The 144,179-nt window shown below is 41.5% G+C and overlaps 4 protein-coding genes across 10 annotated transcripts; 3 read left to right on the top strand and 1 right to left on the bottom strand.

Annotated features, from left to right (window-relative positions):
• Positions 1-30,243: 30,243 nt before the first annotated feature.
• Positions 30,244-51,833, bottom strand: URB2 (URB2 ribosome biogenesis homolog). 4 transcript variants are annotated; one of them, XM_044420563.1, is made up of 10 exons: positions 51,394-51,831; positions 49,981-50,117; positions 48,176-48,352; positions 42,707-46,109; positions 41,396-41,556; positions 39,860-39,970; positions 38,095-38,328; positions 36,219-36,309; positions 34,818-34,957; positions 30,244-31,771 (listed from the first exon to the last, which is right to left on the bottom strand). In XM_044420563.1, exons 2-10 carry the CDS (start codon positions 50,104-50,106, stop codon positions 31,574-31,576), a joined length of 4,641 nt encoding a protein of 1,546 aa, XP_044276498.1. In that variant the 5' UTR covers positions 50,107-50,117; positions 51,394-51,831; the 3' UTR covers positions 30,244-31,573. The 4 variants fall into 4 exon arrangements, with proteins under 4 accessions (XP_044276498.1, XP_044276508.1, XP_044276517.1 ...); XM_044420573.1 differs by lacking the exon at positions 51,394-51,831 and adding an exon at positions 50,542-51,250; XM_044420582.1 differs by lacking the exons at positions 30,244-31,771; positions 34,818-34,957; positions 36,219-36,309; positions 38,095-38,328 and having other exon boundaries at positions 39,872-40,870; positions 51,394-51,833.
• On the top strand, positions 51,683-71,473 carry TAF5L (TATA-box binding protein associated factor 5 like). Of its 3 annotated transcripts, none has more exons than XM_044420655.1 (5): positions 51,683-52,050; positions 55,109-55,279; positions 59,580-59,684; positions 62,630-63,354; positions 65,901-71,473. In XM_044420655.1, exons 2-5 carry the CDS (start codon positions 55,138-55,140, stop codon positions 66,696-66,698), a joined length of 1,770 nt encoding a protein of 589 aa, XP_044276590.1. In that variant the 5' UTR covers positions 51,683-52,050; positions 55,109-55,137; the 3' UTR covers positions 66,699-71,473. The 3 variants fall into 3 exon arrangements, with proteins under 3 accessions (XP_044276590.1, XP_044276573.1, XP_044276582.1); XM_044420638.1 differs by having other exon boundaries at positions 51,684-52,050; positions 55,135-55,279; XM_044420647.1 differs by lacking the exon at positions 51,683-52,050 and adding an exon at positions 52,264-52,388 and having other exon boundaries at positions 55,135-55,279.
• Positions 71,474-78,849: 7,376 nt separating this feature from the next.
• ABCB10 (ATP binding cassette subfamily B member 10) lies at positions 78,850-103,985 on the top strand. Of its 2 annotated transcripts, XM_044420617.1 has the most exons (13): positions 78,853-79,292; positions 81,696-81,896; positions 83,666-83,868; positions 85,006-85,140; positions 87,021-87,167; positions 88,321-88,456; positions 90,802-90,897; positions 93,068-93,277; positions 95,230-95,309; positions 96,077-96,257; positions 97,276-97,319; positions 98,016-98,050; positions 100,140-103,985. In XM_044420617.1, the coding sequence occupies exons 1-13, from the start codon at positions 78,923-78,925 to the stop codon at positions 100,399-100,401; spliced, it is 2,100 nt and encodes a 699-aa protein (XP_044276552.1). In that variant the 5' UTR covers positions 78,853-78,922; the 3' UTR covers positions 100,402-103,985. The 2 variants fall into 2 exon arrangements, with proteins under 2 accessions (XP_044276561.1, XP_044276552.1); XM_044420626.1 differs by lacking the exon at positions 85,006-85,140 and having other exon boundaries at positions 78,850-79,292.
• Positions 103,986-111,294: 7,309 nt separating this feature from the next.
• Positions 111,295-141,737, top strand: NUP133 (nucleoporin 133). Its single transcript, XM_044420603.1, has 26 exons — positions 111,295-111,511; positions 113,170-113,288; positions 114,750-114,853; positions 115,893-116,000; positions 117,594-117,725; positions 118,090-118,260; positions 119,220-119,375; positions 119,455-119,525; positions 120,674-120,821; positions 121,949-122,093; positions 122,450-122,607; positions 122,814-122,905; positions 123,795-123,958; positions 124,397-124,491; positions 124,574-124,798; positions 125,399-125,521; positions 126,692-126,791; positions 127,658-127,900; positions 129,581-129,714; positions 131,961-132,119; positions 133,179-133,314; positions 133,804-133,922; positions 136,480-136,560; positions 138,702-138,766; positions 141,037-141,125; positions 141,426-141,737. The coding sequence occupies exons 1-26, from the start codon at positions 111,345-111,347 to the stop codon at positions 141,560-141,562; spliced, it is 3,441 nt and encodes a 1,146-aa protein (XP_044276538.1). The 5' UTR covers positions 111,295-111,344; the 3' UTR covers positions 141,563-141,737.
• The last annotated feature ends 2,442 nt before the right edge of the window (positions 141,738-144,179 follow it).

The following is a 144,179-nucleotide window of genomic DNA, read 5'->3' as shown; positions in this document are numbered from 1 at the left end:
ATGTACAGATAAACACTGGAAAGGGTGCTGTATGCCAATCTGGATGTCTTTAAAAAGGAACTGAGCAGATTCAGTTCTATGTTTTATGTTGTGAGCCGCCCCGAGGCTTCGGCGAATGGGGCGGCATAGAAATGTTTTAATAAATAAATAAATAAATAGAAATTCGTGAGGGAGGAGACTATCAGTGGCTACTAGCTTTGCTTTGTGTGTGACCTCCTTCACAGAGGTGGTGTGCCTGCCTACACCAGCTGCTGAGGAGCTGGGCAGGAGAAAATCTTCCCCCCATCCTGCTTGAGGGATCCTGTGGGCAGCTCATTTGCCACCCTGTGTATGAAGTGCTGGACTAGATGGACATTTGGTCTGACCCAGCATGGCTTTTCTTATGTTTTTAATATGAGAGGGGGTTTGTTGCACTAGCGTTGTTGCTTTTCTTGGGCAGGCCGTGCTGCTCATTCACAGTTTGCCACAGCTGCTTTGTAGTCAGTCTTGAGAACCTAGACGAGCAACATTGTGGTACTCTCTGGCGAGGGATGCTGCAAGGATCAGGCTCATGCAGGAGGTCTGGTTCCTGCACTTCCTCTTTAAAAAGGTCAGGTAGCAGTGATGCAAAAGACTCTCAGTCTGAGACTCTGGCAATCAACTGGCAGTTAGAGTTGGATGAATCTGTCAATTTGGGTTTCTCATTTTTTGAGCATTAAGTTTAGTTCATCTTGGACTTTGAACATTCTCTTTTTATAATTTTACATGAAAATTCATCATGTTTGTGTACATTTCTCTGACTACATACAATTTTCTGTATAAAACAGGTGTTTTTCACAAGCTGTTGACCTGATAAGTGGATGTACATTCCCCTGACCTGTGCATGCAAAATCTAGAGAAGTGCAAATTTCAAAGGATATCTGAGATTTGATTCACCTAATGGCTCTTAATTGCCACTCTAGTTAGAATGGACAATATTGGAGTCAATGGCAAAGAGCCTAGCCTGGTACATAGCAGCTTCCTAACTGCCCTGCTTGAGACTCTGCACTAATAGAGGGCATCCATCAGTGGAGAATTCTCTCTGTTGCAACCCTTCCCCAAAATCTGCTCCAAAGGATTTTCTAGAAAATGTTGGAGGGCACAGGGATCTGGAAGAAGGAGACATCACTGAAAAACACCTTCACAGTTCTACTGATGGATGCCTTCTGTAGGTGGAGGGACACTACTTGGATAGTAGCCTAGGTATTACTCAGGGAGGTATGTGGCATATATACTCACTAAGTAAAAACTCTGCATTCACTGTAGTGGATGACTGACTGAAACAGGCAACAGGATGTAGTTATGCTTATTAGATTTACACACCAACGCATACATACACGATGTGGCAGATCCCCTGCGCAAAATCTTGTGCAATAATGCCAGTTCTCTGTGCAAGATGCAACACCAATTCACATTTGTAGTCATTTATAATGCTCACACTGGAGAATAAAGAACAAGATGCAAAGTCAAACCAGTTGCACTTACCATGTGAAATGATGATTCAGATATGCCTGTCACTCTATTCCTTTGAATGTTGAACAGGAAGCAGAATGAACTGGATCCACTTCTAAAAAAAAAATCACATACCATTTTTGCTAATCAAAAGCATCTCCCCCAAAAATGAAATAACAGGAAGATGAAATTAGACAATCCATGAGAGACAAGTCTCACATTCACATTGTTTGTGAATTCCCACACCCTGCCCCCAGTCCCCTAAGCTTACAAAAGCTTCACAAATAAAGTTTGCATCTCCTCTCTGCCTTTTTCTAAGCTTTCTTGGCACCTACAGGGTAGATGGATAGACCTTGTCATCGTTTACTAAATCAGACACGGCTTGCATTCAAACATGGTCGAAATTGGCTCAGAAAAGATAGAACTGTCATGTGGGGTTAGTGTTCCAGTTGATCTTAATAGCTGTATACTCTAAACAGATTATGGTGCCTGGATGCTCCTCTGAGGGCAAAAGCAAAGAAAACCCCGCTGAACTGTGCACACAGCAAAAAGCCTGAAAGGACCCTAAATGCATTTCTAACAATGGACAGGTTTTTAACACAGAAGAGCCAAGATAAGACCTGCATGCCCTATTACAGGGCTTTCAGGTCCAATGAAAGGGGAAAAATTGGATTTGTGGTCTTTATTGTTTCTCCCTGGCCTGACAAGCTTTTTGTCTCTGATTTTGTCTGTTTATATTGCCAGCACTAGCAATGAAGCAGCTTCTTTTCCGATTTAAGTTCAAGGCCTCTCACACAATGTTCAAGATCACTTTTTCCATGTATTCAGGTTATTATACCATATTTCTTCAATTTATATGACTGCCTATCAACAGATACACTCCGGACATTTTACAAAGCAAAACATAAATGAAATACAATGATACAATACAATAAACAAAAATTCAAAACATGAACCAGAGTTAGCTAGGAATAATTAGAAATCTCCTCTTCATATTTAACACACAATGAAAATCAAGCCCTTGACCACACTGAACTGCAGATTCGGAAGGGATCTCCACCATCATTAGTCCAACCCCTGCCAAAGCAGAATATCCACATGGGTATGACTTTTGGGGGCATCAGTTTAGCAATCTATTCTGCAGTGTAAAATATATGAAACAGAGCAATTTATTAATAGCATGCATTGTATCAATGGCTGCTTGTTTTTAAGTAGAATACACTGGAATGGGACACCTCCCACTTAAGTACGTTTTGCTTACAAAAGCCCAATTCATGCCCAGGAACCACTAATAAATGGTGCTGCTTATGTATATTTTGCTGCAAAATGCTAAAACAAAGCATAATGTTGTTGTTGTTTACATCTGGATGTAATGCACACAACACACAAGCACTGAGTTGGAGAGTTCCTCCTGAAAAAAATGTGCTAATTTTCAGTAACTTCAGTTCAGTGAGTTCACTGTTGCGCTCAACTGCTTCTACAGCATTTCTATTACTTGAAAAGTTGGCCTTGCTATGTGATTCCAACCAGTCAGGGATGATACATTGCATACCGTTTAATCACTGTGCCATGTAACCAATTAGATGAGAATATGTGATGGCATCACTCAAAGCAAATGATGTCACAAAGAGGAAGGTCAAGCTCTCTTCTGGCTGATAGTAAAGTGTAGGACACAGAATAAGCAATTCAAGCTGCGACAACCAGATTCAGGCTGGACATCAGGAAAAGCTTCCTCACTTTCAGAGCAATATGACAATGGAACCGGCTGCCTAGAGAGGTGGTGGCCTCTCCCACACTAGAGGCACTCAAAAAGAAACTGGACAGTCACCTGAGTGTGATGTGCAGCTTGGTGTCCTGCAACAGCAGGGGGTTGAACCTGATGGCCTTCATGGTCCCGTCCAACACTACTATTCTATGTCAGCTGCCCAGCTGTCCTTGTCCTGAATAGATGGAGGTGGAAGTAAGGAGAAACACATGCCCAGTGCCCAGTTCGCTGGCAGTGCCCCATGTCCCACCACACCTTGTGCAGGCAACATCCCTTCTGGCCAGCCATATCTGGCAAGTCTTTCTTGCTCTGTGCATTAACTGCTGGGTAAAAATGTGGACCAGGATGAGGAAACACACCCAAATACGCATCCTGCTGAAAGCCACACACTGCAGACATACAATGGACATTCAGGTGAGCATCCCATTGTGGCCCCAGCTATTTGGGGTGAGACAGGCATTTTTCTTTTTCCTGGGGCACCCAGTCCCTTTCGCAAAGGCATGCAAATTCTGCACCACCACCAGCCCTCGCTGTTTCCTGGTGCCTCCCCCTCCCTGTCTCAGCACAGCATTAGAAGAACCATCACCAAGGGGATTCTGACAGTTACAAAGATAAAGGCCATTAGTGGAATAGGATTATGGAAGAAATGTTTTGCTGCTGTGGTGGCATAAGAAAAGGGCTGGGGAATTGGAACGCATAATGAGGCGTGAGGTAGGTAGTAAATGAAGAGATGAAGCAGATAAGCAAAACAGAAGGACTTGCTAGGGAGGGGAGAGCAAGGGGGAGGGAGATTGTTTCTATGGCAATGCAAATCTGAGGCAAAGGTTAGTACAGAAGAACCAGCTGCAAGCAAACATATTTGAAATGGATAATGAGGTAACTGAGGTAACGGGAAAGGACTGCACCATTCATGCAAAAGGCATAGTGTACGCTTACATCTGGTATGTATCACCACCCACCTGCAATATTCATCCACAACAACTTCATGAATAAGCATCGCCTCTTAACAGCGTGGTCAACACAGGCCAAGGAAACTTGGAGACAAAACCCTCCCCAGTTATGAACTTTCTCGCATAGGCTTAGGCAAGCAGTATTCCCACAACCTCACTTTCCTTTTGACAAAATGGCAGCAGTTGTGACCTACCTCACAGGTTTACAGAGGCAGTGCAAGAGGTAACTACAGTCAGAGATATATTTACACAAACACACACACACAGGCTGTGAGTGGAGTGCTACAAATGCATAATCTAAACTTAGAGCCAAAGTAGGCTATATTCAAAACATAGTCTGCCATTATTTGGTTATGTTTGTTTTTCTCTTTAAATAGTACCTATAGGAGCCTAATAATATGATCAGAATTAGGACCATGATATGTAGTCAGGTGGGGGGGGGGGCAATTAACCCCTTTCTTGCATATTGTGACCCCATTTCTGGTAAACTCCACCCAAAATCACTACTGTGAGTAGTATCTTGTTGCATAGTGACAATAATAAAATGAGGGGAGGGAGAAGACCATGGAACAATGTCCACTGAATGCATGCCATCCACATTTTCTGGAATTCTGCTGATGCCCTTGAGTTCTCATGTTGGGTTTTTCTGGAAGCCATTGTGTTGACATACATACCTAAGTACCCCTCATGGTTTAAATGGTGACTGGTTTAAATTTTACCCACTGAAAGGCAGATCTTCAACAGCCTTTGGTCTATCAGTTACAGTGCTGAACTACGGCTTATGAGATCTAGGTTCTAGTCCAGCTCATCCATGAAGCTCGCTGGGTGACTTTGTACAAGTCGTGGGCTCTCACCAACCTCACAGAGATCTTGTGAAGATAAAATAAGTGCTTTGTAAGCTGCCTTGGGTCTCTTACAAAATAAAGAAAAGCACAATATAAATATAATGTAAATAATAATAGTGCCTATTCCAAATGTCAGCAGCTCTCCAATATTTCAGGCCATTCTTTCCCTAGCTCTGCGACCTGAAATCCTTTAGCTTCAGGTTGCAAGGATTTGGGAGGGACCTCATGCGTGCAAGGCAGGGGGCTCCGACCCTGAGCTACAGCCCCTCAGCAGAAGGGGGACAGAGGACCCTGCCCTTATTGTCAGCGATCTGAAGCAAGAGACCTGAATCTTCAACTCTGCAGACCTATTGCTACTAGAAGCAGTGTGAGTGGCCCGCTGAGCCAAACTTCCCTGTGCATGGATGCCCGAAAGAAGGTTGGCATTTTATAGACTTTTACCAATTTAATGGCAACTAGGATATCTTTTCGGAATACTTTGACTAAAACAACTTTGCCCAAAGCAATAATTTCTATGTTCTGATCATCTGACCCTTACCCACCTGCCACACAAAAATCTACTCCCATATTATTCTTCCCATCTCCAGTTTCCTTTTTCACTCCTTCTACTTCCCTCCTCCTGCAGCTGAAAACAGAAGTGTTCAGTGATTTCTCAGAAGCTTAAGCCTGTGAGTTTTTCTGCATAGCATTTATTGTGCACTCACAATTCATTACTTACCATTGTTAATGGGTTCTTTAGAAGACACCCTGATTTTCCAATTTCAGTTCTGCTTTTAAGGGTATTTCCAAGTTGTTGTTTGAGAGAGAAACATGTGGTATTATTTGTGAAAGTAGATTCCTGCTAGTATATTTGAGCTATTTCACTATAGCACATTGCCACCTAGATTTTATATAGTGGTAAACCGGGAAAGGAAAAGCTCGTCTCAGTTCCACAACAACACTGAAAGTATGTGCAGCTGCTAACAGCCTCATGTAGAAATGCTCAGCAGCAACATGGATATAATTTGATTAAATGTAGTCTGCAGTCCTATACAAACTGGTTGGGACATGTATAAGATTGCACATTAAATTCAGTAGCACTTACTTTTAAGTAGACATGAATAGGATTACAGTGCTAATTATTGGAAACGTCCTCTCTTTCTAATACTTCTGTCCCTCTGACCATAGATAATATATATGTTTCTAAATTTTGCATATTTGTTCTCACTCTGCTCCTTAATTTTTGTTATTGTTTATTGTTACAGATTATTAAAAACCCTTCATAAATTACTGATATTTCCTGATGTTTCCTAGATAAAAGAATACTCAGCTTTCAAAGCCAATTGCAGTCTTCTGCCAGCCTTCCAGTTATCTGAGTCTTCCTCTCATTTCACCCACCCTTCATAACAATGCTTAAACTTCGCCTGGCGTACTTCCTTCTGGAAGTCAAGCCTTAAATATGGACTCCGATCAAAATGCTCACATGCTGATCAATTTGTACATGTGCATATTTTTGAGAGGCAATCTGAGATGTCAAGTTGGCAAAAGTTTTGTGGCAGTCCAATCCTGCCTCTCTTCTCCCAACATTTAATAAAACTGTTTAGCAGACGCTTAGAAATGAGGCGAGAACGCCATGCTATACCTAATAGGAAATTAAAGTGAACAATCATGGAATTGCCATCATAAATGTCTGTTGGGGTATAATACAAAGGAATTATGGGCAACGGAAATTCCTATTTTTACTGCATGTATCTTCATCTGTTTTATTATTTAGCACATTTCGATGCAGAGGCAACACACCTCAATATTTCATTGGTGAGTGGTTGTTCCTTTGGACAAAGTAGTGAGAGAGAAAATTTCAGATTCTCAGCCCATATTCTTTCTCGCCATAAAAAATAATAGGAATCACTTGGAAGGGGATTAAAATATATTGCTTATCTTTTCAACATGCCCCTAAATATTTTGTTAGCTATGCCTTGTAGGGATTTTCTTTTATTAGACCTTCATGACCAGGATGGATTTTACCAAACAACAAAGCACAAAGCCAATTTCATCCAATCTGCAACAAAATGCAGCATTTATGTAGTGCATGCTAGCTACTCAAAGCCCTCGCTAAATATATCGAAAGGCAAGCTAGTGTTATGATCACTATATTACATTTATACCCTGCCTTTCTTCCTCTTGCAAACAAGTCAAGGGGGCCTACAAGTTTCTCTTTCTCTCCATTTTATCCTCACAATAACAACCCTGTGGATAACTTAGGCTGAGAGTCCATGGCTGGCTGAAAGTCCCCCAGTAAGGTCCATGGCTGAATGAGGACTAGAACCCAGATCTCCTGAGACCAAGTTCAGTACTCTAACCACTACACAACACTGCCTCTCAATGTGCTAAAGCCAAACGGGACATTACATTGAGGGCTTCTCTAACTGAGGTTTATAGCTTGGCAGTTTGCCATAACATCTAGGAAAATTTGCCTGGTTTACTAACACTGCAATATTCTGCATTTCTCTGCTCGCTCTCTACATCACTGGCTGCTTGTTGAGAGCAGGGAAATTGGGATCATCATTAGCACCAGAACACGCACAAGTTAAATCAAGCACTACAGAGAAACACATGGCTGCTACTTTTGGTGGCAGCTGCATGTTTCTTGGCTAATCTGGCCTGCAGTTTTCTCCATTTTATCTGGGGAAAACTGAGATGAAGAAACAAAGAAGCAAAAACGCAGTCTGTGTATGGCTATTGAAGTCGATCTTCCCCAACCTGGACTACAGCTCCCAGGATTGCTAACTATTGGCTGGGGCAGATGGGAGCTGAAGTACAAAACTCTGGAGGGCACCCAGTTAGGGGACTGCGTTCCAGTGAGTTTGTGGTTGGCGTAAGATTTGAATCCGACAGCAAAGATCAGAAGACCAAGTACATCAGGCTGGAGGATGGAAAAATATCACTGAATTTGGACCTATTCAGGAGTGGGCTTACTGCCCACTGTTGACTTCATGGGTCAGTGGCCCTGCTGTTCTTGAAGGACTCGCCGTGCGTGGGCTCTGAGGGCCATCCTTGCTGGTAGGGTGCCTACCATTTGTTTTTGAGAAAGCCCTGCCAGCGGGACTGACCTCTGATCTCAGGGTGCTCCTCTTTCCCACGATGTGGTTGAAACCTTTACTATCCGCTTGATGATTTTTGGAGCAGGCGGTCTTGACTGGCTGCCAGGGCTTTCACTGCTCGTTCATTCCACAGCTGGTTTTCTCTCTCAAGCAAAGGGAAAAGGGGGGCAGAGAGACCTTCATCTCTGCAATGAGCCTGCCGAGCCGCCTTAGACCGAACCGGCATAAGCCTATCTGCAGGACACAGCCGCTTGCTCCTCAGACGTGTCTTCCGTTCTGCCTTGTTTCTGGTCCTGCTCGCACAAGATCCTTGTCATCCTCAACACATTTCCCTTGAGATAAGAAACCAAGTTAAGAAACCAAGAATGAAGCACTCAATGCTATCTCCATGTCTACGTTCAGAAGCCTCTGAAGGGTGAGAACACATGGCCACTTTTTTCCTTTTAATTTTCCTTTCTTTTTCCTGTTCCAGGGACTGAGGACAGATTATGCTACAGTAGCTAATAAGAAAGGTGGTGACAGAAAAATACAACAATCTAGTCAAACATTTTAAAGGACTTTAACTCCCGCAAAATGCACAGGACCAATCATGTGTGTGTGAATCTACAAAAAAGAAGACAAAACACAATCTCTGTTTCTATAAATACGCCCACCCTAACTAATAAGTATATATGCAAATCTAGAAACCATTGTTACAACTTAAATAGAAATGCAGTCTATTTCACCATGGCATGAGAGAGCACGTGGCTTGCTCAATCTCCTGCCCAGGGTTAATTGCTGACGGGCAACTTCAGTGCCCTGCACTCCTTTTTTAGGGGCTGATATCTTTAAACAAACACCAGGACACTCCTTCAAGCAGAGAAAGCTTTCAAAGTAGAGAACAGTCCTCCAGCAACTCTTCAAATATAGAACTGTCCTCTGTAAAGAATCCGCAGCTGGCTATCTTATATCGTCTTTGAAAATGTCCCCACATTCAAATCCCTAAGCAAATGCAAAGTTTGCACAGTGTAGCCTCCTCCTTAATTTGCAAAACTTACACCTGCAAAAGGACTTGAAGCTTGTATTCAAATTCCATATGGAACTCTGTATACCTTTTTTGTTACAGTCATATAATTTGGCTTCTAAACTGTCTTTCCATGCTTTAGTATTTGTTCTGTCTGCTTATCTGTGCAGTTGTATCCCTTGTCTCATTTCTACAGTAAATTTCTAGAAATTTCTACAATTCTCTTTCTCTAGTAAAATACATTAGAGGAAGAGAATGAATCACTCTTCTGATTATGAGAGGCAGAAGCAAGTTCCTGGCAGGAAGCATAGACACTTTTAGGAGTTCTGGGAGACTGACCAGACAGTCATGTCATCCACCCATTCATAGTTCCTGGAGCCAGGGGTGCAGTAACATCTGTCTGAGACAGATGTGTTTTTCCTTGCCTTCTTACTTTGTCTGCACTGACATACAAGCCCAGCCATCACCCGTCATCCCCTAGAGACCCGACACAGGCCATACAGAAAAGCAGCATTCTCTGACTGCCATGCCACTGCAGAAACGTCAGATTGAAAAAGAGAGGAGAAAACGTTCTGCACAGACACAGGCAGGCAGTGTGTGAAAGGAGAAGTGAATTCTGACAGGTTGCCAGACTCCTGGTTCTCATGTTGTCACTGCCTGTGAGAAACAGACAGTGAAATGTATCAACGGAGACGCTGAAGGAGAAGGTGTCCTACTGAAAGTATAGAGCAGGCTAACCAGTTTCCCACCTAGGGCATTACATCAGTCTGTCCAGTGGTGAGAACTCCAGATGGTGTAGGACTAGAGCTCCCACCAGCCTTGACCACCGACTACACTAGCAGGTCAGAGGCACAACTGGCTTGCACTTTTAACTAACTGCACAACAAAGTTTTGAAAAGGAGGTGGGGAGGGGGGAGAATTACATAACTCATCTGAGACCAAACCATATAAGATTGAGTATCTTTAGCATTTGATTCTCAGTAAGCAGAGGAGTTGGATTGTTATTTTTAAGAAGGATAGCACTGCTGCAAAGAAACCAAAACTAAAAAGCCCTGGACCAACTAAACCTCTGATCTTCCAGGACAAAAAGGTATAGCAGCCTAGCAGTAACTAACAGTGGGGGAGTAATGGACCTCATGTGCCATTTTTGGACTAACATGCAGACAGGAACATAGAATTGTGCACTTTTCCGAATTTTTCAGGGCAGTTAAAATGTGTATCTTAGGGGAAATTGTGTACAAAAATTGTCTATACAAAAAGCATTTGTTGGGGAAAACATGTATATTAAAGGAAACTTAATATGAAAATAATTGTGAATTTGCATGTATTTTGTTAGTTGCAAAGCAGATGAAGAAATTGCTAACTCTTTTAGCCAATGCAGTATAATTCCCATGCAGGGCTGGTGCAAAGGTTAAGCATGGTTGGGCACTTGCAACAGGTCCAATTTCTAGTAGGGGCCCACTGATAAGAGCTCCCCACCAGATTTCTTCCTCTTTGTGATTGCAACTGGGTTGTTCACCCTCCTCTTCCTCTGGCGAGAAAGGAGCAGGCGATGCCTCTGCTTCTTTGCTTATTGGCACCTTGTCTGCCCAGCAAGCGTGCAGTAGCAATAAAGAGGAGCCGAAGCGAACGCAGCCATGGCAAGGGTGGTGAGGAAGCAGACACAGGAAGGGAGGGGCCCACTGAGATGGACTGTCCAACAGAACTCAAAATGCTCTAGCCAGCGCTGTCACTGTGCCAAATGCCTTCTTCTGCATGTCCAGCAATTCCATACTTTTTGCAGCTCAGTGGCAGCCCTCTGAGCTTCCTGGGTGGTGATGGTTAATCGTTCTTCCCAGGGATTAGCAGAAGACTGTTGTCAAGTTTCTGGCAAACCACAACACATTAGCAATACTTTCATTCATTTATTTGCACCATAAAAAGTGGCACACAAAGCAGCTTACAATCATAAATACACTTGATTAAGACAATAATAAAAGTACAAATGATGCATTAAAGCACAGCAATAGCAGGCCATAACCAGGGTCAAACCCGGCAGACCTGCTTCCACTCCACAGGTCTTCTTGAATAAGGAGGCCCCTGCCTGCTGGGGGAAGGACAGCAGAGAGCAAGTGAGCCCAGCCCCTCTCAGCAGGGTGTTCCATGCCTGGAAGCAGCCCCCAAGAAGGTCTTCTGTCACTACCGAATGTCCCTCTGACGGTAGCAATGCCAAAAGAAGTCTTCTCCTAAAGGTCTTAAGGCCTGGCCAGGCAGGTAACAGGTAGCCTAGGTTCAAGCCATATGGGGCTTTCTAAGTCACAGCCAGCACGTTAATTTGTGCCTGGAAAGCAGCTGCCTGCTTTTTGAACAAGTGAACCACATGCTTCCTCAACCAGGGCTGGTCAACAGTCTGGTTGCAGCATGCTGAACCAGCTCAAATTTCAGCAAACAGGATCGAACCATGTCACAAATTCTGCAGGCCAATTTTATAGAAGGCAACAGGCTGGAATGGTTCTCCCTATATTAGGTCCTGGAAGATTTTGGACTTTGGTGTCCATACTCTAACTTTAATTATCTGCTTTTCCCTCCAGTGGCACAGGTAGTGGGAATCCCATACCTGACTTCCACAGTATCCAGCTCAGCCCTTGAGGATGTCTGGCAGTAGCTGAAACAAGCTGCAAGAGTACAATGGCAGGTTATTATCAACTGAAAAGCTGAGCTGTAAATATTGATTTTTCCAGATTTGGTTTGTAATTAAGAAGCTTGATAATAAAACCTTGCATTTAATAACATCTTCCAACCCACAAGTGCCTGAACAGTGGGTTGGAACAGTGGGTTATACAGTGTAAACAGCAATCACTTCAACCTTATTAAATAAACAAATGCATTTACTGTTGTCATCACAGGCGTCTGACTAACCATGTTCAAAGCGAGGAACAGATACTTCATCAGGGTCTCCTTTCAATCTGCACCAACAACTCTAATTCTGCAGGCATAAACATTCTACAAATCATAGATGAACTGGTTTAATTTGCATGTGGAATTCATTTAACTGGTAGTTAAAATAGTAAAGACAGGGAGAAGAGAGAAAAGCCAATTGGAAAATACAGAAAACTGGTGTTGAGAGCTAAGGTATCCCTCCTTCTTTCTTTCAAAACAACAGACTGTTCTTTGGGAAAAGCTCTATATTTACAATGTACATACAACAAACTATAGCCAGCAAAGAAAGTCTCTGAGCATGAACAGAGTGGTTTGTTGAACTCAAAGTGGAAACTATTTCGGAGAATCCTCCTTTTGAGTAATCCTGGACTCCACCCCTCTTGGAGTGCCCTTCTAGAACAGGGCAAGCCTCCAAGCTATACACTGCCCTCTACTTGACTAGCCCTTCTCTCCCAGTGTTGGGCCATGGAGTCAAGGTCATCTGGCTCCTGTCCCACACGCACTCCCAGCATGAGCAGACTCTGACAATTCTCATAGTCTGCCTGAAAAGCTGAGACAGAGGCCTTGAGATAAGCTGTCCCTCCACGACCATCTCTATATCTGCAGGCCCCATTCCCATGGCTCATCCTCCCCATCCAAAGAGTCTGTGTCATCCTGGCCCTGAAAGGTGTGCCAAGAACAACTGCCTCTTTCATTCCCAAAAACTGGTTTGATGAAAAGAAAACATAAAAGGTGAGTTGGGGGGGAAAAAATTAAAAGTCACACCTTAAATTTAAACATGAAACCAGCATAATTGTGCGATGGTCTGGCTGCACTCAGCAGCTTCCACCTCTGCTGCTTGTACATTTTTGTTGAGAAACTGAAATTGGGAAAAACCGTCCAACATAAAAATAAGTAAGTCAAGGTTGAATATGGTTTTGCTTCACTGTCCTTCCAAAGCTGTGCCTGCTATGGTAACCACATGAAAAGCAGGGCGGGCATGTTTGAAGGACAAGTTATCACTGTCAGTTGGTGGGAAGAAGAGACAGCATCCTGGTCCTTGAGATCTTGGAAGCACAGAAGCCGCAATGTTGCCAGATCCTGATACAGTCGAGACAACTGGTTCCTGCCTTACTGCGTTCTGCTTTGCTGTCTCACCTCAGCAGTGCAGGTCTTCCTGCCAGCTGAGGCTCAGTTCCTGAATCTTGTCCAACCCTTGTTGCCTCCTGTTCCTGCCCTGGCTTGCCATAATCTGCCCTGCTGTATCATGCCTTGTTGCCTTTCCTTGCCTTACTTTCCTTGCCTTACTATGTAGCCTTGCTTACCAGACCTGCTGCTGCTCATGAATTTGGCCAGGTAATCTTGCCTCAGGTGCCTGTTCCCTGCTCTTGTTGTCTTCTTGCTTCTTGGCCTTTGGCTTGCAACTTCGTCCTTGCCTTGTCCTGATAGATACTCCTGGTTCCCAACCTTGGCCTGTACTATGACTGTGACTCTACCTCTGGGTTCACTCCTGGACATTGGACTATGTTTGAACTCTGTCTAGCTTGCATTGCCTCCGTCTTGGTTCCTGCTATGCATGCCCTGGACCCTGACAGGGCAAACAAGAGGTAAAGATCCTCGGTCATTCCTCCTCCTTTCCCAGCTTTTTCAAACATCTCTTCCCCGTGTTACTTCTTCACTTAAATCATCCCTTCTTAAAGTTGCTTTAATATAAAAGGGGAAAGTACATTGGACTTCACTGTGTGCATTCACATCTAGCATACAGTTAACTCCTGGAGGAGCATAATAATGAATGTGGCTTGCTAAGTGGATGGAGTCTACGGAAGACTGTCTCTCTGGGCAGTTACAGCTGCTGTGAAATAAGCTACAAGAGGGTCATCAGCTCTTGATACTTTAGCATTCTCTAGCATACATTCCTAGAACACTGCCAGAAGGTGGGCTGGGTTGAATGAACCTGAGAACAAAAGTATTACTACTCCATTGTTCGCATCAGGCTTAGCATCACTGATCTTTATTTTGCAAGGTAATGGTCATAGCAAAACGTGTACATAAACGTCAAAGTCTCTATAAAGTAATTTTTAAAGAAATCAATAAAAACTCTATCTACAAAAAAGACAAAGAGACAGTAAATGAATGCACAGAATATTAATTTCCAATATTGCCACTCTACTTTTCACTATTACCGCCTGCATTATTCCATTTCTCTCTGACTGTGCTGGCTGTCATTGAAAAAGCAGTGGTTTGGTTTGGTTTTGTTTTGACTGTAGCTGTAGCAACCTGCATTTGCATTTCCACTCTTCTTAAGACCACAGGAAGGGTCATTTTGCACATTACTCAGAGGCATATATTGGCTTGCAATGAATTTTACACTTAGTAAGGAACAGCAGTCACTCATATAGGTTCATAGAAGCATAAAACAGTAGACTAGGAAGGCCACTGGATCCAACCCCCTGGTTAATACAGGACTCCCTTAACAGTTAAAGCATCCATAACAGAGGACCACCCAGCTGCATCCTGAATGTCTCCAAGGTGGAGGAGCCCACAAGCTGCCTAAGTAATTGGCTCCATTGTTGTATTGCTCTACAAATCAGGGCGTTTTTTCCTGGTGTTCAGCCAGATCCTTCCTTCCTGTAACTTTATCCCATTATTTTATGTTGCTCAAGATGAGATCCTGGTCCTCCTCTGTTTTCAAGTACATGAAGAGTATGATCCTATCTCCCTTCAGTCTACACTAAATATGACTAATTTTAGTCTTTCTGTCTCTCCACATAGGACTTTGTTTCCAAGTCCCCAGATCATTCTTGTTGCCCTACTCTGAACCCTTTCAACTTTGTACCTTTCCTAAATCATGATGCCCAGAAACAGTGCTAAGTAGAGTAGATTGGACATTATACTTCTATTAATGCAGCCCAAAATAGCATTTTCCTTTTTTTTTTTATAGCCACATCACATTCTTGATTCATATTCATCTTGTGATCTGGAACAATTCTAAGATCCTTCTCAGTGGTAGCTTTCTTGAGCCAAGTATTCATCATCTTCTAAAGAAGCATTTAGGTTTTTTCCCTATACACAGGACTTAGAATTTGTCCCTCTTGAATACTGTCCTTTTGTTTTCAGTCCAGCACTTCAACCTATCAAGATCACCTTCAATCTTATTTCTATCATCCAAGGTATTAGCTATCCTACCCAGTTCTGTGTCACCTGCAAATTTGATGATAGTTCCCCGTACTTCCTCATCTAAATCATTAAGAAAAATGTTGAATGGCATTGGGCCCAGGACTGAATCCTGTGGTACTTCATTTGTTACCTTCCCTCAGTCTGAGAAGGTGCCATTGATGAGGACTCTCTGAGTCTGATTCTGTAGCCAACTGTGGATCTACCCGATAGTTGTTCCATCTAGCCCATTTTAGCTAGTTTTCTGATCAGGATATCATGGGATGCTTTGATGAAGTTGAGACATACAGAGGGACTCCCATATCTGCTGACTCAGATACCACAGCTTCACTTAACTGAGGTTGACCATTGGCCCTCCACATTCACAGGGGTTAGGGGCACAGTCCTTCTGATAAACCTCTTCATGCTGTGGCAAAACACATTCTTTCTAGTCCTTGTAAGGTGCAACCCATCCCTTACCAGAGTTCATCTTCCAGGAACTGTAGCCTATGGTCCTAGAATCCAAATCCTTCACATCAGCACCACTTTTATACCCAGGCATTCACTTGGAGTATTTTTCTTTCCTTGTCTGTTCCTCTTCCAAGACCTGGAAGTATTGAAGAGAAAACTATCTGGGCCCCAAAGTTCATGGCTTTGCTTCCTTAAGTTTCAAAGTCTGATATGAATTCTTGAAAGCTCTGCTTGGTAGTGTCATTTGTTCTCACATGTATAAGAAGGAAGGGAGATGTGTCGGTAGGCTGCATGAGCCTTGGCAATCGTTCAGTTATATCTCTAATCTGTGCTCCAGGGAGACAGCATAACCGATGAGTCCACAGGTCTTCCTAACATATATGTGTTTCCATCCCATACAGCGAGGAGTCTCCCACAACTAACACTCTCCTTGGTCTTGCAAGCCTTCTTGTATCATTGCCACTACCTGGTTGACCTTCAGCCTCTTGCTCAGTGTTGCACAGATGGCTTGTAGTTCTTCCACTGCAGGCTGTCCTCCAGTCTCATTCTTGAGTAATTGAAAGTGGTCCCATAGTTCCACTGTTTCCACTAGTGCGGCGGGTCTTCTAGTTCTGCACCTGTCACCCTTTTCTAGGGAGTTTGCTCCTCATTTTCCCTTACCTCCCTTCAGGACTGGCTTTGCAAGCTGTGATGCTGAGCATTCAAAATTCACCACTAGACAGCTGGTCCCTTCCTCCATCTCTAAGCATAACAATAATAAATTTTATAATGAGAAGTCCATATTGGAGAGACGCCTTCATAAGGCCTACTCACGCTTTAAAGATCTCCACATGTCTTAATCAGCCAAGATAGTACAAAAACATCTTACAGAAAAAGGCTTACTTGATGTTGAAGCTGGCACGGTCTTAAGATCAAATACAGGAAGATTTGGAAACCTTCAAATTAGGCCCTACAGGTGAGGTAACAGTTTCTCAGTCCACTTGGGATTCCCTCAGACTACCAGGCTGAAGAATTGATGATTGAGCCCTTTGTTTATACAGACAAAATCCAGCTGTAACTTGAACTAGCTTAGAAGGAAATACAATTTTGCTGCCTCTTCATGCTATCCAAACCTGCTGTCGGCGCTGACCACCTCCTAATGGTAAGGCCAGCTTTACCTAGAATACGCTAGATATTTACATCTAATCCTGTGCTTGCTTACTCAGCAGCAAGTCCCTGTGTCCAGGAGGGCTGCAGCCTTAATGCACACTTACGTGGCAGTAAGCTCCACGGAGCACAGCTGGACTCGCTGCTGTTTGTGCTTGTGCCCAGCGCTGCATGCGAAGTGCTCCAACAGAATGAGATGATGGTAGGGCAAAGGGGCAGCCCCACTGGCCTCTCTGTCAGCCGCTGAACAACATTTACATTCCTTTCTTCCTGTCAGTTCCTGCTCTACTCCACATCTCACCTATTAAATTTAGCAAGAAATGTATTCATTTGATTGCTAATCAGTGATGCCCACAGGGAAAAAAATGCATTTGGCTTAATAAACCTTGTTAGCAGGAAGGAAGGAAGGAAGGAAGGAAGGAAGGAAGGAAGGAGAGAGTATTTAATTAATGTCATTAATGTTTGTAAGCACTTTGAAGATTAAAAGGGCCAAGGGTGAAATTCTGGCCTTAGAAGTGGATGGGAGCTAGTGGAAGGATTTGCTTTTAATGATGGTCCTTAAGACTCACTCCAGGCCACAGTGAAAACTATCTGTGCTGATTTCATCTCCTGTGCAAATTTAGGGATAGTCCATAGGGCTTTAACCTTTTTTTCAGAAGTGCTCATAAACAATCAGCATGCTCTGATGCTGGTGTTCAGATGATCGGATGACACCCTAATGGGTAGACCAGAAAAGTTGAGAAGAGCCAATAAAACTAAACCAGAAAGTGCTGGACCCCAGAAGGCCTCAGAGGGCAGTCTCTCTCCACCCCACCCCACAAATTGGTGCTCCACTTAGTCTTCTGCCTCTCAGTAGCTCCCCCCCCCCCCCAGCTCAATTTTGCATGCTCAGCCTTTCTTCTTCAAAAACCCAGGTGCCAGGTGTGACTGCAACTTACTCTGCAACTTGTTCTAAAGGTCGGCGAGAGAGAGAAGATGCAAGCAGAAGGGGTTGCCTGGACTGGCAGTGAGACGCAGGAAGGAAACAATGCGGGGTTATCCTATAAGGAAGGGGAGAGCAAGCACTGGGGAGGTAGAAAAAAGCAGCAGAAATTGAGAGAGGAAGATAATGCTCGTGGTGAAGGGCGATGTGGTGCAGAGGTTCAAATACTGGCCTGGGAAATGTCCCATCCTCTCCTTGACCAAGGAGCTCACTGGGTGACTTTGGGCCACTCACCATCTCTCAGCTTCACTGACCTCACAGGGCTGTTGTGATGATAAAACAGGAAGAGAACCATGAAAGCTTCCTTGGATTTCTTGGCAAGAGTGGGAAAGTTGGGATATAAGTGTAATGATAAATAAAATGGGGTTGGGGTAAGGAAAAAAGCATGGAGGAAATGAAACTACAGGGAGCACCCAGGAGTGGATGAGGACCTGCCCAGGCAGTGCTGTGCCCAGGGCCACGACAGCACCATAAGCAGCGGTGTGTGATTTTCCATATCGCTGAATCTGAACTTACCCAACTGGCAAACTAACTTGCTCGGCGCTTCTGTATCATCAACGAAGCACCATTTCCAAAATATTCTTCTGTTGATCAGAATGTTAAGTGGAATTCTACAAAACCATTCTCCGCCTTCAGCAGGCCAATCATCGCAGGCCAGTTTTCTCTCAATGAAATTCCAGTTGATTGCTGCAAAACTATGTCAGTGACCAAGACAGCTGCCTTTTAAGCACATGTGCAGAAGTGTTCTGGTGTTAACCCCTTCCTCTCAATGAAACCATTGCTGATTGCTGTGAATTATGTGGCACACCACCCAATCAAGCAGCTTTTCGTTCCATGCCTATCTCCTTTATTTGGGTAAATACTCTTCAGACGGTTTCCTGCAAATGTTTCATGCAGCAGTTATTCCGTGATCAGATTTAAAACCCTCTCTCATCGTGTGCGTGCTTGCTTGGGAGGCTGAATTTTTCTGCTGTGGCCAAAAGTAGAGTTAGGGGCAGTCCACTAAGGCTGGTGCCCCGAATCCCTGGGAGGCCTCCTGCCCTGGCCTGCTGTCTGTGGGCACTTGCTGAAATAAAGGTCCAGGGACCCTGGTGATCCCTGTTGCATTTGAGCCTGCTGGAGGAGCTGGCTTTCTGTCCATAAGGGCTTCACTTTCTGCACCCTCCCTGAATCTTTCTGCCTGATGTTTTCTTCTGAAATCAAATGCCCTCCTCTTCCTTGTCCAGGCCTCACATTATACAAATAGGGGTGCCCTGAAGAGGCAGAGTCCTTTAAAGGCATCCCCCATATACACGGGGAGGGGCTTGAGCATGTGTGTAAATTAGCATATGCAAATTTGTACTTTTTTTGTCCTCTGGGCCTCACCTTAGATGTTTTTAGTACCTGGCCATGGCTAGTGACCGGGTTGGGTGCAGGGCAGACGGAACCAAATTATACTTCCCAAATGAATAATGTTTATGCTCCATCATCATGTTGATACCCTGTTCCCTTCCTCTTGCCCTCCTCCAGTGCTCAAGTAGCTGGGAGCTCATCCACCGAGCCCTTTTATCTTGCAGTGCTGCTATCCAATGCCAGAAGACCAAACTCATTCATGATTTCAGCATGGATGAGTAGGCAGATCTGGTATGTATTGCTGAGACCTGGGTGAGTGAACTGGGTGGGGCTGACCTGACCCAGCTTTGCCCACCTAGGTACATTAGCTGACAGCAACATAAGCTGGAGAGCGGCAGAAGGGGTGGAGTTGCCCTGTTTCACCGAGCTTCCACTGTCATCCCCAGGAAACCACTCTGCCTTGGAGAAGGCATTGAGGGGTTGCACATGATGTTGGGCCATACAGAAAGCTTGGGGATGCTGGTGGTGTACCACCCATTCTGTTGCCCAACATCCTTCCTGACCAAGCTGGCAGGGGTGGTCTCAGAGGTGGTGTTGGAGAAGATCAGGACGGGTGGCTTCAGAATCCTTGTTGCAGCTGCCTCTGGAGCCTTGGCTTGGAACTTCATGGCCTCCGTGACATCCAGGGGGCTGTCATGGTAGACCATTTCCTGGTGAGGGTTGAACTCACATTACTTCTCTTCTGCAGGGATGGGTGTTGGCATTCAGCTAGTCCACCCCAGGAAACTGTTGGAATTGAGTGGATTTCTGAATGCTCTTGGGGATTTCACAGCAGATAGCGCCGGTGATCCAGCCAGAGCCCTAACCTCACTGTAGAAAGGTAAGATATGGGGGCTATAGATCTGATCGCATCGGAGTGCCCTCTCCAGCATGGCAGAGGCCACTCTGCTCCTTGGTATTCTGGAGAGGTGTGGTCAATTAAACAGGCTGGATATCAGCTAGATTGCACTTGGAGTATGCCTTGAAGCAAATATAACTGAAGGCATTCTAGAGTGCATAGTCATTTTGCTATGATGGCACAGATGGCAAAGAAGCGTTATTTTTCTACCTCCATTGTGTCCTTGAGTAGTTGTCTGATGAAGCTCTGCCAGTTGCTGCAGGGACTGACGCTCTCCTCGGCAAATGGGGCCCTGCCCCCTCAAGGATCTGCTGCCACCTTTTTGCATCACATTTGAAGGACGACACTGCAGGTTCCTAGAGTGAACCTGACATTGTCAGAGGAGAGCAGTCCCCTTATCATGATCTGTCCAACCTCGTGGGATCAGTTTTGGGTATTATAGCCTAATGAGGTGGACGAGGTGCTTGCGCTCCCTCTGCCCCTCTCCGGATAACCAATGCTGGAACTTTTCATCTCCAGCAGGAACAGGTCTTTCATAAAGGGAATAGGTCTTAATTGCCCATTCAAGACCAGGCCACCCCAAGATACTTTACAATATTGCAATGCATTGCTAGGAAAATCGATTCCTTGCCATCTCTTTGGAAAGAGTGCTGTTAAACCTAGAAGGAACAGAAACTCTGAATGGGTGGCAGATGGCTTCAGAATCGCTGGTAACAACAAAGTGCTGGTGTTGCCTCCCTGTAAGTCTTGGCTCCACTGCACCACTGCTGGGGCCTCAGATATAACAGCCCGAGTATGTGATTGCCACATATCTTGATCGACACATTGACTGTGTGCTGATTTATTATCCACAAGGAAAGATTTTCTCTGAAGAAATGTAATATATATAAAACAGCGATAGCTGTTTGATCTAAGAAGGGGAGACTTCAGGAAATGGAAGAGATACTTCATGAGAAGCTGGAATGCCATCTGACAAGGATGTTGTACTGTGTACTTCTGATTCTGCATTGACCAGGGGGTGAAGCTAGGTGACCTCTAAGGTCCCTTCCAGTTCTATAATGCTAAGCAACCTTCCTTTCTACGATTCTAAGGGCACATCCAAATAAGAGCTTTCATGCAATGAGAAGAGTGTAAAATAGCAAGTCTTCACTTGCTCGGGACTAAGCACAGTTTTCACTTCTCCAGGCTGAAAGAGCCAAGCTAGGTATAGTATTGCACACAAGGATCTGTAAGAATACAAAGAACATCACGCTTGAGGGACCATGTCGTTGTTGGGTCAAAGCAAGTGCAGAGAGGGAGTTTAGCCTTTTATCCCTTGCTACAGTTCCAAGAAAAAATCCCAGTGTGAATCTTTGGGCATGTGGGTGGTGGGAACATGCTCCCCTGGAAGCAGTGGTGGTCCTCCCAGTGCAAATGCTACTTCAGCTCCATCTCTGCACACCCTGATACTGCTCAGCCCATCACCATTGCCGATACTACTTATAGTTTGAAAACCCTGCTCATTAAATGTAATGATATCTCTAATATCATGTCTTGCCTGGCCTGGAAAAGTCCAGGGCCACTAATGAAGAATGTAGATTTCCTGTCTGTCTTAAAGCTCCCTGCTCAAAGCAAACAGTGTCTATGGGAGGTCCCAAGGCCCCTTTTTATAATCAGCTGCAAAACCTCAGACACGTGTTTCCCTTCTGCCTGGTAGAAATCTTTATGGGATAAGCACCCTGTTGTGGGCTACCAGGTAGCAAAGGACTGTAGGCCACTGGAATAAAAACTCTCCAGACAATAGCGCCTACTGAGGAAACATCACCTGATCATTAAGGAGCATGAACAACCAAAAGATGGTCATGACTCATGTTAGTAAAAAGTGATACGGAGCTTTGTGGAAGATGAAAAGGTTGACCCAGTGTGTGGCTGCTTTGAAAAAGGCAAACTCCATTTAGGTGTAATTTGGAAAGGAGTTGAAAATAAAACTGCCAATATAAAACTGTCATTTGGCATATCTATGGCCTGACAGCACTTAAAATACTGGACTATAAACTACAGACTTCCACAAGATGCTGTGCGGGCCATCAGTTTGGATGGGGATTGGACAAATTCCTGGATGATAAGACGGTCGATGTCTATCAGTCCTGATGGGTATATGCCGCCTTCAATATCAGAGTCAGTATGTCTATGTACACCAATCGACAGGGAACATGGGCACTCATGTCCTGCTGCTTGGGCACTGGGTGACTAGATGGACTCCTGGTCTGACCCAGCAGGGCTGTTGTGTTCTTTTCCATACTCTTTCCCCCATCAATAGCCTCTAATCTAGAGATGCTGAGCCTCTTTCAGCCCAAGCACCAGCATTCTTGCAAAAACCTGAAGGGACCTGATTTTAGTGGTAGGAAGAGCTGAAAGTAAAGCTAGATACCCATTAAATTTTAGCTTAAAGCCCTTACAGCTCATAACTAAGCCTGTGTGTGTGTGTGTGTGTGTGTGTGTGTGTACACAAAAGCTGGAAAAGCTACCAAGCAGTCAATGCCCAGGGCAAGGGGAATTGGCCCAGGTGAGTCTCACCTGCTGGTAAACACGAGATTCAGCATATCTTCTGCAGACGTTCTTTCAGGTAAACAGACAGAGGTATAATGAACTGATTTGCTCCGGACATCCAGAAAAGAACTTTAAAAGAGAAGCACTGAATTAGAACATAAACAGGATTTTAATGTCGCTTATATGTCACCACACAGCTCACCAGAAGGAAACAAGCAGTGCGGGTGAGTGTATGTTCGCTTGGAGGTGTTCTCATGAGGCATGCACTACATCCCATCGTCATTGTGTTGGACTATTAAATAATTAGTTACCTATGTTGAAAATGTCAGAATATGGAAATTAGTGAATAACTGTCCTCATCTGCATACCTGTCTTCCCTTGGAAACGCTGCCACATTCTTAAGCAGCTTCAGCTCAGAGGCTCAGGTCGCTGCAGTAAGTGGGAAGATTAATGTACGCACGAAAGAGGGCACGGAATCCCTGAATGCATATTAATGAGAGAAACCTTGCAGGGTAGGGAGCGCCGTCGTGTGCATGTGTGTGTGTGTGTGTGTGGGGGGGGTGCTGCCGGCTGGTGTAACACTCAGCCAGGTTGGCCCACTTCATTTTGCTACCTGCGGCAGAACAGCAAATGGCACCAAATGGCACACATTCCAAAGTCAAGGAGCATGTTATCCAAAGCTGGCCAAGTTATTTTAGCACCTGGGGCAAAACATCCCAGGAGCACCTCTCTGTGGGACGACAAGTTCCACAAACACAAATAACAACATGCTGCCTTTCAAGACAGCCACAATCAGCTGCCTTATGTTGTCCAGAGGTTTGGGCCTACAACCCCAATAAGAGTTGTATTGCCAATAGGAGTTGTAGGCCAGAACATCCAGAGGGCAACAAATAGTTTACCTTGTTTACCTTGGCCAAATAGAAAAGTCAAGCCTAAACATCAGTATAAGCATGGTATGAAAGTGATATTGAAAGAGGCTTAAGAAGCTGTTGAACAAACATACATCCCGACAGCATGGAAATTTCCACTCACATTTCACAAAGTAGCATTTCTGGTGGTATAAATGCCCCCCTGTGGTTGAGAAGCTCTAGTATGTTTGCCTTCTATTAATCAGCATTAGACTGATTTTTACGGTGCTTTCCATTGCAGACTGTAGGCCTTCTCCTTGTGAAGAATGGTTTTGCCAAAGACATGGTTTGCCAGACAAGACCACTGCCCACAACCCTTCACAGACACATATGAAATGAGTTGAGTGAGCAAACAGGTTGTTTGTGGGCAAACACATAATTTTACATGCACTCTTATGAAATACAGGGGGTGGTGTTACCCTACCTGGCCATTGACTATGCCACCTGAAGATTATGGGAACTGTAGGTCCAACATACCTGGAGGGCATCAGGGTTGGGAAAGCCAGCCTACATCAAGGACTGGCCACTCTCTATGCATGACGTTTGCACACCTATGACACAACTTTGACTGCTTCAATCACATGAGCCCGTTCACTGGCATCTCTGTATTTTTCCACCGAGCTGTCTTGCCGTAGATGTTTCACTCTCTCAGAAAAAACATGGTGTGAACGTAGAATTGAAAGAGGCTTAAGAAACTCTTGGCCATTTCCACTTCCAAAGCGCTTTCCAGTTCAAGAGCTTTGCTCTTCTCTGCTTGCATGCCCACAGGACAGACACTATTGATCGGGATATATTGAGAGTCCAGGGAGAGAAGCTGATCACAAAACACCCTCACCAAACTCTCGTGCAGGTAGAAGCTGTGCTGTTCTTCCTCCATCTCTAGCTGTGCAAAGGTCAACACACATGAAAAGCATTTTAGAAGTGCAAAGTGTCCACCTACTCATGGATTCCTCTCTTGGTCTAGAAGAGGAATGAAGACTGTCACTCTCCAGATGTTGAACTGCAACTTCAATCATTCCTCATCACTGCTGAGAAGGCTTGATGGGAGCTGCAGTCACTCCAGCAATATCTAGAGGGCAACATATTCCTTACCCCCAGACTAGATTAGGGATGTACAACATTTTAAGCCTAGAGGGCTGTGGCTGATGCTGGCTCAGTACTCAGAGGTCACATGCCTATGTTCACTAAGATACACATGCAAATGCATGCACATCCCAGGGATTCCACATGAGCATCTTTGGAGAAGGGGATGCAAAGTGCAAAGGCAATGAGGAAATTGGCAAGGACTCAGGGTTCCTTTGGGGAAGTATTTATTTATTTTATTTATTTGGGATATTTCTAACACGTCCAATCATTATGTGTCTCTGGATGGCTTACAAACAAAATTCAATAAATACAACAGTATAGAATATCATATAATACCCCAAAAAGTAATAATAATAAAACTAATAACCCACTGAAGTAAAACATAATTAAAATCTTTTAAACATTAAAATACTGGGTGAATAGAAAGGCCTTGACCTGGCACCAGAAAGCATATAATGACGGTGCCAAGCAAACCTCTCTAGGGAGTGCATTCCATAGCTGGGGCGCCACCACAGAGAAAACCATCCTCTGCGTATTCTGCCTCCTAATCTCCTTCAAGGAGGGTTCCCGGGGCAGGGCCTCTGCTGCAGATCTTAAGGGGCAGGAGGACATGTGGGGAAAAAGATGTTCCTTTAGGTATTCTGGTCCCAAGCCATTTAGGACATTATAGGTCAATACAAGCACCTTAAATTGGGCCAGCCCCTGGCAGCAAGTTGGCAGCTCTATTTTGCACTAATGGAAGTATCTAGACTGCCTTCGAGGGCAACCCCACATCGAGCACGTTACGATAGTCCAACGGGGCAGTTGCCAGAGCGTGTGTCACTGTTGCCAGGCAGTGCTCGTCCAGGTAAGGACGCAGCTGATGGAGCAGCTGTAGCTGAAGGAAGGTGCTCCTCACCACCGCCGTCACCTGGGCTTCCAGGGACAGTTCTGGGTCGAGAAGCACTCCTAAGCTGCAGACCCTGTCCTTTAGAGGGAATGCAACCCCGAAGTATAATAAAAGTCATGGTAGGCCCCAGGTCAGGGGTCCTCAAACTTTTTCAATTGGGGGCCAGTAGAAAGGTGGTGGCTACACATGTGGGCCAGTGAGGGGGGGGGAGCGGGGTGTGCAGGCCAGTGAGGCGTCGTCGGGTGCGCGCGAGGTGGCATTGGGCGTGCGCCACGGCAACTCACTCACTCGGAGATCTCCCAACGAGTCCAAAACCATCTCCGAGCGAGCAAGACACTACCTCCCTGCCCGCGCGGGTGGCGAATGGCGGCGTGGGCCCGATGGATGGCCATGGCGGCCGGATCCGTCATGTAGGCTGCAGTGTGAGGACCCAGGCCCCAGGTCATGTATCCCTGGCCTAAATGATCTCCTTCCAATTCTATTATTGTTTTCATTTGCTTTCTTGCAGCAGCAGCAGCGCATTTCCTAGTCTATTCAATTCACTGTCAGCACTTTAGGAAGAGAAGGTTACCATCTCCCTCAGAAGAGAGAAGAAAAGAACAAGTCCTCTTCTCCTTAAGTCTAGCTGAACGCAAGAGGCAGGACTGGAACAGAGGTGGTGCACCAACTCCCTGGGTGTCTCCTTCCTTAGAGAGGCCCAGATGGTCCATCCATGTAGGACATGTCTTCCACGGTCAGGTGAGGGCCCAGCTCTGCAAAGAGGCCTCTGGAGGCAAAAAGGACCAACAGTCTGTTCTAACCTTTTTAGGGCTCTGTTGTGTACTTACCTATCTATTGTGTACCTACTCTTTTTTTCTCTCCTTCATGGATTTTCTGCAGTCAGGAGAAAGAGAAGAGAAGCAGTGGGGAAACACAGAAGAGCTGCAAAAGGAAGAAAAGACTGTCTGGATCCCCTGTAAAGTTCTGTGAACTGGGCAATGGCATGAAAAAGCTTCATTTGGAAAACAAGATCCATACTCTGCTTGTCTAATCCTTCCTTGTTAGGCACTTTGGGTGCCTGTGGAGGAAGTAAAGCAGAGTAGGGATTTTTTAAAAAATATATTTTGAAAAATATTACCCCTTGTTACTGACATGGAACTGAGAGGACGGTGGCGAGCCTAAAAGTGCCTGTGAGCCTCATAGCAGGGTGCACATGGCAGCCATGAATCGGCTGGCTCACAACTCAGGTTCTCCGCCCCTTGTTTTAAAAAAGACATTAGGGTGAATCTGTGTCTACAGCTATGTCTGTTTTCTCCCATCCACTATTACTGCAGAGTATGTGCAGAGCCCCTGATCAGGATTGGGTCCCTGATGTGCAAGGGAGAAAGTCTTTTATTATCTAAATAGGAGGCCTGCAGCTAATCTAGATTAAAACACTCAGTGGGGAGGGTGAGATTGAGCTGCTAGCCACAGATTTAAAGACATGTCTGCTTTGACTCTGAGTTATATTTGTTTCTCCATGGAGAACCAATGACATCCCTCCACAGAATAACTTAAACCACAGCCACAAACAAGGGCAAACATCCTTGAACATTTAGTCACATCATGCCTCGCATGACCTGAGAGCAGGGAAAAAACTGGACTAAAAACTAATTTGCGTCATGGTTTCCCAGTATGTACAACAGACCCCTTTCAAGGTCTGTCCACCTCCCTGCCTCCTGGAGATCCCCAAGCACCACTTGCTGAAATGCCAGTAGACACAAAGGCTTCTTACAAAATCAAGTTATCTGCATCTGCCCCTTGCTATTTCAGGAGCTTGTGTTCTTTAAGGAATGTCATTTTGCATTGTGACCACCCTGGCTGCCAGGCAGACTCTTGACAATGGCTCCCTCTCGCGAGAAAAGGGTTATATTGCAATGGCCTCCAGAGGATGGTAAATACGAGAAGGCAGAGATTCAGTGGCTCTTCTGTTTGTTTCTCCCCTGTTGCTTTGACACAGTCCCTCTTTTATCCTGCGTCACTCTCTGGCTTTTCTTTGAAGTACTCCTACAAAGACAGAAACTGACATAATTATTTTTCCTGCAGGTTGATGGTGACGAGAATCAAGAACTTCAGCCTAGACTATCTAATGGCACTTTACATTCGTTTCCAAACAAGCAATATTGGCTACCCCATATTGTGAGGGATACACATATGATTTAAGGACAAAGGAAGTGGATTTATACCAAACCAGGTCCCTACACAAGATGGGGGGGCAGTACCTCAAGCTTGGGGGGCAAAGGGGTGCTGTTGCACTCATGTCCTGGTTTTGGGTTCCCCAAGGCAGTTGGTTGGCCACTGTGTGAACAGAATGCTGGACTAGATGGACACTCATCCTGATTCCACATGGTTCTTATGTTCCTAAATCCAGGCTACATGGGTTTTCTCAAAGGGCTGAGTCCCTTCCTTTCACTGCACCCACCAATCATTTGGTGATTACCCAGCTTTTGGGGAATTTCCTCCCTCCCACCTCCATTCTAGAACGTTGAAGTCCCCCTCCTAAGGCTCAGTTACTAACAAGAGCTTTAGGCTAAAATAGGCCGGCATCTTTGGTCCCACCCTTTTGCATCTGGCCCTGCCCCTTTCCCCTATTGCCACCCTTCACTGGAGCACAGCCCCAGGAGAGTCTTTAAAATGGAAATCGTCCCTTGGACTGAAAGCAGTTCAACACCCTGGTCTACTGTGGGTGGAAATGGGTCAGGCTTCAGGGTCTCGGAGACCACTCTTTCCCCGCCCACCTGAAGATGCTAGGAAGTGGAACTGGAGCCTTCTTCATGCAAAGCAGATGTTTGCACTGAGCCGTGCCTGTTCCCCATCTTGCGGTAACTGTAGCATACATACCAGATTTAAGTGGGCTGGAACTAAATGAGGTGCAAAAATGACACACTGCAAGCAGGAGTCCTCATTTTAAATGCTACCCTACAGTTTTTAAAAAAATGCCTCTCACTAAAAATTTTTAAAAGTACAGCAAAGAGCTGGCTGAGCTGCTGCCACTCACTCTTGAACGTGCCAGTCTTGCTTTTGTTCTATTAGCAGGGATGTTTTTATTTGGCATGTAAGCGGAGTCATGCTGAATGAGAACAAGATCCATCTAGTCCAGTATTCTGTTTACACAGTGGCCAGGCATTGTCCACAGGAATCCTAGAAGCAGGACATGAATGCAACAACATCCTGTTGCCCATGTTCCCCAGCAACTGCTGCACATAGGCATACTGCCTCTGATATTGGAGGTCGCATACAGCCATCAGGACTAGTAACCATTGAAAGGTTTATCATCTACGAGTTTGGGGCCATCACAACAACCTTGTACAAGTGAATTCCACAGTTTGGTGGCAGAGTTTAACACAACAACTTAACATGGATGACTGGTAAACTCTGGATTGTTTACCTCCTAAACACTCCAGAATTCCACGTTCAGATACCACAATGTCCAGATTTAATTGAGCACGCAACCTTGAAAATTCCTGGGTTGTCATGGAAACGTGGGTTAATACAATAAAAAGCACCATCTTATGCAAGTTTAAGCAGAAAAAGGGTCAACAGCTCAGAGGACGCATGAGTTGTTGCAGGCCCTTTTTCTGTCTAAATTGGTGTCGCAATGTGCATTTGGTATTGCTTCACTGCTTTGGGGGTTTGATTAGTCATTTACATTCAACCTTCCCTTGTCCATTTCCTCCCCACGCGCCTTCTCCATCATTGCCACTGACATTACCCTTTGGCCAGTGCTTCCAAACATGGGTGCAGAGGAAAGAAGGTTGTGAGAGAGGTCATACAATCACAGGATCAAATGATTGTGGTCGCTTGAGATAGTTGCAAGAGTGCAGAACAAGTTAAGGAAAAGGCAGTATTTGGCAAAGAATTCTTAGAGCTTATTTACAGAATACCCTTGAAAGCCAGGGATAAAGTGTTAGACTGGAATGCAGGAAACTTGGGTTCAAGATCTCCATTTGCATATAAAGCCTGTGGGGTGTTCCTGGACCATTCACCCATCCCTCCGTTCAACTTTGTTGTGATTTATGTATTGTTGTAAGCCGTCCTGGGATGTCTCATAAAGGACAGGGTACAAATATTGTCAATAAATAAAGTAAAATAATAAAACTTCCCTCACAAAGAATGGGAAACAGGTACATCTCAGTAGAACAGGACAGATACAATGTGAGAAAGGCTCATGCATGCAGTGGTTACTCTCCCAGGTTCACTTTTATCTTCCCAGCTGTGCTTTAAGGCAGGGATAAGGAAACTGGTTCCCTATATGTTATTGCACTATAGCTCCTATCAGCCTCAGTTAGTTAGCCAACAAGCAGTGATAATGGGAGTTGCAGATCCCCAAAATCACACTAGGAGGGCCATTTTCCCAGCACAGCCCTTGCCTGAAGCATGGCCGGGGGTGGTAGAAGACAAGTGGAGCAGACGAGTAGCCACCACCTTAACCTTTCTTCGTCACCTGTACCTGGGAGATACTGAAGTCACAACAGACCTAGAGCTGTGCTCTCTGAACAGTCTGGCACTGAGAGCAGCCACCTGCTCATCAGAGGAAAACCGCTCCTTGCCACAGTTCGGGGCATTTGCTGTAAAGTGCCAGATGTTCTGCAACTATTCATTTCAGTCCTGGATGTATTTAATACAGTGGAGGGGAACCTCTGGCATGAGGTTCTCATCTGGCCCTGTGGGGTTCCGCAAAGCTAAAATCTCCTTTAAGTTCCATTTCATTTATTACATTTCTATACTGCTCAGTAACTGAATCTTTCTAAGTTGTTTACAAGGATTAAGCCATAGACATACATTTTTAAAATCCATAGAAGCATACAACACACGGGCACACACATCTAAAAACAAGTTTAATCAACAAGAACAAATTTAAGACCTGATTAAAAACATCATATACTGTCAAATGCCTGAGAGGAGGAGGTCTGAACCTGGCACCAAAGAGATAACAGTGTTGGTGCAGGTGGGTCATGCTGGAGAGATAATTTCAGAATTGGGGGGCTACCACCAATAAAGCCCCTCTTCCTTGTGGTCACCATCCAAGCCTCCCTCAGAGGAGGTACCTTGGAAGAGCCACCCTCTGCTCACACAGCAAAGTTTCCTGGCTTGTTGCGGGGGTAGCTTTTCCCCATCTAAAAAGTGGAATGCATTTCCTAAGGCTGAGGTATTGCAGTAAGATGGGAGAAAGACTGTTAAGCTAAAATATACTTATATATTTGGCCACACCACCTGGCCAAACTGAATTAGACCCTTGAAATAGGTTCCCCATTCTGGGTTTAATGCATAGAAGCAACAACTCCATTTTCAATAAAAAATTCTTTGGTTTAATAATTAACAGTATCTTACAGTTACAGTACAAAACTTGTGGAAAGAGTATATATCATAATTTTATATCTTTTTAATATTCTTTGACAGGAAGGATTCCCATATGCAGCAAAACAAAAGCTCCCTCCTTTCTTGAGTTTTCTGACTCAATAACTCTTCTTGTACAGGCAAAAAGGAAAATCCTCAGCAATGTATGAAGGGAGATCCAAATATGGACCAGGTATATTGACTAGGTTTCATGAAACTAGTCTCTACCTGTGTGCACTGGTAAATTTTGAATGGTAGGCACTCATCCCAAGTCCCTCTATAACCACACCCCCAAGGAGAATTCAAAATTGTGGGCAGCAATTTTCGATACCTATCAACAAACAAACCAATTCTAGTGCTTTGCATCTCCACCAGAAACGGTGGTTTGTAAATCTAATGGGTCTTAATTGCCCATTAAAGAGCAAGCCATCCCCAAATACTTTACAAACACGGAACAATACATAGTTCCTGGGAATATTCATTTCCCCCCAGCTCCTTTTATGACCACAGCTAAACTCAGATGGAACAGGGAAGTCTGAGATGGATCACAGGTGATGTCAGCACTCTGGCTAGTAAGAAAGTGCTAATGCTATAACCCTTGTTAACGCTGGTTCCTCTACACCACCGGTTGGTGAACACAAACATATTCCAGAAAGGGGAAGCGGGAGGAGATCTTGTCTGCAGTCCTGAGGAAAGCATAGGTCTTCAAGCTCAATTCCCAAACCCACCACAGAAACCCTTATGAACTTGGGAGCTTGTCATATGGAAAGGCCCTACTCCTCCACAAGTTCCTAAAACCATAGGAAATGCTATTCATGCAGTGTATTTTTCATCCCCCTGCTTCAGTTCTTTGTGATAATGTGTATAATCACGATACAGCTCCTTCAAGACTTCTCTCACCCCCACTGGGAGAGAGGCATTTAAGAATTTGATATCACGTTCAATGCAAAGATCTAGGATGTGATAAATTCCTTCTGTTAGATGTTTTTTCACAGCTGGGTGCAAAGTCACCTAGGGGGAAAACATGGTTTATTAGAATTTGTTGTCAATTACTAAAGCACACACAGACTTATACACACACTCATTAGGAAAATGCTGAAAAGGAACATTGGCTTATTAATTCAGCTGCAATAGGATGTAAAGCAGGTATAGGATAACGCTTTCTCCCTAGTTTTTTATGTGGATTGAAAAAAAATCAAATAAAATGTAGTGCACTTTTATTGTCAGGCACATTATGTCAGTGATTTTTAATTTGATTTTATCCCTCCATGCAAACCACCCTTTGTTATAAGATGGCTTAGACATACAGGAAATCAATAAATACCACTACATTAAGTTTGGAATACAGAATAACTACCTTTACTGTAATGCTGATGGTCTATTTAACATGTATGATTCTCATGAATGGGCAAAACCTAAGAGATAACAAAATTCTTAAGAGTTCAGCAGTTTGCAACTCCACTTGTAACAAAAAGAAAAAGCCACCTTGAGCTGTGATGTTACCAGTTCAAACCTTATTATCCGTGATGGATTTATTAGACTGCCTCTGGCAAGTCACTGTATCTCAACATCTCCCTCCACTGCCATCACCGATATATGGATAAATAAAACTGACCTGCCTTAAAGCACTGTTGTAAGGTTTACTGTGATAATGAAAACATTGATATTGAAACATTGTAAAAAGACCTTTATGAATGCCTCAGTATTATTAATACCATTACATTAAGGGTAAGAAATGTCAGTCTGTAGCAGAGGGGGTCTAGGGACCATTTTCCCCCCTGCTGGACCCTCTACCAAGCTGCACTCCTGCAGAATCCTGACAAACACTCGTGGTGGGAAAAAAAACCTCACCCTTTTACTATTGTAAGCCAACCCAAGACATTCTGTAGGGGACGGGATAGAAAAGTTTTTAATAAATAAATAAATAATGCTACAGTATAGTGGACAGGTCCAATTTAGCTTGTTCATTTAACTTGTACCCATATGCCATTCTGTAGAGGAGGCATCAGAAGGGGCGGAGGCATGAATTGCTTGTGAGGCATGAATTGCCCATGCTGACCCACAGTCTTCCTATAGCCCTCCCCCTTGAATGATAATTCTGTGGTGCATCAATTCAGGTCTGTACAGGCCCAAGGAAAAGGTGTGGCCAATCAAACATGGTCTCCTTTCTTAGAAGGAGAACAGGAAACAAATGATAATACGTAAAGCTGTAAGTCCATTGATTGTTGGTTGTACTTTAATTTAGCTGGGGGGGGATTCACCTAGGTAAAAAGATTTTAATAAAAACCTAGTTCAACATGAACAAGTTGAACTAGAATGACATGTATTCATAAAGCCAAATAATCACATCCCAAATAAACCATGGCAGAAGTTTTCCAAACAGTGCATTCTGAAAACAGTCCATGTTAATTGGTCATTCTTCAAATTGCAGTGACTATATACTAACCAAGTATTTCACCCTTTTATACTGCAATGGAATCAACATTAAGAAATTGTTCCTCTTTGATAAGGCAAACCAGAAGATACAGATGAGACAATGGCCAGAATGCTAGCTTTAAGTCAATAATTCTGGCATCCACTTACCTGGAAGTAAGCCCCACTGAACTCAATGGGACTTATGTCTGAGAGAGTATGTATTCTACAACACCCCTGTCTCCTCAAGCTAATTATAGGCATTCTTTATAACATGACTTCTTAAACCAGAAAGTCTAGGTCTGCCAATCATCAAAGCTGAAGGCTGAGCAGTAAAGAAACCCTTCTCTGCCTGAGCACTGGCTGTTTCTTCCTACCTTTTCCAGACCTGGCATAAAGGGTACAGCTGAATGTCAGCACTGGCAGCAGCATCTAACACCACCTTCTAAAGGTGATCATGTTCTGTCCTCTCCCTCCCTCCTGCTCCCTGTGCGCTGAAAGTCCAAATTGGCCTTCCGCTGTTGGGTAGCATTCCTCAAGAAACAGACATTAAACTGGAGGCCATCATTACAATGCAGGCTTTCCTCTCACTTCCTCAGGCAAGTAATAAACTTCCTTCTAATGAAGTGAACTTCTAATCACAGTGACAGTAGCAGGGGAGAAGAGCGAAAGAACTGTCCTCAAAGGATAAACGATCAATGTATACCCTTCCAGGGTAGCCATGAAAATGTTATTATGGAGAAAATAAGGCACTCAATTAATGGGGTTCAAGCATCTCACCACCAGCCTTAGTTCTGTAACTTATCAACTCTCCTTCTGAATGTGCTAAACAGAGCCCACAAGTACCACTGCCAAATCATAAAATCTGTCATTTCTATACTAAATATTTGCAGACCAAGATCACAAATAATTATTTGGACACCAACAATTTCACCAACAGCAACAAAGTAACACGAAAATATGCTTTAAAAAGAGCAAAGCATATGATTCTGCTCTTAAGAGTCTTCAAATCTAAATCAATTGCGGGACAATTCAAATGGATGATCATGGTCTTCCCACCCACCATTAGAAAAAGTTCTTCAAAACAATAACTGGAATTCTGTACGGAATACAAGTTCTGTGAAGCAGAAAAGCGCTACTTCACAATTGCAGTTTTAAGAAATCCAATAGATGGTAACTTTTACACAGCAAAAAGAGTACAACCATTTATAAGATATGACTCACTTATAACTGGATGCACTGTTTCCACAACACTGCATTGTTTTAATAATGATAGCAAATGGGAAGGAGGAAAGGTACGGAAGCATGGGTGTTGCTTCTGTACGGAAGCAACAGAAGAACAGATAACCCTACAGGACTGGTGTTGATGGCCAGAGACAGATGCATATGCAGCGTAGAGGGGCTGCTTCCTTGATCCCTTGGTCAACATTTGTGCAGTCACTTTATGTTAGAGGTGGGCCACTTCCCATAAGGTTTGGCCTACAATTCTCATCAGTTCTAATCAGCATAATGATAAGGCATGATGGGATTTGTAGGCCGAAACTCTGAAGAGTCACAAGTTGCCCACCATGCTTAATGCAATTTAATGCAAAAAATATATTATTGTTCTTTTCCACAAATAATAGATCCTTCAGATAATCATTACCTTTTGCAGTTCTATCACATACTGGGCCACAATGAAGGAGGATAATACAGTGAATTCTTCTGTTTTTGCAGCAATGTAACTGTACATCCGTTCCACCAGTTGGGCACACTTCAGTATAACTTCAAAATCATCTGTGATGCCTTTGAAAACAAAGTATAAAATCTGAGATTTAAAAAGACATTTATCTTGAGAAGTTTTTGCCTTGCAAAACATAGGAACAAACTAACACTCATATTTTCCAAATATGATTAACTATGTGTGAATGAACAAAGTCAGTAAACAAAAATTACATTATGAGAAAAAATTCAAAAATGAAAAATATGTTCTATATTTGCTCCCTCCTGACCTATACTAAACAAACTTTAGCTCCATTAATGTAAAAAGAAAAGCAACCAAACATGACTTTGTACATTCACTAATGGACTTTGGCTACTGGAAGCAAGTTCCATTGAACTCAGCTTTTGAGTAGACATTTATAGAATTGTACTGAAAATAAAATTGCGAAGAAACACAAAATGGCACAGTGAATGTTTCCTGATTAGTGAACTAGTTTAAAAAACCCATATAAACAAATAACTGTGCTTGAAATGCAAATATGGGATGTTATTGTATGGGTGCTTTAATAAAGCCACACTATCCTAAATGTGCCAGTCAGACAATTGGGTGCATTGTGGTTAGGATATCCCTTTACTTCCCTCCTTTCCCCTTGGTCCTCCTATGGATATCCTAGGAATGAGATGCTCCCCCAAGTTGATTCAGGCCCACTATGGTTTGACTTGACCTTCTAAAACCCTTTTTGAGGGGAGAATGCAAAAGTACAGATCGAACAGGGCAGAGCAGTACAAGGGGGTCTTGGGGTGGGTACAGGCGGGGTGGGGTCCTGCCAAGCCCAACCCAGCAAGTACCCACCCCTATAAACAACATGGGAAGTAAAGTCGCAGGTTTCTAGCCAAATATACAGAGGAGCTCCAATATAGTCAAGGAATTCTGGCAATAGGTGGTCAGATACACGATTGGTTGGGGCTCCAACCTTTGCTGTACAGAACAGGGAATTTCAACATATGTATACCTTGCATGACAAGCTTCACCTGTGGAAACACTCTCTTCTACTCAACTAGTAAAGGAGTCTGGATACCTTCTGCATCTGGCCACCCTATCCTGTGTGCATGAACACAAGGGTGCTCCAAGACTAGACACAGATTAATGCAAACACTAGGATTCAAGTGCAGGACTGCTCCAGCCACTGACATGTGTAATGAGTAAGTGCCATTCAGTTCAGTTCTTATCTCTCAATAAAAATTAATAGGATTATGCTGTTAACCTTCAGAGAAGGGGGGTTTTATACAGAGCTTCCCCATTATACAGAAGTGTTTTATGCAACAGAAAAAGAAAATCTCTAACCCCTGTCTCCTTTCTGTCTGCCTTCATGCATAACTGAAATAACCAGTCTATGGAAACTGTTCAGGAAGGATGGAGCTGCTTTTAGCATCACCTGAAAAAAGTAATAAAAGAGGTCACTACAGCCACTGGACAAATCACTATTCGTATATTAACATTAAAATAATTGGTTATTATAATACAAAATAACAAAGCAAAACAGAGAGGTGCAGAAATCCTTCTGAATATCCAGATCAGAAGTAGCAGAGGTGACAGTCAAAGTTACAGTATTCTGAAGTGTTACATTTTGAGAAGCCCACAATAAAATACAAGTTTTGCACACAGGCAGAAATTATCTACCAATGCAATTCCCTCATATTCCATTTTTGAACATGAAAGGAAAGCACTCAGTGTTATGCAGCCAAACCAGCAGTGCTCACATGGTGGGGTATCTATAAATGTCCAGACGCACAGGACTACAGACATCCTACATAAAGCATGAGAAGCATAGAGACCATCTTTGTCTCTACACTCCTCCTTTCTGAAAATCAGGTAGATGACCAGTTTCGGCCATCTACTTGCGGCACTTCTAATGGGGAAGGTTTTCTCTACTCTTCCCATCCTTTTCATCCCTTCTCTAAGAGGCAACTGATGTGGTTCTTGCAGTGGGTGTGGAAGGGGATCTGCATATATATCCCCAGCTCTGATATCAGAGCCTTTTTCCAATCCAAGGTGGGAATCCAAATGATCTTATGTTCTCTTAGCTGCTGCCTAGGGACCACCAGAGAGTGCTCTGCCCCAGACATAACAACTATCAGGGCGGCTAAGTTAGGGCGAGAACCCCAAAAGAGCTCAACAGCATGGACTGTTGAGACACAGGAAAGGGGAAAACTGACACTTGGGTGGGAGGGAATGCAATGGAGAGGCTAAAAATGGAGGGAGAAACATGGGCAGAAAGAGGACACTTTCATTGTTTGGATACATCATTTCCTGGTTCACACTGAGACGCAATGGCAAAATGTCCCCAAGGATGTTAGCGAGAGCTGCTTATAGAAAACACTGGATAAATTTAAATATTTTAATTTACCTCATCTCCCCAACCCTCAAATGTGACAGTGAAGGGAAGAGTTTCCACTCTTTCCAACTCAAGTGCTTGTTCAGAGTGATTTTTTGGGGTGGGTGGGGGAACTCTGCTAAGTGCCAAATCAAATGCAGTTAATTTGCCATTGTGCAAAGAAGAAGAGCTCATAGCTAGGAGGGAACAGCATATAACAGCCCTGCAGTGTTGTTCACATTGAATCTTACAAGTCAGGCTCTGAGTGACTGAGAACAAGTCTGCAGCGCTATCTAGTGGTTCCACCTTCTCATTGCAGTTTGGGAGTGGGCTGAATGCAACAAGAAGGGTGCAACAACATTGCCATTGCATTTTATCTCCACGTTGCAACTTGAGCTGAGGGTGTGATATACAACAGCCCTGCAGTGTAGTTCAGTGTTAATCGTGAAGGTCAAAGGTGTAGCTGAGGCTCACATGAGGCTGACACGGATTCCTAGTCCAAAATTCCCCATCTTCTCAGGTTGCAGCAAAGGTCAATCTGCTTACATTGCCCCCTTGGTCTTCTCATAGGCCAAACTGTGTGTTCCATTAACTTGTATGCAAACTAGTTGCACTGGATACAGAAGTTTCTTCACTAGTAATCAAATCAGGAAATGGGAGCAGGGGATGTAATCCATGCAAACATGTACTTGAAACAGTGAATTATGGCTCCTCCAGACAGGGGTTCAATATTCTGCTACGCATTAGGGTTAAAACAGCTTATCTGGGACCAACAGTGCAGATGGAACCACGTCATCCTTTTAAAAAACAAAACCAACCCCGCCAAAAGTCCCATCCGTTCATTACCTTAGGGTGACACTGCAGAATGGAAAAGAGAACTTCATGAATGCCCAGGAAGATGTGCCCGTAGTCCCTCTGGTCAAGGGGGGCAGTCAGGAGAATGTTGAAAACAAGGGCAACGTGATGAGGATTAGAGAGAGCCCCTTCTCCTCGCCGTATGAGGATTGCCACTGCCTCCAATATAGGCACAGTGAGGATGGAAAGCCGCGCCGGATCTTGAGAAGCCTCTCTGGTTTGCATCTATGGCAGAAGCAATGAAGAAAGCTGTAGAAGAGGAATGTGTGCACAAGATTCGCCACCATGCTCCTGAGCTCCTGAAACAGGGCCTCCCGGGGCAGATGGGATCTCCCAAAACTGCAGCAATGCCAGAAAATACCTGGATATCCACCACCTATTTTTGACACCTATACACTTCCTCTGGAAAGCCTCATGCTTGCTTTAACTTCCTGAATGTGCTCTTCTGCTATTCTTTGTAGCCAAACTTTCTTTAAAGGCACAGTGCATATTGGCTGCCAAGATCAGGGCTGCTGCAGGGCCTGCTCTATGACCAAGCTGCTTGCTAAGAAAGCCTAGAACCCTTCTGGTTTATCAGCTGAACATAAGTCCGCTGTTTGATTTGCACCCTACAGGCACCCCAAGGTTGCATTTCTGCAGTAGAAACACTAGATGAGTTTTAGTTTGCACCTGGAAAAACACCATGTTTCCCCAAAAGCACACTGCAATTAACACTTGCACAAGTGTCGCAACTTACAGAACACTGTGATGTGGCAAGCGATTTACTCACTCACTCTGTTAGGAGATGTTAAGAGGAGAAAAGCAAGGCTTCTGCCTAGAACTTCGTATCTGACCTGTGAGCTCCCTCTCTGTAAGGCAGATGTGCAGAGCCTCTTTCAGCCCCTGGGCTGAATTCCATTTTGGAGAAGCTCCAACAGCTCAATTTCTCACGGTGGGCAGTGCCGAACGCAAGGAGGGTGGGACCAATAATACCAACATTAAACCTGTTGCTACCAGAGACGAAGCTCTGGGGGAGGCATTCAAAAGTTCTTAATGAGGAAAATTGGCACAAACCCTGGAAAACTACCAAATGATTAGCAACTGGGGGAAAGGAGTCACCAGGGAGATTCCAGAGTCAGATTCCAGGCAGGCTGGATATGTCCCAGTGCTTGAGGTTCAGCACTTGTGGTGGAAGCCCCAGTGATGGGATGCATACCCAGCCCCATTTAAAAACAGGACATGTACAAGTTGTAGACTATTTTTTCTCTTACTTCTATATCCTGCCTTTGTTCCTCCTGCGAAGAAGCAAAGGAAGTTTATACCATCCTCCTCCCTTCCATTTCATCCCCACAAGAACCCTGTGCTGTAAGTTAGGCTGAGGTGGGGTGACTGGCCCAAAGACACGCAGGAAGCTTGATGGCCAAGCGAGGACTGGAACCCAGATCTCACAGGTTCTCACTCCAACACTAGACTACACTGGCTTTCAAGACAGCTCCCCGTCCAGGTAGCAACAGCTTGTCACCTTTTGATTTTTGGGAATGGAGTGCCCTGCAGTGGGGCACCAGTCTCTCTACATTACGACAAAACAAACAAGAGGGGAAAAAGAACCAGTGCAACTTCTTACTGTCCACCTGCTACGTATCATAGTCACTCAATGCCACCAGCACTAAACTGGGACTTGTGGCAGAAAGACCTACGTTATGACAGCAGCACATCTTTTGCTCAGCAGTGTGGGAAGGCCCAAGATCACCTCAGTTCAGACTGCAGAGATACTTACAATGAAAGCCATGATTATTCGGGGACTGGAAAACCAGAATGCTTTCCCTTTCTCCCCATTTAATGGGCAGCCAAGCAGCACTTTGACCAAAGTAACAGCCGACAGTGCTTCCTTCACAAAAGAGAAACAAAAACAAGAAAGTGATACCAACGCTCAACAAATAGAAGTGAAACCAAGTAAAAGACATTAAGACTGTTAGGCACATCAAGATTTTGTGAAAAATCACTTTTTTCTCTTCTATGACTAAGTTACAGTCTTTCTAGTTGACAAACTGTGTACATCATCACTTCTGAAGCAAGTTGTAAATATTTATTTTTGCTGCAAGTACACAAAAAAGGATAAATTTGGGGGGCTTTAGGATAAAAGCCAGGGGCTTATAAAACCTTTGAGTGTCATACGGTGTCATTACAAAGAAGAGCAAGCCATCTGGTAGCTTTAATCAATACTGGAAGAACAAAGAGAAAGTTTTATGTTTGTCACACAGACAGCAAGCTGCACTATTTGGCAATATAGTGGTTTATTTATTTATTTAATATTTTTTATCCCACCCATAAGGCTCTCTTACGTTTTGATCGATTGAGACGTAAAATGATGGGTTGTCCTAAGAATTAATGAACCTCTAGAAATCTCAACACTGCACATCTGTCTCTTAATCATAGGGTAATAAGTTTCAATGGCATATATCCCTGTTTTTCTCCCACCTACCTGCTGCTCCCAGATGGCAGCACCAGCAGACTGGGTTCTCATGGCACAACAACCCATTGTGGGTGACAAGCCATGACGTTATGTTCCTGCATGCAGTCCTGGACTGATTCCCGCCGGGTGGCTTCTTAGAGGACAAGTCGCCCAAGCATCTTCTGCTTGTATCCACAATGAGTTGTTGCGCCATCCAAACCTGGTGACTGACCCTTTTATGGTATCAGGAATCAGCTTGCAAGCCACTTGGCGAGAGCTGCAAAAACAGTTTGCCCAGGTATGTCAGTCCGCACTGCTCCACAGCTGCCCAAATAGCTGTGGATGACAGAAATGGTAAATGAACACCTCAGGAGTGTGTCTAGCTAGGGAAAGTGGACCAGACAGAACCAGTTAGGACCTAAGCACTTTTGGGATGTGGCCATAGCACAAGTCAAAGAATATATTCTTTGTGCTCAGAATCTCTCTGTTTCAATTCCCAGCATCAGTATGTGAAAACAACCTTGAGCAACAGGGCCAGGAAAGATCTCAGAGAGCAACCAGTGCCAAAGACAGCAACAGAGGTCCGTCTATTGGTTTGCAACCAACAACAGCCTAACTGAGACCCCATGCATTTCACTGTCTACTCTGTGTAAGTAGGACTAACACTGAATGCAGCTCAGTATGTTCATAAGGTAAATTTCAAGGCTACATATTGTGATGTCTCCTCTTTGTGTATGGTAGCATGACAGAGTTTACGAAAATATGGAAGCAGTGTAAGGTTGGATGGGAATGAGGACTCAGCAGAGCCTATCCATATGAGAATGTTAAAAGAGAAGTAAACAAGCTTAAATTTCCCCCTACTTCCAGTTTGTGTTTCCAGAGGTTGCCAATATCTAGTCCCTCCAGCACCAGTTTCAACATGGCACAGAAATCATCAGTGGTACAGTGCTCCACCAAGTGTGTAGCCAATTCTGTCAGCTGCACCTCCAGCTCTTGGATCAATTGGACTGTGACTCCTGGAGCTGCAATAGTTCAAGAGAAGTGATCATCCAAACTCTTCCAGCCTATGGAACTGCGCTAGATGCTGAATAATTTCAAGAACAGATTACAACAACACAATTGTATATCTATCCTAATTCATCTTGGCACAGAACATCTTTCTTCACACTAACCACAGATAAGTATATTGAGATAGAAACCAAATTACATCTGTCTTTTATCTCACACATGCACAAGCTTCTTTAGAACACCCTAAGTCCTCCGTTTCTGAATAGGAAACCTTTTTCTTTCAGATGCCCAATATTCAGGGAAAGAATACAAAGTCCAAATTCCCCTGCTGCATAAAATTCAGGTTTAAATTTCCAACAGTTCCTGTTAATATATGTTTTGTTAACCACTACAGTACAGAGGCAGAACTTTGCACAGTGAAGCCAGTATGTGCCAAGGCAGGCAACGCAATGCAAGTTGGCCTTTCCTTCCTCATGCAGACGGCTGCCATTGCCTCACAGCCATCCTGTGCTCCTCTCCAGTCCCCCCTCAGCCAATATGAAGCTTGTTCTGGGAAAGAGGAAGAAATATGCTATTGGAAAAGTACAGAGATCCCACCACAATACACAGTCAGCTGTGAGACAGTTTGGAGGGCCCAGTGTTAACCAGATTGCCTTCATCCAAAGGCTGGTTTTAGAGCATAAGTTACAAGCCTCTAGCTATCTTTTAAAGCAAGCCCACCAGATTTTGGGCCTATCCAATGATATTCCATAGCCTCACTGTTGGCTATGCTGACTGGAACAGATGGGAGTTGTAGGCGAAAACATCTCCTTTTATTCTATTTATATCCTGCTTTTTTTCCTTTCAAGGAACTCAAGGCAGCTTATAGAGTTCTCCTCCTCCTCTCAATCTTATTCGCACAACAACCCTGTGAGGTAGGTTAGGTTGGGAGTCAGTGATTGCCCAAAGTCACCCAGTAAGCTTCATGGCTGAGTGGGGACTAGCACCCAATAGAACACTCTAACCATCATGCCACACTGTCTCATTTTAAAAGAAATGAGAACCCCATCTCACTCTTGTCTCATTTCTTTTAAAAGAAGCAAGAATCCCTAGCAGTCCTACTAAAATATTCTCGATTCTGTGCAGAAAGCTTACTTTGCTAGACAGTCTCAGCTAAATCCTTACCTGCAAGAAGTTTTTTGATAGTGCAAAATACAGCAACTGAATTGGCCTGTGCAGGATATAACTCTGGCATGGAACAGAAGACAGTTAAGAACTGCAGTGCAGAATGAAGGAACTGGATGTTGCCCTTGGCCAGATCAAGTTCTCTCAATATCTGAATGAAAAACCTTTGGTACAACTGAGCATGAGAAATGTGATGGCATGTGCTGGGATCCATTGGTCTTCTGGGTTCATGCTCCGAAGTCCCAAGGCCAGCTGAATGTGCACAAGAAGAATCTGCTTTCAAGAGGGTGCTTATGCATGGAATAAATGCCAGAGGCAACGGTCGGCCTTTCATGCTGTTTCTAAGGCAGAACTGGACAGTTGCTCCTGCCTGGGTCACTGCCTGTTCAAGCAAAGCAAGCAACGTTTCAGTAACGTGCTGTTTTCCCTGCTGCTGCTGGAGGTGTAAGGTCAGAGCATGACACTGTGCAGTTAGCGCCACTAAAAGAACCTGGTCGGCTGCTGGGCTCCAACTGACTGCCTGCGGCTGGCACATTGCTAGGAAAGACATGAACTTTTCCAGGTTGCGTTTTGTACTCTGCCTCCTCTCAAGAATGATCTGAAGGTAGTGTTCCAAAAAGATCTGGATCCCATTAACCAATTCATCCCAGGAAGCAGCCATTGCATCACTGGCCAAAGTCTTGCAGACTGTGAACATGGAGGTGAGAACAGCTTCAAGGACATCGCTGGCATGCAAGACCTTGAAGGATGCGTTTGCATTTCGGCCTGTCTGAAGGCAAGCAAGGAGGTGGAAGCATTTCGCCAGAAATTTTGAAGACAAGACCACACTGCAAGCGACACTTGCTCTGGTATTGACAGCCAAAGACAAGAGCAAAAGGAAGCACCGAGTGTGATCCAAAGGAAAGAGGCTGTCCAGCCTCAATGCTGAAATTACCTCTAGCAAATCCAAAAGCCTTTTGATATGTTCTTCTTCCAAGCTAACATACTCTCTCTCTCTCACTAATGATAGGATACTCTGAGCAACATTCTCCAGCACTGTCCAGCACATCAAAGATTCATCACTGGGCCCTATGTTGGCAGAGTGGCCAGCAGCCACAGCCTCACACCATGGCGTATCTTCCGCTGACAGCTGCTGGAGAGGCTGATCAGCAGCATCCTGAACTACAGCGAAGAGCTCATCAGCACACTGCTGAATTATACGGCTTAGGAAAGAGGAGTGCAGCACTCGCATTTCTGGGAAGTGAGAACTGTGCAGCAAGTCTTTAGACACTCTTCCAATTGTGATTAAGGAAGTGTTGCTATCATTGTCGTTGTTGTCGTCGTCATCTTCATCATCCCCAGAAGTTTCCTGCGTCTGTTTTGCCAACAAGGCCTTCAGGAATACATCTGCAACATACAGGGCATCCCCAAGAGAAAGGTAGGGGAAAAGGACTGGAAGGTTGGTGACTATTAGGTGCCAATGCGCAGTTGGGTAAGCCAGACTAGTTACGGTACTTGCACTTCCATCCCAGGGTTCAGGCTCCTCTCCATTCTTGCGGGACTGCCCAGACTGAAGGATGAAAGCTACAGCCTGCTGCAAAACCTGATGGAACAGCTCGGCCTGAGAGCTGGTGTGCATCAACATCTTCTTCATTTTCTGGAGCACCAGCCATTCTGTGCAGTATCTACTTGCTGACCAAGAGCAGCGCAGGAGATTTGTTATCTGCTCCCAGCACTGTGCATCCAAACCAGGGAGAATGGCTGAGAAGTCCCACTGGTTGATGGGGGAATCAGCAAGAGCAAAGGCAGTTTTGGCTAGTGGGGAGACATACTGCTTGCAATTTAAACCAAACAGAGTATCGGTTGCTACCCAAGTACAAGCAAGGAGAAGGGCTGAGTCCCCAACTTTCTCAGTCCAAAGTTCCAGTTTGGCTTCTCCTGGATGGCAGTCCTTCAGCAGGTTGAACAACACTTGGATAACCTCTCTCTGCATTGTTTCCAGCAGCCTCTGAGTCCGATGGACAACAGGCAGTGGGCTGGAATCATCCAAGGTCCTCATGTGGAACAGAACAGAATGCAACAATGTGCTCATGGAGTGAAGTTTCAATGCCATCTCAGAATCTCCTTTGACATCCGGAATAATGAAAGTCTGACATTTCTCCAAGATGACAGAGACAATGTCCAGGATCTGATTGGGTGGCAGCTCTAGAAGGCACTCACAAAGCTTGGCCCTGATACTGACTGGCAGAACTGGCAGTCTTAGTTCTTCCACAGCAGGACGACAGATGACAGACAGGACCTCTTCAAAGAGCCTTTGGAACTGCCGCAGCTTGGCGTAAGTGTGGAAGACAGTGCCAACAAGAGCCTCCTGGGCCTTTTTTGTGCGTGGCTCGGAGACCGCTGCATCAATCCAAACAGAGGCCACTAAATCATCCAAATCAGGCTCCACAATGAGGTGGTTCAATGAGATCAAGGACTTCAGACACCGAAACCAAGCAGGGATGGCCACCTGAGACTGATTCAGCAGCACTTGGGCCAACTGGCGGTAAAAGCGAAACTGGATCTCCTTGTGCCGAATCTTATCAGCTGCAACATTATAGATGCCAGTACTCAGCACTGAGTTCAGCAGTTGCTCCACTGCTAGGAGCTCGGAGCTCCACTGTGATGGAGAAAGGTGGCTGTTCCAGAGATCCTCTTGCAGGTGAGAAATCCCAAGGCACCCAAAGAGCCTGGTGAGCATGTGAAAACACAGCAGGTGATTTTCAGCCTTACTGTAAGATTCTAAAAAAAGCTTAAAGAGCAGAGGCACTGAACTGGCTACTGCTTTCTCATGAAGCGCTGGCTGACGAAAACTCATATCCCCTAACGCAGCCTGGATTGTGCTGGCTGGCAGCAGAGTATTTTTCAAGGCCCCCTTCTTGATGTTGGCGGGCTCCTTTTCTGGTAGCAGCTCCTCTCTGTATGATGACAAGAGCTCTGGCTGGAAAACAGCAGCCCTCAACAATGCCTCGATGTGGTTGCGAATCTCCCTGCTTTGATGTTGGTGTTGGCTGCCACCTTCTGCTGGCACCCTCATCCCAGTGGCGAGCAAATGTCTCAGGAGCAGGCATGGCTGGAGCAGGTGTTTGGTCACTTGTCCAAATACACGATTGGCATTGGCTTGCTGCCTCTGAATCCGAAGGTACTGGCCAAGAGTTAACTGGAGGATGTCAAGCAACTGGGAAGACACTGCATCTTCGGATGACAACTGCCAACATGCTAGCCAGGACAACTTACTTAGAAGATCCACCAACAGCTCAAATTTTGCAGTATAAACGAGGGAGAGGGGAGGAAGGGAAAGGATACCACCACAGCAGCTTAGCACTGAGCTCACATTCTTCAATGTTCTTTGAGTATAAGAAATGGAAAGCTGTTCATTGATGACCTAAAGATTAAACAAGAAACAAAGCAAAATTAATGGTCTGCTTCTATGCAGAAATTATATTCTAGCAGGTTGTCACAAACTTAATTATTCAAGGAGTACAGGTAGTTCCCGAGCTAAGAATGGGTTCCATTTCTGAGATCATCCTGAAGTCGAATTTGTATGTAAGTCAAATCACATGAGTAAGCCAAATGGTTCTGTTGCTATATTACCTTTTTATGCATATAAATCACTGAAGAAACACTTCCATATTCATGAAAACATCTTAAGCACAATACAGCAATGTAATAATGGTAATAATACAGTTATAATAAAGTACTACAGGTACTGGAGTCTCTCTCTCTCTCTCTCTCTCTCTCTCTGTACAGTATTGTAAAAAAAAACCAAACCAAACAGTTCTTTAACAGTTTAGAATATTCTTGAATTAACATTAAGCCAAACATTAACTGATGATGGAGATGGACCTTATGCTGGATAATTCAGATTTGATTGTGCTGCTGGAGGGGTGGCGGTGCGGGGGGCGGGATAGCGGTTACTACTGGAGTCTCTTTCTTAAAGTAGGCCTCAAGGTTGTTTGTGCAGCCATTTCCTTTTTCTCATCATAAATGTTCTTGTAGCAGCTGAGGGCCAGGTTACAAGGGTAAATGCTAAAGAAAAACCAAAAGGAAACTACATGCCGTACACGTGCCCCAAAACTCACTGGCCTGGGTACGTTTGAGCTAGCACTGCGGAACAAAAAGCCATCAATACTGTTTCTCTAGGAAACTAGGCTGTCACTGATGATGCATTGCCTCGTATAGTTCCCTCGAGATATTCACGGCTTTTCTCCAGAGAAAATCATATATAGGGTTTATGGCAATCTGCAAGTTTGTAAGTATGGGTTGTTAATAACCTGGATGTTCACAGCCCAGGGACTATCTGTAGACCTACTGGAATCAATAGGACAAGTTACTCTGAACAAAGAATTCGAGAAAATCATTGCCATTTTTATGTGAATATAGCAAATTTGTGCTTCTGAGCAAGTAAGTGAGCCAAAGCAGACATCAACCACTGCGTGGGGAAGTGGCAAGAGTAGGCAAACAGCATATCACAGCTTGATCCGGCCAGGCGGCCACCTGTCCCACAGGGATAACTGACCGACATCAACTTCCCCATTGGAAAAAACCTCAGATCCCGGCTTCTGATCAAGTGGAGCTGGTTATGTGGTTCAGTTGCATTTTGGGGGCATGTGGGTCATCAGAAGCAACTTTGCTGGAAAAGTAGGATACATATCTACTAAGTAAATAACTAGCATTGAATTGCCAACTGAAATCCACACTTTTCCAAGCTTGGCCCTGCATTTTGTCAGGAAAAATTTGCGTACAAAATTGTGTGTATGAGTGGTAAGCATGCACAGAAATGCATTATGTTAGTAGAAAGTACTTTGCAAAATCGCACAGAAATGCTTATATCAGGGGTAAGTAGAAGTGCACACACAGGTACAAACTTCCATATAGGCTTTAGAAAAACACATCATGCAACTTATGATGAATAGAGTCAGGCAGAAGTACAAGCATGAAAATCAGAAAATCTCAGAAAGAACTGACAGATCTGTCCAGAGGACCATATACAGCTACCTGATACTGATTCAGGCCATTGGTCCATATATTTATTAGATTTATATTTTATTTTTAAAAAGAGAAATGAATAAATACATTAAAAGAACACAAAGTGGCTTACATAATTCTCCTTCTCCTGCTCTCAATCTTATCCCCATAACAACACACCTGTGACGTAGGTTGGACTGAGAATCTGTGACTGTTCCAAAGTCACCCAGTTGGCTCCAGGGCTGACTGGGGACTAGAACCCATGTCTCCTGAGTCCCAGTCCTGCATTCTTAACTACTACAACACATAGTAGTTAACACAATATTGTCAACACTGACTGGCAGCAACTGTCTATGCAGGACCTGGGATCTTCTGCATGCAATCTGAGTGTTCTACAACTGAGCTCAGAATGCTGAACTTGATATTCCTTTGGTCTGGTCCATCATGGACCTTCTTATATCTTATATCTAGACCTTGAATTACCTGTGCAATTGAAAAACGTAGAGTAACTGTTTTTCCGTCCTTGAACAAACTCTGTAGTTTTTTGCTATGAACGATGTTGTCCAGGTATATCCAAAGTTTTTCAATTATTTCATCTGGCAATTCAAGCTTCTTGTTGTAACAGGAAACCAGACTATGACTCACCCAATCCAGTAAGACCTGTTTTTCCAATATACATATACAAATTAATTATTTGCATCCTCTAAAGATAGCTGTGGGGGAAGAAGGGAAGAAAAAAAATATTTGGGGGCACATTAAACAGTTCTATTGCTAAAATCAAGCTACCTCCCAATATGCTACCTAGATAGAGGACTGCTTAGAAACTATAGGGAAGCTGCTCTACATGTTAGGAAAAGCCATGGAGACTACAAGTTTAATAACAAATAAATGCAATTCCAGTACTGAAATAAAACAGAATCCCTGGTCAAATAGGACAAGTCTGAAGTGACTACCTCAACTACTTGTTCCTGCTTACTTGCTTAAGAACATATAAACTGCCTTTATCTGGAAAATACTATCCTGTTTGCCTTCACAAACTGTGGTGGCTACTAAGTCCATGGTTTGGGTAACATGAGCACCCTACAATTGAAGCAGCACTGCCAAAAAGGTGCTCTTTAGACACTGAGGGTATCCCTAGAACAACCTCCAGGTAAGAACCTTAATGGATGGGCAGTTAAATGAAGGGAACAGGGTACACATTGAGTCTAAATGTGTTGGGGTGTAAATGCCCTGCCCTCTGTGCAGAAAGGAGCACAGTTCTGCCCCGCTCTCACCAGACATATGTACAGGATAGACTCTTTAAGCATCTGCAGAGACCTCTTGAGTACATCAACATAAAAGAGGAATATATATCTAACTAAGAACACAAACATGTTATTTTATAAACAGCAGGCTTACATTAGGTATACACTGCAAGGGATACAGTGGTATGATCCAGCCTTGCAAATACAGCTACTAAATCTGCTGGATCACAAAAAAATGTAGCTAGGCCACCAGCCCACACATTATTTGTTTCTAACACAGTGGCAGCCTGAGGGAAGAAAATATCAGTTTTCCTCCAAATTGCAACTGTTTATCTGCTTGTTGACTCAAAGGTGCATCTTAGTCATCACTGGTGGACAGATAAGAGGCTATTCTCAAGCCTGGTATAAATCCTACCTGAGGGTTGATGGATCCTGAGATGTTAGGAGTGACTCAGTTCCTATAAAGCATATTAAAATCCCACTGATTCAAAAAGGGTGCTAGCTTAACTCATCCACTGGTATCAATGCATGCTGTTCAAAATTCATTTGCACACTACTCTGGAAATCCAAATATACACTGTAGAGAAATATTCTTTATGCATTGCTTTTCTCCCAAATGTACTTTATTATGACATATCAGAGATACTTTTAGGAAAGATGATAGCAGACGTCCTATAATAATGGTGAAAAAATGGCACTGGGTATTTATGGAAACTCAAGTTTTTTTAAAAAAACAAATACTAGTATTTACAGGAATTTTTCAAGAATGCCTTTCTTGATATAATTTGCAATAAAAACAGCCTCACAAAAAACTGAACAAAATCAGTTTTAGTCAAGTATTATATTCAAATCCCCAAGTAGTTCTCAGCCTCTTCCATTTGGAGACAGAGATTAACAAGTTGAGATAACATGACTATATTATAGCTATTAACTCACTGATTAATAGTTATTAATCTTATAGTTAATAATGTTATAGCTATTAACTCCTATACCAAAATTCAATCTAGAGTATAATTTAAGAAAAACATGTAGAAAAATACATACTTGTTCTTTGTTTGGAAGAAAACACTGATGAGAAACCCATGCAAACTGAGCTAACTTGAGTTTGTCCTCCCAAGATGTCTTCACACTTTTCAGCTTCAAATGAATACCTGAGTAAATTGCAGCCATGGGAGCAGTACCTAAAATGAAACAAAATATGCTTTACATTATATGCTTTTACTATGCTTTATTATTTTTATATGCTTTTTGGTGCCAGGTCAAGACATTTTTATTTACCCGATATTTTAAAGTTTAAATATTTAAATTATGTTTTTTATCCTCAGTCATGTGCTATTATGATATATTTATTAGGTGTTTCATATTGTAAGCCATCAAGAGATGAACCATAATGGACGGGATAGAAATATCCTAATAAACAAGTTAAAAGTTTCATTTGAAATAATGTGCTGCTGCTGTTGCAGTGTAAGCTGGGGATGACTTGACAGCACATCTTACAACAGAAGTCCTTAAAGTAGTTGCAGAGATACAAGATAGGAGAATGTACATGCATTTTCAGCAAAATGAATTGACTCACACTTCTGACCCCAGCAACCCACAACTCACCTGGCACCCAATTTCAGTCTGTGCCAATGCTGCCTACCCACTTCTCTGCAGCTGACATAAATGATAGAACCAATGGTGTCACAGCATACACTACAATTGTAAGAGAACTGCACCATGCTCTCTTTTCTAATCCACTTCTTTCCATCTCCCTCCTTAATTTCTGTATTCTTGTGAAGATACTTCCCAAGCCTTTGTCCAAAATCAAAACAACACACACGCACGCTTGGAAAAGGTTGCCCTAAAGTACTCTAGTCAATAGCACACATCATTTTACATTCAGTAGCACACAGTTATTTGCATGTAGCCTTCTTATCACCCTATTGACAGGAAATCAGCTTTCATATGCAGAATAATTACAAAACCAGCTCAGGTGAACAGATTTAAATCTTATTTGTTGTGCACTAGATAGAATACTTTGGCCCAGCAAGAAACACCCTGGATCAAAGAGGGTAATACTCTATGGTGTAAGTGTTGCCTGACAGTTCTCACGGGGGCTCACCAAGCAAGTTACCAAATACAGGGATCGCCCCAACGCGCCATTCTTAAACATCAGAACTCTAACGCAGATCTGGCCTTGAGCAGCTACGCCATGCCTTCGCCTCACCACACCACATCCGTACCACACTGAAAACGAAAAGGCCCTAATTTCAGAACAGCGGGCGGGTCTTCCAGGGAAGTTGAACTCTGGCAGTGCTCTGCACAGAATTTGGCTCCACCATCCCTTCCCCACCAGATGCCTTCCAGGTGTGTTGGACTACAACCCACGTCATGCCACACTGGCACTCGCTGCACTGGCTGCGCGGGAAGGGCAGCGATGCAAGTTCCTCTGGTAGTTCTCTCACGCACACACACCTGCCCAAGAGTCGAACACGCCTATAGCCTGCCCCGTCCAGCGACCCGCGCTGCAAAGGCATCAGCCGCTCCACCACTCCACGCGCACCGGTGGTCCTAGCACCGCCCCTTCGCGCACGTGCTTCTTCTTCCGGCACATCCTCCTCCTCCTCCTTCTCCGCTTAACCTTTACCCGAATCAGCGAGTTGAAGGAGTCGGGAGAGATGAGCAGGCATTCCTAGCTGAGCGCCGAGAAAAGGAGATCCTTGCCCATTGGTCGGAAGACCACGCCTGCGCGTTCGGCTTCCTCCCCGGCCCCGCTCTCCTTCTCTGTGTCAGTCCCGTCAGTCATGGAGCGGCTGCTCCGAGCAGCGGCGGTCACAGGAAAAGGAGCAACGCCGCCGCCGCCAGCAGCAGCAGCACCATTACCAGCACACCGGGACGCCCTAGCCAGCCACGTTAGCAGACGAGCCACCGGCAAGGAGGAAGGGTTGCACGCCCGCGCGCCGGGGTCCGCACGAGCGGCGGCGGCGGCGTCTCGCGCCACTGGGCGCCGTGCCTGACGGCGCGGCGCGAGCCCAGGAATTCCGTTTCGTGCCTGCACTGGGAGCCGCGCACATACGCGGCGGCAGCGCCTCTCGCGCTCTCTCTCGCTCTCCTCCTGCCTGCGATGCTCCAGTGAGTGCTCTTCCTTCTTCCCCCCTCCGCGCTTCCCTTGGGCATGTAGGAGCTCCTTTTCCCTGGCGGGTGGAGCGGCGGGACGAGCCAAGTGTGGCGCGCGGAAGGGCCCTCCCTGGGTGGAGGCGGGCAGTCGCCCTCCTCTCGCTCCATCTCCACCGCCTCCCTCGCCGCCGTCGCAGCAGCAACAGCTGCTGCCACCGCTTCTGTCCTCCTTCCATAAAGAGCTGCTGGGCAACTAGCGTGAGGCTTCAGCCTCGGTGCATCTTCCCTCCGGGCGTTCCGTTCGCTGCCTTCTCCTGCCCTGTCGAGTTTCTCTTTTGCAAACGCTTCGAAGGGTGAGGGAGAGCGGGTGGGGAGAAGGCAAGGCGTAAACACGGGAGCGACACTTTCTGTGTAGCTTGGCGCGTATATGCGAAGTTTGGAGCAAGAAGGGGCTTTGCATTTTTCAAACCTGCGGATCAGTTCTTGCTTGCTTCAGTTATTTTTGAAATTCAGACTACTTAATTTGGCTACGGTCGGTTGGATTTGTTTGTGTTACTGCCGTGCTATCGATGAAAAGTGATACTTTGCAGCTTTTCTGAACAGTGCCATCAAGATATGTGGGACAGTAATTCCCAGCATCTTCCAGCATGGCTGGTTGGAGGATACTGGGAGTTCTAGTGGAAAATCTGGAAGGCACCAGGTTGGAGAAGGCTGCATTACAGCAACATATGCTAAGCATGATGTGTGTCTGCTAGGGAGAAGCGTGCGTGTAACAAGAAGCACATAGTAGCATATATCTACTGTATGCTGCAATAGTTAGCAGCGGTTATAACTGCCGTAGTGTATAAGCACGCTGTACCATTTATGGTGTGGGCATATTGCACAACCAGTGTACAGTGTATTAAACAGCCAAATGCTTTAGCCTGTCTCTCTGGGAAGGTCAGGTCCTGATTTATTGTTGGCTTGTAACTGAGGAAAGATATACCTTCTCATGGAGCAGAGAAAATCTTTACCATTCAAAACAATAACCACACTACTGGGTGTCAGTTTGTTACATTGTTTCCAAATTACATGTAGATTTTCATATTATACATTCACTTTGTAAGTAGCAGATTTCCCTAGCCTGATGCACTCCAGGTGTGTTAGACTTTATCTCTTATCAACCATAGCAGCATGGTTAATGGTTAGGAATTCTGGAAGTTGTAGCCCAAACACTTCTAGAAGATAGCAAGTTGGGGAATATAAATTTATTTTCATAATTTTTGTGAATACACTCTAAACTATGGAGAGGGACCAGCCATTTCTTATGTCTTTTACTGCCACATAGAGTTGACTATTCTGAGTAGATAGAATGTTGAACTTCCAGTTCTCATCAGTATTAGTCAGTCCCAAAATCTGGGATTCTCTGGTTTAGATAAAAGACTCTCCCACCAATAAGGTGAGATAGAATAGATTAATGTTCACATTTAATGAATGGTTAAAAAGTGGGTAACAAGGTATTTTTCTCCTTGTCATAATATCAGAACAAAGGGAGATCCCATGAGTCTAATTGGTGGGAGAGTCAGGACAAATGCCTTCACACAGTGCATAGTTAAACTATGGGTTTCACTTTACCTCCACTGATTTGGAGGGCACTGAAAGAGGATTGGACATATTCGTGGAAGGTAAAACTGTCAGCTGCTAGCAGTCCTCATGGTTATATGCTGCCTCTGCTAGAGGAAGTAAGCCTATGTACAACAGCAGTTGGGGAACACAAACAGGAAAACACTACTGCACTCATGTTCTGCTTATTGCTTTCCTTTTGTTGTGAGCCGTCCAGAGATTCAGAGTGATTGGACGGCCTAGAAATATCCCAATAATAAATAAGCAGCTGGTTGGCTGCTGCATGAACAAAGTGCTGGACTAACTGGACCCTTGAGCTGATCTAGGATGGCTCTGCTTATGCTTCTATCATTCCTGAGCCATTGGCTAGGCTGGCTGGGGCTATAGTCATGATGACTATATGTTCATAGCTCAGGATTCAGAGGCTGCTATCATTGGTTGGCCTCCTTGTGAACAGAATTCTGGACTAGATGGTTGTGCTCTAGTGATGGTGGAACATGAACTCCAGCATCTCAAAGGCTGCATCCCTGGTTAAGAATGCTGTTGAAAATATAATTTCATCTGTAGTGGCTCCTCTTCTACCTTACCTCATCTTTTAGGTGATAAGTAATAGAGTAGTGAATTATATGTGGGACTGCATCACGTGTTTACATTTGACACCGAAAACCTTTTTCTCTCTCACCCATCTTTTGCAATCCATATCACTTTCTTTGCTGTCTAGTTTCATGTGGTATCTTTTCAGTGAATTAGTGTTTCACCTGAAATGGAACCTATTATGTACTAATAATAGGAGTGCATTGTGGGGTATGGTGAATTTTTTAAAACATCATCTGGAAATAAAAACCTTTAAGCAAGTTGACGTTTAGCAGCTAACTATGAAACTTAAAAAGTGCACTGTAGTAAAAGAGAAACATAACTGAAATTAACTTTTGATGTTTCACAACCTGAGAAAATGGTACAAGGCAGAGTTACTATTTATATAATAGCAACTTTTTAGCATCCAGAATACAGTAAACACCAATGCACCGAACACAGAGATGACATTGTTCCTTATGTTCCACATAAGACATGTGGTCTTATGGCCAAAGTAACACATTTAATATATTTCTTTTGTGGCATGTCACTAAAGTAGAAGAGGTGAAGGAAAATACTGAGAGCCAGAATTTTTCTTTTGAGGTTGTCATCAATGAAACCTGCACCAATTTCAGGTCAAGGTTTCACTCAAACACCCACAATCCTCAAAGTGCTTCATTACTGTAATTTCATCTTTCTCAATCTACTGTTTAATGCTTTGGAGGTCTAAGGTATCAACCTTCAGTGATACGTCAAGATTTCAGCAAGAAGGTGAAGAGTTCATTTCTGGATGCTTTCTGGAGTAAATAATGGGAATGTCAGTTTTCCAGGGGTATCTAACATGTTTATTAAAAATCCTATATGATTGCTGCATGATTTCATCATCTTTTTTTGACAGGAAACCTATTTCTTTTTCTTTTGGAGGTCATGAAACGCGTACGCACAGAACAGATTCAGATGGCAGTTTCCTGCTACCTCAAACGCAGGCAGTATGTAGATTCAGAAGGTCCTCTGAAACAAGGGCTCCGCTTATGCCAGACTGCAGAAGAAATGGCAGCTAATCTAACAGGTACTTATTAGGATTTTCTTACGGGTTTATAGAAATAGTGCAGCTCTTTCTTGAGTAGAAAGTTCCAATGTAGTCTTCCCTGCTGCCCTCCAGATGTTTGGACTATACTTTCCATCCTCTCAAGATACTGGACTTTCTGACTGGGATGATGGAATATTAAGCCAAGCATAAATGGAGGGCACCAGGTGGGAAAGACTTTTCTAAACAATTGAGAAGTGGACAATGGTGAATTGTTTTAATTAACTAAAGTTTGTTGATGCATGGGTTATCACTATATATGAACTAACTTTGAACTATAGCTTAACTAGGGGTTTTCAACCATGAACAACCCTAGAAGTGTATTCAGCATTTGTGGGTTGTGAGCCAAATGTTAATTAAACCATGGGCTATTGTTACCTGTGAAGTCAGAACTGTAGGTTGCACATGGGTTGTTTCACTAGGCTATTGAGCCAGCAGGCAAGAATGTTAAATACAAACCAGAGCCAATCACTCTGCATGCCAAAACAGCAGTGCTACAAAGGCATCTCATCTGGGATTGAGGAAATGAGTGAAAGTGCAGAAACAGAGTAACCTAGGAGATGAACAAACAATCCATGGTTTGCTTGATCACATGGCAGTGAAATCATGCGTTAACTCTCAATAAGGTAACATCCCATGGGTTAAGTAAACTTTGGGTTGTCGTGTGTGAACAAGATCAGTGAATACAAATGAACATATGATTCTTTGCTATCCATCTGGGACACGTAAGTGATATGACCAAATTAGGAGCTGTACATATTTGGGAGGGGCAAACTTCCAATGTGTGGTAGTTTCTTAAACTAGACAATAAAAATGAAATGCACAGAGAGCATGTGTCATTCTTAAATGTTCTGAAATTGCATAGGTTAGAATGATGTGATTAAACAAATCTGATAATTTTACTGAGATAGAATTAAATGAATTAGACTTTTTCTAGGCCAAATAAGCCATAAAATCAATATAACATACTACTGTTTAAGCCCAGATTCAACTTACATAGAACTTAGGATAAATACAGTTTAGTTCCCTAATACTTTTTATTGTAAGAATTTTGCACTAAACATTAGCACAATATGTTCATTTTATCACTTGATATTTTTCACACCACCTATTTGAAAACTGAAGTCAATTTAGTCAAAAGACACATGTGTGCACGCGCACACACGCACGAACACACACACATTCACACTCATTCCACTGTGTTATTTAAAAGTTGTTTGAAATGAAATTATAAGCAGTGATGTTCTCATGCAGCAGTAACTTTTAAAGGTAACAGCTAACACAGACTTTAATATTTAAAAGCTCAGTTGGGTAACTCTAGATCCTGAGAATCTGAACGTTTCTTAACTTTGGTAATATGAAAAGCTTAGAAATTAAAAATGATAGCATTGGATAGCTTTCATGGAGCAATCAAAACTTTAGAAGTACAGCAATCATAGTGTTTTAAGGGTGTGTTTAAGGTAAGACTTCTAGATATTGGTAGGGGGTGATGATATTGGGTACCAAGCCTGCAGAAGCATCCTCTCAAACTGTTTTGTTCTTTGGGGATTGCGCTGAACTATATTTGCTGTTTTCATAAGAGGAATCCTGGAGCATCTAACTGTATCATTCATGTGGTTCTGGCTAAGTATGTTCATTTGGATTCACTGTTACCATACATACGTATTTGTGCAGTACAATCCAGTGTTGCTGCCCATGACCCTCTGACTTTGAAAACTAGGTATCTTATTAAAGCTGGGAGGAGTGAAGAGGTAACCTTTGCTTCCATGCTCCTTCTGTCCTGCAAAAGATTGGCTATCTAGCTCTTCTGTTCCAGAGTGTGATGAGAATAGGCTGAGGTGTCACCAGAATACTATCTGTCATGGCAGATCCTTTCTCCACTCCTTATTATTCACAAACTGTGCCTGCAGGGTTGCTTTTGTGACATTGGAGCTGCAGCTGGCACAGGTTTTTTATGTTTGATCCAAGAGTGGAAGGAGGGCAAGGGTGCTGCAAGATTGAAGTCTCAGCTATGACCTCAGAGTATGTTTCCAAGACGGCAGCTAGGACTCCAACCTCTCTTGTAGCTGACTAGATGACCATAGGATTGTGGTCTTACTTACTTGATTTCAATCAATGCTTAATTATAAACATGCTTGAATGTGGTTGCCATTTTTCTTCCATAAGGGGTACAGTCATTTCTTGCTCAATGGCTCTGCTTATAGACCCATAAAAAGCTAAATCTTATAGAACTCTTGCTTAAGAGGTCTAGTAGAATAATGATTTTTAAAATATAGACTAGACCCTTAATGTTGAATGCTTTTGATCTTATTCTGGCTTGCTTATACTTCCAAGCATATCTATACTGATTATATGGAACCAGCAAATGGTACTTCTAATCCAAATTTTGCAAGTCTTAGGATCAGACATTATATACAGAGAAGGGTTAGTGAAAATCTGAAACAATGAGAAATTAACAGCAGCAGTGGAATTTAGTTGAGGCCAAAGCTTATACTGTGTACACAGTTGTTCAGAAAAAGATAAGATTGTCAGGGAAATAGTTACAATGGCTTGGATCCAAATAAACATACTGGGAAGTAGTCTGGTAGAAGGTGATTTCCCCATACCTCTGTTCTCTGGCAGTCCACTGAGCCCCCTCAAATACCTCTTGAGTGTTTGGAGACCCTGCTGAATTGGGTAGGTGTGGTGCAAAAAGGAATCCTGAGAACCTGGCAGAGATACTGAACACAAAGAGGAATGAAAGATGGGTACACCTGCTCCACAAAGAAGAGTAGAACTGTCAGAAGATCCCACCACCTGATTTTTGAAGCACTCCCCACTGCTTTCACTTCTGTCCTGTGACCCACAGACCATCTAATACAGCAGGGCCCTCTGGCACTCAGGGGAAGCATACTGTGGGTCAGAGATGGAAACATGAAAATATCCTTCTGCCAGACCACTGCCCTACCTGTTTCTGCTAATCCAGTCCAATCTGTGGCTCTTGGTTGATTATTCTGTAAACAGTAGCTGTCTTCACTGAAATTTAAATAGCCTGAGTTGGAAAAGTATTCTGAAATGATGTCAGATGACAAGGTCTTGAGATGGCAGTTTATCATGACTTAACTATTTCAGGAATGGAATTATTTATTTATTTAAAACTTTTATATGCCGTCCTATATGTGAGACATCTCAGGATGGCTTACAATATTAAAATCAGAATACACTAAAACAATCAATTACAATAAAATAAAACAATAAATAACCAGTAAAAATAAAAAATCAGATCAAAAGCAACTGTTAAAACCATTAAAATGTTAATTTTTAAAGTAATGATTGAATAAAAAGGTTTTGACCTGGTGCCGAAAAGAATATAGGCTCGGCTCCAGGCGAACCTCTCTGGGGAGCACATTCCACAAGTATTCATTTTGTGTTGTAAATTTAATCTCTTCACATGTGAATTCACTCTGTATCACACGATAAATTTCACACAGAAGGGCAACATATTTTTTAGTCATGTCCCATTTTCCAGAATTCAATTAAAATGCCATTTGTGTTCATGATGGATGCTAAATACATGAATCGGTCTAGTCTATTGCTAGTGTCACTGAGGCATTAAGTGATTCTACATTAAATGAGAGCCAGTGCAGTATAGTGGTTAAGAGTGTGGAACTGGGACTCAGGCAATTTGGGTTCAAGTTCCCTGTTGGCTGACTTTGGGGCACGGACTCTCAACCCAGCCTATTTCACAGGGATGCTATTGTGAGGATAAGATTTAGAGCAGGAGGAGGAGAATGATTTAAGCCACTTTGTCTGTTATGAGGGGGAAAGTGGGATATACATAAATAATATATTCAGTAAAGCAGCAGCAATTTATTACCATCAGTGACCAACTTGTCCTTAATAAACAATTTACAAACAGAACCATAGGTTAAAATATTCCACCTATTAAAAGGTGAAATAATGATAAATGATATCAAATTGATTAAAACTACCTGTTACAATTTCAAATTAAAATTTAAAAACATTACATGCAATATCTTTGTGGATATTGTGCAGGCATATTTAGTAAAGAAAGAATAATACTGTTAATTGAGCATAAAAATCTTGAATATAAAAGTTCATACAAGGGCATCAAATGTACCCTGTTATTTTTATCCAGATTTTAGAGTACCTTTCTGTTAACTCCATGACAAGATCCTTGTGCCGCTACTTTTCTAAGTATTTGCATGTGTGAATGAGTATGGAACAGTATTGTATTATACTACAGCTTTCAGTGGTTTCTAACCTTTGTTTCATCCCTTAGTTCAATCTGAATCGGGTTGTGCAAACATTGTCTCTGCTGCACCCTGCCTAGCAGATCCGCAACAATATGAAGTACAGTTTGGGCGACTGCGTAATTTTCTTACAGGTGGGTAGCGAGTTGAAAAGAAGTATATGCTTGCCAAGGAGGAACATACTGAACTTAGATTCAGTTTGAGCTACTTGGAACAGAAAGTGGGTTCCCCCTTCTGGCCTCCTGTCCTATGCCCAGTCTTTTCTGTCCCTTGTCCTGCTTCTTCTTGAATGGCTTAGGTGGCATTAATTCTGTCTTCTCTCACAACTTTATTCTCCCCCACAAGGCAGTAGATGGAGTAATGAAGCAATACCCTACATCTGAACATCAGGTTCTCAGTGTTTCATAAGCACAGATTAGCATCCTATCACTGATAGTAAGACAGGAAGATAAATTTAGGGAAAGCCAGGCAAGTAACTGGCTACTTGCTTTCTTGCCCTCCCACTTCCCGACCAATGGCCTTGCAATATGTTTTTAGTCCTACAAAACGCACCACACTTTCTGCATGCTTTCCACTTCCTAGCATTTAGAACTTTCGGAGACACTGTAGGGTGTAAAGAGCACTGCTAAGTTATCCTGACTGCTTCTTTGAACTTTAAACAGCAAGGAGTGCACTTTGACTGTCTGGTCAGTCCTTCAAATCGGAACCTAGCACCACAACAAGATAGAAGAATGAATGAGGGGCTGGGATAAGGAACTGGAGAAAAATGTGCAAAACAATTAGCTACCTGAAGGAAGAATATATATATCTGATTGTTTCATTTGTTGCGGATATTATGCTAAAGCTTTCCCACGCTTCCCCAGGATGAGCCTTGCCAACCTGGTGCCAACCAGGTGTGTTCGATGGCAGCTTATCCCCCAGCCAGAGGCCATGCTGGCTGGGGATGGTTTGAGAAGACTGACTTCAGTGGACAACCTGTAGAAAGACAGGTGTTAAAACGAGAAGAGAATAGGAGAAAAATAAAGTCCCCTTTTTACAGCTAGCTGGGGGGTGCTGGGAGTTGTAGGGCTTTTTAATGTCTTAGGAAAGCTTGCACCCTTAATCTTCTGTAGAATGTCATCTCTCTTAGAGAATGGGTGGTGATGGCCCTGCTTGTTGCAGCAGATAGCAAACAGTAAATTATGCTGTGGGATTTACTTCTGAGAGATACAGAGAACAAGCAACCCAAGACAGAAATGAAACTGTGAAGCATAACATTTTGAGAGATGTTTTGGAACATTTGTGTTTCACTCCAAGGTTGATGCCATGCCCCTAAACGTACGTGGTTGAAACCAGGTTCTTCACCTCCAAACTGGGTCAAATATATTCTAACCTTATCTTCAGTAGCACCCATCCACCCCCACCCCAAAAGTGTGGCTGGCAACATAAATGAGGGCTCTCATATGCATCTTGGAGATCCTGTCAGTCTCCTCATTATGAACGCCACATTGGCGGTCATGTTGTGCCATTCCGAAACAGAAAAAGCTATTTGCAGATGCTCTGGAACAGGGTTGGGGAACCTGTGATGCCTCAAACTTGGTTGGACATCAGCCCCACCCAACACAGTCACTTGTCAGTGATGATGAGAGTTCCAGTCCAGCAGCAGCTAGAGGTCCACATGCCCCCCTTTCCTGCCCTAGAAAAACGGCTTATCTTATTTATTTACAGCTTTTATATACCATCCTTCACTAACAATCCAAGAACAGTAATGCCATGAAGTAAAAGTAAAGCATCAGGCAACAAATTCAAATAAAACCCCATCTTAAAACACTTAAAACATCAGTAATATAAAAAGGTTTTGGCCTGGTACTCAAAGGAAAAAAATGTTGGCGCTAGGTACAGCTTTTTAGGGAATGCATTATATAACCTTGGCGCCACCACAGAAAAGGCCCTTCTCTGGGTAGCCACTCTTCTGAACTCCTTCAAAGAGGGTTCCCAAAGAAGGACCTCCAACCCAGATCTTAGGAGGCGGGCAGGTATATATGGAAGGAGGCACTCCTTCAGATATGCAGGTCCTAGGCTGTTTATGGTTTTATAAGTTATCACCTGCACCTTAAATTGGGCCTGGACTTCAATTGGAACCCAGTGCAGATGGTAAAGGACCGGTGTTGTATGTGTGTATCTACCGGTCCCTTTTAACACCCTGGCAGCTCTATTCTGAACCAATTGAAGTATTTGGACCATCTTCAAGGGTAGGCTCATATACAGCATGTCACTGTAGTCCAATCGTGAGGGGGAGGGTCACTGTTGCTAGGCTCTGCTCATCCAAGTAAGAGTGGATCAGCTGAAGCTGAAGGAAAGCGCTCCTCACAACAGCAGTCATCTGGGACTCCAAGGACAACTCTGGGTTGAGGAACACTCCCAAACCGCTCTCCCCACCCTTTAGGGGGAGTTAAAGCCCATCTAGAACAGGGCAAAGATCACTTATCCGGGAAGTTGAACCACCTACCAACAGGACCTCCAGCTGCCTGGATTAAGTTTCAGTTTATTGGCCCTCATCCAGCCCATCACTCCAGCCAGCTACTGGTTAAGGACAGCCGCCGCCTCACCTGGATTAGATGTAAAAGAGAGGTAGAGCTGGGAGTCATCCCAAACACCCAGATGACCTCTCCCAGGGATATCATGTAGATGTTGAATAGCATGGGGGATAAAATAGAGCCCTGCTGAACTCCATGGCATAACTGCCATGGTGCAGAGCCATAATCTCCTAGCATCACCTTCTGGGATCAGCCAGCCAAACAGAAGCAGAACCACCGCAAAGCAGTGCCTACAATCCCCAATTCAGCCAGCCTATCCAGAAAGATACCATGGTCGATGGTATTGAAAGCTGCTGAGAGGTCCAGGAGAACCAACAGGGATGTACTTCCCCATCCCTCTCCCTGCACAGGTCATCATACAGGGCGACCAAGGCAGATTCAGTCCATAACCAGGCCTGAAGCCAGACTGAAATGCTTTCATTGTACTTCCACCTTGCTTTCATTGTAATTCCAGTTAAGAGCCATGAAGGATAAAATGATGCTTTTTTGTCTTTGATGTTTAGATTCAGATTCCCAGCACAGCCATGAAGTGATGCCTCTTCTGTACCCCCTTTTTGTCTACCTCCATCTTCACATGGTTCAGAATGGCCTAAAGAGCACAGTGGACAGTTTCTATAGTCGCTTCCATGGGATGTTCTTGCAGAACGTCAGCCAGAAGGATATAATTGAGCAGTTACAGACCACACTCACAATTCAAGACATCTTGTCCAACTTCAAGCTCCGGGCATTTCTGGACAACAAGTATGTCGTCCGTCTTCAAGAAGACAGCTACAACTTTCTCCTTCGCTACCTCCAAAGTGACAACAACAATGCTCTTTGCAAAGTCCTCTCCTTGCATATTCACTTAGATGTGCAGCCAGCCAAGAGGATGGACTACCAGCTTTATGCTAGTGGTGGCTCTTCACGCAGTGAGAGCAATGGTCTGGAACCCACTGACATGCCTGCTTCCATCCTGCAGAACGAGGCAGCCTTGGACATTCTGCAGGATAGCATTAAAAGAGTCAAAGATGGACCACCTTCTCTCACCACAATATGTTTCTATGCGTTCTATAACACGGAGCAGTTGTTAAACACAGCTGAGATCTCACCAGATAGCAAGCTGCTTGCTGCTGGCTTTGACAATTCCTGTGTGAAGCTGTGGAGCTTGCGGGCCAAGAAACTGAAATCTGAGCCGCATCTGGTAGATGTATCCCGAATCCGCCTGGCTTGTGATATCTTGGATGAGGAGGTCAGAGAATTTTGCTACTCTTATACATTTGGGTGTGTTGAATGGGTGTTCTGGGAGGAAGTATCGAAGTTGTTAAAGGCAAGCAAAAGGAAAGTGCCTCAGTGGTACTTTCCTTCTGCCTGTCAGTCTTAACAAAAGTGACAAATGGCAACAGCTTTAGCTAGGGTCAGTTCCCCATACACCCATTTTGGTTGCAATATGGCAGGTCAGCTCTCTGCTGCTTGTCTCCATTAACAATGCACACACATTTATGTCTTTGCAAACCTTTGCAAGGCCTCGCTATGGACAGCAGTGTCAACCTTCACATGTGTTTATATCAATGCAACCATCTTCTCAAAGTCAGAAATGTGTTGTTACATGAGTCAAAGGAAGGGAAAAACAGACATATAAGTTATATTGACTATTAATCTTTCAAACTTCACTCCTGTTATAAAAACAACTCCCATTACATTACTTTTTCCTTCTGTCTATGAGGGTGGCCTTGGAGAAGATGTCTGACTAAACCAGCTACTCTTATCCCTACTATATTTTCTTTACATGCCCATGCAAAGGTAAAGTTGCCACTGGAGGCCTCAGTCCAAGGGCCCTTTTGTGAGAATAATGCTGGAGGCATGCCAGAGAAATAAGGGGCAAGGGAAAAGCTATAAAGTTGGAAGAAAACAAAAAGCAGAGTGGAGAAATAGTCTGGGAAAGTAGATTGTGGGAAGCATAAATATTTTAATGTAATGATGCTAGAGGTTATAGAAAGAAGCAGTTGAAGACAACACTCAGTTGAAGACAGTATCAAAAAATGATGTGTGAGCAGACTTCTGCTTGCACAATAGGCCTTTCCCTTACTCTGTCTTCATCTCATGATGCTCCCAGTTCTCCCAACTGTCTGTATCAGGTTTGGAGCAGGGGGGGCGGGGACGCTCAGGGAACAGACTACAGTATTTGTTCCACTGACAGACAAGCACCATGGGAATACAACCCAATATTCTCTTTATGTAAGCCATGCTGCTCATTTTGATCATATGAACCACATAAGTGTATTAATATTCTGTATTACTTGACAGCTGCCAGTTTAGCTTATCCTCTTAAAGATTTTTTTTAAATTAAAACTAGAGTATAAATATGTGGAAATGTCTCTTCTGTCAGTATACAGTATATTTCCAAAATTCCAAATGTCCTCCTTGTTGCCAGCTAAGAATGAATAGATAGGAAGATTTATCATCTTACACCTTTATGTAACAGAATTTTTCAAGTTAATGTGGCACTTAAAAGTATTAATATTATAAGTGTAATATAAATATTTAAAATGTATTTATATTGTATGCAGTTTGACCCCAGAGGTTCTGAAGTTAAAAAGAAGAAAAGACTAAGCCACAGTAGCTATGGTAGGCTGGTTCTTATAATAGATATACACATGGACACATCGATATCCCATCTTTTTTCTTGCAAAGAACCCAAAATGGCTTATGTTATCTTTCTCCCCTCTGTTTTATCCTCACAAAAAACCTCTGAGGTCGATTAGGCTAAGAGTCAGTGACTGGTCCAAAGTCATCCAGTGACCTTCATGGCTGAGTGGGAACTAGAACCTGAATCTTTCAAGTCCCAGTCCAGTACTCTAACCTCTATGCCATAATGGCTCATTGATATGAAATAGTGAGATGCCATATTTTCATGGCCAAGTGGGAACTAGAACTCAGATCTTCCAAGTTCCCAGTTCAACTCTCTAATGGCTGTGCCATTCTGGCTCTCAAATACACAGTATAAAAGATTGGGTGCAAATGACTAAAACTCTGATTTCAGGAGTACTATTTTATTATAATCCTGAGAGCTAGGTAGCTCCTTATTTTTCTTGCATTTCAAGTGATTTGGCATTCATTAAAAAGTGCTGCTTTCCCCAACATCCATTGAATGACCATCAGTTTCTGCTGTTGTATTTTTTGTGTCTGAGTTAGAATTCAGGATGTTGGTGCAGCTAAACCCTTTTGTTCAGCGGACTAAAGTACATTGAACAAACGGCTTTCAAAAAAATACTCAACCCTTTCTTGTAGACATGAGAATAATGTGGAGATTATGATGCCATTGCAAATAAACTTTGTATGTGCATATTAATCTGTATTATTTAAACTATTTGAGGCCTGCTTTTCCAAAACATTCTAGGTAGCTAACCAATTTAAAATATATATGTATTATTAATACAAATACAAGAAAAGACTAAATTATCAGTACTTCAAGAAACAGAGCAGCAAAAGCCAGAAGTATTAAATTATAAGAAGAGTGTTTTTATCAACATTCACTAAAATCACCAACAACTAAAGGTCTTCCTGAAAAAAATCCATCTAAATATTTGGTTCTAGCTTATAAAAATGAGTGGAACTTCTGGGATTTGAAATATTTAGGTAGCTACAAGATATGCTACAGACAAGCACTGCAGAGATAGTCCTGTCATGCACGTTATGCTACACATGTTGGATGATGAAGTCATTCTTGGTAGTAGACAAATTTTCTTAAGTATGTTTGCTGAGCAAAGTGACAACTTTGTCTATTCCTGCATGTAGGATGAAGAAGATGATAATGTGGGTACAGAAATGAAGATGCTAAGAGGACACTGCGGACCAGTGTACAGCACAAAGTTTCTGTCAGACAGCTCAGGACTGTTGTCATGTTCTGAAGACACTTCTATCAGATACTGGGACCTTGGATGTTTTACAAACACTGTGTTGTACCAAGGACATGCCTACCCTGTGTGGGACCTGGACATCAGCCCTTGCAGCTTGTACTTTGCGAGCGGGTCACATGACCGCACAGCAAGACTCTGGTCATTTGATCGGACGTATCCACTGCGGATATATGCAGGCCATTTGGCGGATGTGGACTGCATTAAATTTCACCCCAACTCTAACTATTTAGCAACAGGATCCACAGACAAAACAGTGCGGCTCTGGAGTACCCAGCAAGGAAACACAGTACGCCTGTTTACAGGTCATCGGGGCCCTGTACTGTCTCTCGCATTTTCTCCAAATGGTAAGTATTTGGCTTCAGCAGGCGAAGACCAGCGGTTAAAGCTATGGGACTTGGCATCTGGCACGCTTTATAAAGAATTGAGAGGGCACACGGATAATATCACCAGCCTTACATTTAGTCCGGACAGTAGCTTGATTGCTTCTGCATCAATGGACAACTCTGTTCGGGTTTGGGACATTCGAAACACTTACTGCAACGCTCCTGTAGATGGCTCTTCCAGTGAACTAGTTGGTGTATATACTGGACAGATAAATAATGTACTGAGTGTACAGTTCATGGCTTGTAACCTTCTTTTAGTGACTGGAATTGCACAAGAGAATCAGGAACATTAATATTTTTTTTAATTGGGGTGGGGGTGTTATTGAAAGCAAGAGTCTATTATAAACTGAGATTATATATAATTGACTGTGAATTTTTTCTCTTTCTCCCATTGGTGGGCATGTCCAGAATGATGGAAATATTGTATTTGAACATGACTAATGTTATTGCAGAAAGATGGGGCAGGGAGAGCAACAGAGAACATTATTATACTTGTGTGTGTTAATGGTGCAAGGACAAGACAAGAATGGGGGAAAGGCAGCAACTCAGAAAATTTTGCTACAAGAATAGCCAAAAGCCAGTTGAAGCAATTAAAACCATCAACTGGGCATTTGCACTTAAATATTTTTGCATTAATGGGCGCATCCTAATTACCTTTACCAAAGGTTTATGAGGGTGTCTGTATCAACTATTGTGCTCAATTGATGGCTTTCCCACTGACGTTTCCGTGGGACCAGAACCCTTGCTTCTTGGAAAGAAAAATAGATTTTGTTTTAAGAATACTCTTAAGCATAAGGAAGATTATAATTATGTTTAAAATGACATTGGAGGTGACTTCCAGCTTGCTAGATTAAGAGCCATGGGATTGGATCAGTTCTTACCTTCTGTGAATAGTAGGGCTCCTTCCATCTACAGAAGGCTTTAATCCAGCATAATCAAAAGCCTGGTGGAAGCAGGAAGACCACCTTTGGCAGTGCCCACGCCTTCCTGTAGTTGCAGGTACCATCTGTTATACTATTCCAGAGGGCAGTTTTTCGGAAGGTACAAGGAGCTGCTGTGGAAAATAGCACCTGTCCCTCTCCATTGGCAGGAGCAAAGTCTGGATCCAAGCCATGGTATTTTTATTTTTGAATGTATGTGACAAATGCTGTCTCTACAAAAAGATACAATTTGGATTTGATTCCTAATGTTGACTATAATATTTGTATCTGTTCCTAGTTCAGAGATCTGGGATTATTCCAAATCTGGTTGCACTGTGATGGTGATACAAAATGCTAGATATTTGACTGATGAGGTAATAGTAGCTTTCCTGCTGAAAAAATGTGCAAAACATGGTTAAATTTGTAGCAGCATGTTTCAACTCCTAATAGAAAGGGACACATTTCACCTCACCAAAAATATTTTCTGCAGCTAAATATTGGACAAAGGTGTCCAGAGGGTTGGAAAATAGTATTACTAAATTATTACTGGTGAAAACATGGAGCTTTGCCAATTTCTGATGTTTTCCACTAAATATCGAAATAAGTTGTTTCATGAAGTTTTCATACAAGCGTGTGAGCATGCAAAATGTGTGGGGTGGGGTGGGGAAAACAACTTTTATGTCTTCATTCTAAGAGAAGATTGAATATTTCTGCTTTCAGGAAAGAGATTTTGTATTTTTGTTTTTTCTATTAAAGCATTTAGTTTAAAGAGATGCTTGGTATTTCTGTGTGGAAATTGAGATGGTTTTAGATGTTGTTAAGCAGATAAAAGTAATTTTGCCTTGTGGTTCCCATCTGTATACTTTTTAAAACAGGAAGATAGGCTGTTTTGCAGGCTGTTACTGTTTAAAGATGCTGACCTTTTCAGGTACCTGACTTTGAAAAAGAAGTGTGTCCTCTGCCCTTCTAGATATTTTTGGACTAGAGTTTCCATGATTTCTGATCATTGCCCATGCTGGCTACCACTAATGGGAGTTGCAAGGTGGCAGGGAAACTGATTTATAGTTCTTCATCAGAAAAAAAAGTGGTACCCTGGATGGTGTAAAAAACTATTCATTTCGGTTCATTTTCATTTTTCCCTTCAATACACAGACTTCCATTACCAAAAAGCCAGGCTAAGGATTTGAGCCTAGATGTGTCGGTTTTAAATCAAACACTGCCAAGTGATCTGCATGAAATTTAGAGATCACAACAGAGCTCGCCAAAGCATCAATGAAGAGTTAAGGTTTGCAAGAAACACAGTTGATCTCGCTTGCTTGGACTGACAACTGAATGTTCTACTTTGCCCTTCCAGTCTTGTGAGCTTGTGTGTAAGGAATAGGAGGTGATACAGGAAGCTTGGCCAGCAACAGGAAGCTTGACTCATAGGGATGGTGTCCATTTTCTTACCCTGTGATCCTAGTGCATTTGCTTGGTAGTGTTTATTAACACTTAACTTCCAGGGAAGTGTGTTAAGCTCTAGATCTAATAATCTACTGTACAATCATGCACAAACTTTGTAAACTTCCATATGCATGTAATTGCAAGAGTCTTGAATACTTTCCATTGGGGTTCACATTCCAGTGTTTATCATGACAACTGTAAGGCTAAAAACAGATAATGTGAGCTCTCCTTTGTATCAGCAGTGCATTAACTGAGTGCTCCCATTGAATTATTTGTATTATAGCGTTTCATATATCAGCAGTGCATTAATGAGCACTCCCATTGAACTATATTTATTATAGCATTTCATTCATTCTTCACCATTATTTCTTCTTCCAAGATACCCAAGGTGGCTTACAAACTTCAATTGTCAACTAATGTGCTGATTGGGCATTCCCACTGAAACAACACACTCATTATTAATGACCATAATTTCATGGAAGGATATAGAATGTGGTTCCAAACTTAACAGTAATTCCTAAAATGTGGAGTTTGTACATTCAAATTGTGAGCATTTTGGAAGGATGGGGAGATCACCTAGCAGCTAACATTAGAAGCTGAGAACAGCACTAATACCTGTGTTACTTTAATGGCAACAGTTTACCTAAGCAGAAAGCACATAGGTTTAACAAAATCATATATAAACTCTGTGTGAGAACTTACCCATTCTGTGTTCAGTTTTTGTCTATACACTGATCAGGGAGATTTCACATGCTTTTTACTCAAATACTTTTTACATGGCTATTTTAAAGGGGCTAGGGGGTTGAAGTTGCAATCCCAAAGAGTTAGGGATCATTGGGGGGGGAAATTGTATCAAAACAAAGAGTGCCTACCTATGAATTAGCATTTTCCACTTCCACACTAAGAAAAAGAACAAGCTGGTTCTTTATTGAATAATTCCTTGATTGCTATCTTTAAAAAACATCACAACAAGATGAAACTCTCTCAGAGTTATTCCTTACTAACTTAAATAAAAGTTAGTACAGAATAACTTCACTTACCAGGAACAAAAGTGTTGCTGTTGTCTTTTTAAATTTCAAAAGCATTTTTTCTTTAAAGGGTTAAAATAATACTTGGCATTTATATGGCATCTTTCAAAGAACTGCATGTATTGTAATCAATATTCAACATGCTGCAACAAAAATTAGACCACCATTTATGACATTTCTAAATTACTCAGTGTCATCCATTAAATGTTTTTGTACTCTCTCTCTCTTCCACTTTTATCTGCTGTCTTGGTTCTTACAGCAAATGAGTTCAAATGTTTAGGGCATAATTGTACCCCATTACAGCTGTATTACTAATTTGAGGGGGGTTTTGAGCCATGTGAAATGCCTGCTTTTGTCTTGGGTGTCACATTGCTTGTGATGAGCCAGATTCTAAAACTGGACTATTACAGGACTGCTGTGCTACAGCATCATTAAATGCACAGATAAGCCCTGCCAGCGTCTGTCCCAGTAGGCCAGTCCTCAGCTGTAATTATATATAGGATGGAAGCCCTGCATGGTGGAAGTAGATGTCAACCTCCCAATTAATAGTCTTACAGGTGCAGACCTCCCCTTAATCATTCAGGTTAACCATATACTGCCAAAGAATTTTAAAAGAGGCACAAATCCAGTCTTTGTAAAATGATGATGATTGTTCACCATGCTGACCACCTGTTACAGCTTGTTACATGGGAAGATTTGTAGATCAAAGTGAGTATTTTGCAATGTGCCTTATAGCTAAAACTTGGATTTCCTTTCCCTGTTCAATATTGAATTTACAAAATAATTGCTGTACAATGGTTAATCCGTTAGAGAAAATCATACTCAAGAGCCCAGTATTTTCACACTGGGCTGCAGCTGCTGAACACTTTTGCTTCATATGTAAAGTAGCTGTCAAACATAGAGCAATTTAAAGCTAGGGGTCCTCATAACTGTTCTAGCTGTTGTACAAAATCACAATTATTTTGGCTTTAGAAACTTCCTCTATCTTAATCACTAGGTGCAGTGTTTAATAGTATGCAGTTTGTCTTGGGAGTAAATTCTACTGAACTTAATGGGACTAATTTTGGAGTAAACATGCAGAGTATTATAAAGGCACTGAATTCACAATGGAAATTTACATTGATGAGCTCTTGTATACCAAGCAGTAATTTTGCATTATATTTCTAAGTTTGTTGATAGTATTTTATATCATATCGCACATGAGAAATACAGTTAGATTGTTTTGCCTTCCTAAGGTACAGAATCTGTGGTTTGCAGGTAGTTGGCACTGATATCTTGAATTATTTTCATCACCTTCTGACCATTCCAGCTATCAGGCCCAAACTGGTATTTAATATTATGTAGGTCATCTTTGCATAATCTGTTTTAACTTAAATACTGTATGCTAGTGCCAGAAATGTGTTCATTGTTGCAAACGTAAGAATTTTGAATTTGCAATATTGGTTTGAGGCCAAATTGGAATCTTTTTGTCAGCTTGATATATACTAACGGGCCAGAATTTTACAAGGACTGCCAAAACTGCATCCTCTTCACTGCTTTTCAGAATTAGAAGATACAACAGCAACAATACCACAAACTGAAGCTGTATATATCAAATGGTAAAGGCTACATTTTTTATGCATTTCTAGCTCATGATCCACTTATTAATAAAAGTATGTAGTGATGTTTTCAGAATAATTGAGTGTATGCTGCTGTTTCTGCCACCATGTAGGAAAACTTTGCCAGAATGTAGCCCCACGTTCAAGAAGCTATCCTCTGAGTTCTGTTATGGTAACTCACAGCTATCCAAAACTCTGTTTATGTGGCACAAAACTGCTGTTTCTGCATGTGCTTCCTCACAAGTCTTCAAAAAATCATGCATAGATGATTATAGCCATAGGTAAAGCACTAAAGATACAAAGGAAATGATCAGTGGCATGAGAAGCCCTGAGAGGCCTCCATAAAACAGCCAGGCACATTGATAGCAGGCTGCATGATTCTCGACACAAAAGGACCTCTGTAGAACCCTCTGATCGGGTTTTGAAAAGGCATTTTCCCATTGAAATGGCACTCTGTACTTGTTCAGAGGTTTAAAGCCAAATGAGTCTAGAATTTTTGTAAACAAAAATGGGCAGCATCTTAATGTGCACGTTCTTCAGAAATTAGTTCTGGATCAATAGCTGAATGTGCAAACAGCACACTGAAATCAGTACCCCTTTGCTTACAAGGATGCACAATATCCTTTCCGAGAACTCTGGCTCCTCACCAGCATTGCCATTGCATCACTTACACCACTGCGACATAATTTATATTAGCAGCAGTGTCAAATAGGATACTGCCCTGTAAGAGAGAGAGAAAAAGCCAGTCAACATTGTCTCCAGTGTAATCTTCCTAGTGAGAAAAGACTTGCTTTCAGAGGAATCTTTAGTTCACCATATATTATGACAGTATAACAATGTAACAATACAACTATTTTAAGCTGGGGGAGTTGCCATATTTTGACTTCGTTCTTTTCCACATGCTTGGAGCTACCAATATCAAGCTTCAGCATCAATTCTCATTTGAATTTAAAAGTCTATTATCTCAAGGGAAGCATAAAAATACTACTGTAGCAAGACCAATGGGCATTTGCTCTCAAATAGGACTTCCGATTCCTGTTTACACAGAGAGGAATATAAAGTCCAAATTATGTAGGTAGCATTCTGTGCTCTTTCATTGTACAGGAAGATACATTGGGCAATTGTACCTGTTGAATGTTTGCCTATTTGGTTTTAAATGTTGAAAGCATTTCTGGTACAGTGTATTGTTACTTATATCTGCTACACCAATAAGTAGAAAACAAGCAACATGTGGTGCAAAATATTACAGAAGGAAAGACTTCTGTGCCCTATAAAGAAAAACTGGCAATCATATTTGGAAATTAAGTACTTTTTGCACTGGCACAGTGTTTTAAAAAGACTTAGTACATTTTTAATTTTGTATTCAACAGGTAAGTCTTCCCCACCATAAAGTCAGAGCTGAGAATGATATCCCTATTGGATTTCTAGTTATGAAGCATAACCTCAGTTGAAATTCAACACCATATTTGTAATATCAGTGCATATGCCAAGAGACTGGGGGTTGGGGGAGAGAAGTCTGGGCTTTGTTTGAAATAAAATATTAACATCAACCTGGACAGGATCCAAGTATCAAATTGCAAATTGTTCCTGAAAAGCAGAGATCGGCTTGTCCTGGCCTACCAAAAAGCCAAGTTCCTTGAGCCTGGGTGTGCCTGCTCTAAATCAAACACTGCCAAATGGGCTACATGAAATTTAGAGATTGCAACAGAGCTCTCCAAAGCATAGGGATGGTTTCCACATTTTTCCCATCCAGTGATCCTAGTGCATTTGCTTGGTAATGTTTATTAACACTTCCAGGGAAGTGTGTTACGCTCTAGATCTAATCGTCTACTGTACAATCACACACACATTTTGTAAACTCCCATATGCATGTAATTGCAGGAGTCTTGAATACTTTCCATTGGGGTTCACATTCCAGTGTTTATCATGACAACTGTAAGGCTAAAAACAGATAATGTCAGTTCTCCTGTGTCTATATATCAGCAGTGCATTCACTGAGCACTCCCACTGAATTATTATTTATTGTGGCATTACATTCATGCCCTGCCATTTTTCCTCTTCCAAGGTGGCTTACAAGGTTCTATTGCCAATTGCCAACTAATGTGCTGATGGGGCATTCCCACTGAAACAACACACTCATTATCAAAAATGAACCACACAGTCTGAACCTGTCCATGTTCTAAGTAAGTCGGAATTTTGTTCCAAAGGATTCCTTCCAAGTAAATGTGTCAGTTGGGCTGGAATCCTACCCACTAATGTAGAATTAAGCCCCACTGAATTTGAGATTCATTTAATCTTGCATAAGACTGGGCAAGATTTATTTCAAATTTTGTCCAAGTGCTGGCTTCTCTCTGTAGTTCTAATACCCCAATTATAACCCTTCTTTCCAGTCTGTCCTTACAGTGAACCATGTAACTGAATGGATAGCTTAAATGTTGCTTTCCATTTTGCATACTATTGTCAGGATTGAGAAAAGGGAGAAGTATGATGATGATGATGATGATGATGATGATTATAACATTTCTATGCCGCCCCTTGCCGAAGCCTCGGGGCGGCTTACAACACAATAAAATACATTGAAATACAATAGCACATAATAAATTACCATTAAATACAAAAATACAAAAAATACATTGAGTTAGAAACATAATAATATAAAATTAAAATTATCAGTATAAAATAAGTAAATAAATAATATAGGAGGAGAAAAGAGAAGGAAGAAGAAGTTGCCCTGGCCAGATCATATTTTTTAACAATTAAAATGATGTTTAAATAAAAAGGTCTTTACCTGGCGCCGAAAAACCAGTAACGACGGTGCCAGGCGGACCTCTTTGGGGAGTGAATTCCATAGGCTGGGCGACACCGCAGAGAAAGCCCTCCTCCGAGTATTTACTCTCCTAATTTCTTTCATGGAGGGTTCCCGGGGAAGGGACTCTCCCGCAGATCTCAAAGGGTGGTCGGGCATATACGGACGTAAGCGCTCGTTCAGATAGCCCGGACCCAAGCCGTTTAGGGCTTTATAGGTCATAATCAACACCTTGAATTGGGCCCGGACTTCAATGGGCAGCCAGTGAAGCTGACGGAGGACTGGAGTCATGTGAGCATAACGCCCCGTCCCCGTCAGCAACCTGGCAGCTCTATTTTGCACCAATTGAAGTGTTCGGACCGTCTTCAGGGGAAGCCCCACGTAAAGCGCATTACAGAAGTCTAGGCGGGAAGTCACCAGCGCGTGTGTCACTGTCGCCAGGCAGTCGAACTCCAGGTAGGGACGCAGCTGATTAATCAGCCGAAGCTGAAGGAAGGCGCTCTTCACCACCGCTGTCACCTGAGCTTCCAAAGAAAGCTCCGGGTCGAGGAGTACTCCTAAGCTGCGGACCTTATCCCTAAGAGGGAGTGTTGTACCATTCAGGACCAGGTCAACTCCACCCTCTCCGAAGCCCGATCCGCCCACCAACAGGACCTCCGTCTTGTCTGGGTTGAGTTTCAGTTTATTGGCCCTCATCCATTCCATTACCTCGGCCAAGCACCGGTTCAGCACAGCCGCTGCCTCACCTGGATTAGTGGAGAACGAGAGGTAAAGCTGGGTATCATCAGCGTATTGATGATTCCGCAGCCCACACCTCCTGATGACCTCTCCCAGCGGTTTCATATAGATGTTAAATAGCAGAGGGGATAGAATGGAGCCCTGTGGTACTCCATGGCATAGCTGCCATGACGCAGAGACATGGTCCCCCAGCACTACCTTCTGGAATCGACCGTTGAGATAGGAGCGGAACCATTGCAAAGCAGTGCCTCCAACCCCCAATCCCGCTAGCCTATCCAGAAGGATACCATGGTCGATGGTATCGAAAGCTGCCAAGAGGTCCAGAAGAACCAACAGGGATGCACTCCCCCTGTCCTTCTCCCTGCACAGGTCATCGTACAGGGCGACCAAGGCAGATTCAGTACTGTACCCGGGTCTGAAGACAGACTGAAAAGGATCCAGATAATCAGTTTCATCCAAGAGTGCTTGGAGTTGTCCCGCCACCACTTGCTCCAACACCTTGCCCAGAAACGGGATGTTGGCCACAGGTCTATAGTTAGTGGCCATCTCTGGATCCAGTGATGCTTTCTTCAGGACCGGTCGTATTACCGCCTCCTTTAAAGGGGCAGGCACTCGACCTTCCCTCAGAGAAGCGTTAACCACTTCCAAGATCCAGGTCCCAATCCCGTGCTTGGAGTTATTTATTAACCAAGACGGGCAAGGATCCAATAGGCAAGTGGTGGACGTACTCGTCCAAGTACCTTGTCCACATCATCGGGCCGCAATAATTGAAATTCCTCCAACAATTTTGGACCAGACGGTAGCATTGGCGTCTCCCCAGAGACCTCTGATTCATTAGTGGAGTCCAGCTCACATGAGCAAAGTAAGTCAAAACCTCTTACCCATATACTGCAAAAACAATTGTTGGTTTATTTTTCCTCCTCAACAACACCCTAACTTTATTTTTATTTTTCTATGGGACCCTGCCCGTCCTGTTCTGAGGGCCAGTGGGGGAAACTGGCTCATTTACTCCTCAAGGGCACTTTTGCGGGATATGATTATTTGAAAGAGTTGTAGCATAAGAGAGCCTCCAGCCCATATCTCCTTCACTGAAGTTTTTACATTGCATTAATATAAAATTGTCATTTTTTTCTCTGATGATGAACCCTTTTACCTTCAAAACCTATTCTGATAACACAGCAAAACCATCAAAAAATTAGGATTCTGATTTCAGGAAAAGTATGCTAGCTTATATGTGGGTAGCTGGTGCTGATGGTGTTTTTAAAAAATACACACAAAACAGTATTTCTTTACACCTATTGCCATCCCCACCACTGGCCAGTCCATATTGCCTAGAAGTGCCCTGTGTTCACCAGTATTATGAATTAAAATGAATCTTAAGTTCACAGCGAAGAAGCTTCCCCCACCCCAGGAGATACTTTATTTCTAATTTTGCATTTCTGGGAAAGCAACTTTAAAAATGAATAAATCTCAAAACGCCAGTTTTATCAATTCTGAGCTTTATGAGAAATAAAAATGATGAATGCAAACATTTTAAGTCAGCACCTGTCTTTAGAAAGGAGACACTGTGATTTCTTACACTGATACAGTGAACCAGGGCACACTTAAAAGGCACATGTTGCACTACTACTTTTATTTTGAAGGAAAAGCAGATGTTGATCTAATTAAACTGTAAGTAGCATTTGATTTTTATTTAATTTATGTATTATGTTTATATCCTGCCTTTTTTCCTTTCAAGGAACTCAAGGCAGCTTACATAATTCTCCTCTCAATCTCATCCTCACAACCACCCCGTGAAGCAGTCTGTGACAGGACCAAAGTCACCCAGCTGGCTCCATGGCTGAGTGAGGACTAGAACCCAGACCTCCTGAGTCCCAGACCCACACTCTTAACCACTACACCACACTGGCTCTCATGTCAGTCTTTCCACTCATCTCCTGTCCTGGGGCAAGGAATAATAAAACAACCCAGGCTGACAACCTCTCCAGAGCTCTAGCCATGAGAAGAGGACCTGGAAGCAAAGAAGCAAGAAAATCTTTTGCATTGCTCAGCTTCCTCTGTCCAGGTCTACACTAGAAAAGGTAGTGGTTGGCTTTGTCATGCTGTGGTTACCCTGAAATTGACCCTTAGTTTTGCTCATCCCTGGTTGGGTACTGTTGCAGGAAAAACGGGGGTCCATAGGGAGAGTTAGAGAGAAAATGTGAACAGCCAACTCAGTTCCATTTGGTGCATCCTGACACTTTGGCAATAGTGGTCACTCAGTTGCTTTTCCTTCAAGATAAAAAGCATTAAGCACATTTTTTAAAAAGCAGTTTACCTAGCACATCCTTCCCCAACCTTGAATTTCAGTACACTTGCACAGCACCACCTTCACAAGCTGGAATTAAGATTGCCGGGAGAAATATCAACAACCTCAGATATGCAGAGAATACCACTCTAATGGCAGAAAGTGAAGAGGAATTAAAGAGCCTCTTGATGAGGGAGAAAGAGAAGAGTGCAAAAGTTGGCTTGAAACTCAGCATTAAGAAAACTAAGAGCATGGCATCTGATCCTATCACTTCCCGGAAAATAGACGGGGAAGAAATGGGGGTAGTGACAGATTTTATTTTCTTGGGCTCCAACATCACCACAGTGACTGCAGCCAAAAAATTAAAAGACGCTTGCTCCTCAGGAGGAAAGCAATGGCAAATCTAGACAGCATACTAAAAAGCAGAACATCACCTGCCAGCAAAAGTTCGTATGGTTTTCCCTATTGTAATGTATGGCTGTAAGAGTTGGACTATAAGGAAAGCTGAGCACTGAAGAATTGATGCTTTTAAATTACAGTGTTGGAGAAGACTCTCGAGAGTCCCTTGGACTGCAAAGGGGTCAAATCAGTCAACCCTAAAGGAAATCAACCCTGACTACTCTTTAGGAGGTCAGGTAGTAAAGCTGAAGCTCAAATACTTTGGCCACCTAATGAGAAGGAAGGACTCATTGGAAAAGACTCTGATGCTGGGAAGGATTGAAGGAGAAGAGGATGGCAAAAGTTGAGGTGGCTGGATGGGGTCACTGGAGAGGTGGGTGTGGGCTTGGGTGTACTCATTTTATTTATTTATTTTTCGATTTATATCCTGCCTTTTTCCTACAAAGGGCTCAAGGCAGCTTACATCATTCTCCTCCTCCATCTTATCCCCACAACAACAACCCTGTGAAGCAGGTTGGGCTGAGCGTCTGTGACTGGCCCAAAGTCACCCAGTTGGCTCCATGGCTGAGTGGGGACTAGAACCCAGATCGCCCGAGTCCCAGTCCCATGCTCTTAGCCACTACACCACACTACACCTTCACTCATGGGGAAGGTGGAGGAGAACCTGGAGGATTGTCCATGGGATCTCGAGGAATCCGGCAGGACTTTGTGACTGAACAACCTTCAGCACCCCCGATCCAGCACTGCCAGCTGGCTGACGCCAGGCTGGCGAAGATAGACCTAACATAAAGGCAAGACTGAGGGCCAGATGTTCGGAGGTTGGTGGTGGTTTGGCACTTGAAGCAAGTTCCACAAAATATTTCTTCTGTCAATTCCCACGTTTCAGGAATAATTGTAAACTCTCCTGGCAAGAGGACATTTTACCAATTAGCGCGCTGAGTTCTTTATGCGGAAGGAATATAAATTATTATGATAAACAGCAACAATGGCTTAACTTCGCAGGCAGGGTCCTTGTCCCTCGTCTTCTAGCGCTGCAGCCGCACTTGGCCAAGCAGCGAGGAGGAGCAACAGAGGGCGCTGCCGGCTCCCGATCGCTGCCTGGGGACGCTGGAAGGAAGCCTGGCCGAGAGGCTTATCAGCGGGCACCAGGAGGGGCTTGGTCGGGCCCCGTTTAGGCGGGCCGCGTCTCATGGGGCAGCGCCCCCAAAGCTCTGCTGCCCTCTTCTGCTCGGCGCGACAACGAAACCGCAACTGCAGCAGCAGCAGCTCTCTCTGGCGTCGGCCCCGCTGCTCGCTCTATGGCGGGCTTGATTCCGCGCCTGCCCTGGCTGCTGCTGCTGCGGCGGCGGCGGAGCCTGCAGTGCGCCGCCTGGGCTCGATCTCCCTTCGGCGCAGCCGCCTCCGCCTCCGCCGCCGCAGGATGGGCCTCCGCCTCGCCGCACGCCGCAGGCAGGTGCAGAGAAGCGGCGATAGCCACCTCGCTTGGCTCCCTCCGCCTTGCGCCCCGCGCCGCCGAATCCTCCTGGGCAGCCGCGGCTGGGAGCCCGCAGAAGAAGCAGGGCGACGCCCCGGGAGCCGCGTTGGCCCCGACTGCCGGGCCCGGCAACGAAGTATCGGACGCCAAGCGGCTCATGGCCCTGGCGTACCCGGAGCGCTGGAGATTGACAGGTACCCCCTTGCAATAATACTAATACGAGCCCCCTCCTTCCTCGCTGCCAGAGGGCGTCCTATAGAGACGTCCAGTGAGCGCCGCCCGCTCCGGGACTACTTCCTACTCTCTTCCCTTTCTCTCTCCTTCCTCCGCAATTTCTTCCGTTCCCTCGCCCCCACATGTGGACGACTCGCAGACAGCTCGGAGTTGAGAAATAGTGTCTATGGCTGGTCCTTCCCTCCTTCTTCTTTCTGCCGGCCGGCCGCTCGCTCCACCCAGTGTTTCTCTGCGCAAATACCCGCGGAAGCGAGGTCCTGCCGCTCTTGAAGCCTGTTGCTCTTCAGTCATTCCTGTCGCGTCGCTTCACCTTTTCCTCTCACGTTACCTCTACAGAGACTTACTCATACTTTCATTCACTGCACCAGCCACGGTGTTTTGTTTTGGTGTGTGTGTGTTTTGCTCTGTGCCAGTCCTTAAATTAAGAACATCAGAGCCCTGCTGGTTCAGACCCAAAGCCTGTCTAGTCCACACAGTGGTCAAGCCAGATGCCCATGGGAAAATCAGAAACAGGATACAAGGGCGATACTCACCCTTCTCATCTTCCTCAATTCTGTGGGCAAAAACAGACATACTGTGAATGTGAGGCCAGCAACTGTGTCTTTTTGTCACGTTTAATTGAGAGCAGGGGGTGCAGCTTGGATCATAAAAGGCCTCCTTCCTCCAGTGCAAGGGTCTCAGTCAGGATCTAGGGAAACACAACAAAACAGATACACTGTAATTGCTTGATGCTGCACAAGGGATGTCTGTTTTGGACCTGGTATGCACAGGCATACTACCTCCAGTACTGGAGATAGAATTTCACTTCTACAGTCACAGTGCAGGTTGTTGCCACCTGCACCATCTATAAGGGGCGCATTCACAGTTCAACTCTTTATACACCATTGCCATCAAAGCATTAATTTCCAATCCCTCACATTACCTGTAACTCATAAGCTTTGATCCTTTCTCCTATGCTCTTCTCACTCAGGCTTTCTTCTGAAGTTCACAGATCTCTGTGTGTTCAGTAAATATATAAAGTGAAGGCACCACAGTAGCAGGCTTTGTCCTATAACATATACATGTTTGCTGGCAGATTTGCAAGACGTAGTTTGTTTTGTGCAATCAAGCAAAGGTGCCTGTGTGTGCACACGCAGGTATACGCAATGTGTCAAGGACTACATGGCTGGGGCGCACCTTATGTACTTACTAGAAGAGCTGCTTGCATGGCTTCATTCTGGGTTGGGACAGAACCATTTCTGTACTTATGAAACACAGGCTTATGGTTTGGCATAGTATCTTCCTGGAAGTATATGTCTCTTGTTGGTGATATGAGTAGCAGCCTGGCTTATGTTTCCATTAGAAGATTGGAACTTCCTGAGCATATATTCTCAAAAGTAACAAGGTGTTGATCTCAGGATCTGTGCACAGTTCTTGAAAGAAGGCAAGCATCTATACAGAAAACAAAGAAAATGTAGAAATAATCTTCTACTAAATGGTTGTTTTTTTTTTTTGTTTTGGTTTGACTGATTGGATACCTGGGAAAAGCTCATGCAGTCTAATCTTACTCTTGTGCCACCGTGTCCAGTGGAACTTACTCTTAGTATTTTGTTGAGATGCAACATTGAAATGGTTGCAACTTGAGGGATCGGGCTCTTGGAACATTTGCAGCACTCCGACCAATTTCCCATCTCTAATTTATTTCACACGCATGATTTTATGCATTCCTTTAGCCCTCATTCATAACATGCTATTGCCTGTGTCACTGGCATCCTCATTGTGCCAGCTGCAACCATTTCAACCATTTGGGCCATGATGTTTGATCAGCTGGGGCAGAGGGCATCCCTGCAAAACTGTTCTGTATTGCAATAAACACTGCATTAAGCCTCTTCATGAACACAACCATTTCATTTTCATTCATCTTTGCTTGATGAACCCATTTTGAATGTGCTGTTATGCCATAGCTTCCAAATGCATGTGATGTTAGTCTTGTCTCCTGTAAATAATTGCAAAATGATCTCTCTCAGTCTTGCCAACTGAGGATGACATTTTATGTATCAAATGACATGGATTCTGGTGCACACTATGATAAATATGGCAGTCTCTAAGACTGCAGTTCTGCACCCATTTATCTGAGTGTAAATCCCATTGAACCTGGTGGGACTTACTTCTGCAGAGATTATGTTTAGGATTGTGTTGTAAGGCCCTGTTTTGGCTACAGCAAATTAAGAAAGCCACCTCTCCAGAAAACATGATCCATCTTAATCTTCTGTGCTGAAACCAGGCTGCCGTAATTACAAGAAACAGCGTAAGTACTTAAACATACTGATGCAAAACTTACATCAGTTTTTCACTTATTAAAAAGGAGTGTTCTTTTTTCCTAGCTGCTGTGGGCTTTCTGACAATTTCCAGTGTCATCACTATGTCTGCCCCTTTTTTCCTGGGGAAGGTGATTGATGTCATTTACACAAATTCCACTGGTGACTTTGCTGACAACCTAACCAACCTCTGTGCCTTGCTAACTGGAATATTTCTGTGTGGTGCTGTTGCCAATGCAATCCGTGTCTACCTCATGCAGACTGCAGGTAACTGAGATGAAAATCTAAAATTGCTTGTCAATGCGGGGTAAACAGAAAGACTGGCAGAAAGAAGTGCCAAGCTAATAGTTGCATGTTTGAGATAATGGGTGGAATTCAAATTTTTTTATTCTTCGTCAGGAGCATCCCTAAATAGAATTCCTCTTCAAATACTTCTATTGATAGAAAGGGAGAGGGAAAGATTTTTTTGTTATTGCAGAAATAATTTGAAAAAATCCACCGTTGGGGCACGAAATAATTTTAAAAAGAGGTGACCAACTTGCGACGGCACCCCCGTGTGCCAGTTGTGTACTTTGGAGGAGCCGTCACTCATGGCGGCATAGGTAAGATTGCCAAGAGTGGTATGAGGTTTTTTGCCATTCTTGCCATTCACCTTGCATCCACAATGAAGTCAGTTCCCTGGGTTCAGATGATATGACAATCCAGGCATAGGCAAACCAACCCCTAGAATGTTCCATGGGTTCTTGGGGTGGCTTGCTAGAAAAAAGCCACTCTGCAGAAAGCAGTGTGAGCTCAGACAACTCAACAACCTGCTGTGGGTCTTTACCCAGGATGGATTGCTGTGTCATGTGAACTAGGTCTATTATGTGTCTTTAGTCACAAAGGGGAATTCTAAAAAGGAGTTAGTTCTTTGCACATTATATGCATTTCATTAACTTTGAGAGGTTACACAATTTTTCCATTAGTAATTTTCATAATAAAGGCCATTACTTTATCCAGCTTTATGAAGAAGTTTGTCATTTTAACTATTCATTATGAAGCAACCACTTAATTCAGCAATTCCAAAATCCATGTAAGTGTACTATCTTTATTAGGCCTACAAAAGAGTACAAAAAGTACAAGTTTTTTTGATCTCCAATCTCTGAGTCAGGGAAATAGGAGAGGAAAAGGAATTTAATTTAATGGTGAAGTGATGGTTAAGAATCCCAAGATGAAGTGGGCCAAGAAGGATCTGTAGACATTCAAATTAGTTCATGTAAGTCATGTGGATTGAGGCCTTTGAACTGTGGTGCTGGAGGAGACTCCTGCAAGTCCCTTGGACCGCAAGGCGATCAAACCGGTCAGTCCTAGAGGAGATCAACCCTGACTGCTCTTTAGAAGGCCAGATGCTGAAGATGAAACTCAAATACTTTGGCCACCTAATGAGAAGGAAGGACTCCCTGGAGAAGAGCCTAATGCTGGGAACAATAGATGGCAAAAGAAGAAGGGGATGGCAGAGAATGAGGTGGCTGGATGGAGTCACTGAAGCAGTTGGTGTGAGCTTGAGTGGACTTGGGGATGGTGGAGGACAGGAAGGCCTGGAGGAATGTTGTCCATGGGGTCGCGATGGGTCGGACACGACTTCGCAGCTAACAACAACAACAACAAGTCATGTGGTAGCTACAGAATGCATGTGTGACTGCTCCTAGAATTGCGGGAACCAGAAAGGGAAGAACATTGGGTTGCCTGTTTTGGAAATATAAAATTCTACTGTTACTCGAATGTGTTTGCATGTTGAGTGAAGCACACTAGCCATTCTTAACAATGAATTGCAGGGAAAAACTAGGCAGTCTTTCTATATATCAAGATAGAGATAATTTTAAGTTCACACAAGAATCAGGATCCAAGGGACACTGTGCATGAACAGAAAGCATATCTACCTCTGTAAACATTTTCCCTTGATTTATGTAGATAGTATCTATTGAAAAATAACTTTTGGAAATGTTAATGTTTCTAACTTATATTTTAAATGTAAAATAATTTCTTTACTTTTCTAGGACAAAGAATTGTAAAACGGCTGAGAGCCACGATGTTTTCTTCTCTCATGAAACAAGAAATAGCCTTTTTTGACAAAACCAGCACTGGAGAGCTGATTAATCGCTTATCTTCAGACACAGTTCTCTTGGGCCGTTCAGTCACTGAAAATCTTTCTGATGGACTAAGAGCAGGGGCTCAGGCCTCAGTGGCAGTTGGAATGATGGTATGTGCCTCCTTTTTTCTGTGTGTCTGCCTATCTGTCTTTCCCTGCCTTCTGCAAATTCAGAGTGTGTAAGATGAGATTGCAAGTGTCCAGTTGTGAGACTGTTTGTGAGGACACAGGTACGAAAAATGTCTTGAGTTATACAGAGGCTGAGTGTGGGTGGTGGCCAATGTCATTGTTCCTGCTAATCAAAAATTCCTGGTGCTTCAATGCTGCAAGCCCTCCATTACAAAACTGCATACCCATTTGGAGATTTTAAACAGTGGGGTGTAGAGCAAAGTCTGCAAATATCCGTATGTAGTATAATTTTAGTCTGTTTTTAAATATTAGAAAGACTACTGTAATACATACTGACATTAGCAGCCCATGACTAGAAGCACATCTCAGTGCAGGCATCTGAAGCATGTTTTCCCTTATGATGAGAAGTGGGTAGATCATGTTTGTTTATTTATTACATTTTTATATCTAAAATGCCCACCAAAAGCTCTCTGGGAGGTTTAAAATAATTTAAAACATAGAATACAGTATATACTACAACATAAAATTTAAATACTTAAAACAACCATACAAGATAAAAGTAAGAACTAGAGTAACACATAACAGCAGTACAAACATTTAAGATGCAATGCAAAATTTAAAGCAGACTAAAATTTAATTTTAGCTAAGCTGTGTGGGAGAGAATCCATCAAACCTGTAGGCAAGATTGCATCATTTGGACATGCTTCTCTCTATTGTGACTCATATACAGCTGTATAACGCAACTTGGGTGGGGTTTGATTGTGAAACTCAATGGCACCTTTGCTCGGAACTCTAACCTGGCTGTTTTTGTATATATACTATCCATACTGACCAATTAACAGTCGTGACATAGTTCCAAATGTATTGAAATATTTCCCTTCACTGCTGCCCACCTTGTCCAAGAATGAAAGATGTATCTTTTTGGAGCTGATGGCTTTTGATTCCTGCTCTAGTAAAGTTCTGAAAAACAAGATATACTTTTTTCAAGAAAACACACTACACAAAATGTTGGAAGGAAACTGCACTGCATTACACTTTTGTTATCTTTAATTAATAGATCTAGCAGAGGCTATTTAAATATATTAAAATGCTGACATCAAGTTGCTTTTTCACTTCCAGTTTTTTGTCTCTCCCAGTCTTGCCACGTTTGTTCTTAGTGTGGTGCCACCTCTGGCTTTTGTAGCTGTGATTTATGGAAGGTATTTACGAAAGCTGACTAGAAAGACACAGGATTCCCTGGCACAAGCGACACAGGTTAGTTTTCAATTTTAAAAATAAAATGGTGAAGATTAGTGAAAATTAATGGTGAAAAATTATTTGTTTTTTAATTACACAGAATTTGCCTATATTCAAGCATGTCCTTCTGGTATCTTCTGACAGAGGCAAAAAAAGTACAGAAATCATTTTTCTCTTTAATTCTTGCCCCCTTCACTTGAAAATTAGAGGCTGGAGCCAGGAAGTTATTAGTAGAAAATACAGCTATTTAGTCTTTTACCTTTTCCCTGGATACAGTGGTTGATTGGTATATAGTCTCTTAATGCTAAGTAAGCTGAAGGCATGTTTGCATTGAACTTTGTCCTGATTCCCACAGAATGCTAGCCAATGGTTTATTTAGCCCATGCTTTATGGTCCTACCCAGGGTTTGCCTGGCAGATGATTAAACAAGCACTGGTTTGTTTTATTAATCCCTGGTTTATGTATCTTCTCTTCACCCACTCCCTCTTTGTATCCCAAATCCCTTTGTGGTGCCGTAGTACTGGCATGTAGAGAGACTGGTGTTGTGTTTTGGACTGTTGTTTTGTTTTTTTTTTATTTATTTATTTTTCGATTTATATCCTGCCTTTTTCCTACAAAGGGCTCAAGGCAGCTTACATCATTCTCCTCCTCCATCTTATCCCCCCAACAACAACCCTGTGAGGTAGATTGGGCTGAGAGTCTGTGGCTGGCCAAAAGTCACCCAGTTGGTTCCATGGCTGAGCGGGGACTAGAACCCAGATCCTCTGAGTCCTAGTCCCATGCTCTTAACCACTACACCACACTGGCTCTCATTTTTAACCAATCTTGCCTGCCACCTCTTTAGCCATGAACAATCCACAGATCTGGGTCTGGATGTAGCAACACTCCATAGTTTAAGAAACACACGGTAGTATCTGAGTGGGCCATTGCCACAGTGGGGCCACTGCTCATTCCATTCTGCAAGTGGCATCCATTGCCTGCATGACTGGGATTTAGTGGCTCCTGTAGGAACTGGAAATGAAAGGAAGCAATCATTTCTGCCAGTCTGTCTCAATCCAGAAATGAATGGTCTCATGCTGAAATCAACAGTACTCCTTCATGTAAAATGGCCCACTGAATTCCCAACCCAACAACAAACCAGAGTTTCTTACTCTGGGTTGTTTGTGGTTAACAAACTATGGTTGTTGGTTTTTTTAAGCATTACTACATTCACACATCACCACTGTACAGAATTCAACAACCAATGAGTTAAATATATGATGGGGTTGTGTTACATGTGAATCAGGTTTTCTTTTTGGGCCATTGAAGTCATGCCTTGGTATCACAGGAAATTATTTTTGAGTAGACATGTAGATTGTTCTAGCTAGGGGTTCTCTGAGGAATCTAGTGCAATCTAACTTGATCTGCACCTCTCTGTCTAATGCACAGATAGAAATGTAGAAATATTTTGGATTTCATGTTTCTCTAAATTATAGAATTCAGCTCAAAACTTATAAAAAAATCCAAATGCAATAAAATGTGCATTTTTGGACACAATTTAATTTTTATACACAGACATGCACATTTTGTGTGAAATTTTTATTATGTTTAAGCCACCCATTAATTTGAAAATGTGATGGAAGGACTTATGATTGAACACTTGGAAAAGTGATATGGACTCATATCAGACTGATAAATCAATCCCTAGTTCTAGCTCACTTTTTTCCTGGCACATAGATGAAGAGGTTCACATGTGCCTTTTAAATTATGCTATGGTATGCCAAATGCTTCTACTTTATAAAAAATATCTTAGCAGAAATATATGGCATCTGTTAGCATAGGACATAAGTGTAGTGAGGAAAATCTAGCAAGCCTGCTGGTTTATGTTTGTTTGTTTGTTTGCATCCTCTTTACTGCAGTTAGCAGAAGAACGGATTGGAAATCTAAGAACAGTTCGAGCTTTTGGGCAAGAGTTAAATGAGATGAAGAAATATAGGGACAAGGTTGACTATGTGCTCCACCTGGCCAAAAAGGAAGCAATAGCTCGAGCAGGATTCTTTGGAACAGTAAGTATAGGAAGATGCTGCGGAATCTACAGTATTTATATAATGTTTATGGCTTTATCACTGAATATATAAAACATTACTTTGATGTACATGCTCATTTTTCATCTGTAAATGAATAGCTACTTCAGGGAACTTCCAGACCGCCTCTTAAACTCCTCTTTTTAATGAGCAAATTTGCAGATTGGATGTTGGAGGCTTTAAATGGAAATTTGGGATAAATAATTCATGAGTCTGGCAGTATTTACCCTATAAACTGCACTTGTGAGACATGAGTTTCCTTGCTCTTCCAATGTAGTTAGAGACTAGTTGTGCATTCCTTAAGGATATTTGTTGAAGACATTTATGAGGGCTGTTTTTCCTGAGACAGAGAATTTAGTCCCGAGTGGGAAGAACAGGCATTGGATCAGATCATAACTGCCCCAGCAGACTCTTCTACGTTTCCTTTCTGCTCTAGGCCCCTGTACCTCCCACTAAACTATTCCTTACAATTGGAAGATATTGCAGAACAACATGGGGTACATCACAGGAGACTGCAGCTGGAGAATCTGCAAAAATTGCAGGAATGGAAGTGCCTTTCACTGTGCAAGAGCCCCTTTGCATCCAAACTAATATTAATTTGGGTCTCCTTGGAGACCTTCTGATGGCGTTGCCCAGTACTGAAGATACCATTGGGATCCCAGAGATACCTTCCAAAAAACAAGTGCATCCATGCACTGCAGGAAAAAACTCTCCTGGTGTTTTGGACTATTTATTTGTTAGGTGTATTAGATGATAGGACTGCAGTTCTTATAAGCCCCAGCCAGCATGGCCAGTGGTGAAAGATTATAGAAGTCATAGTTTAACAAGCCTTGAGGGCAACAGGTTTTATGTGCTTCTCCCTAGTGGCAGCCCTGCATGAATCATGTTATTACTTGGCATTAGTCCAGGTGTGGCTCCTGTTGCAAGGTGAATGAAAGTGGAGGTGCCTTCAGGCTTTAGTTTTGCCTGCCTAGGTACTAAGGACGCTTTTTCAAATACATGACCTGGCTTTATTTTAGGCCAGAAAATGTGGGTTTTCAAGCAATATGAGAACATTTTAGCTGATGCAGCTTTGAAGGATTCTATTGGAAGATATGTTCCTCTTTCAGCAATTTTCCCTCTTCTTCCTTCTCAGACTGGGCTATCTGGGAATTTGATTGTGCTCTCTGTTCTGTACAAAGGAGGATTACTGATGGGCAGTGCCCACATGACTATTGGTGAACTGTCTTCCTTTCTAATGTATGCCTTCTGGGTTGGCGTAAGCATTGGAGGTATGGATCATAAAATGTTCACTTGAAAATAAAGAGTTAAGAATGTAAAAGTTTGTAGGGAAGTTGTCGGTGAGAAATGGGGAGCATGATGGAAGTTACAAAATCAGGAATGGTGTGGAGAAAGTAGGTAGAGGGTAGTTTATCTCCTTTGATCAAAATCCCAGAACTTGGGGTTCTCCACCTGAACCGATTGCAGTCAATTTAGGTCAGACAAAAGGAAGTACTGCTTCTTCACATAGTGCGTAATTAATTAATTATTGGTGGACTTCCCCAACTGGTATCCTCCAGATATTTTGGACTGCAGTGCTCAGCATTTCTGGCCATTGGCCGTGCTATCTGGGGCTGATCAGAGTTGAAGTCCAGAACATCCAGATGGCACTACATTGGTGAAGGCTGATTTGCAGAATTCACTGCCGCAAGACGTGGCAATGGCCACTAGTTCAGATGGCTTGAAGTAGGGATAAGATGAATTCATGGAAGGGAAGGTTATCAGTGGTTATAGTCGTGATGCTTATATGGTATGTCTGGTATCAGAGGCAGCTGGGTAGCAACCAGAAGAAGGGAGTACTGCCTTCATGTTTCATGGCGGGCTTCAGGAGGAGACTCAGGAAAAGGTGGCTTGAATCCCAGCAAAGAAGGGATGCTTCCTGCTGTCCCCACCTGTTGTTTTGGGCCAGTGGTGGCAGGGAGGAAGAGGCCCCCCCTTCTGTCTGCTGCTGGTCAGCTGGACACAGGGCAAGAGGTACCAGCCACTGCAGCCTGCTTGTGAGTAGGCTAAAGCGGTGGGTGCTCACCTGTTCCCCTCCTTGGGGCTGCTATCACGTGACGTGACAGCACGGAAGGGTAAACTCTTGGTGCTCCTGCAAGTGGAGGAGGCGCAGAAAGGGGCCTCCAGACACCCCGGCTCCATGCTTGATGTTGGGCCTTTTGCAGGCACTGCGGCAAACAAGCCACACTCTGTGCAGTGTGGCTTGTTTTGTTGTGCAAACCCACCCATTGGGGAGAACAAGGAAGCAGTGCTTCCGCCAATTGCAAATTCAGTGTTCTCCCAAATGTTTATCTTTCTTCTCCCGTTATGACAGATAACAAACCAATCTTGCAACTCAGAAGTCAGTTCCTCCTTACAAAAGAATAGTTACTGCACACAGGCCCACAAAAGATAAGCATGTTCCTAGAAGGAGCCTCTGACAGCAGTGTTTTCTCAACTTGGGGATGCAGCTCATTTTCAGATGAATTCTGGTGTTAAGAAACTACTTAATTTTTCCTGTGGTGCTTCTGTTTGTTTGAAAACTAGCATCCGTGCTGATGTTTACAAAGTGCCTCTGAATCATTCTAATTCTCCCTGAATAACTTCTCTAGAATCATTTTCAGGGAAGGGATTTTTCCTAGGAACATAAGTGCTAACCGGGGATGATAGGAACTGTAATCTAACATATCTCTCAGGCTCCAGGTAGAGGAAGACTGCTATAGTGTCACATATGTATTACTTGGTGACTAATTGTTCTTGCAATTTTAAAACAATGCAATTTCAAAAGAGCTCTTAGCCATTTTTCTTGTGAGGCCATACCATGTGAAGGTCATGGTGCAGATGCATAGGTCTCAGAGCACATGTATCTTTCTTCATAGTGCTGTAATCTTTGATCAACCAATGTTCAAATTATTTTAGTGGGCAGTCTTTCTAACATGGTTGCACCCAACAGGGCTGTTTAGCGCCACCTAGGAGATGCTTCTGAGCTACAGTCCACAACTTCACCTGCATTCCAGTTCTTATGTGCACAAAGGCACCATTTTCAAATGGTCATTTTTAATTGTTTTGCTTAGATTCAGCTGCCCGTGTGTCTGCATTTTTAAGGAATTATGAATATTACAAGATTAAACATCCAGTTGTTCTGGCCTACTGCTCCCATCAGCTCTCATTATTAGTCATGCTGGCTGGGGCTGATGCAAGGTATAGGGTTTGGAGCAGTATGTTGAACCAATGTGCAAGTGTGGGAATTGGATGTTCTGGAAGTTTCTTCAGGAGACAAGTGATCATGAGGAAGATGACCTGCATTGTAAAGCCATTCCATGAATGGAAAGGGGGGAAATGAGGAAATTAGTTTTGCACTGTGTGCTCAGCCTTTCCATGGCTAGGGTGTACTGACCCAGTTGAAGTGAGGGAGAACAGCAGTACAATGTACCGTCTAAAAAGGAATTAGCAGAGCTTATAGTTACAACGGTGCAAGACCTGTTTTTCAAGTTGTGCATTCGCAGAGCCATTGGAAATTGCATTCACTGGTGGAGGTGATGCTAGCATCTTGCATCCCACATGTTCCTGTTCATAACAATAGGGTTTTCTTGTTCAGGTTTAAGCTCTTTCTATTCTGAGCTAATGAAAGGATTAGGAGCAGGAGGACGTCTCTGGGAACTTATTGATCGAAAGCCAGAACTCCCATTTAATGGTATGTTTTCCCTTTTATAAACATTTTGCAATTGTTTAGACTGATACAATGTCCATAGATGTTTAAATTGGAAACATTTCATTTCAGAAATTTGCCTTAAAATATTTTAACAGAGTAAAATATCTGTATGATAAGCATTCCCATGCATTGGACATGTAAGTTCGCATTAGCAAAGCTCAATAAGATGGCTTGAGGCAGCTTAGATAGGAGTCCCCAATCCTTATGAGTCAGTAGACACTTTCTGAATTTTTAGAGAATGTTGCGGATGCTCTCACAAAATGACTGCCAAAATGGTTTGTGCTTGCCCATTCATAAAATGGCTGCCATAATAGACATATACAGTCAAAAAGCACTCATTGCCTAGAAGGCAAACTGCTGCAATTGCAAGAAAATGATCATCCCCCCTCCTCCAATCTTAGTGCAAACAAGAGGCAGAGTCTGACCTTTAAAAAGCAAAAGCACTGTTTTCAACCAAATTAAAGATGGCACTGAATGACAGTTCTTCCCTTTGTGTATGCCAGCCTCCAAGTTAACAAAAAATAAATAAACCGAAAAATCGGGAGAGGTTGGAGCCTGATGGCCCCGAAGAGATGCCCTTGGGCACGGTGGTGCAGGCAGGCAGCACAGTGGAGTCCCTGATCATTTTCACAGCTGTAGGTGACACAGAATTTGACAGATGAGAGCCCACTTTAGCCGATGTATGAACTGATAGCCTCAGGAGGTAGGCAAGTACACTCTGAGTAGAGGGGGAAAATAATGGATGGGAAAATGTTTCCACAAAGTGAGCTCAAAGCACCCAGCAGTGCAAGAGATAGGTGTGTCTCTTGACTATGTAGAGCACAAATGAAAACAGCATCCAGTCTGAAGGCTTAAGGCTACAGTCTTAAATTGCTAGGGTGTAAGTCTCATTAAATCCAGTGGGTCTTATTTCTAAATAAATATGCATATGATTGTGTTGTAAAAGGTCAAGTTGGAGCAGGCAGAATAAGGTGAATAGTGTGCCTGAACTAACTAAGAGGGCAATCATTTTCTTTTATGAGCGAGTTACACCTGGTGGTTAACATTGTCTCATTATTGCAGCTTATTCATGGTACGTTAGTGAGAAGTCTTTGTGCTCAAGTTAAGGGTGTTGAGTTTTAATAGTTTTCATTGTGTAACTGGCCACATGTTTTAAGTAAATTAAGTTTATTTATAAAGTCTAATCATAATAGATACATTTCTGAGAATTTGTACATTCATTTGAATTTGTGATTTAAATAGATACACCTAGCAGGAAAATTTCAGCCACATTGACTTGGATCACTACACAGTAACCTATCATGAGTGACATGGGTTCTTGTTTTGTGTGAACCCTGAGTATTTTTCACAAGATGGCTTGTTTGTCGTCATCAAGCCACCCTGACAAGCAGTGGCTTGTTCTAGGGGTTGTTTTGCACACAGTGGGTTGGCATATTGTCTGAACCTGGGCAACTGTCACCGTCATGCCTGAAGGAAAGTCACAATTATCATCCATATCATTCTGAAGTTGCTGTACAATACTTGGGAAAAAGTATACATTTGAAAAATGTGCATGGAACAAATGAATTATTTTTAAAATGTATGAAAAAGATGATTTAGCTAATAGGAGAAAATGAATTTGAAAATGCATACAATTGATGCATATATTTGGGAAAATATGCATGACAATTCATGCAAGTTTTCAGAAAAATTCAGAATGAAAAATTCAGAGAAAAATCTCATAATCTGATACAGACATACAAACTTCAAGGTGGAATTGGAAAACCTGATGAGCTTGTAGTCTGAGAAATCACACATCCCTGCTTGTAAATCATATATCTTCTGTTACCCTTTCTCAGTCATTCTACCATTATTGCTGCTATTGAAGCCTTGGCCTGCTGGAGTGAGAATATGTGCTTTTATGCTCAGTATAACAATGAGCACCAGAGTCACTAAGGATTTTTAAGACAAAGATGGAGTGCTCAGGCATGTAATTCCATTCAGTACAGTGAAAGGCTACAGAACTTAATTCTCAGAAAGTCCTGGCAACTGGTATTCCTCTATAAGCAGACTGGCCCTAGTTGCCTTAAGAGCCATATTTCCAATGTCCGTTCCCAGTGTGCGGTATATCTTCACTGCCATTTTAATCTTTCCATATTTTATTTTCATTTAGAAGGAACAGTATTAAACCAGGAAGCTTTCAAAGGTGCTCTGCAATTCAGAAATATCCAGTTTGCATATCCAGCCCGCCCAGAAGCATTCATTTTTCAAGACTTTACCCTTCACATCCCAGCCGGCTCTGTCATGGCCTTGGTTGGCCCAAGTGGCTCTGGCAAATCGACTGTGATATCCCTCTTGCTTAGGCTTTATGATCCAATCTCAGGTAAGGAAGTGTGCGTGTGGGTGTATGCAAAATACATGCACATTTGTGGGATGCAGTTTTGTTGGAGGCACCTTTGCATTTGCTTGATTTGCATTTGCTAAATGGTCTTTCTGAGGTTAGCTGGAAAGTCAGTCTGTTTGTGTTGTTTGCGCAGAACTTGCCTAGCCATCCGTGCTGTTTTCCAAATTAGGCAGTGTGAAACATTTGTGAATCAGTTCGAAGGCTCCTGGCAAATGAGTGTCTAGGGAAAATGCAGCATTGTGCTGGAAAGGAGCATGTTTTCTTAGAAGGAACTGATGCAGCTCTTATCCAAGAAGGAAGAGCACAAAGCAAGTTCTGGGAAACACGTTTTTGTAAGCTAACCCATGAGGCATTATTCCAGCTTAGAGGCTGGCTGTTTTGCCTCATGAGAGAGATTATCTTACTAATACTTTATGTATAAATATACATACATGCATACACCCCTCTAAAAGGAGCACGGAACCAGAATAAGATGTGGAGGTGAGTTACCCACCCACCTCTTTTTGGTCTAAATGGCGTAACTGGGAGCTATTGCAAACCTGACATCTCGAGTTTAGGCCATGCCCCTTTGATTCCTGGGAGGTATATCAAGTGGATGATCATCCTGGGGCATTTGCCGGGAACTGGCTTCACTGCCTGCAGGTCTTCCCTCATCAGAAAAGGCTGGCACAGAGCAAAGCCACTTTGCCAGATCACTTGTTACCTCCAGCCTGAGAGCACCTGATATTCTCAAATCCATTGAGATGGGTGGGAACATGCAGGGGAAGCCTCTTTTCATCTCCCTTCCCAAATCAAGGAGATAAATAAGGTTTCCTCCTTTCATCACTTGCCAGGTTGGGGCTGAACTTGGGACAAGCTTCTATGTAAGGAGCCCACACCACTGCAGACCAGATAGGCAATCTTGGTGGGCCAGAGTAGGTCTGTAGGCCAGAGATGGTCTTCCCCTACTCTAATCTGATTGGATCAGGCAAGTATTTGCCTGAATCATCATTTCTCATCTTAAAGAGTGAGATGGTTCTGTAGAGATCACTTACACTGGAAGGTTAAAAAGCAATTCTCATAATGCTGCTACAGGCAATTTCTGAATTACAAATGTCCAAGTTACAAACAACCCATACTTATGAATGAACTGCCATAAGACTTATTATTTTGTAAAAAAATTACTGCAGGAATTGTCATCACCATAGAGAGAGAGGAAGCAAAAGGGGGATGAGGGAGGGCCTCCAAAGCATCACTATAGAAAGAGAGAGGAGGGGAGAGAGGGAGGCCTCCACAGCATGCCTTCCTGCCCACCCATCTGGAGAAGGAAATCTTTCCAGCATTTCCTTGCTGCAAAGAGGAGGTGCTGCTGTGTTTGGGTGGGGGGTGCTAGAGATATTTGCCATTTTAGAGAGCCAGTGTGGTGTAGTGGTTAAGAGCATGGGACTGGGACTTAGACGATCTGGGTTCTAGTCCCTGCTCAGCCAAGGAGCCAACTGGGTGACTATGGGCCAGTCACAGACTCTCAGCCCAACCTGCCTCACAGGGTTGTTGTTGTGGGGATAAGATGGAGGAGGAGAATGATGTAAGCTGCCTTGAGCCCTTTGTAGGAAAAAGGCAGGATATAAATTGAAAAATAAATAAATAAAATTTTCCACTTCCATGGGGATGCTGCACCCCTAACACCCACAAATGTGGAGGGCGGACTATATATGATCCAACTTATATACAAATTTAACTTAAAGACCCATTTCCATTTTCTCAGGAATGGAACTCATTTGCAACCCAGGGACTGCCTGTATTTTATAAAGCTACTTGGAGCATATTGTCACAATCCTCTATGGCACATAAGTGCCTCCTTTTGCTATTACTGCTCTTTTTCCTGCATTTTCTCTTCTCCATCTTCCAGTATCTGGAATGTCATCTGATAACAATGTCTCAATTTGTTAAAGGAAGTATTACTGTTGACGGTGTTGATATTCGTCAGCTAAACCCACTCTGGTTTAGGAGTAAAATTGGAACAGTAAGCCAGGTAAGAAAAGCATCAGTATTCTTCATTGTAGGATAATCTATAATAATTCCTTTTACCTCTGTCAAAGGAGCTTCTTACCATGCTGTTCCATATTAAACATTGGGCAAAGTTTTGCAAACACTGCAGTACATTTTTTGGTCATTTGTACTATGGCTACTTTAAGGTGACTGCCAAGCTAGGAGTGGATGGGACCGGAACTAAAGATTGTCTTTACTTCTTTCTCTCTTCCCCTTTCTCACTTTGTCTCTGCCCATTTTTCTTGCAACTGAATAGGGCACTTGGGAAGGGACAGATCACTTCTCAGGAGGAATTCTGAAATTAGAGTGATGGCTACACTGAGCTCCGGTGTGGGGATAGTGGTAACATTTTTGACCTGGGACTTAGAAAATCCTGCTTCTAGTCCGCATGTGGCCATGAAGCACACTGGGTGATTTTGGGTCATTCATTGACTCTCAGCCCAACAGGTTATTGTGAGGATACCGTGGAAAGAAACTATATAAGCCACCTTGGCTTCCTTGCAAGGAGAAAGAATAGGATATAAATGTAGTGATAGATAGATAAATAATTAAATGACCAGGCATGCACCACAAGTGACTTCGGGCTATAGGTTGCATACCCTTGTTGTAAAACTTGAGTACATTTGTATGAAAAGTTATTTTTGTTTCCATCATTTTGTTTGTTGCATGATATCCCATTATTTTGCCATTCTTTCTATACATGCATTGTAAGCTGGATTTTCATATTCACTATGCTTTTACATATATTAGGAACCAATTCTGTTCTCGTGCTCTATTGCTGAAAATATTGCCTATGGTGCAGAGGATCCTTCTGCAGTGACTACTGAAGAAATTGAGAGAGTTGCTGAGATTGCAAATGCTTCTAGTTTTATCCAGAATTTTCCAAAAGGATTCGACACTTTAGTTGGGGAAAAAGGTGTTCTCCTTTCAGGTAAGACTTTGGGATTTTCAGAACGTATTTGCCTAGTGTTATGTGTTCAATATATTGGTTTTAAGTTTCTCAGGGGAATGTATTAACATCATATTTTAAATGTTATATTTTACTTCTGAAGATGTAATAGGGAGTAATTGATCTCATTATTCTTATTTGAGTTTAAAAAATTGTTAGACTGGATCCAGATTCAGGCATGCACGAATAGGCTGGCAGAAGTGGAATTTTCCACACCTTTATTCCTACAGCAGCCCCTCCAGCCCTATGGAAATGCTACGTAGGGATTGGGAGACTTTGAATGGGGGGAGTTGTAAAACCTGAGGAACTCAGAAGATCATCTGGAGGCACATTTGATGAACAACAACCTTTGTGACTATAGCAGGTAGATCCTGGATGCAAAGCAGGATTTCTTCCAAGGGGGAAAACAGACTAGAGCCGCTTGGGTAGTGAAGGGAGCCTCTAGGGCAGCCCACGTGACACCTATACTGGTTACCAGTTGTGGCCCAGGCCCGATTCATGGTGCTTGTGTTGACATATAAAGCCCTAAATGGCTTAGGCCCTGGCTGTCTTAGGGAGCGCCTGCACCGTTTATGCCTGCACAGGGGGCCCTCCTGTGTGAGCCGTCCCTTAAGGAAGCGAGAGGGATGGCCGCGAGGAGGAGATTCTTTTCTGTAGCTGCTCCCCATATTTGGAATACTCTCTCCAAGGAGAATCGCCCGTTGCCTTCCTTACTTTCCTTTTGGCGGCAGGCAAAGACCTTCCTTTTTAAAAAAACATTTTAATAATTAATTGCGGTAGACCTTAGTTTTGTATGTTTTTACTGTATTTTATTGTTGTTTTTAATATATAATGTATTGTGGTTTTTATTATGTTTTATTGTGTTTTTATCTTGTGTTGTGAGTCACCCAGAGGTGCTGTGGCACAATTGGGTGGCATGCAAGTGTTATGTATAAATAAATAAATGTTGTGCTGCATTTTTACATGTTATTTTTTAAATATATATATGTGTGTGTGTTAGGTGGGCAGAAACAACGAATTGCAATTGCTCGAGCTCTTCTCAGGGTAAGTTTTTACTCCTATCCTAGCTGTGTCTTGTGCTTGGCACAGTGCTTATGTTTTGACAGTGGTGAGAAGAAGTGTGTGATTTCCGTTGGCATGATCACTGTCAGCAAAGCTCTTGAATGTGGTTTTGTTAATCTGTGACTTGGCAGGAGAGTGTACGATAAGGCAGGGTGCCTCTTTCTGGGTGACCCTCCAGAACAGTTGTAGGAACATAGGGAGCTGTCTTCTACTGAGTCAGAACCATGCTGTGTCCAGCATAGGGACATCAGCACTGAGCTGCAGCCACCCTGAAAGGCTTCAGTTAGGACTTTTCCCAAGCCCTTCCTGGAGATGCCAGGACTGAACCTGGGACTGTCTGCATGCAAAACATGGACAATACCAAAACTGCTCATGGTTTTAGGGGCACAGGTAGGAGGACCAGAGGAGAAATATATAGACCCCTTTGAGTGTAGTTGTGGGGATGGAAACATGGAGCCATCATAGCTGTCACTGTAATATGAGCAGAACATAAGTATTTCACAATATGTTGCATTCATATATAAATAAATCAAGATCTATCTAACAAATAGAATTAGCTGTTTTCCTTGATAGTGCAGATAAACTGGCATTTCCATTTCCCCCCCAAAAGCTATGTATGAAAATCATCTTCTACCTGTAAAATCTGTTCAAGTAAAGCAATTTCATGTTGTCTTTTAGAATCCCAAAATACTTCTACTTGATGAAGCAACAAGGTAAGAAATAAAAGTGACACAGAAGTGAAAACTAGCTGGGAAAATATTTTGCCGAGTGATATTGAAGGCACCTAGGAAATATTTTGCCCAGAAGGCAGTGATGTTCAAGGCATCTAGGACTGATTGGCATCTCTAGTACTGTCCTTCTGCCAAAACATTGAATGTTTCTTCCTGTATGTAAAATATGCATTGTAGTTTCCAGTTTGGGTGCTATTGCCCTTTCATATCTTCAGGTGCTTATTTCAGTGTCTCAAATATGACACTATAGTAAAGAAGTGATACATATTTTTTAAATATCATAGCAGATGTCCCATCTTCAAATTAGGCATAATATTACCTTAGAAACATTGAGTGTTCTGAGAATAGAGTGGGTATACTCTGTTCTCCCAGAATACTATATTAACAAGCTAAGAATTAATGTCTGCAAAGATTCACAAGACTGCTCAAGCCTTAAATGTAACATGGATGCCTTTACAGTGTCATTGCCCTGTCTCATTCACTAGTTCTGTGGGGGTCCAGATGAGATCATCAACTCATAATCCCCTCTTTTTTAGCACTTCTAACATCTTTCTCCTTACTGCAGAAAATGTTAAGGATAAAGAGACAGAATTGCTGCACAGTGCCTTTTGAGTAGCGCTAAGAGTCCTCCCATTGGAAGCACTCTGTTAATACAATGTGCAGGCAATTTTGAGATATTTCTTTTGTGTGAAAGAGATTTATAGTAAATACTGCTGTAAGATTGGTCTTGGGTTATATGACTCCAGAGCTGAGGGGCCGTAGGATCAGGGCTTTTTTTGTCATAGAACGCACCAGAACGGTGTTCCAGCACCATTTTTTCCAATGGCTTTTACAAAGTGATTTTGAATCCCCTGTCAGCGTAGCAGGTCAGCAGCAAACATCATTCACATAGTGCCTGCGGGCTGCTTTTGTGTCCGTACTGATAGTGAGGTAGTGAGGGCGCTGCTCGCCGCTTGGCTTGGGATTGGTGTGTGTGGCCGCGTGCTTGGCAACGTGAGTTCCGGCACCATTTTTTTTTTTTTTACAAAAAAAGCACTGCATAGGATAGTTCAGAGTCCAGAGACTTAGCTCAGAGACAGCAGTCCAACCTCAGAGCTAGAAACTGGAGCTCCAGTCCCACTCCCCCTTGCAGAAAATCCACAGAGATTAAATGCACCAGCTGCTCTTTGAGCCTTGAGGCCAAAGTCCAGGGCACTGGAACTCTGGGGGGTGAGGGGAAATGAGTACCCATAGAATGGCAGGTGATTAAGGCAGGTGATACAGATCACTGGAGTGAGTGCACCATAGGGGTTGCCCAGCCTTGCCCAGTCTGGGAATTGTAGTTCAACACATTTGAAGGACTCTAGTTTGGGGAAGGCTGGCATGTGCTGTCTAGTTTTCCAAGCTGGATTTGTATAGATGGAGACGTCCCTTAAGACTTCTTTTCTAAGTAACAAAAAAATTCATTTGTTAGGTTGTGGATTAAAATGCAGCATATTTTATTAGATTTCAGTAGGTGCTGATTTGTGAAAAGGTATTCTTTTGTACAAGGGTAGTTTCCAAATCTGCCTATGTACCATGCCTGTGTTGTTTCCGCCCTAGCTCAATAAGGAGTTCATGGTTTAAGAAAGAAAAAGCAACAGAAATTAGTGGACCTGTTTGGAACCACTCATTTCTAGAAAAGGACAAGTCAGTGAAGCTTTTAGGAACAAACTCTGCTGAACTGTCCCAATCCACAATCAAACATTTCCATTTTTTCCCAGGTTTTTCTTTTTTTTACTGCTAGCTTTCAGTTGTGCAAACAGTGAGTCTATCTGGTGCCAAAGAATGAGCAGGAATGGTGGTATTAGGTACTGCCCAATTGTGGTATGACTATTTCCTCAGCTGTGCTAAGACTGTATTAAGACAAAGACGTTGTTTGATCAAAACAGAAAAGGGGACTTTTGTGACCTGGAAATGTTGTCAATTGTGTGAGACTTAAAATGAATGAAAACAGACTGATTAAGAAATTTGAAGTCTGCAGTAAATTAGATGTTGATAGAATGTAATAGGTGTAATAAAATATTCCCCCTTTATTCTGTCCATAAATTAGTGCATTGGATGCTGAAAACGAGTACCTTGTGCAAAAAGCATTAGATCGGCTCATGGAAGGGAGAACTGTCCTCATTATTGCACACCGTCTGTCCACCATTCAGAATGCTAATTCTGTTGCAGTCCTTGACCAAGGCAGAATTATTGAGTGTGGGAAGTATGAAACACTGCTGGCAGACCCAAATGGACTTTTCAGCAAACTAATGAAGAAACAAGCTTTTAGCCACAATACGGAAAGTTCTGCATTAAGTGTAAATTCTTAGTATGAAAGAGTATAAGGAATTTTAAATTATGTTTCAGTTTACATACAATAAATATTTTATATATGGAGAGAGAGAGAGATACCAGTGTGTTTTAGATATTTCAAAACTTGGTTGTACTACACTTCTTGTGCAAATAATCATATTCTTGTGAAAATGTCTAATGCTGAATGGTTCTCAGGCTGTAAATATTTTTCTGCTGAACTGATGAATGGATGTAGTATGGCAGGGGTGGTACAGATTGTAAACTTAAATTTTGACAATACACTCTGTTTTTTTCCACATTCATGGAATGCAAGTGAGGTGATCGTCATTCATTTCACCTTAGCATTCCAAAAGTCTTTTCTAGCACATTAGACACTGCTCCAGCAAGTAATCCAGGAGGCTACAGGGGGAATGTGCATGCAATTTTATTTTTCTTATAAGGCCATTTCACAATATTTTATAAAACATGACAAAATACACTTTTTCAGAATATCCTCTGGCGCTAGGACTGCAGTTTTTCCACACCGACTAATAATAAGTGACCCCTGGGTCCATTTTCTATGTCAGTGATCATCCCCATGCTTTGCATTCCTGCCAAAGTGCAGTTGTACGTTTGGGGGCAGGGTTGCTTAGCTCAATATTTAACAGTAACTGTCATTGCTACACTAAAAATTCTTGGTTTACAAAAATCAAAAGAACAAAACCCACCATTCAGATATTGTGCAGAAAACAAACAAACAAAAAAAACCCCCTGTGCAAAGGTAGTTTGAAAAACAAAGTCTTTCTTCTAGCTGAAAGAGGTCCTTGGTACCTGAGCAGTTTCAGGCCCTCTTTGAGGATGAGCAGGACTGAGGATACAATGAAGGTCACTAGTACAACTAGCCCTAAAGGACACTAGCAGAACTAGCTCAACAACTATTGGGGGTAACTGGCATATCTGTCTCTATACCCTTTTTCTTCTCCAGAATACTGTGAACAGTATTCCTGCAACAAAGCAGCTCATTATGAACTGGTGGAATCTTCTCCAGTGCCTCCACCATAGGCCAGCTGGTTTGGAGTTTTCTTCTCTATTTGGATTTTTGAGGAGTGTGTGGTTGGACACATCTTGTCATCAGTGTCAGTAGCCAGTTCTTATTTTTGTCCCTGTTAAATAGGGTGATCCACAAATTAGGAAATAACCTACCCAGATAATGTTTGTGGAGGCCTCATCAAAGGTAGGGGTTAATCTGACCTGCTGATACTTCCTTCTTGTCTGCGGTTGGGCAGTTTTGGCAACAGCTCTGCAAAACCAGGAGGACTTAGGAACTAGAAAGAAGTGATTGCATGTGCAGTAAAGTATCTCCTACAGCATAATTTAGCACTAGACCTCTATGTATCTCAGTTGGTGTAACATTGTGTGCTTTGTCAGAAAGATGTGTGTAGTTGGAGCACATTGCTATCCCCCCTTTGAATACACAAGTTCCCCAAACTACTGCATGTAGCATTCACTTGCAGTGGGTTGACCCCAGTGCCCCAGATCCAAATTGTTCAGCCTCAGGGCTGTGTCATAATAGTTCCATCTACCTCCTGCCCATGACCAGTAATCTACCATCAAAATGGAAACATTTAGTCATATTGGGAGAGTCTCACTATGTAATACTCTAAATGAACACTAAATGGTCATAAAGTGGGAGTGGTGCAGTGAAGATGTGACTGTATTTCCACCCACAGTTACACATAAATCCAAAGAGAAGCAAAAGACCTCCTTTCACTCCAATTATTCCTAGTATATAACTTGTTAATTTTATTATGTGTAAGGTTGCAAACCAAGCAGCTAATGTTTCCCAAAACTGGCTTATCTGCATTTGGTGACATGACAAAGTGGAGTAGCTTCTTCTCACAGGAGATGCCTTGAATGGTTAAACCTTTCCAAACAACCTGAGATCGTATCTCATACTACTTCATGGAAGTGGGGAAGCAGTGGGATCAGAGACATGCCATTGCATGATTGGTAGGAGTAACAGTTTGATCTTTTTCTCTATATTTGTTCTTTAGGCAATTGTATATCTCTAGTCTGCAAATAGTCATAAACATGCAGTAGTGCCAATAGAACAGTGTAAAAACCTCATACAATGGCTTTGGACAATTAACTGGAAAAGTATTATTCTTAGTGTTGCCTTCCTGTTAATTTCAAATGGTGAGTTGTTAAATTTTACATGACCACAAACCTTAAAATTAGCATATAGAAAATGGGAGAGTACATACCAATCCAAATGACACGTTTCTGTATAAAAAAATCCAGCTGCTGTTCACAGCATCCCTTCCACCTGCAGCGTGTTCTGCTGGTGGTAAGAGACCGTTGGCTCCAACCTGTAATGACTAGACCAACTCCTAGCTCAGGTGATCCTGACCTTTTCGGATCCATGGGCATATTTGGAAATGTGAGAAACTGCTGTGGACACCACCATAAAATGCCCAGTGGTAAATTGCTGCTTCAGTGTTTACGTGTAACTTCTATGTATCTTAGGCTGCATCTTACTCAGCAAAAACACATGTTTATTTGATATGAGGATGACTTTTTAAAATAAGTGATTAATTATTTCTGCTAATTACTGGTGGTGAAATATCGCTAGTGCTTCTTTTAAACAGATGTTTTAGCAATGTCCAGTAGTTCCATCTTTTTGTGGGGAGGTTATTACATGGATACATTTTATACTGGAACAGCTTTTAATATTCAGTGATGTACATTCTCTTCCAAATTATTTACCTGCTCCATATAAATCAACAAATATAAGGGTAAATGAATTCTCAATGCCCATTTGACAGTGAAAAGGCCAATAGTAGAAGGATTTATTTATTATTTATTTAGGAAGCTTCTATGCCACCCCATTTGCCGAAGCCTCGGGGCGGCTCACAATAATAAATAAACACAATATAAAAACAATATAATTTGAGTCGACCAGGCCAATAAATAAATAAATAAATAAATAATACTAACAATTAAAATAACGTTTGAATAAAAAGTGTTTGGTAAACACTCACCTGCTATAAAGCAATGGACGTGAAGTCCTTGCAAAACTTTCAGTATATGAATGGATAGATAAAAATTTCAAATCGACACTTACTTGGATATTTGGTCTACTTTTGTTGAGGCCTCTGGTTAAAATTGTATGCATACAAATCATACAAATCCATGTACATATATTAAAATAACAAAAAATAAAAATAGTTCTAGTTCCCATGGGCCCCACATTGTGGACCCTTGGAGGTGCCCATGAAAACCATGGCACACACAGGCACTGTGTTGAGGTCCCTGGCCTATCCTAGTTTATCTACAAATGCCCAGCCCCATAGTTCTTCAAAAAATATATTTTTGCCATTGGAAATTTAGTAGTCTCTGCAGGAACAGCCTGGGAGTAATGAAAAGTATTTAGCAGTTCAGAATCTAAAACAATATAGCAGAGTGTAAAATAACAGTCATCATAAATATAGCTAGCTGACTTTGATATAAGAGTAAAGTTTTAAAATAGTTTTTTTCTACGTTCTTTGATATTTTCTGATGCACTGTTGTAATATTTTATATTATGATTAAAGTATTAATAAATGATGTAGTACAGCTGTCATTTTGTTACTCATTGCACTTTTGAATAGCATGCATTACTTTTGCTGTTTCTGAAAAGAATCAGAATGAAACTTTATATAGCAGGGGTGGCCAGACTTGCTCAACAGAAGAGCCACATTCAGGGAATGTCAGATGTTTGAGAGCCACAAACAGGCACCCACGGGCAGCGGTAGCAGGCAATAAGCGGCAAGCGAGAGCCTGTGGGTGGCAAGCGGGTGCCTGTGGACACCCACAACAGCAAGTGGTGAGCCTCAAAATAAATCCAAAGAGCCACATGCAGCTCCTGAGCCTGGGTTTGGCCACCCCAGAAACACAGCCTCTCTCACAACAGAACTATATGCTATGGGTAACATGGAGATACTGCCAAAGCATTGTGTGCTTCCACTCCAGTCCCCACCACCTGTTTTCACATGACCCAGAAACTCATCCTGTGATGTGCTGACATAAAACTGCATGTGAGATTTAGGATACCATCCAATGTGGCTGCCCGTAATCCTGAAGCACGGTGAACTGCCTCTATCATTCTCCTGCCCTGCAACAAAGAAAGAAGAGCAATTTCATATATCTATGTCTTTTGTCCCTGATTGCGAGGAGGAAGGGCTGAGGATTCTACTTTAGGAGTGATGCTGTCCAACATTCTCTGAATGTTAAAAATGAATACATTTCAAACCTATGACTGATTTGTACTTGGTATATTCATGCAATTTAATGGACCATGAGTGTTAAGACTGATTTCAATTTTGGTAATAGGCACTTTAATCTTTGTTTCCCTGTGTTTTGAAAGATGTTTTAACAGTGTCTCTTCCACATGTGAATGAATCAACATGGCTTCTGCAAAGGTAAGTTCTGGCGTTGACTTTTTAGAGTTCTTTAAGAGTGCCAATAAACACATGGATGGGGATGATTCAGTAGACAGTTTACTTGGAGAATCAAAAGACTTCCTACAAACTCCCTCACTACTCCTGAGCAAATTTAATAGTCATGGAATAAGGTAGGTTCTTTTATCGATCAGGAACTAGTCAACAAACAAAAAATTCTGTCTCCACTGCTGTTTAATATCTACATGAAGCCGCTGAGAGATCATCTGGAGGGGTGGTGCTGGATGTTACTAGTATTCTGATGACATCCAGATCTACTTTTTATCATAAGCTGTTACTTCTTCCAAAGAAGACTGCCTGAAGCTGGTAATGGGCTGGATAAGAAAATGCTAATTGAAGCTGAATCCAGACAAAACAAGAGTTCTTAGTGTTAATTGTCCAAATCCAGGACTGGAGGTGTGTTGATCAGTTCTGCATGGGGTCACACTCCCCCTGAGTGTTCACAGTTTGGGGGTGCTGTTTGATCTGACCCTTCAAATGTCAGCTTAATGAGATGCTGGGGTCAAGAGCATCTGCTATCAGCTTCAGCTGATTTGCCAGCTGCATCCTTCCCTGGAGAATGACCTGAAAACAGTAGTGCAAATTTCAGGAACTTCTAGGCTTGATTTTCTGCAGTGCGCTCTACATAGGGCTACACTTGTGCCTAATTGGAAACTACAGCTAGTACAAAATATGGCAGCCAGGCTGGTCTCTGGGACATCATGGAGAGACCACACAATCACTTATTTTAGTCTTTGAGCTGGTTGCCAATACATTTTTGGATGCAGTTCAAGTTGTTGTTAAGTACCTTTAAGTCCCGTTATAGCTTGGGACCAAAATACCTTCAGGAGCATCTTTGCCCATACATTTAGCCTTGCCAGCTAGGATTTTCTGGGGATAATCTTCTGAAGTCTGTTCCTGTAAGATTAATGTCAACTACCCAGAGGACTTTTTAGTGGTTGCCCCTAAGCTTTGGAATGGTCTGTCAGAAGATATGTGTCTGATTTCCCAAATTCCCACCTTTAAGTGGGAGTTAAAAGTATATCTCTTCTGACAGGCCTTCCCAGATTAGTGCTTAGGTTGGTTTTATTTAATGTGTTGTCTTAGTCAATTTTAATCACTGTTGGTTTTAATTTCTTGTAAACTGCCCAGAGCCTATAGGAATGGGGCAGTATATAAATATTAAAATTAAATAAATAAAAAAGAGCGCGCAAATAATCTGTAATTTCTTCCAATGGAGAGATGTCCCACAGAGTTCTATGTTAGGACCAATGCTTTTTAACCTGTTCGTAAGTGATCTGGAATTAGGAGTGAGCAGTGAATGGCCAAGTTTGCTGATGACTCCAAGCCATTTAGGGTGATTAAAACACAAAGGAATCTCTCCAAGCTGAGAGAATGGGCATCAAAATGGTAAATGAACACTGCAGCAACCAGTTGATGGGGTTGCCATTGGCTGCTTGCATTGGTTGACCAAGAAAGGAATCTTGAGGGTATGACCATCCATTGAAAATGTTGCCTCAGTATGCAGCTACGGCAGGGGTGGGGGGGGTAGGCAAAGTCCATGTTGGTCATTTTCAGGAAAGGCACTGAAACCTGTCAAGGTAATACTCCCCTTATACAAATCTATGGCATGACTACAGTTAGAATATTCTGTACGATACTGGTTGCCGCACCTGAAAAAGGACATTGTAGAGCTGAAAAAAATGCAGAGAAAAGCAACTAAAGTGTACATTGCCCAGAGAACCCTAAATTGGTCTATAGATCATAGTATATAAATTTAATAAATAACTAAATGTGATCAAGGGGTTGGAGCCACTTCCTGTGAGGAAAGGTTAGTAAGGGGCGACATGGTAGAGATACTCAAAATTATACATGGTAGGAAGAAAGCAGAGGAGACATTTTTCACTCTGTTGTATAATAGTAGAACCCAAGGTCATCCTGTGAATTTGATAAGAGGAAGTACTTCTTCCATAGTTATTATGGAGTTTAAAATAATTTAAATGGCTTTAAAATAATGGACATGGAGAAGGCTATCAGTGGCTAATAATCTTGATGGCTATATGCTGCTTCTGGTATCGAGGGAATATGACTATGTAGGCTAGTTCTTGAGAAACTTGGGCAGAAGGGTGCTGTTGCACTCAGATCCTGCTTGTAGGATCCTGCAAGCAACTGGTTTGCCAGTGTGAACAGAAGGCTGGCCTAGATGGCCTTTTGGTCTGATCCAGCATGGATCTTTTTATGTTCACATCATCAAAAATGCAGTATGCCTTTTATTGAGCTGTTACCCTGCTTGATTTACAGAATTTATGGAGGGATCCAGACATCATTACCTTCCGCTCACAGCCTCCCATTATTTCCCAGTACTTCTTTCCTTTTTGATTGCAGAAAATGCGTCAATAGCTGCACAATTACTTCTATTACTACTTTCCATCTAGTACTCTTACATTGATTCCCTCACTCCGATTGTTATGCAGAGGTGGAAAATGTACTGTTCTAAGCTAAGGACAAAATCCTATCCATATTTGGACAAAACAAAGGCCTATAACTGTAGCATACCTTGGAAGGACATGATGATGGGAGTTGTGCATCTTTTTTTCTGCTTCAGCAGAATTGTACCTTACTTCTGCTACTTCTAAAAGCTGCTAGGTTTCTCTTAGCACTTCTTTGACTTGCTGTTGTATTTCCTGTTCTGCAATATTTAACCTGCCTCTCTTCTCTCAATAATTTCCATGTTCCTCCTTCTGTTTGCAAACTGCCTTTTTATTAGATTCATAATTTCACCACCATAACCAAAGCATTACAAAAGTGTGCAGAAATGGTAAAACACCGTGAAACACTAGCCAAATATTTTGTCAATATGTGTCATTAAGCTTAAGAGTATTACGCAAGATTAAGGTAAGGGGATCATTTTTATAATGCATCCAAAAATCCTAAAAAAACACAACCCTTATTTGAGTTTAGTGTATACATGTGTTTCCATCCATCTTTACATTAGTCATAAATCCAACATGTATCTTGTGAGGCCAGGTAGTTCATCTATCTATCCTGTATGACAGGTCTGCAGAGTCAGTTTAGATTAAAAGGCTGTGAGCTGAGCCACAAATGATATTAGTTTTACTACAATTACTACAGTTACGTTTATATCTTTGTGAGATTGAAAACTCTGTAAGACAAGATCTGGGTAGGTACAAGCAGATTTACTGAAGCGTTTGCAAAGGCTGGCTCAGAGTCTCAGTCGCCTGAGGAACAAAGAGCAATTATCACATTCATGAGATTATATACATTCCTTTTCCCAGACCCTCAACACTACCCCTGCTTCACCATTGGCTGGTTACTATCGGATGAACAGTCTTCTCATAACGCCTCATCCCCAAACAGGGGCCTCTGCCGCTTAATCCAACCGCCAATTGTTCTACCCTTGCTGCCTTATCTTATGTTTTCCTGTTTCTGTTCCTTCTTTCAGCAGGATGGGTGCCATTTAGTGGCAAATGGCGTCTTACTATGGAATGTCTGTGCTTCTGCTAGTTTTAAAAAGATACTGTTCTTACTCCATTTCTCACAATCCCTTTTTCTTTTCAACATCTTTTATCTTTTTAAACTGTATTTCCACCTATTCTAGTAATTGTTCACTGTCTCATCTGTTGCTTTCTTCAAGGCTTAGGAGCATCGCCTGCTCCTTTTAACAGGGCCCATTCCTTTGTTTGGGCGTCTGATTCTCTTAGGGTCTCATAAAAGGAGTTAAATATATTATGGGTCTGGGTTCATGTCCAGTTTACCACTCTTATAGTTAAGAGAGTAGTGGGATCCTCTCCAGTTCCGTCAATTGCAAACCCAAAGTGCTGCGTTATCTCTCGTGCTTTCTGGGCCGCTTCAAGCTGGGACGGGGTGATTTGTAGAATCACTGGGTTGCATGTAAAAAGGGAACAGTCCCTAGGTGCCTGGCCCCTAAACAGTGTTAGGATCTTTCCCTGCATCTCTCCATAATTACTGGTGCTCCAGCTGACACAACTCCATCCTGAGCATTCCTGGGGACTGTAACAGGGCGATCCCCTTGTAAAGGGATAAGAGGATCGATAAATATCAGAAAGTTTTTCTTTGCACAAATACTTATGATTATTCGCATAGGCTTTCACCCAGTTAATGCTACCACATGAGGATTGGACTGTGTTCAGTCCCAGCACATAACAAGCGTCAAAAGTCAGGTTAACGGATCGGTGCATATCATGCACCTGGACTGAAGTTATAAGTTTCTCATCTCCTTCCCATTTCTCATCAGCTACTGCTGACCTAAGTTCTAAATACGTCTTGTAAGGTGGTACCTTTGGATCGTAACAGATAGTCTCTCCCTTTGTTGTTTTACACTGGGAGTAAGTGACCCCTTTGTATTGACACTTTCCCACAGGGTTTTTGCACATATATTCAGTATGATATACCAGCGTTTGGTTAACCTGGTTACGATATTTCATTTGCTTAATGCAAAGGGTACAATTCCCCACTGTAGGTTGATTTCCCCCTATCCTTTCCACTTCCAGGAGGATGAAACACCATAATACAATTTTTATCCATACTTTATCCATCCCTTCTCTTCCTCTGGACTGGAACGGAACTGAGTTCAGGTTGCTCTGGGGTGGTAGGGTCAGCACGTCCGACGACCAGGTTCTCTTCACCTAGCCAATCCCCTAGTGCCGTTCCCCTTTATACCCCTTTCTTCGTCTTCTAAAGGATTATTCTCAGCCCTGGCTTCCTTCGATTTTTTCTTGAAGTATTCAGGGTGTATATCCTCTATTATTATAATGTCACACCTTTCTCTGCAATCCCTATGTAAGAAGATGCAGTCCGGGCAGTGACTACAGCACTCAGCTATACACTCACAGTCACAGAACCAACACATCAGGTATCAGTCCCAGTGGAATTTCTTCAGGCTCTCTCTTTGCTTTTGGATGACACAGTATCTGTGACCATTCGCCTCGAAATATATACAAGGATAAACATATTACCATATACAAAACCCCCACTGCCCACCATTCAAATATTCAAGTTCCTTTTTACTGTCAGTTTCAATGAATCTGGATGGGCGTGTGCCATCCACTGAACAGGTTCGGGTACCAGTCCTTTAAATCAAGTGTGATGAGTCCAGCCTTTTTCCCTTGTTCGAATGGCCGCCTCGATTGTTAAAATGACTTGGTAGGGACCTTCCCACACAGGCTGTAACTTCTCCTTCCACCCTTTCACCAGGACCCAATCTCCTGATTTGAACGGATGCACTTGAATGTCCAGGGGAGGCGTTTGGGCTAGGAGTCCTTTTGACCTTAAATACAGAAAAGACTTGGACAGTTCTTGCACATATTTTCTCACCACCTTATCTCTTAATTCAATCCTGGGCAGCCCCAATTTCCCTTAGCAGGGTATTCCAAATAGCATCTCATAGGGAGAGATCCCAATATCCCTCCTAGGTTAGGTCTTAATAAGGCTAGAGGCAGGCACTTGGTCCATGGCAATTTTAGTTCCAACATTAGTTTCTTTAATTGCTGCTTTAGGGTCCAACTCATTCCATTTCCTTCATCCTTGCTACTTCAGCCTCATCATACTTAAGGCTTATAAAAAGGAACTTCAACCAAAGGCAGTTGATCAAGTTCAAGGCAGTGTACCTACTCCTATGCCACTACATTTTACCCTTGCAGATTAGCTTGACTGGGCAAAATCATCCTGTGATCTTTGTGGGTCTCTTTCAGGCTAGATGTTTTAGGAAAAACTAACCTGTATGGTAAAAAAAGCCTCAATGTGGGACATTCAGAAATGTAGAAAATAATGCCAGAAACTTTTCTTTAAGGATTTATGAGATAGAGATTTGCAATTCAATGTTAATCTATTTAGCCTAGTCCCATTAGTTTCTAGAAGCCTACTCTAACTAGGGCTAATATTAACTTTGTTATTAAATATATTTGTATATCTGGCTTAAGGCGAACGCTTGGCAGAAAGCCCCTATTACAAGTCAGGCTTGGCTCCTGCTGAAGTCCATTTAATGCTAAGAAGCAAGGACAAAAGGAATTGCAGTCCCAAATTTGTACTAATATGAATGCAGGCTTTACGGTCAGTGTTTCCCGCCATAGTACAACATAAACTCCCAATCCTACGTGTGTTTAGACATGAGAAAGGCCTACAGGACCCAGCATGCTCCAGCAAAAAAAACACCCCCTGCGGCCTTTTTTCCGTCCAAACTTGCACAGACTGCGCGCTCAAAGGAGCAACAGGAAAACATTTCCTGAGGTAATCCAAAAACTCTACCTTCGCCCGTCGTCTTCAACCACCCCACAAGTCTCAAGCCTTCTACGTCAGCACCAGCGCTTCCCGCCCTCCTGAGCCAATCGAAGCAGGAGAGCTCACGCTCTCCAGCCAATCCTTTGGCCGAGGCACAAGCGTGACGTTCATTCCGCGCGCGAGCTCGGCGTTGGCGGCGCGCGCGCTGTCTTAGTGCCGCTGTGTGGCGGGCCGACTTTGGCGCGATGTTTCTTTCAACACCCGGTTCGTCTCATACTCCAAGCGGCGGGTCAGGCCGCAGAAGCCTCCGGCCAGGAGGTAGGAAGAGCCAGGCGTTGGTGACCTCGTCCGTCAGTTCCCCGGTGCTCTTCTCGCCCGCAACCAGGAGGAACGTCGGTTCTCTGTCTGCGCGGTGAGTGCCGGGTTGGGCTTCGCCTGCCCTGGCCCATCCCATCCCATCCCATCCCATCCAGGGGAGGAGTCTGAGCGAGGTTTCTTTCCCGCCTCCCGTGAGGTAACAGGATAGCCGCCTCCTATTTCGTGCCTTAGCATCCCTCTGAGCTGAGGAGAAAAAGAAGCAACTCGGAGGGATGCTAAGGTGTGAGGAGCCAGTGGGATGTAGTGGTCAAGAGCATGGGACTGGGACTCAGGCGATTTGGGTTCTAGTCCCTGCTCAGCCCTGGAGCCAACTGGGTGACTTTGGGCCTGTCTCTTAGTCCAACCTACCTCACAGGGTTGTTGTTATGGGTATAAGATTGAGAGGAGGAAGAAGCTGCCTTGAGTTCTTTAAAAAATAAAAAGCAAAGGGCGGGATATAGATCTAATAAATCAATTTTTAGAAGGTGCAGATGGGAAAACAATTGCTTACGTGTGCCTTCCCTGTGTATATGTATGGTCTGTGAACTGGTTCTCAAGGTCAAAATAACTCAGCCTACATTGTTTATTCCAAGGTGGGCCATGGTGTGTGCTGGCCAGCATTTCATATGTTCAGTCTTTGACCAGGAATTATGCTTTTATCTGAACTCTGCCTCTGTGGGGATTTTTAGCGTTTAAAAAACCCTCATGGAACTCTACAACATGCTATGGGTTTTCTGAAGATTGTTTAATGTTCGCAAAACCCATGGTGGCTGGGTACAAATGCAGTGATAACTGCCAGTAAATGGCAGCTGGCATGGACAACAGCTCATCATGACTTCAACAAACTACAGTGGGCTGTTGTTAATCATGAGCTTTTGAGAGCTGGTGCAGCTGTTACCACAGCTAAGAGCCAAATGAGTTGTGATTTTAAGTGTGTCTTTGTATTTAATATACATATTTTTAAAGCAAATGGTCATTGGAGTTTGGGGCTAGTAATTATCAGACTCACAGCAAAGAGGGAAAGATAACTATTAGTTTCATCCCTTTCTGCAGTCTTCTGGAAAATTGCTTTTCCAAAATATGATGTGGACATTCCTTTAGATGCAAATATTAGGTTCAGAAAAATGATTTTCATCTAGTTGTAATACGGGAGGGAAGAATTTTAAATCTCTTGTGGCTGCTGTGAACACTACGCTCTTGCTGTGATCTGTTTGTTCCACAGAACCTCCTGCCAAACCATCAAAAATAGCCTTTATACCACATTGAATGGTATACCAAACTTCTGTTCTTATCAGAAGGTTTGGGAACTTTTGTAGACAAGTGCCTTTTTTCAGCAATAAGGCCACAGGCATCTTCCCTATGTATACACATACTATGGGTATGAAGCCCACTGATATAATCTGGACCATAGAGGCTTGGTGGAGGTAGGCAATTTGGTGCCCCACCAATGGTAAAAAAAAGTTCTCCACCCCTACTTTACAGAAATCAAAAGAGATGAATTAAAATATATTAACTTCTTTTGTAATCTGATGAAAAGTACAGGGGTTACAAAACTCTTAATTTTGAATGGAGATTTTAGGTGAATTGCTATGGGGGTACACCTGTGTTCAAACAATAACTAATGAAATGAGTGTGCCAAGTCCTTGAATAATTTCTGTTAACAACTGAAGGTGAGAAATATTGGAAAAGTTATTTGTAACTGTTTTTACCTAGATGTACACCAACAAAAGTTGTACATCATCCAACGGGAAGTGAAATCATTAATTATGATGTGAGAAAGTTTGGTTCACCTTTGCCAGTAAAGGTTATGGAGGCTTTGAGAATGGCTGATGGTAAGTGCTTCATTTTTAGTATAAAAGTAAAATTTATTGGATAACAGCAAAATAGCTACCTGTTGATTTTATAGTCTTTCTCGTAACACTTGATTCCTGTCAACATCATCTGTAGCTGTTGATGAAGCTACTTGTCTGCTTTAGACAGCATGCAGTAATATTTGAGAGAAAAATTCATAACTATTTTTTGTAGTTACATATGAAATATTTATATTTCAGACAATATGGAGATATTGGATAATGGCAAACTAAGAAAGTGGTATTTAGCTTACTCTGTATCAGTTTGTTTTCTGTCTTCAGGAGACAGTACTCATCTTGAGCATATTCTTATGTTCATCACTGCTATTGGATATGCAGGTAGCTTAGATAGCTCACAGAACCTTCAATCAGCCACATTTGCACAATTTGCACTGTTCTTGAACAGAAATAGTCTGTAGCTCACAGTTACCACACTCTAGGTGTAATGTTATGTACATGGAGATGCCTTTGAACACCATTGCTAAAGCAAGTGCAGAATATGAAAACTAGAGGATTATCTGTGACTGACTACTGTGGCCATATTATCTTAGTTTTAAAAGATCTTCACTGGTTGACAGTTTCAATTCATGTTATTAGTTTTGACAGTCAAGGTCCTAAATTCCTTGGGCACGTAACAGATGGCTTTCTCCCAAGTGGACCAATCCACCAGATTTGATCTCATGTTAATGTCTTTTCTTAGATATCCCTACTTCAAAGCCTAGAAGAAAGAGAACTACTCAAAAATATGGAATTTCCTTCCCAGGCATATTCACCTGACTCATCCCTTGTTGTATCATATATGCTAATAACAAGATTAATTTTCCCAATGCTGGTATTTATGTAGCCAAATTGGCACCATCCATGCACAGAAGGGTGAGATAAATAGGCTCAGGTGAAATCCAAAGCTAGCAAAAATTAAAAATGAAAACAAAAAACCCCTTTGGTCACCAGATACTGGATCCCGTGTTATATCATCTCTGATCATTGTCCGTACTGGTTGGGGTTGAGAGTTGCAGTCCAGGAACATCTTGAGGGTCACAGGTTGTTCACCCCTGGAGTAGAGAACAACAGTGATCCAAAGGTGGTTCAGTGAAAGTTCAGAATGTTCAGTGATCACAGAATGCTGACAGTTGTGGTGGGAAATAACTGGTTGGGAGTTTGGTGGAATGGAGTATTAAGGAGCTGCATCTAGCTGACAGAAACTGAACAGGAGCAGGCCTGGCTGCAGCAATTTGATATAGGTTACACTTGTCATACATAATAGCATGTTCCATTCTGTGACTACCAGTTGGAACAACTGACAGGATTGGAGGAATGGAGTGTCCTGGAAACGGAACTACTTCACACTGCACCATTTTGTTGCAGACTACTGTCTCAAAAATGTCAAAGATGGATATCTTCTACTGTACCTCTGATTCAGAATATGTTTTTTTTTCTTTATAGCTGAGGACCAGTTAAGTGTGCAACTAGATGAAAGTGGCTGGGCTTGGTTAGTATACAGAGACAGATTGATTATTTGGAAGATTGGTCTATCACCAGTTACTAAGGTAAATGAACAGCAGTTTGCAAACATATTCACATTGATCTTTCTTTTAATTATATGCATTTTCAAAATAAGAGCAATGCAAGCAAGTGAGGAATATCAGGTGAGTGTCATGGGTAAGAGACCCACTGATAACAACTTGGAGTACATCTGTGTTGTAAAACTCCCTGTGAGACTTTTAGACTTTCTATGGTTTGAATTTGGATGCTTGATCCAACTACCTTTCACTGTAGAAGCTTTTTTGTTTTGTGTAGTAGCTCTGAGTCTTTGGTGTATGTTTGTATTACAGTAAAGAAATAATTATTGCCCAAGTTTATTCATCTGTTCTTAGAAGATGACCTTTTTATTACAGTATCACATGCAAATAACTAAATAGGAATTGGTAAAAGATTAGGGATTCTAGTCTTAAAATTAAAAATACATATTTTCATTCCTTTCAAAAACGATCCATAAAGATGCATAGAAGGATTGTTCACTTATCAGCCCCACCTATAGTTTCAAGTGGCACAGTTGAGAAGCAGGTCTCTTAAGACATCATCATATGTTGTTTCTGAGAACTGAGCCTTAGTGAGGCATTGTGTGTTTTTGGGGGAGGGAGTACCAGGAACCTGGCTTTCTATCCCTCCAGTTTGTCATAATCAAAATTGAACTTTGGAATTTTTGCATGTTGCTTATGGACATAAAAATGTATATGTTAGGTGTGACATGAGGATGCTTCCTCTAGTGCCCAAATTCCGAGTGCATCCAAAGTGTCTCTGGTGGACTGTGTGCTGAAGGTATCTATAACGTTACCTTGTTCCAGGTATTCTGCAGAGTAAACTTATTTAGGAAAAGAGAGAGGTACTGAGAGCTGATAGTAAAAATACAAAGTTCATTCATAATATGAGATGGAAATTGCAAAAATCAGAGATTTTTGTCCAGTCTTTTCATTCTTAGGATTTGAGAAATATTATCCAATGCATAGTTTTAACTCAGCTGAGTAGCATGGATGCATGCTTCTAAACCAAAACATGTCAGATACAATAGGCATATTTGTGTTGCAGCTGTCTGGGTGTAAAGAACTGCAGTTGCCTCCCAGTGATTATATGTGGAGCTCAGGCTTAGTAGCAATATCTTATCTTAACAGCCCCGGTGAAGCACACTCTTTACAGGTAAGAAAATTAATATTTATTTTTAGATATATAATTTATAAAAGCAATGAATATAATCTTTGTTATGGGGTTATTTGGAGATTGTACTTAAAATCATGTGATCTATTTGCCAGGTATGAGTGTTCTCTCTTAACAATTGTGTTTGGTTTGCAACTTAGTTATAGTTTTTTGGTGTTTCGATTTTTTAAATAGTAAAAGATTGGAGAGAAGCAGAACATCAAAGGAATTAAAATGTGAAGCTTTAATACAGGGGTAGAGAACAAGTTTGGGTTGGGTAGCCATATGACTCTGTAAGTTCCATGTCTGTGGACACAGTTGGGTTCCTTGATGGCAAGTGATGTGTGAATCCTAGACTCTGCTGACAATAGGAGGAGGGGCCCATCCCACTGCTGACCAAGTGGTTGCCTGCTCCATGTTTCTTTTACCCTCTTCGACACAATCATACTCCCACTGTCCATCTCACTCTCACTGTACATATTCCCACAGGATGACCAAGGCAGTTTTCATTCCAAAACCAGGTCTGAAGCCCAAGTGAAACAGCTCTAGAAAATCTGTTTCAATCAATTGATTACGCCAGGGGACAGGGCTTGAAGGCCACTCCCCATTCCCTGTAAGAATACTGTATAGAAACAGAAAAACCATGCTAGATCAGGCCAAATGTCCACATAGTCCAGCATTCCATACAAATGGTGGCAATCAGCTGCTCATAGGATGGGAGCAAGATCTTTGCCTGTCCAAGCTCCTCAGCAACTGGTTTATGCAGGCATGCCATCTCTGCATAAAGAGGTGGCAAATACTCTGCAATGTTAGTAGCCGTAGATATTCCCTGCTTCCATGAATCTGCTCAAGCCTTATAGGTTTCTGGCCATCGTTACTTTCTGTAGCAATGCATTCCACATTTTAGCCATATGTTGCATGAAGAAGTACTTTATATACAAGGAGGTTCTGCCATCCCCCACAGGCTGGATCAGACCTTTAGACCAGAGATTCTCTATCCCTGCCCTGAAGGATCAAGCTCACAGTATGGGGGGGGGGGGGGGGGGGCTCTTTCTTCCAGGCATTTAAAGATCTTTGTAAAGTCATTTAAAAATTTGTCTTAAGGCCTGTTAAGATCAATGTTTAATTTTCTTCTTTGTTTAATGCTTTATTGCTGATTTTATTTTATCTAGTTAGATTAAAGATCTTATTAGGCTATAAACTATCTGATGTCTAGTTTTTACTGTTCTATTATTTTAAAGTTAGCACCCTGCTAAGAAGACTGTGTTGAATGAACAGTATATAACAGTTAATAGAATCATAGAATAGTAGAGTTGGAAGAGGCCAAGAAGGTCATTGGGTCCAACCCCCTACTTTTGCAGGTCACTAGTTTACACTACCCCACTCAAAATCAATTAAGTACAAAACAGATTTAAGTTAGTTTTAAACAACTTCACACTCTTCAGCAGCTTCACAAAACTGTTTCCTTCTTCTCTAGTGATATTGTTAGAGTTTCTTACCTGGGAGCAATGACAATTAAAAGCTTGAAACTGGTTTAACTGTGTGATTTAAGATATAAATATATACTTAACAAGATTTATTTGTTATGTTTGTAAGTCTTTGTCAGTAATGGTTGCCACAAGTGAAGGATCAATACGCTATTGGCCAAGTCTTGCCCAGGAAAGTTCATATACTGAGACATATACCGATTTTGGAGGTGCTCTGTGCAGTTTTCTAACAGCTGTGAAGGTAAAGTAGGAACTTTGCCATATATTATGGAAGTTTAGGCACACTTATTAACAGTTTGGGGAAATCTGGATTGTCACTTGGCCATTTTCCAGAAGTTAAGATAGGGGTGGGTGGGAAAAATATTTAAGAAATAGAAGAGAATTTTACTTGGAAGTGAATCATAGAATAGTAGAGTTGGAAGAGACCAGAAGATCATTGGTTCCAACCCCCCTGCTATTGCAGGGCACCAGGTTACACCATCTCATTCAGATGACTATCCATATATTTGTAGAATAATTAGTGATTTAGCGAGTCTTAAAGCAAAAGATAAATATAATTTCTGTGAAAGGCTGGATGAAACTGAATTGGGTTTGTTTTCTTTTAGGGAGGAAGCTTCATTTTATCATCTTCCAGGAGTCATTTCATCCGACTGACGCCAGACAATAGTGGCAAGATTCATCAGCGTAGCCTACCTCAAGGGCAAGGCATGTTTTCTGGGATAGGACGGAGAGTTTCTTCTTTGCTGGGGATTTTGTCTCCCAGTAATGATGCAGCAGTAAGTCTTAATATGGGTTAACTTTAACTGTACTGTTATATTTGGATTTCCAGTTTCTTTATTGTGAGGAAAGTGTTTATACAGTGGACATGGAGAACCCTTTTTCTGTCCAGGGTTGCATTGCTTCAGAGATTATCTACTGTGGGGCAAAATGTATGGAGATGGTGGAGAGAGCCAGCCCCTTTTTTCTCTTCCTCACATTTCTGTCCAGGAGTTTGCCAAAAGTAGGGCAAATCATGCAGTCAGTCTGAAGTGTTCACTTTTGAAATAGGGTCACAAGTCACACACCCCTCCTTTACAGCACTAGTTGTAAAGAGTAGTATAATTATAGAAGGTGCATGTATGTGATCATGATATTGCTAGATGTAGGTATTAACAGTTAGACTTTGTGTCTTCCAGAACTGGTTTTTTATCTGACTCCTGTCACATTCACAAAACACTCATTCTCAGAAAACAGGAATGCAAATGTAATGCCAAAAGCTTATGAGTGTTTGTTGCCAGAAAACTAGATTTTCTCTTGAGAAAGTACTTTGGTTTTTTAGTCACTACATTTTTTGTCACATTTAGACTTCAGCATATTGTTGGAGAAAGCTCCATTAGTGAATCTACTATAGACTTGATTGTTGTGTAGAATATATTGGATGATTGCCATAGATGCTCTGCCACAACAGCCTGTGAGATCAGTGAGCAACGGCACCTATGAATCACTATTTATGACTGAGCCGCACAGCCAATACATTCCTCATACCCATACCTTATTGTGAACACTTCAGTACTCAATCAGTGAAAAGGAGAGGGCTTGCATGAGAAATGTAGCTAACCAAACTCAGAAAGTACAGAGAATTTAATTGTCAGTTTTAGAATTTAGGTAGCAAGCAGTTCTGTTTCTGGTAACCTCAGTTAGAGAGCTACATTGAAACAAACACTAAGCTTCTGTCCATAATTTATGTTTAATGCAGCTTTCTAGTGTTCTTTTGGACAAAAATGGTTCAAGATTTTATGCAGTGACAAGCTCAAATCTTCACAAATGGGAAATAGATGATACTACAGAACGCCATGTTCTGAGTTGGGATATGAATAGAATACTTAAAGAAAGCATCATGGAATCAATATGGGTAAGAGATACTAAATGTGGAATATAAAAATAAGTCTTTGCTTTATTTCTGGTATTTTAAATATGTTTCATTTGTACAGGGATCTGAAAGTAACTATGAAGACATTAAAGGAGATATTAACGTGCAATATTTGGATCTTCAGCAAAATCAGTAAGTTCTTGTTTAGCAAGTAGGGGAGCCTCCACTGCATAAATGTATACATAGTACTTTTCCTGTGAAAAGTTAATTATTCTGTGCCACATTTCCCTTCATTTACTTCCTAGCCTTGAAATTTGAGTATATTTTCTTGTCCAAAAGGAGTTGCAATCAGCTCAGGAAAGTTTGAGCCAATGATGGTTGTTCCAGAATGCCACTTGGGCACTTGGTAGGGTAGCTGTTACTGAGCTTGCCTAGCAAGAATGTCAAGGGAGTTTTGCAACTCTTGTAGAACAGCTTGCTCACTACATCTCTGTATCCATGATGGGATCAGTTGCCTGTGCTCAGACAACATGGCAAACCATTGTTGGTTCAACAACCTCTAGAGCAAGCCATTTATTATCAGTGTGACATTGCCCACTGACATGCGACTCTGCTAGAAGCAGTCACGGTTTGCATGACATGGCAAAACACCATAGCTAGTTATTCACAATGCATCGTTGTGTCATGCAAGCCCAAGCACAGACTTCATCAAACTACTGCTTTTCCCCTTAATCCTGAAAGAGAGATGACTGGGCACTTTTCATTTTCTTTAATTATTGCAAATACTTAAGTCAGAGGCAGAAAAGTAGCTAATGGTGCAGGGATAATAAGACAACAGTTGTAGGTCAAGGAAGAGGAAAGTCTGTAGAGTGCTCATATTTTCCTTGTAGCCATAGCAACTGAACTTTTGGGAGTAGTGGGACTTGGCATTTCAAAACATAATTATATTGCAATCTTTTATGTGTCTGCTTAGAAGCAAACCCATTATGCTTAAGGGATTTTACTCTCACATACAGAATTGCAGCCTTAATTACTTTTTTAAAAAGATTTAACAAAATAGTTTGTGTAATACAATCAGGACTGTTCAAGGAAATGTTGTCCTAGTCCTTCCAGGAGCCAAGTAATATCTTTTACCAGTTAGCAGTTACAGTATTTTAAATTAATATTTTGAACATTTGGTTTTATGCAGAATGTAAAAGCATTAGGGGGTGCATTTTCTTAAGATACTATTTTAAAGAAAAAAGCAGGGGGGTGTTGAATAATTGGAAAACTTGTTGTATTTCTGATTGTTTTTTAGTACGGCTAAAGGTTAATTATTTGTTGTATCATCCAATAAATAGTGATGGACTGGTGATTTTGGCTGCAGCCTGGCATCTTGGTGACACTCCATGTCTCATTTACTATACTTTGGTAACAGTAGAGGATAACAGTTACCCCACAATTGACAACATTACTGTGGAGGTCACCCAGTATAACCCACCTTTTCAGGTAATTTATAATATGCTTAAAACTATGTTGTGGTTCATTAAGTATTGCCCTAAGTATGCTTGTAAGTTTTCTCTTCCTGCCTCTTGTAATACCACTTAAATTGTAAACCTCTCAAAGGGCTTTGACTATTGGGCAGTGTAAAAATAACTGATTACACCGTTTTTAATTTTTATTAATTTAATCATCTCTACTCTTATCTGTTGTCTTGTTTCTGAAGTATAAGTTGTAAATATTTTGCTAAAAGTATTATACCAGAGGTGAAAAAATTTAGAATCAGTTGACTCTTCAACTTTACTTTATAGAAATAGTTAAGAAAGTAAGAGTACAGTCATATGGATTGTACTCTCCATAGATGGAGGAGTGTGAGCTTGGAGCCCCCTAACTATCCTTTGCCTTTCCAGCAAGATCCAGGTAGGCTGGGAGAAGGATGGAGTCAACCTTGCCTCTGTTTAGGTTACAAAAAGCTGCTGAATGGACCTCTGAGCCCATCTAGCTAACTCATCTTTCAGTGAATTGGAGGAAGTGGAGAGACCACAGGATTCTGTGTACAGTTGTCCTTCTCACCCACCAGCATGTGCTTCATTTTCTCCCTTTCTTGCTTTTCTTATGTGGCTGAGTTTCAACCTTATTTGAGAAGATTTCTGGGTGTCTGGGACATGGTACAGGGTTAAGCAGGGAAGATCCATGATTTGGATTGCCTCTTCTCTCTTCACAATTTCATCTACAGGCAGAAAATGTATGACTTTTACACGACCTGTAAAACAGTCAATGATTTATTCCTGTATGCAGTAAGAAGTGTGTTGTGTGTGTAAAAGATGTTTTTAAATTAATGTATTAATACTTCTGGAAGCAGCGCAGGACGCCAGGGAATATATTACAATATAAAACTCTGCTTGTGTGTCACGTGTCATTATGGAAAATTAAGTGGAATTAGCATCTAGTGATCCACAGAGCTGTCACTTGCAGCATGCTGTCCCTGTCCCAGTGGGCCCGAACTGCTAGTGGTCTGCTGCTTAAGCATTTCCATGAAGTTTTGATGGTTGATGTTAGGCTTTCTATCACATGTTTGTGGCAAATATTATAATTGGCATGTCACTCATTATAACACTTAATGGAACATTTTTCAGCCAGAAGAACAGATGTGTCATTTAATAGTCCCAGATTTCTCCAACCATGCTGCCTGTCTTTACACAGAAGATGAGGTATTTGCTTGCTCAACTGGAACAGGAAGAACCCCCTTGCCACAGGAGAAAATTATTTTCAGTGCACAAGGTAAGAATGCCAAATAACTTTTAAAAATTATGGATGATGTTTACTAAGCCAATGAGTGTGTTTTCAATGAGCATTAAAGTACATTGCCAAAAATTGTGATGGCTGTAGCAATTGTTCTTCTTACTGTTGCCTAAATAACTTGTACAATTATGGAACTGAACTTAAATCTCAGATTTAAGAAAAAAAATTGTTTTGCACAGGGTTGTGCCTCTGGCTACAAAAACTTTTAAGTAAATTCCATCTTGTACCTTTCTCATACACTTTTAGTAATCCTGCTTATTATCTAGCTTAGCAAATCTTGAATATTTAACATCTGTGCATTCTGGTGATGCTGGGTTGTTGTTTTTTCTACTTAGGTGATAGAATTTTAGGAGCAGGTTCCTCTACGGGACTCCCAATTTTTTTTGCTAGAAAAAGTGGACTTGTGGCCATATATTCAAGGGAAACCATTTCTGTGCTTCCTGAAGATGTTGAGGATTCGTTAACCTCCTCTGTAGTGGATCCAAATGATGAGGTAATACTAGATAATTGGCACACATCTGAAGAGAAGGAAAAATGTTGTTCATTTTAGACTGACATTTATTAAAGATGCATAATTTTTATAGTAGATTTTGTTAAGCAAGTTAGTTCCTTCAGAGACCGCATATTTTGCCATAATGTACTTTATGGAAGGTTTATTCTGCCTTAAAGCTTTATATTGTTCTCTGTTTTTCATTTTAGAGTATTCCTTTTGATACTGTTTCCAGGTTGGATATTATAGCACAAGAGGATAAAACTAAAATATTAAAATCTGCATTCTTACAGTTTTGCAGGTACAAAATAAATGTAATATTAAATTGTTTTCATTCTAGAGAGCAGAGTGTTTTTGTAGAACAACAGTCACATAAAAGGATTTCTATTGCAATATTTAGCCTTTAGAACATTTTCTGTTTAGTTTTTGTTAGAAAATTGTTCTCACTGTACACATGGGTGTTTCTGTGGAGTAGACTGCTGATTGGATATTTTAACATAGAATAACACAAGACTTGTGGCACATTAAAAATATATTATTCCTTTTGTGGAGCAGGGTCAAAAGTAGAATAGATTCCTAAATTTACATAAATACCTATGTTTGGGGTGAGGGAAAATAGAGGAATGTCAGAAGTAGTGATAATGAATTAGGTTGTGTTTATGATAGCGCAAGCATACTGTCATTGGTAAACAAATGAACTCATGTAATGTAAAACAAATAAAGATGTAAAATCTCTTGACATTTTGAAGCCATAGAAAGATCACATTTTTCCAGTATTAGTTTCAGGGGAAAAAACTAAAGTTTGGGAAAATGGAAAAATGTACAGTGCTTTTTTTCAAGTGCTCTTTAGATATCTGAAGTCACTTAGTTGCTTTGGGATATCCTTCTCCTACCTGCAACTGTCCTAGTTGGAAATGTTCTGTAATGCTTGGAGTTGTAATACAAAATAACTGGCAGGCAACAGGTTGGGCAAAGCTGCCTTAGGAACTCTGTGTATCACAGAGTTGTTATTAGAAGCAAAAATGTTTAAAAGTAAAATCAGTAAATTTAATTATTTCTGAATATAAGAACCTTTAAGCGATTTCAAGCTATTATTTAAAGAATGACTTTTTCTTATTTGTAAATAATTTCCATTAATAAACATCTAATTTGTACAGCCTTCTGTGGATTGACTGACAATTTCTTTACAGACGTGATGTGAAGGGTGCACAAGCTATAGTTGCAGAGCTCTTTCCCATACAAGCAGATCTGGGTGCTAATATTGACCTGGATATGGCTGTAATGCAAATCAGTGAGAATTTGGTGGATGATTACCCTACATCTGACCCACGGTGGGCTGAATCAGTACCTGAAGGTAAGGTCTCATCCAAATAAAATGAACATTATGTTTATACATTCTAAAGACAGTAATCATGGTGTGATCTCTGCAGTGTGGATGGAAATAAGTGCGCAGAGGGAAAATGCCTGTAAGCAGCAGTGATGATATCTGTCAAGCCAGCTGTATAGTTTAAGGCTGAAAGAGGTATTCGGAAAGTCATGAGTTTAGTTCTTGCTAAGATTGTTTCACTTCAGGGTGGAGTTAAGTTACTGCATGTCTGAATGCCCTTGCTTTTCTTTTATGTTTGTTTGACAGAATCCAGTAAAAGTGAATCTTAGTTGCATTTGTCATGAAACCAAAGAAAGTTGTTATACTACCATTTAATCTAGTTAAGAATTAAGTTTTAAAAATTAACTTTGTGTTTGAAAATTAGGAAAAGATCATTTTAAACCCTCTTTATTTCTTTTTTAATAGAAGGTGTTAGTTTCAACAACCAGTCCATCATTCTGCTTCGCCAGCTGGAAAACAAGTCACAAGCACATTCTCTATTTATTGACTTTCTTCGTCAGGTATGTTCCTTATATTGTCAAGGAGAAGCACTGATACAAAAATGGCATAAAATATTTTTATTTACAGTTCTTTCTATCTAAGGTGGGTCTATTTGGACATCTGGACCGTGTTCATGTAAGAGGCTTGCCAATGGCAACTCGATGGTTACTCTGTGAACATGCAGAAAAGTTAGCAGCAGCCATTGTTCTCAAAAACTATCACTCCAGATTGCCAGAAGTTGTGAATGCTGCAATTCGGATTGCTTTAAACAAAAAAGAAGATGATGTCCCATCAAATCTGACACCCGCAGATGTTTTCTTCAGAGAGGTGAAATAAATCAGTTCTTAAAGTAACAATGTTTTTCTCTATGAATAAGATCATATTCAAATATGTGAGCTGCCATGTAACATCCTAGGTTTAGATCAATATCAAGTGTGATTTAGCAGAGCAAAAAGCTCAATAGAAAATCTGATGGACTAATTTTTCTCTAGGAAGCATCTGCCTAAAATCTACCATTACTGATTTTTAATAATGAAAGCTGAACGGCCGAAAAGCTGATACTTCTGTAAGATGGGCAAAGCAAATCCAAAGAATAGGAGGAGCTGTTGCCGCTCTATTCTCATTTAGCTGTTGTAATTCAGTCATGGAAACAGGATTTGTGAGGCTTCAGGATGTTGTGGAACCTTAGTGCTTCTCCCCTTCCTCTTCATTTGCATCCTCATTCAAGGTCAGCCTTGTTCAGCCATTGCTGTGCTTTCTGTGCCAGGTAAAGAAGGCAGTGGAGGGAAATACCCAGAGGCCATAAAAATGCTTTCTTAATGTGCTAAGTAAATCACTTAACCGCTTAGTGCATAAAATGTCAGATTGGATCACTGTAGTCAAGAAAACATGTTAATTGTCAAAGTTGCTTTTTTGTTTGTTTTTCAGGTATCGCAGATTGATACAATTTTTGAATGCTTGCTGGAAAAGGAAAAACAGGTCTTGAAGGATATACCAGTTCAGTCTGAGGAATGGGCTGAAATAGTTATCAATGTAAACAATATTATAAAGGTAACACTTCTTAGTGATTCAATTACAGTGAGTCAGAACTACCACAATGGGTTGCACTGAGTGCTGTGCAGACTTCTGCTTATGTAACAAAATGTCCCCTTCTTTTTCTCCTTACAGTACCCCCAGAAAACTCTTCTAGAGTCTTCCAATCCTCCACAGCAATTTTAAGAGTGTGTAGGGGACTACAGAGAGGAGGGGGTTAGTGGACAAACATTTCACTATGTGACCTAAAAATGTGGGGCATAATCCCATCCAGTTTAGTACTTTTAATTATGCTTGGTTTCAGTGGAAAAGTTAAGCATGTGCTTAAATCACTGCAACTGAAATCTATCGGACTTTAATGGCACAATCCTATGCATGTTTAGATTGAAAAAAGTCCTCCAACTCCCAGCATTCCCCAGCCATGTGCTAACACAAGATTTAATAGGAAACTAAATCCATATTACATAGGGCATTTAAAAGGAAAGAAATGGAGGTTCACAAAGGTTCTTCCTTCAACTTAAAGTACTGAACAAATCAGTGATCAAAACAAAAGGAATAAAGGAGGAGGGTACAATTGTAATACAGGGTATGTAAAGGTAAAATTACTAAAATGTAAAATAATCATCATGTATCCCAAATATTACCATATATGGGTAATAACTCCTGGCAAAGGGTAAGAGCAATTTGAGAGCACCTTCTGTTCCTGACACTATTGCAGATAAATAAGTAGAAATCTCAGTATTACACAGCACTCACAATGTATGTATGGTGAGTTGTTTCTCTACACAGTTTTTCATCTTGAGAACTGAGATGTGTCTTTTGAAAAGATTGCCTGTGTTTATAGAAGTACAGAACAAGTGGAACTTAAAACAAGTTTTGCAGAATGTGCTGTGTCCTAAAAAGAGTATTCCTGTTCTAGCCAATAATTTTCCAATTGTCTCTGCCTTAGGTTGTATTTAAGTTTTTATCCAAGAATATATGAAAATTTTAAACTTTGGTATATTCTTAAAAGGGGAAACTTGTGCTATGTAGTCTTCAGGTGTTCCACCAAACATGCTGATACTTCTCTCTTGGTTCTCAGTTTCTATTTATACTTATGATGGTGCTCACCAGTTCAGATGGCCAGTACTGATAGGCAGGGAGAGTAGGCTGGCAAGATCATTGTTTTTCTTTGCTACTGTTCTCCAGGATATACTACAAGCTGCAATCCAAGATCGTCAGTCTAAAGCCTCATTATATAAAATGAGAGAGCCCTCTGAAATGGACCCTGAGTATGTTCCATGGACAGGTGAGGATAGTGAAAATGTTACATATTGTGCTGCTGTTTGAAGCACAGTATTGCTGTATTATCTGTATGGAACTTACACATAGAAGAATGTTTTATTACGCTTTAAATTTCTTGTCCTAGCTCCAAGTTTCAAACTGTGTGTTTCATAAATTCCCGATAGACTCTCTTGTACATGAAGATGTTAGTGTTTTGTTTCTTACATTCTTGTTCTGAATGTAAGTTAGCAAGTCTGATTGCTTGGCAGCATTATGGTTTCTGACATGCAACAAATACAGCTCTCTGTACACCCTGATATAAACAATATTTAATGGGGCTATTAGCGGAGAGAACATTTTAGATGATTTGCTTCGGAAACTTATGCCAAACTTACTTGGATTAAATTATATAGGTTTTGGTATGACATTTGAAATAAATGTGATTCCTCAGCCACAAGGTGAATTCTCACGTTTTCTTCCCAAAAAGTACAGATGAGAGCTGAGTGAATATGCAATCCAGTCTGTTCTCTTCAGAATAGAATATTTGGATGTCTGAAACATTTCTGACATTATAGCATGTCATGCCTGTAGTAGCTTGGAATTGTCACTTGCAAGAAAGTAGTAATTTTTCCCCTAGTCTGATGTGATACATTAAGTTCTAAAAATCTTCCTTTCTGCTCTTGAGCCATATTTATGTGTACCTTTTCCTTTTATTGCTGGGCAGATAGACTTTTGGTTTACTGAAAGTCTTGTGTTGTGGATGATGCTAACATTTGAATACCTATATTTTTGCAAGTTCCTTCTGTCTTGTCTTTGACATATTTGCTATCGTGTAGGTTCACACATTTTATATGTCAAATAGGAAATTGTTTGTTTGTTTGTGTTCTCAAGCGTCTGTTGGTGTGCGTACAGCAATAGTCCAGCAACATGAGATCATTCTGAAGAAGGTCTATCCACAAGTTAACAGTAAGCTTCGTAGCACAGTGACAGAACAGCTGGTGGCACTATTAGATTGCTTTCTGGATGGTTATGTTTCTCAGCTTAAATTTGTGGACCGGCCCGAGTATCAGGAACGATATAACAGTTTGGAAATGGAATATATACAGAGAAGATCAGAATTACTGTCACCACTACGTAAGTGTTGCTATTATTTTACAGAGTGCTGTTTAAGCCCCTACTAATGATAAGAGAGAGAGAGGGAATAGGAATATTCTCTCTTTTAATTTGCATTTTCAACAGTGACTTATTTTTTTGCTTCTCAAGAGAATTCTCTTAGGCTTGTAGCATCAAATCAAATGAGAAATAGAGCAACATTTCATAAAGTAGAGTTTAGTTTTAAAGTATTTGTTACAGAAAAGTGTTGGGTTGCTTTCACTAAAGCTATATATGGGGTGGGGAAATCATTTACAAGGAATTATTAACACAATTTCACATGTACTAATTCATCATTGCCAATTCCTCATTCTTTGGCTAGGAATAGAACACTGTGGCTAAAGTCCATGTGGCTACTGCTTAAACAGGGACTTGTCTGAAATTCCTTTTCAACAACTGAATTCTAAGGTGCTTCTTAAATTCTCTCTGATTACTTAGCTGGATTCTTAAGTTGCTTTGCAGCTTTTGAATGTATGCAATGTTTGCAGTGAGTGGCATTTTGTTGGACAGCTACTGAGTGGCTCTTTCACAGCTTGCAATCTTTTGCAGTCTTAATTGTTCATTATGACTTCAGAGCTCTGTAGCTCTGATAAGGTATTTTTATTTAACATTTATGCACATATTTTAAAACTGTTAGATTTAATTAGCCATAAGTTTATATACATTTTTCTTAAAACATTTTAATAACCCTATCACTTTTAAATTTTACAAAAGCTATATTTAGGCACTACTTGTGGCCTTTTCAAAGGAAGTAGATTTTAATGCAAATATGTTGCTCATTTATTGAACTTGTGCAGGATTCAAAACCTTTTCTCAGGAAAGCCATATTATGTATTTTCCTAACACTCCTCTGTTTCTTGCTCTGAAACATTATTACACAGATAATAATAACGCAGTAATATCTATTCTTGAGAGCTTATGATATTCTTGATAGCAAGTAGATTGTATATCCTGTCTTAGTTATGCTACATATATTACATTACTTTTCTAACTTGCCTTTTTTCCTCTTGCAAAGAACCCAAGATGGTTTGGATAGTCCTTATCCACTCCATTATATCCTCACAACAACCCTGTAAGGTAGATTAGCTTGAGATTGAGTGACTGGCCCAAAGTTTCTTGGCCAAGTGGAGTCTCGAACTTGGAACTCCCTGGTCCCCAGTCCAACACTCTAAACACCATGCCATATTGGCTGTTTTACTACTTTGTATGTGGGAATTCATCCCCACCATTTAATACCCCTGTATCCTACTTTTAAAACAATGTTGATAGTTTGTCTGTTCCCCCAGCTCAAAGTAGTCTGCCATTTTAAAACCTTTTAATATATGTATGTATGTATTTTATTGGGGACTCTGTTTTTCATCTGTAGAACAGCTATCCTGTATGTGAGAGTTCATGCTGCTGGTAATGCATATTAGGCACATGTGCTTAGAGAAAAATATTTCACAGGTATTTAATTACCATCAGCATGTAGAAAAGTTTTGCTATTCATGCAATGGACTGAGCTGAAAGGACCTACCAGGGTAAAACAGTTTAAAATATTGAATCTGTTTACAAAATCATGAGGAGCTGGTTAAAAGGACAATCAATGCTACATATGTACTTCCAGGCAGTATAAATATCTGTATATCTATTAGTGATCTTTTTCCTTGATTGTTTTTCCAGTTGCACTCGGACAATACCAGTTAGCTGCTGCTCTGGCAGAAAAATATTGTGACTTTGATATTTTGGTGCAAATGTGTGAGCAGACTGATAACCAGCCTAGATTACAGCGTTACATGACCCAGTTCGCTGATCAGGTAACATTCTTTATTCATTCAAGTGACAGGCTGTTAATTAAGAGCAGTTTATAGGAAATATCTCAAAAGTGTTGTTTCAAGATTATGAGGGTACATGTTTTCTTCTGTTAAGCTCCTCTTTTACTACACTGGGAATTTAATGGTCAGGCTGGACAGCTGCCATTAGTAATTTCCATTTCAAATCCTACTGTTTTCCATATATGTAAACCTATCGAAGACCCTCATAACTTACTGACAGAATATTCCAATGTGCTACCATCCTGCTGAGTTTCCTACTCAGCTGCCGTGTTCAAGAATGTGACCAAAGGACTATGAGGTTTTTTTTTTTTTTAACAAGTCATTGTGTAAAATATGCACAATCAAGCAAAACCAGGTCAACAGGAAACACTTGGTTTACATCTTTCTATTCAGTTACAACTGGCTTCAAGGTTGCAGTGAGCTTCCCAGCCTTAGGAATAACCACTTGATGACCATCACCAGGTCAGGGGAGGTTCTGATGAGGCTGAAACAATACAGAATACAGTGGTTCTCCTGCTCGCTTCTTGAAGCATCTAGATAAATAATGGACATGGAAAGTAAAAGAAACTAACTGCTAAATAAAAGGAAATAAACTGTCATAGCCTGAACTGGACTCTAAGGGAGAAAAGTGCATTGTTAGAGGCCAACCTTTCACTGAAATATCAAAGTAACTTGATTCATTAGCTAGGATGGGAAACTCTTAAGAAGTGTGGGGCCTGTGCCATGAGACAGCAGGAACAGAAGCAGAAGTTGGATCCTTCCAACATTGTTGTTCAGTAAAAGGCAATAAGTAAGGATGATGAACAGAAACAAAAGCCCTCCCTTACCCGAGACGAGGTGCAGTTGTGTGATTGCTACAGGAAGGGAATCCCTGAGTGGAGGAGGGACAGAGTCATGTCCACCTTAGGAAAGGATGCCAGCTTGCCAAGAAAGCAAACTTCATAGAACATTTCTGCCCATCTTAAATCTTTTTATCTGCCTTTCCTAAAAACTTAGGGTGGAAACACACATGAGCATAATTGGTGATAAACTGCTTACTGAAAGTAAATATGCAATCCTTTTTGGATTGGTGAGTGCATTTGGAGTTTTGAGAGCAAGCTCTGGACATTTATCCAAAATGGCTACTTCAGAGGGGCATGGTCAGCTACAGAATACTTATTTTCCAGGAGGCAAACTGGTGGAGGTAGAACAGAAATAACTTGCTCGACCCATGTACAAGGCACATCAGTTCTAGGTTCTAAAGCACCAAGTCATTCTTCAAACCCACAGTTTTCACAGAAAATTAAGTTGACTCAGAAATATAGAGTAGTCAAGAAACTGAATATAAAGCAAGAAGTGCAAGGATGTGAGTCACAAATACCAAATCATAGATTTGGTATCAAAAAGCACAGCAAAATATCCATTTCACAGCAAACTAATGATGTTTACAAATGTGCATAAATGTATATACATGTGCAACCTAGCCACTTAATCACATTCTCCCACACACAGAGAATATAAGTGAAATGCACCCCACAAATAAATGCCGGAGTACACCAACATGTTCTGATTCACAGAACCCACTCACTACAGACTACACCAAACCAAGCAAGCCAAAAATATGCATTGAAAGAAATCTGCCTAGACATTGCAGAGCAAAACTTAGCCCCTCAGAGTACTTTCTCTCTTCCAATTTTTTTAAAAAATGAGAAGTCTATGAGAGCCCAGTTGAGGACTGCAGCCTTACATATACGCACGGAAAAGGACATGGCTTCCAGGATAGGCATGGATACTGCCACATTTCTCCAGAGTCATGAACATACTCTTCCTGTTATCTTGTTTGTATGCATGCTTGTGCATGCATGTACTATTGATGAGAATAAATGAAGGAGGTTTTAGTTCTATATATATTTTCTAGCTTCACTATTAGAAGAGAGCTACAGAACCAATTTGATGTACTTTTATTCCAGAAATGGGCACTGTATATTTAACTCTTTTGTTTAGTCTTGCTACTGTTGGAATGTAGTCATATCATAACTGAAAATTTGCTGAAAAGTATGGCTCATTTACTGGAGGACTTAGTTCCAAGCTTTCTGCTAAAACATATTAAGAGAGTAGAGTCATTACTTTTACATTAATTGTGTGAAAATATTTACTTTACCACATGACTAATATTTTTAGTGTAAGTTCCCAGTTTTGCAAGGAGGTACCATTCTGAACAGCCATGCTTACTCAGTTGTAACTTTTAGAATTTTTCAGATTTCCTTTTCCGTTGGTATTTGGAGAAAGGGAAACGAGGGAAACTGTTATCACAGCCCATTGCTCAGCACGGCCAGTTGGCCAGCTTCCTACAATCTCATGAACATCTGAGTTGGCTACATGACATCAACAGTAATGATTTGGAAAAGGTACGTTGTATTATAAAGTACAAGACATTTAGAGACTCTTTTCTACACTAATCCAGCCATGTGCTGCCTAGTGCATTCCAGCACAAGGTATTGCACATTCTGTCATACAAGATATGTGCGCTGTGTTGTGGGAGGGCTTCCAAATAGCTCTTGCATGAGTTCACGCAATCTCACTGCCAGAGTTTCTTCCATTCATGCCTCTTTGAATTCTATTCCACACAATTTAAATCTCTTCCTTAAAGTAAGAAGAATGTATATAAGGCAGTCTAATTCTTTGAAACACTGACACAAAAGTCAGTGTAAATTCTTCAGATGTTTTTACAGTTCTTAAGAAATGGAATTTTTAATACAACATTTTTCTTGTTCAACTGCTAGTTGTTGTAGTTTTTCAGTGTAGCCAGGTGAATGTACTTGTTTTGTTTGTAAACTGCAAAGTTCATATAAATGTTTGAAGTCATATTCCCCAGTCTAAATATTGTTATAATAGCACAATATTGTGAGGGGTTTTTTTTGTTAAATCTGGCCAATATATTTTATCTTTTTGTGAATATTTTGGAACCTGCCCACATTTTAGTGAGTTCTTCTTATTTCTGATAGCTGTATCTCAAAACATTTTAAAAATAAACTGAAATCTTGTGAAGAAACTCAATAGAAAGCAACTCAATTGATTTTACAAATATATTATTAAATACTCTTTTGTAAAAGTTATATCTGGCACTGATGTCTAGGTAACATTAATGGTACATTTTTGGTTATTGCTATTAACCCTAGATCTGTAATGGTGACTAAGTTATATTTGCACTCTGAATATGTTTATGCAAAAGAAAGTCTCACTGAATTAAGTGTGACATAATAAGTGTGTTTAGGGTTGCAACTTTAGTGTAGGATAGGAAGAAAACTCTTTTCAGCAATCTCAGAATTTGATCATGCTTCTTACAGAACACTAATTTTATTTAGATTGCCCATAAATTATATTTTAGGAAGAATTTCCTTGTTTAGCATCTCTTGTTTTTCTTTTGGTCTTCTCTAACTTTAATATTCCATATTTGTCAATTTTAGGCTCACCGAACACTACAGAATTTAGCAAATATAGAAACGCGGTACTTTGTGAAGAAGAAAACTCTTCTTGGCTTAAGTAAATTATCGATGCTGGCTTCGGATTTATCAGATGTGATAGTAAATGAGAAAATTGACGGTATTCCTTTTTCTTTTCTAAGGCAATGTTTAAAGTGTCTTGTATATATTTAATAGCCCTCTGTTAGAATTCTGTTCTGTACCCAAACAGCATGGTGGTTGAGTGATAGTACAAAATGTGGATAGTAGTGCCAGGGTTTTGTTTCCCAGAGTAATGTATCAATTCTGCACTGATCATCTCCTTTTTAAAAGCTATCTCCTGTATAACTTTTTAAGAAAATCACCATTGTGCTTGGAATACAATCTTATTGATACACCATGTGAACTAACTATCCAGTTGCTCGCAGAGATGCAGGAGGCATGAACTGCAAAAATGCTAGTTGCTGGCCACTGTTTTGCAGCCTTATTTTTGTTCAAGGTTTTGCAAGGAGACTCCAATTAACCTACTCTTTTCAATATTTGAGTTAAATAATAAAAGAATGTTACTGTTTTTATACTCTGTAACTATAGTAATGTGTACTATCCTTCTGTTTCTCTAAACATATATAAGAAATTACTGAGCAAGAGCGCTTTCTGCTGCACCAAGAAACATTACCTGAGCTGTTGCTGGCTGAGAAAAAATTAAATCTCAATGAAATGCCTGTGTTAAGTGCCCCCCAACTGATTGAGGTATGTGCTACTAGTTGTCTTAACAGTATTTTTAATTTGAATTTCTTGCTGTGAACTCATACAACCCCTGACACACATCCTAGTTTGTTGAGCAATATGTTCATAGCTGATCTGAATAAAAATCCAGAGTAAGCCTCTGTATAGTCAGCCCAAGGTTGAGCTGAGTTCAGCTTCTTTTCCCCAGAGTAGTGTGTGCTGCTTTTCAAATAAAATAAACTTCTGGATAACAAGCAATTTGCTATCACCAAGGCTGGTCCACAAAGATTTTTTTTTGCTATTACCAATTTCACAGCATTACATATAAGATCTTGATCTCCTGAAATGGAGAATAGTAGTAATGGGGGGAAATGCATGTTGATAGCCAACCTGCCACTTTCTGAGTGCATGGACAACCATGTAAATAGTGTTTGGTAATGAACATATGCAGAACCTGTCTTCTTGCACTTTATAAAAAATCCTGTGTATCATGATAGCACTATATAAACATTTGGTTGTATATAGTGTTGTGACTGCATTCGTGAGAAAAGCTTGCAACTCTCATAAGGTGAGATATTCAAAATTTTAAAATGTTTTATTGTAATTTTAATGTCACAAAATTCATAAATCCCAACAATCAACTGGAGATTCGTAAATAGTCCAACTGTAATAGTAAGTGGTTGTAAATGTTTCTTCAGTCTTACTGTTGTTTGTTGTATAGTCTTTCACAGTGCTTTTTTTGTAAAAAAAAAAAAAAAAAAAGTGCTGGAACTCAGTCGCGGGCAGTAAGCACACACACCAATCCCAAGCTGAGCAGCAGCATCCAAAGTAGCTATCTCTCACTATCAGATAGCAGGCACAATAGCAGCCTGCAGGCACTATGTTAATGATGTTTGCTGCTGATCTGCTACGCCTCAAAATCACTTCATAAAATCCATTGAAAAAAAGTGCCAGAACATCGTTCCGGTGCGTTCTATGACAAAAAAAGTCCTGGTCATTCAAAAAGTTTTCAATGGTTTTCATACATTTTTGGAGGTAGTCTCCCATTCTGTGAACCATGTTGTCAAAACTGTATTTGAGGCTGATTCTTGGGTTTATTTTGACAGTTTTTCAACTAATATAACATTTCATAGACAGCATTTAAATATCCCACTAAACCAATCTGTGAATAAGCTATGGTGAGTTGTTCACTGAACAACCCACAATACACCTGAAAGACTACTGAGCTCACGCATGGGTTCTTCTCAGTCCTCCAGCTGGCTTCAGCACATATACCAGTGCCGTTCACAGCAAAACTTGTCTCCCTCTCCGGCCTCCAACCACTGCAGTTTTCATTCACTGACATTGAAAAATGGTGCCTTTAAAAAGAGAATATTTGAGGTTGTGGGACCTTTGTGTAGTTTGACCCCTGAAATTACAGTTTTTAAAAAAATATCATTTGTGAGTTCTTTGCAATTGTGCAAGTGTACGCTCGATGGGTGTCTGAAATATGTAGCTTTTCCTGGTCAATTACCTTGTCTGTTTCAGTTGTCAAAGGGGGAGAACAAAGTGGCACTGAAAGGGTACCACCCACTTAACATACATACATTCCCTGTCCAAAAAAAAGTCTCAAATTTGCTAGCTATATAAAACCAACTCTTTCTTTGGCAACTGTTAAAACTAACTGTTCATAAAAGGAGGATTTCTGAATTACCAAGAGACTTGGGGAAGTTTCGAAAAGCTGGTGACTAATAAGAACTTGTAGGACATACTTATCACACTGCTAAGATGGTGATGTACTTGTCATTGTCTTTTGGCACAAAACTCCCCTTAAGCCACTTCCTTCTTCAGTTGACATCTGTCAGGTGTGTACTGTCAAGTAACCTATATGCAGCCTCACTTGGTCAGTATCTGTGGTTGCTACTTACCACTCTTTGTCAGTGGACACTTACCAGGCCACTGGCCAGCCAAGACAAGACTCCACAGTTCTTGACTGTGATATGATGGATAATTTCCTTTGTGCCCTGGAAGGTATTGGTCAGGAGGGTCCCTCAACCTTTTGGGGAGGCTTTTCAGGGAGCCCACTTAGCTTCAGTGAGGAGATGATGAGAAATGTTCCTTCTGTTCATTTGTCACATACAGGCTTGGATTCTATTTTATACCAAACAGTTCCAAGATGTTAAATATAAATAGATCTTTTGGTGTTTTCCAGGTCTTATGTTTTTCCAGAATATTGTAGATGATACTTGTTTGTCAACCAATGTGGACTTAATTTCTCTAACAGAACACTTATTTGTGTAACTAAGTTCCTAGCACAATAGACTAGGAATGTTATGGCTTAAAATGGTATGCAAATATGAAGCTTATCATATTGCAACCTCACAGTGCATTCTTTCCATTGTAATATAGGTGGAATACATTTCTAAAACCTCAAGCACTCGTCTATCCTATAAAAATACCTACAGCTGAATCAGGACATATTTCAGTGAAAAGGTCACATGAGTTAGAACACAGGGTGGTTCTCCCACAATGAATGCTTAACAAGGTCACTTGCATCATTTTGAAGTCTAAAAATATTTTTGTGTTTCAATCTTTGTAATAGTTATATATATGTGATGAGAACAGGAGGGCTAATGAATATGACTTCAAGAAAGCACTTGATCTTCTGGAGTACCTTAATGAGGTATGTGATTGAATTAGTTTCAGCAATCTGATCTCAAAAGAATGGTTTACACTCTCACTGAAATCCCCCCTCTGTCATCTGAGTAAATGACTATCCAGCCCCTTGCCTGTTTCCTATAGAATACTGAAGTTGACAGCACTCTGACAGTTTTAAGTACTGGCAACTTCCTTTTTATTAAATAGAGCACTTAGTCTGTGAAGTACAGAGGTGTACAACAAAATGTGTATTTCTGTGTTTGTCTTTCGAAAAGGTCACTTTTAGAATTAGTTGCAAAGATTTAATTAACAAAAATCAATAGAAATTTCAGAGTGTACATATGATTCTATATTTTAAGAGAATCTTTACAAATATCACTAGAAGACTGCGGCCAGAGAATCCCAGAGAATAAGATAGATGTTTTTACTGCTGGTGTTCATTATTTTTATTAATTTTAGCTCTTTTGTCATTGTTACAGCATTTTATTGTATAAGTTACCCTGGGAGGGCTTTTGCCCTTGAAAGAAGTCTAGAAGTATTCTAAATGAATTATTACATATATTACATTATATCCCACCTTTTTCTTCTTGCAAGAAGCACAAGGGGGCTTACATAGACCTCCTCCACTCCATTTTATCCATGCAACAACAATCCTGTGAGATTGATTAGACTGACGGTGAAAAGCTGTCTTTTCCCCAGCTTTTTCATATGTTTCTGTCTCTGCGAGGTTTCTTTGGAGAACTTTTTCTGGTTAGCTCAGTTCCCTATTCCCAGAACCCCTTTTCTGAAGCTCATCCCTGCTTTTCCTTTGGGTTCCTTTCCATTGCCTGCTTTAGGTTCTGGGCTTTTCCTTTGTCTTTGTCCCAGAACTTCTTTCCCAGTCCTCAGATTAGCCATGTATGAGATTGTAAGCCTAGTTAAATTGACTTATTTTTTTCACAAACTGAACCATGAACTATTTAGCTTTCTGGGCCATCATAGTCAGACTTTACTTCCTTAGGAACAAAAAATACTTCAAACTGCTTAGATCTGTGGAAATTGTTGATAAGTAAAAGGGTGGCTCAATAGATATGTAGTTTCACAGTGCCAGTCACACTGTAGAACTGGTAACTTTCCTGGAGCATCATTTGTAGATTGAGAAAGCAGATGGTTGCTGCTGCCTTGTCCTTTTCATCTCTGCAGTTTTCCTAATAAAGTTTTAAAGTTGACTATGTCTGTTACTAAGAGACATTTTCCCTGGCTTTGTGCAAAGCTGCTCTGTGCTTGACTACAGTGGAATAAAAGATGTTTTAAAATTCAACCTTCTTCCAGTTCACCACTACTTTCTAACTAGACTGTATTTGTAGTAAGTTCATGCTTTCTCTAACTTGATTATGTTGGCTCCCTCCTTATAAAAGAATGTATACAGCTTTCATAGTATCTTCCATCAGATTTATGTGTACTCTTATGCAGTTAATTTGCCTCTAAAGTCTATCTCTGTCTCAAGAGAGCTTGAGGAAATCTAGCAATTTTTAAGCTGACTTTATTTTTTTTCTCTCCTCTAGTAGCTCTGAATGGACTGATATTGTTTGCATAATCTGAATTTTCCTTACTCTTCAACCTTACATGTTTTTTTCTGTTTCATTTTTCAACCTTCTTTTCTTCCTGCGTCTGCAATATCATCTTTCTCTGTTATCATCTATCCATTCCTCTTTCCAGTGATTTTATGTGCGTCTGCTAAAATCTTTTTGCTTCCATTGTTAGGACTACTTAATTCCTCTCTTTAGGTTTCTGCATACAGTAGCATTTTGAACAGAATTTTGGGCTGCCTATCTCTTGGTAGTCTTCTCTTTCATCAACCATTCTGCAAACTTTTCAAGCTCATTTGGTTCTCTTTTCTTTGTAACACACATTTTTGAGGTTTTGCTGTACTGCTTTTTGATGCAGTACTCTGTCCCTTGACTCCCTTCTTCCCACCCAATCTAACAATATCCCTTTTTAAAACCATCTTCAAAATAAAATAAAATGTACTGTCCTTGAAACCTAGCCTAATTTGTTAGTTCACTTAAGGTGGTAATGGCATAATAAAAACTAAAACTATCATATTTGAATGTATATTGTTTTTCTCCCTTTGACATTTCAAATGTGTTTAATATTCCTTTTTTCCCTCTCTCCCTTTAAATAAAGGATGAGCAAGTGGACGTAAATTATCTTAAACTTAAAATACTTTGCAAAGCTCTGCTGAGAGATGAGTAAGTAAACACTATTGATTTAAAGCATTTCATATTCCTCCTCATCTGAAAATACTCCCAGAGAAGTTTATGTTCCGTTAAGAACAAACAAGACTGTCTTCAAGTTTACAATCTAGAATAGGTAGCGCAAAAGGAAAAGGTGATGAGGTGCAAAGTGGAAAGAAAGTGAAGCAAAAACCTTATGCTGGCTCTGAAAGTTGCAGAGTTTTTATACAGTTTGCTTCAGTGGAAACAGTGCTGGGCAAGGTGCTGCCAAATGGAGCTAGTCTTTTACCATAGCCAGGCAGTACCCTGCTTCCTGTCTCTTTCTTCCATAGATTTTAATATGTTCAAACAGCTAAAGATGGCTCTTCAGAGTATGTTTGCGTGGAGGTAGTTAGAATCCACTTTTCTGTTTGCACATTGTTCCGGACAACCCCTATGACAAATTAGAATACCATGTTCCCCATTTAGTTCTTGAAAACTGATTAGCTTTTAAAACAGTACTACTGTCTAGTCTCTCAAGCTTCAAAATACCAGAATAGATGAAGTTCAGCATTGTGTTCTACGATTAACTGATTGAATCCATAAGCCCTTGCAATACTGAACTGCAACATTGACCTTATTATGATGTGCATTTATTTGAAACACTATGCAGACAGCTACCTGCATGAATATGTGTGCAGCCCAGTCTGTGTATAGGTTCACCCAAAAGTTGGTCCCTTTTAGTTCACTGAGGTTTATTCCTGAACAAATCTATAGAATTTTTGAATTAATCTGTTTTCTCTGCTATAGTAACAGCTTCAGGTTTTACTTAATAGAAATCACCATTTACAAATACTATTAACTCTATGGAAACAAATCTTAAAGTAATCCAATCAAAGGTTGATATCTAAATTGTCAGAGCAAACATTTGTTAGAAATTGATCCTTATTTGAATAGCATGTTTAGCGTTCTAGTAATAGCGTTTTCTCAGTCAGTGGTTCTATAGATTATACATTAAGCATTTATCCTTATTTGAATGAAAAAAATCATCTTCATTATTGAGGCATGCTCATATCCCTACACTGGATGCCCTGAACTATCTGCCCTGTAGAAATTTGCATACTTTTTTATTCTCCAAAGCTATATATGGCAATTAAATTCTTGGGTAGTATCCTGAGGCTGGTGGAGAACACTTTGTGACTTCCTAACATAGCAATGAATTTTGTTTCTCTTATTCATTTGGTTCATTGCTACAGAAGGAAAAATAAATAGCAATGGAGAAAGGGTTTAGGGAAGAATGGATGCATTTTCTCAGCATGCTTTGCTGTTCAATACAAACTTTACATTTAAGAGCAGATATATAGAAAAATCTTATAGTAAAAGTAGTAGCAAGAAAAACTTAATCAAGTGTTCTTGCTCAAAAATGTTTAAAAATGCATTTTGGAAAATGTTACTTAAGATAGGCCTCTCTAATGAAAAGAGGCATTCATTCATATTGAACTAAAACTCAGAACATGATTTCCAAGTTCTCTTGGCTCAGCATCTTGTATCAGAAACAGTTCTAGCAAACTTCTTGTAGGGAGGGTCAAGGTTGAATGCTGAGTTAATCTGCTAATGAAACAATTCACCAATGTAGGACAATACACACTGAAAGCATAATGCAACAACTAAGCCATCAAAAAACTGGTTGTGCAAGCTGCATATCGTTGTTCAGATTTGACCATTCTCTTTGTGTAATACAGGTGCCTTTTGAAATTTGCCTGTTAGAGGGGTCAGGCCAATACTATCACTTCTATGTTATGCTCTTCAAAGCATGGGAGCATGTTATATTAACTATGATACCTTCTACTGATGATATTCAACATTATAATAGCAGATTGCTGATCATGCAGCAGAAGTTTCCCTTCCTTTCTTCTCCACTGCAGCTCCCCATGAGCCCTTGTAACCTACTCCAAACCTCTGGAGAATATTTTGGGTGGACATGGAGACTGAATGCAGAATCGGTCTTGCTGTTTGATGTCACTCCATTAGCAAAAGATACTGTTTGGATACCAGTCTATAACAAGGCCTATCTAATTTTTTTGGTACTTTAGTTTTTGTAATGTGAACAAGCATTTTTACATTCTTAATACTGCCTTAAAATAACTTCTCATGGTAAAGATCCTGAGCGCAAGACAACTGCAAATAATTCAGGTCTGGAAAATACACATGGTAAAAAGCAGCACTAGGAATTCTCATTTATCATATTGTTGATCCTTTTATTAATCTTTACAACACACCCTTTAAAAAAAACTTTTGAATTGCAGTTGGTCCAGTTCAGAAGGCAAAGATGATCCAATTGAAGCATCTAAAGACAGCATATTTGTGAAAATAATACAAAAGTTGTTAAAAGAAGGTAAATTTTGTTGTGCTTCCAGAAGTATGTTGCCTGTGAGTCCTGTACTTTAAAATTCTGCTCATACAATAATATCTGTGCTATCAAACTTTTAAGAAGCATTAATAGTCAAGATTTAAATATATAGCTAGCAAAATATAAAGCTTGACTTGCTAAGAGCATATTGCCAGATATGTTTTTTTTAATTTATTTCTAAATTAAAGTGCTTGAAAAGGTTGTGAATATATTGTAGTCCTAAACAAGTTATTCTGAAATGTTTCCAAAAATCACTAAACATTTACAATTTTGATTAAATTGTAGGAGTGCAGCTCAGCGAATATCTGCCGGAGGTAGAAGATTTGCTACAAGCGGATGAACTTGGACACTTAAAATCCAGTGCTTATTTTGAATTCATACTGAAAGCAAATTATGAGCTTTATGTTTACAGGCAGGCATAACATAATTTTGAATCTTAGAAGTTGTTTCTAAAGAATTTTTTTACTTTGTGTAATATTTTCTTAAAGTGTGTATGCTAAATAAGAATGTCTAACCTAGACAGTCATGGCTGACCTAGGATGCTGATCTTTTAACACAGTGTACTGTTATTTGCAATAAAGTATTTACTCAAGAACATTTCTGAAATTAAAATTATTTATGCATCAAAGGTTACATGATATTTTCATCTTATAAAAATAAAATTTTACAAAGTATAGGAAAATTGTTCTGCGCTGCTCTCAAGCAATTTTAAAACAAGGTTTCAAACGGACTTTTTCACTTTCCCAATCTAGTTTCTAGCTTGTTTTCTGCTTCTGTATGTAAATATAATCCATACAATTTTACATCTTATCCTAACAAACAAAATACATATCCACATATTTATATATAAATGATTACTTAGATGCTCACCACAGACTGATAATGCATTCTACTACAATCTAGGCAGTGATATGAAGTCTAGGAAGCAGTTCTTCACATGCCTCTCCTGGAAGATTCTCTTCTCTACTTAAAACCAGGTTCTTTTTTGGCTAGTGGTCTGCTGGATCCACAACGTATTTAAATTATAATGCTTAAAAAGCAGATAAACTAGTATCAATCAGCTTATCTGCGCCATTCTCACTAATGTCACAGGTGAAATGGCCAAACATGAAGACTGCCTGCAATGAAACTTGCGTCGCCTTACATTTTACTTTTTGGCTTGGCCAGATGCCTGATAGAAGAACTTGATCCAACAGCTGAGAAGGTCATAAGTTAAATCAGTTGAAGAGAATCCAGTTTCTAGTTTTAAAAGCACAGCTACCATTCCATGGCTTCTTTTCTTGCTGTGCTAATACGGTTCGAAGAGGAGAGGAGCTGAATATGTTTGGAAGAATAGACTTATCTGGAGATGTTCAAACCAATGTAGAAAACAAACGTATTTGCACTACTAGAAATAGATTCAAAGTACTGCAGAGCAGAGAAGGGGGTTCAGTGATCTGTTAAAATATCAAGTACATTGGCATCTACTGAATAGTTGAGGGGGCAACAATATGCTTTTAAAATGAATAGCAATAAGCAACCTTTCTTTGAAGAGTCTGCCAGGTTCATTTCATTCCTAGGAATATGGATTAAAGGCCCTGCTGGAATTTTCTGTAAATAAGTGCTTTAACTTAATTGTTCTTTCCTGTTTAACAATGAACTCCAAAGTGCTGGAAATTCTATGTCACTATTAAGACCTCCCCAGAGTCCATCAGGGATTTTCACTTCTGTCATTGTTATAGGTAATACATAACTTTTAACCAGAATGCATTTTGAGAGAATGCATTCTCCAAATGTTGGTGTATATTTTAAGTAAGTTATAGTTCCATCCTGTGCCATGGTTACTCAGAAAAAGTCACACTGAATTCAGTAGAACTTATTAACAGTAATTGTGTATGAGTTTACAGCAAGGGCAAAGATGCTTTTCAGCTCAAGAACCAAATTCCACTTCAGAGACATTCTCAGCAGAATTCCAGTGGTGATGAGGCCAAAGGTGACAAGTGGTATATGGTTAGAATATATGTTGTATATCTGTAATCACACAATAATGAAACACCAGTATGTATGCTTATAAATAGAAGGTAAATTGTTCACTGAAACAAAATAATGAACTGTGATACCAGCTCACATGCATACAGGTAAGCCTTGCATCTGCCTGTCTAAAGGCTATACAATCATGCTTGAAGTGTTGGTTTTGGGGTTGTTCTAATCAAACAGGTTGATTATAAGTTGGATCCTCCCATATGAATGCAACATGGAAGTACTGTATAATGAGAAAACAGGTCCTCTGAATGCACCCAAAGGATAGTTTGCCATTATGGCATTAATATGAATCCATCCCACTGAAAATTAAGCTATATAAATATCCTCAGTGTCAATCCAGCAAATTTACAAAAGGGAAAACATGCAGTGAATAATATTCTGATCACTTCTGTTGAATTAGGGAAAAGATTTCTACAATCACCTAAAATCCTGTAGCAGTGGAAATAGTTAAATATAATGACCATATTTTTGTTTTTAAATACATATTGCAGCTTGAAACTGACCCTTCTGAAACCGTAATATGATTTAAATAGGCAAGAAAATGTTGCAGCAAGTAGAGCAATTTTTATGGAGATCAGGTTTATACTTACCCACCTCTCCTTGTAATTTGACTTGTCTCTGTTGTAGGTAAGCACTAACAAATACTATCAGTCTGAGAATGTTTACCATGGAAATGACTATTAGCTTGGAGTATTCAGAGAATATATCATCATTTTTAAAATGTAGGGTATATGAACATTGGCTTAGATATTTATCAAAGGACGATATGCATTTTAAGCAGAGTATTTGTGTACACATGTGGCTTCCTGGAATCGTTTCGAGCCCAAAATTTGCTGTTATTTTTATGTAGGTTGTTTTATTAGTGTATCACTAACTTGAGTGCAAATTGTTTGATTTTGCAGGGTAATCCTATGCGTATCTACATCAAGTCAACCTTATTAAATTATAACAACTCCATATACTAAAAGTGCTTGGTCTCCTCTATCCAATGTCTTCAAATAGGAAGGAGCATGGACT

The sequence above is a fragment of the Varanus komodoensis genome, unplaced genomic scaffold (assembly GCF_004798865.1).
Source record: "Varanus komodoensis strain SLA01 unplaced genomic scaffold, ASM479886v1 scaffold1, whole genome shotgun sequence".
NCBI lineage: Eukaryota > Metazoa > Chordata > Lepidosauria > Squamata > Varanidae > Varanus > Varanus komodoensis.
Note: the sequence above shows the minus strand (reverse complement) of the source record. Positions and strands in the feature narration are given on the sequence as shown.

Bases quoted from the DNA above. Each gene is read 5' to 3' on its own strand.
- URB2 (XM_044420563.1), bottom strand. From the start codon at position 50,106: ATGGCTGCAATTTACTCAGGTATTCATTTGAAGCTGAAAAGTGTGAAG. The intron at 39,971-41,395 runs GTAGGGGGAAAT...TCTTTTGTGAAG, and splicing joins TCTGGAAACACAAACTGGAA to GAAGCACTGTCGGCTGTTAC. The intron at 34,958-36,218 runs GTTAGAGATTTT...TTGTTTTCAAAG, and splicing joins CAGACAGAAAGGAGACAGGG to GCATCACAGATGATTTTGAA.
- TAF5L (XM_044420655.1), top strand. From the start codon at position 55,138: ATGAAACGCGTACGCACAGAACAGATTCAGATGGCAGTTTCCTGCTAC. The intron at 59,685-62,629 runs GTGGGTAGCGAG...TTTGATGTTTAG, and splicing joins ACTGCGTAATTTTCTTACAG to ATTCAGATTCCCAGCACAGC. The intron at 63,355-65,900 runs GTCAGAGAATTT...TCCTGCATGTAG, and splicing joins GTGATATCTTGGATGAGGAG to GATGAAGAAGATGATAATGT.
- ABCB10 (XM_044420617.1), top strand. From the start codon at position 78,923: ATGGCGGGCTTGATTCCGCGCCTGCCCTGGCTGCTGCTGCTGCGGCGG. The intron at 88,457-90,801 runs GTATGGATCATA...TTTCTTGTTCAG, and splicing joins GGTTGGCGTAAGCATTGGAG to GTTTAAGCTCTTTCTATTCT. The intron at 97,320-98,015 runs GTAAGTTTTTAC...GTTGTCTTTTAG, and splicing joins TTGCTCGAGCTCTTCTCAGG to AATCCCAAAATACTTCTACT.
- NUP133 (XM_044420603.1), top strand. From the start codon at position 111,345: ATGTTTCTTTCAACACCCGGTTCGTCTCATACTCCAAGCGGCGGGTCA. The intron at 126,792-127,657 runs GTGAGGATAGTG...TGTGTTCTCAAG, and splicing joins TGAGTATGTTCCATGGACAG to CGTCTGTTGGTGTGCGTACA. The intron at 133,315-133,803 runs GTATTCCTTTTT...AACATATATAAG, and splicing joins AGTAAATGAGAAAATTGACG to AAATTACTGAGCAAGAGCGC.